General features: G+C 35.4%; 2 protein-coding genes across 3 annotated transcripts; one reads left to right on the forward strand and one right to left on the reverse strand.

The window, feature by feature from the left end:
• The first annotated feature begins 10,251 nt into the window (after positions 1-10,251).
• LOC120626344 (corticotropin-releasing factor-binding protein) lies at positions 10,252-44,957 on the forward strand. The gene is made up of 7 exons (XM_039893840.1): positions 10,252-10,657; positions 27,637-27,739; positions 29,085-29,245; positions 32,103-32,298; positions 35,872-36,050; positions 39,341-39,449; positions 44,378-44,957. The coding sequence occupies exons 1-7, from the start codon at positions 10,589-10,591 to the stop codon at positions 44,527-44,529; spliced, it is 969 nt and encodes a 322-aa protein (XP_039749774.1). The 5' UTR covers positions 10,252-10,588; the 3' UTR covers positions 44,530-44,957.
• A 10,892-nt stretch (positions 44,958-55,849) lies between these two features.
• Positions 55,850-108,195, reverse strand: LOC120626308 (acetylcholinesterase). 2 transcript variants are annotated; one of them, XM_039893777.1, is made up of 7 exons: positions 108,186-108,195; positions 106,886-108,000; positions 91,294-91,436; positions 86,867-87,019; positions 58,510-58,673; positions 57,743-57,900; positions 55,850-56,393 (listed from the first exon to the last, which is right to left on the reverse strand). In XM_039893777.1, exons 2-7 carry the CDS (start codon positions 107,856-107,858, stop codon positions 56,281-56,283), a joined length of 1,704 nt encoding a protein of 567 aa, XP_039749711.1. In that variant the 5' UTR covers positions 107,859-108,000; positions 108,186-108,195; the 3' UTR covers positions 55,850-56,280. The 2 variants fall into 2 exon arrangements, with proteins under 2 accessions (XP_039749711.1, XP_039749710.1); XM_039893776.1 differs by having other exon boundaries at positions 106,886-108,193.
• Between the last annotated feature and the right edge of the window lie 35,984 nt (positions 108,196-144,179).

A 144,179-nucleotide genomic window follows, 5' to 3' on the forward strand; every position in this document is an offset into this window, starting at 1 on the left:
ACTGTCCTACATTTAATGTAGGACAGTGGAAGAATTGCCAAGGTGTTTGCCATAGAGTAAATACAGAGCTATGTTAGTATTCGTTACCTTTTTTATCTGTATTTTATTACTGCAAAAGATATCTAAGTTTTGCTGATTTTAATGTAAAAAAAAATCAGCTAACTTTTTCAAAAGGTAATGTCAGATTATATAAATGTTTCTAAATTCGGTAAATTTTTCCTGCCAAAGTTTGTAACATTTGGTAAATCTTCTATTTCGTACTAAATATGATTTATTTATTTACCATCTCACAATTTTATCATAACAGAAAAAAGTTATCCCAATGCTACAACACAGCATATTATGTAAATTTTAATAATAGGTATATATTTAAAATAATGAATATGATAAAATCCGAATCGCTATATTTGTGAGCTCACTCCCAGTGCAATAAAATAAATCCGTCGAATATATTCCTCCTATTCAAATTATTGTTATCAATAGTAAATGTTTTTTTTTCACTGAGATTGCGAACAACCACATTTCTACAGCCTAATAAGTATTTCAGAAATTATAAAATTAAAGTTGAATGTAGGTACTTATGTACAGTAAGGCGGTGGCACTGCTCAGACTAATAGGCACATCACGTGTATCGATTTTTGTTTATTTAGTTTAGTTTACTGGCGGTCAAAGCAGATGGTCCACCTAAAGTGGATATTATAAACAGAGTTACACTTCGATGGGCATATAAGGAGCATGTCCAACAAAATGCCGCCCTGTGTCCATCTATCAAAGGCGTAGGTGTTAAGACTCATATGCCTGTAAATACACCGGCAACCACGCCCTTCAGGCTGGTAGTACATCCACGTACTATTAGCTCTGAACGAAAGCTCTACGGCTGTTAAATCGTGTGTGTCTATATAACGTTATCGTAATATCGACACAAGTGATGTAATATAAAGCGATGACGTCTAACGTAAAACCGCCATAACGATACAAGCAAATGGTGTCCTTTAGTGGATTACACATAGTCTTCCGGATAAAGATACGTAAGCTATTCATAATAGATTTATTCGTTTATAATACTTGTATTTGAATCGTGCTCCTTTGGTCTAGTAGTTAAAACGTGCGATTACGGATTATCAGTATGAAGTCCGATTACCAGATCGGGCCAAAAAGTTGTTAATATGTAATGTATATTGTTAGTGTCAAGATAATCTTACTACCTAGAAGTTAGCGTTTTTCAACCTCTTGTAGGGCAAATTAATTCCTGGTAATCATTAAAAGCCGCTAACCTGGCTTAGAGCAGCATGGTCAAAGATAGCTCTATTACCCGTTTTCACTAAACAGGAAACGCTGAAATCGGATGCTTAATGATTTGGGTGATACGTTGAGAAAAAAACATTGCACAAACTCTTAGATGATGACTAACGACGTTAGGTGCCACCTAAAGTTACGACACCGATTCGGCGTTGCGTTATGTTTTGGGGAACTCGTAAACTGACACTTGACTTGTGAAAAAAATATAAATTAGGTTTTTTTTAATAACCTTAAATCCATAAGAAAAGTGAAAAATATGATAATAAAAACACAAATACCACAAAATGTGGCAAGAAATAGAGACAAGTTAGGTTATTTGAGTTGCTTAGTAAAAATCCATTGGTGACTGGTAAAAGAATGCCAAGGTGATTAGGTGTTACTTAGTTGGGCATGGCCGTCGTTGGTGAAAACGGTCATTAATCTCTTTCTCGTCAGCCTCCACACCAATGGGATATTTATACGCTTATGATGAAGTTGATAATCCTTACTTAATATTATAAATGCGAAAGTGTGTTTGTTTGTTTATTCGTTCTTCATACACGCCATAACTAAGAAACTATAAACTTGATTTGGGCATAGAGTAGGTCGAAAGGACAGAGTGTAACATAGGCTACTTTGGATCTCAGGAAAACAAACAGTGATATTTAAAAAACCGTAATAAACGCGGGCAAGATCTAGTAAATGATAAAATCAATAATAAATATCACTTAATAAATTTACTACGACAATACACACATCGCCATCTAGCCCCAAAGTAAGCTTAGCTTGTGTTATGGGTACTACGATGACTGATGAATATTTTTATGAATAATATAAATATAATATACAGATAAACACCCAGACACTGAAAAACATTCATGTTAATCACACAAACATTTTCCAGTTGTGGGAATCGAACCCACGGCGTTGGACTCAGAAAGCTGGGTCGCTGCCCACTGCGCCAATCGGCTGTCAATTCACGATAAATGTGAATACACTCTTTACCATCAAGAGGAATAACCTGTATAGAAAATGCATGATAATGACGAATTCGCATACTTAGCAAATTCGATTTCATACCCAGTTTGCATATCAAACAATTATCTCTATCTACTGTAAAGATAAACAAAGTCAATGAATAAACCGTCTGCCCGTAATCATTATTGTGATGGAGCTCTCAAATCTCAGATTGATCAGATACTTAATGCCGTATTTTAACGTTAATAGCACATTACAGCTGAAAAGCAGGTGGTTAATTATTAAATAAATATACTATAAATATACTTTCAAACCACCAAACCGCACTGGGCCAGCGTGGTGGTCTACGGCTTTAAATCCTTCTCATTGTGGAGTGTGTCCACAAAGTGTGTGTGAGGTTCAAGATTTATGTCTTTTTCGACCGTCTAAAACGTGCGAAATTCGCGTGCGCGCCGCTCTCGCGCGTGCGGGTGTCGTGCAGTCCGGTGAGGAGCACACGCTTATGTGAAAATTTTGTTAGAAAATTTGGAAACTCGGAAAATTTTCAGAAAAACTCCGAAAATTTTCCAGTGAAATTAATTATTTTTCTTTTTGCAGGGTGGCGCAGAAGGCCAGGAAGCACACCCCGACAGCGGACTCGTAGAAAGTCTCGACCAGGAGCGGCGGTAAGTGTGTTTAGCAGTCAAATTGTTGAATGAAATCACTCAAAGTATGGCAGTTTTGTAGGGCCTATGAAGCCTCGGTTCAAGATTTATGTCTTTTTCGACCGTCTAAAACGTGCGAAATTCGCGTGCGCGCCGCTCTCGCGCGTGCGGGTGTCGTGCAGTCCGGTGAGGAGCACACGCTTATGTGAAAATTTTGTTAGAAAATTTGGAAACTCGGAAAATTTTCAGAAAACCCTGTAGTGGGTCGATAATGGTTTGATATGGTGATGATGTTGAAATTATTATATCCGCCAATTCGCATTAGAGCAGCCTGGTCTGTTTATGCTCTAGAACTCTCTCTCCTATGAGAGAGTTAGTTTAAGCCCAGCACTGAGACATTAATAGACTAAGGAAGATAGTAATCATGTTACCGATGTGTAAGAGGCGTAACGGTTCACCTTTGGACTGATAATGTTAAAGTCTTCCGGATGTAGATAAACTATTCATAAATAGATTAATCTATTTTATAACCGCAGCGTCGCAAGCGAACAATTAATGCTTCATAATTTTAATTTTAATTATCAATTTCCGTGGTGTACTTACGTTATATTGTTTTTAAAAGCAATAATTGACGGACCAATCTGGTCAACACATCCTACATAACATCTACGCGTCAGGTTTGTAGGCATAATGCTGCATTTTGTAGGGTGCGTTCCTTGCACGCAAAGCCATGTGTTACTATGCGATAGTTTATCACTTTCCATCAAGTACCAGCTTAGACCGTCAATTGTTACTGTGTATCTCTATCTATCTATACATATAAAAGATAAAGTGTGTGGGTATGTTCCGTTAGGCTCCGAATCGGCTGGACCAATTTCAATGAAACTTTCAGGGAATCTCCTGATTGACCTGGCAAGTAATCCTGTAAAGTTTAGTGACGATCGGAGCACTCCTATTTTTGAACTGTCAAACTGTCAAATACAGCTTTTATTTACTATGATGATATTCTATTGTTGGGTGTACATGGGTGTAGATAATGATCTTCACCCGCTCGAGAAGAGAATAGAAGATAATGAATACGGAGATAAATAAATGATTTAATATATTATGAGACTTAAATTAAAAATTGAATGATGTAAGTTTATTGTTTAAATAAAATAAAGCAAAATATTGCCCGGCGAAGCGGGCTGGGTACGCTAGTAAAAAATAAATAATAGGTTACACCGTTTTGACCCAACTCGGTAATCAAACCCACAGAGTTTGATTACCGATTTGGGTCAAACCAAGTGGTTAGGATGTGAATCCTATATATATTTATAGTATACACACACAAATGATTACTACCATCGTCAGCGTATTAATGTCTCAGTGCTGGGCTCAAACTAACTCTCTCATAGGAGAGAGTTCTAGAGCATAAACAGACCAGGCTGCTCTAATGCGAATTGGCGGATTAATAATTTTAACATCTACAGGGCACGGGTCTCCTGCTAAAATAAGAAGGATTTAAGGCCGTAGTCCACCACGCTGGCCCAGTGCGGATTGGTGGTTTAACCAATTACCCATCTGCTTTTAATAGTTGCTATATTTTACATCATCATCAGCCTAAGCACTCCATCAAGCAGGCACTATAACCTTTAATATAACAACTAGGTTTAATTCAATCTTGAATAATTATGAAAACGTGTGTCTTTGATTCTTGTTAAACATAAAATGTTATTTACAAAGAAAGTTTAAAAGTGTAAATTTATCGCTGCTATAACTAAAAAACAAACACTTATAAAGCAACAAATACTTTAGTATGCACAAGTCGTAATAAATTCCCAACAAACTCTGTATGAGACCTACTTTATTAGCATTTCAACGTAAGCAAAAAGGTTCGTTACAAACTCGGTCATAACACGCTTTGAGGAATAAACTGACGGAATATTGGCTTATAAGGTTCTTTATGCCTGTAAAAGCTTTATAGGCATTGACATATATTTTGTAGGCTTACATTTTAACAATGAGATGAATCGCAACCCAAAATTCTGCATGTAATATAATTTATTTATTGCCATCATTTCTTTTATGCCTATCTTTATTCAGAGTCCTACACGGAAAAGCTTTATCTGTCTTGCTATCTATTTTTTCGTTTGGGGTTAATCTTAGAAACGGCTGAACCGTATTTGAGAGGACTTCCGCAAGTCGGTAATTTGTTTGTTTAGGTTTTTCCAAGAGAAGCCGAGAGTGACAATTTACCTACGCGAAGCTGAGATCTCACAAGGACCTCGATAAAGGTACGACTTTATAGAGACATAAGAGACACTAATAATTATTTGTATAGATAAAGCGACATAAACTAATGATAAGGGATGTTTTTTATCGTATTCTTAGACAATTTGGGTATGTACTCCCTTGCGACTTATGAATAGTTGTTGCACAGGCACAAACTAAAGGTAAAAGCGAACGTTTAACATTAACCGTTTTACTGTTACTTAGAGAAATAGTCGAGGATCTTCTCGTGATAGGAACTGCTGTTTTACTAATTTGATGCGCAGCGACTTTTCTTCGAATTTTTTGACCAATCTTCAATGAGTTCTGGAACTCAAGCCACACAACATTTACGTCTCTATCATGATTATATTCTATATAGCCTACCAAAAGCCCCATTTGCTAAGCCATCAGGCACGTCTATATTTGTAGTTGTAGTTTTCATGTAGAAGACGTTTACCACGAATACAGTTTCGTAAGGTAATCCTCCAGTATCAATTTATTTAGTTGTGTAGTTTTTGACGGAAGGAAGTAGTTTGCTCTGCCGAAGTACAACCAGTGAATACATCTTTCGCTATTGAGATCGTCGTTTTAACACGCTTTTATTAGCTTCACCTGTATGTTTGTATGTTTGTAACCGACTACTTCGAGCTCGATTTTGTCCTACTTTGAACGATCAGATTTCGTTCAAACTTTGTAGACATATCGAGGACCGATGACAATACACTAATTTGAGAAGATTATTCCAACTTTCAATATAAAAAATAAGATATTTTAGTTTTTTAGAACTATTCATTACAATTACTACAGCGCCATCTAGACCCAAATGTAAAAAACCTATGGCGTTACCAACAGATGGCGTTCGCGTACCTAACAGCGAAATCTAAGGAAAATACTAATTCCACAGAAAACTTTGAGCTACTAGATGGTAGAGGGCGTTAGCTGTTACTTTTTAATGGGCTGTTTTAAATAATAATTAGAACTTGCATTTCGAGAGACACTCTGATCGGGCACTCAGCTTAGCAGCACCCGCGTAGGGACTGTTATGGTAGTTATGTCTTAATATAGATTCCTGAGCGGATAATGGGGCTCTTACCGTACAAGTGGTATCTATTATTATATGTATATGATTTATCTGTGTGTAATTCAAATTAGAATTCAAAATTTCTTTATTCATGTAGGCCTCTCACAGGCACTTATGAAGCGTTCATACATATATGTTTTCATAATTATCAGGGAATGGTGATAACTTTGGTTGCCAACTTAAACCTAAAGCTACGAGGGTTCCAACGCGCCCTGGTCTAAAAAGAGCCCACAACAAACTTAGCCGGGTAATTTCCTGTGTCCATCAACCGGAGGCGAAGTTGTTAGGCCATATATGCTTGTATTCACACAGGCATAAACTACCTTCAGATCTGAATACTGCATTGCTGTTTAGCGGCATAAAAAAGCAGGGCGGTAGTACTTTGCCGGACGAGCTCACTAGCTGACACTAAGAGCAGTTCTGCTAATAAAGTCTAAGAGGTAGTGCGTTAGTATTTAAATTCAAATTCAAATTCAAATTCATTTATTTCAAGTAGGCCTACTTTATAAGCACTTTTGAAACGTCAAGTATGCATGTTTGTGTGACTCTACCACCGGTTCGGAAAGCAGATTCTACCGAGAAGAGCCGGCAAGAAACTCAGTAGTTGCTCTTTTCCAACATCAACATTTACAATCATTTTGCTATCTTGCGGGAGATGAGAGCTGCTGCTGGCTGCTTCCATTCTACCTTGTCATTGAGGAATTCATCAAATGTATAGTAACCTCGCTGTACTAGATGCGTTTTTACACATTTTTTAAATGTATGCATTGGTAGGTCAAGAATTTCCTTTATGAATTTATGTTAACTAAAATATGCTTTATACATATTTGCTACATCCATCACTTTCCCTTTCGATATCTTGTTCTGTGAAGAGAAATAAATATATTTGACGGCTGATTGGCGCAGTGGGCAGCGACCCTGCATTCTTAGTCCCAGGCTGTGGGTTCGATTCCCGCAACTAGAAAATGTTTTTGGGATGAACATGAATTTTTCAGTGTCTGGGTGTTTATCTGTATATTATAAGTATTTATGTATATAATGCATAAAAATATTCAACACTCCTCTTAGTCCCATTACACAAGCTACGCTTACTTTGGGACTTGATTGCGATGTGTGCAATGTCGCAGTATATTTATTTATTTATTATTCCACGAGAGCCTTACATTTTTTTTAGAAGCTTATATTCTTCTCTCATCATGATATAAACTCATTACCACTCAGACCCATGCCCACTACAGGGCATGGGTCTCCTACGAAAATGAGAAGGGGTTAAGGCCGTAGTCCACCACGCTGGCCCAGTGCGGATCGATGGACTCCACACACCCTTGTGAACATTTCGTAGAACTCTCAAGCATGCAGGTTTCCTCACGATATTTTCCTTGACCGTTGATGTTGAAGCAAGTAATATTTTAATTACTTAAAACGCACATAACTTAGAAAAGAGGAGCGTGCTGCGATTCGAACTCGGCCCCCGAAAAGTCGAGCTCCCACCCACTGTGCTATAATATAAATATATAATATGCTATCGCTAATTTTCTTTACAACTGTTTAAGAGTGGCAATGCATTTTTTGAGTGAAAGTGTAAGAAACATCCATACATCCATACATCCATACATCTTTACAAACTTTCACATTTATGATATTATGTATATATATGGATACAAGTGAAGAAGTATAGATTTTAGTAGGAACTAGTGTAATGTTTAATGCTATTATCTGAAATAAATCGGCTTACGCTGTCCATTAGTGAAGTAAAGTAAGAATGTTTCAAAGGATGAAAGCTGTGCTTAACTTTCTTAAGTAGGTACATCTTTGTATTATGTAATCTGTATAATGCTTAAACAGTTTAATTGAAATTTTAATTATTATTTACTACAAGCTGTTCTTTGTCCGCTTTATTATATACGGGGGTTAAGTATATTACGGAGATTTTACGAATCCCATGGGAACCGTATGTTTTCCTGTGATGAAATGTAGCTTATATTTCTCTTCGTTCATACAACTAACTATGTGCCAAAAATCAAGTTGATTGGTTGCTTCTTCAGGCCGTGAAGGAAGGACAAACAAACAGACGCACTTTCGCATTTATAATATTAGTATTGATTATGTGGCTAGGCTACCTTACCAACAAAGACATCCCATCAAGCGATTTAGCGTTCCGCTACGATAAAGCGTATGAACCGATTAGGGGTATAATAATAATAAATAAAAATAAATATACTACGACAATACACACATCGACTTCTAGCCCCAAAGTAAGCGAAGCTTGTTTTATGGGTACTTAGATAGCTGATGAATATTTTTATGAATATAATACCACACAAACATTTTCCAGATTTGGGAATCGAACCCACGGCCTAGGGCTCAGAGAGCAGGGTCGCTGCCCACTGCGCCAGTCGGCCGTCGGGTATATTGAAACTGCCATACCCCTAACATTACGTTCTTAGACGACTCAAACGCGTACTTTGTCTATTACGCCCTATGAATGATGAAGACTTGCCGCCAAGCGATTAAACGAACGATACTGCGTGGATACCATAGGGATATCGGTTTATTGTTACTGCCATACTTCACAGGTTTGCTCGCTACGTTAGACTGCATCATCACACCATTAAGTGAGAATGCAGTTAAAAAAATTCTGCCCAACGCATGCTATGACGACTACTACCACATTTTAGTGATGAAAACCGGAAACCTGCCCCTGCTAATGCAAAAACTTTGGACCTTGCGGGATGCGATCTTGCCAACCACTAAACCGACAAGGCAACTATCAACAGATCTGCACTGCCGCTATTATGCCTCGCCACACTCAATATTTTAATAATTCAGCCTATTATTAACTGTGCATAATTACTTCTGTTTAATCTCCCTATCATCACGTATATACGACAATTAATCGGCTTGTCGTATCCATTACAACGACTGGTACTTTACCGGGGGTTCGTCAGCGGGTAAATCTATAGTATTCCTATTCGTATAAAATAGTGAAGCTTCCTTTCAAACATATCATCCCATAAACTTTAAAATCCCTGCCAAATAAACGACAACAGTCCTTTTCGCAGAAAAAAAAATACCTGCTGCTGCATTGGTTTTTTACCTGCCTCTTAAAATCCCGTCGAAATGATTTTCTCGTTCCGAAAGTTTACTTGCACAAGCAAATAAATTAGACAGTCCGACAAAATTTAAAGAATAACGTTATTGCGTAATTCTTTCGCCCAAATTATATCAGACGCACTAGAAGTACTAGAAGCACAGTTCGATACTTAAATTTCATTAATATGACCTTTTATTAAATTTATAATTTGCTTGACATTTTCTCAATGAATGAGCAGGCAAAAATATCCTTTTATCATTTTTTTTTAATTACTTGCATACAAGCTTGCGGTTTTGCCTGTCTATAATATTCACGCGAACTTACATCCGTAGTAAAGATATACATAATCTTTATCATTGTCAACCTATTAACGGCCCACTTGAGCGCACGGGCCCTTTTGGTCTCCTCTTAGAATGAGATAGGCTTAAGCCGAGTTCACCACGCCTGTCAAGAGCGGCTTGGTGGAATTCACGCACCTTTGAGAACATTTGGAGAGCCCAAGAGTGCAGGTTTCCTCACGATGTTTTTCATCACCCTTAAAGCAATTGATCTTTAATTACTTAAGATATTGGAACTCGGTCCCTCCGAAAGTGAGGTCAAAGTTCTAACAACTAGGCTATCACAAAAAGTATGTAAATTGTTGTAGTAAAAAATGTTTGCGTGAATAACAAACACCGTAGGGTACTTTAATTAAAACATACAATCCGTAAATTCCAAAATATGGCAAATATTTATCATACATTTATCTTTATTTACGATTTAGCCATTTATAAACCACATCTGACATAAACATTTGCCGAGCAAATAATAGACACTGATAACATTTCGCTCGTGCTACAATTGATAACGTTTTACACATAAAGACATCATCATTGAGGGACATTGTTTGCGAGAAAAAATGCTACACTTTAAGAGTTTTTAAAAAAAAAATGGCGGTATTCCTTAGAATATAGACAGAAAACTCTCAAGAGGTTTTTCATATACTAAAGTTTTGAACAAACTGAAGGTCTTTTTAAAGTAAACCTTTTATGTAGGTGGAATTTTAAAGGAGGATTTTTATAGTGTAAAGGTTCGGGAAAAGGTTTTATAGTGAAGTTGTCTGCCAAAGGACTAAACGCAGCGGAGTTTGCGCAGAAAACTGGGAACGCTTATAAAGGGAGCGGGAAAGTCGGACCCATTCACAATTTGCCTGAAGCCGACGTCACTGCTCAGTGGAATTGTTAACTTATCAGTGATAACTTTTGTGAAAACTTTTTCAAAATGAGAGTAGTTCTTTATTTGGTCGCGGCCGTGCTTGCGTGCAACAGTATTGATGGCTTGCTGCTACCGGTAAGTTTTTAAAAATAGACGCCGTAAACCGCATATTTTTGCTAAATATTTTTTAATTCCTTTATATATAAAGATTAAAATAGATTTTAAAAAAAAACTTGTTATACGTGAAGAATTGTAAAGAGTTATTATAGATTAACTATATCTGGACTTATATATTCTCACTTAATTAAGCTAACTCTTAAAAAAAACAATCCTATCTCTCTTATTCAGATAGCCCAAAGAAATTAGTCTTTGGAAATATTTTAAAGTAATATGAGAGTCAAAAGACAAATTAAAATCTTGGTTAATTCAAATAGTCCTTAATTTTGTGTATATTCAAACATTTTCTTTATTGTATTTTTAAAACCAGAGCTATGATTACTCAAAAAGCCCCTTGGTCTTAGAATCCTAAAACAAACATAACTGGTTCTTTTGGTTATCACCATCGCGCATTCTCATACTAAAAGAAATATAATATTTTTCAAGACAAAATTTAGTAGGGTAACCGAGTTAATTTCCGAGATTTTTTTTTTTTCCGAGATTCCTTAATTATTATAAGATTCTACGACTTACAATTATTGGAGGTATTAAAAAATTTTAGTCTCAACCTGCAGTATGGTATAATGAATTACTTAAACCTGACTTTAGCATATTTTTAATGAACTTCAATATCGAACAGCTGCCTTTCTATTCAATAATTCAAAAAAATGCACGTGATTCCATTTTCGTAATTAAAATGGAAGGCATGTTTTTTCTTTTAAAAGTACGCTTGCAGGAAATCCCCAACGAGCTTTCTTTTAAGTTATTAAAACGTACCTGGATAAAATCAGAAATGTTAAAATGTTTAAAACTGTGAAACGATGCTGCTTCGAATATTTTATCAGAAATTGTTTTTGCTTGCACTACAGCATAAAACATTATGCTGACAGTCCATCTAGTTATCATCACTAGTCTATTTATATCCCATGGCTGGACACAGGTCTCAAGGAATAGAGAATAGACCTACCTAGCTGCTCTAATGTAATGATGAGAAGAAGAAGAAAAAGTCTTTATTGCACAAACAAATATAAAGCCAGGTTAACAAAAAAAAAACGATAGTATACATATGCACAAAGGCGACCTTATCGCTTGAAGCGATCTCCTCCAGATAACCTTTGGTGATGATGAGCTTTAATTACCACGATTATTACTACATGTTACAAAGATTACAATTTATTAAGTTCACAATTTAGACGATATTTTCTATTAGCAGAGAAAAAACGCCTTGTGGCAATTCTTACAAGGCTTTCATTCTGTATTACATAAAATAGTTAGTCAATTTTAAAGCACTTTAATTCTCAGCTATATATCTATTTTATTTACCACGTCCATTAGATAGTTAGTAATATAATTTTATATGTTTTCTTTTTTCAGAATGTTAGTTTTTTATTAGAGTTATAAGGGCTTCATTAATATTATCCGATTATCAGCATATTTGAGACTTAAAAAATACATCTTGTTCAATTTGGACATAGGAGATGTCAAAATTTATAAATAAATTTGGTATGATTCTGAAATACATAATCGCTACACAGATAGTATTCAAAATACAACCTATTTTGTTAACTATTTATTTAAGTACTTGGGTTGAATGGTAGAAATATTTTTGCAAAAAAGGGCTGCCGGCAGGAATGAAGGTTCATTCTTTTTGTACGACCAACTCAAACGTGTCAAGGCTGAACGTGTGTGTTTTGAAAGGGAGTATTTCAATCTTAAAATATATACAACAGCAACGTTCTTAAGCTGATAAATACCACAACAACAAAATTCGAAAGTAACTAATTTAACGGTCTTATTTAATTTAAAAAGCCGAAAAATATCCGGATAGCTCTACATGCTAAAACCAGATCTTCAGTCAGAGACAATAACACGCTAAACCAATAACTCGTAGTATACTTTTTCTTACTTTCATTAAGCCCCCTTCTTGCTGCTAGATTCAGTTTTTTTTTTATAGTTATAATTGACTGATAGAGCGGACGGCCCGACCGATAAGTCGAAAGCCATCTCCTGTAAACAGAGCAACTCTTCGCAGGGCATGCAAAGAATACGTTACATAAAGTACCGTCCCGTTTTCTTCAACCGGAGACACTAGTGTAACAGGAATAAGTAAGGTGGTAATACTTTCCCGGAGGAACTCTCGCTTAGTTAATGTCGCCATTCCAAAGCCTATAACTACTACGGAATGGAGAAACTGTATAAGAAGACACATTCTTATACAGTTTCTCCATTCCGCCTTCAAATTATATATCCTACCACTGCCAAGTATTTAGCTTCGCAACTCGTTGTAATTTCTTGGTTTTTAAACGTAATATTCTTCCTGTCACGTAGAGTGTCTACATGCATTGTTCGCTTTATCGCCTGCTCTGTAGTCATTATTGTAAGAATTCATTTCATCTAATGTCACATTCGCATTAACGTATATCATATATGCCGTTTTATTACATTTTATGGAGAAATTTTGACACATTATATGAAATATATTTCGTTAACTAGTAAAGTTACAGTTATGACAGGGAGAGTCCCAAGCTTAGTTTTCTTTGTGACTTGCGAGCTCTTACCTCCCTAATGAGACTTGTGTCATAAGTTAGTAAAATACGACATATTCATACCTTCACATTGAATTTAGTAGTGCCATCATTATCCTAAATTCAACCTTCCATCTGAAGATCTAGCCTTAATCATATCAACATCCACCCATAAACTGCCCACAACAGAGCACGGGTCTCCTCCCACGAGAAGGGGTTAAGGCCGTAGTCCACCACGCTGGCCCAGTTGGTGGACCCCACACATCTTTGAGAAAACTATGGAGAACTCTCAGGCATGCAGGTTTCTTCACTATGTTTTCCTTCAACGTTGAAGCAAGTGATATTTGAATTGTTTAAAACGCACATTACTTATAAAATGTAAAGGTGTGTGCTTGGATTCGAACTCGAAGTCCTACCCTGAGCTATCGACGCTTTTTTGAAGATGTAGCATTAGATTTAAGAACACGTTTAATGAAACTTTGTCTACAAGTAGAAATACGCTACCTTCATTGGGGTTGTTACTACCACTCAATTCAAAGATGTAGTAAAACATATTAATTAAAACTGAACACAATATACGTGGGCTTTACGAGTTATTCAATATAATACCTTATCGTGTATAGTTTCGACCTTCCACGTAGTAGGTAATTCATAAAACAATGACGACATTTTATAGCAGGGTGGGGTCAATAAACACTGCTCAGAGAAATGTTTATCACCTAAGAAAATAGCTATACTTTGCAGTATTGTTTTGTCTGATGCGAGGCTAGTTTAATAGAGGCTGTAGCTAGGATACTAACCCACCGGTATAAACGTGTTGCCAAGTTCTTAAGCGTTATTGTACGATGTCGCATAGAAATCGATTAGAGTTATGCGTATAGGTGTACTGCCGTACCAATAACAGGTTAGCCCGATACCGTTTTAGACTGAATCACCACTGAACATCAGGTGAGATTGCAGACGAGGGCTAACTTTCAGTGGATTAAAAAACAGAGGTCCCGTGTTTGAATCTCGGCAGGGGCAATTAGGGTTTTTTTAATTTCTTAACTTGCTCTGTTCAGGTCTGGTGGAGGCTTCGGTCGTGGCTTGTTACTACTCCATCGACAAAGACGTGCCACTAAGCGATTTAGCGTTCCGGTAGGATTTCGCGTAGAAACAAATTAGGGGTTGGGTTATTATATCGGTCATACTCCATAACAGGTTAGCCCGCTACCATCTTAGACTGCATCATCACTTACCATTGGTTGAGATTGCAGTGTGCATAAGTATATTTCATAAGGAACCACCCTGTAAAAATATTAGATCAAAAGAAGCATATTTATTCTACGTTTTTACTTATGACAACCCTATTGAACATAAAAGACCGACACGCGCATAGTACGTACGCTGCGCGACGCGTACTTAATAAAATGACACATAATTTTAATTTTGCATGTGATTTAAGGGCTGTATCTGAATTATTTCAGTAAAAACTATAGCAGTGTTTTACTCAAAAACTATTAGGTTTTAGGTTTCACAGACAAGTCTCAGAGACAGTACATAATGTACCTCTAAAGCAAGTAATTATTGTTTCGTTTTTTAATTACACATTGTAATAATTGATTTAAATAACCGATGCACCTATTATTGTCAGATTTGTTGGTCTGTTAAAAATAAAGGTAACAATTTAAAACAGAGCCTTAATAAGAATGAAAATATTAAATAGGTTCTAAGACAAAATATGCGTATCCGATGGAAAAGGACGGTAACCCGCTATATTAATTAAATAAGTAAAACCTGAAATTTGGCTCAAGAGTAGTGCTTAAACACACATCTTAATGAACTCGGATCATGATTAAATTAAAACAGTGACCGCTAACCAAATTGCGTCAGTGTTTAAAAGCAAGTTCGGAAAAATAATAATAAATTTAAGAAATAGGATATACTGTTGAAATCTTAGTTATCCAATCCAGTTATCTGGCTTCACAATTCACTTGGAAGCTGAAATATTGCAGTATTGTTAGACCTGAATTTAGATATCCCGTATTTTATACAACTGAATTTCTGGAATACTGACTAGCTGGACGTGTTGGACACCTATTTAACAAGTTTTTTTAAAGGATTAGGAATATCCAGATATAAGTAATTTAAAAGGCTTCTCAATAAATATAGGCATACTTGGTATCAAATACGCTGAGCTGGGGGAAAAAATGTCTGCAAAAAATAAATGAAAAAATGAATTTTCGCATTTTCTATTACATAATCACATTCAACTGATGCTTGCCCTTTACTGCATTCTTCTTCAAACACTTTGATCGCTTCTTCTGTTGACTCCAGTTCCACTACCATCTTTTATTCGTTTTTCCACATTTTTTTACATCCGTTATTATTATCATCTTCTTTACTATATTACCAAGCATCGCTTCAGCTATCGGTTTAATTCAAAGAATTAACCCTAAATATGTTAAAATATATATAAAGTTTATATAAATACGATAAATAAGTTAATCGAGATGATTTAATTTTCACACATAGCTTTGCCTTAAATTTACGTGACATGGTATTAGGGTTTTCGAGTTTTCATGTTAGGCCAAAACGGGGTTCAGGCCGTGGCCAGAACCTTTGAGAACGCTATGGAGAACTCTCAGGCATACAAATTTCCTCACGATGTTTTCCTTCACCGTTGAAGCAAATTGCATTTTAATTACTTGAAACGCACATAACTTTGAAAATTTAGAGGTACGTGCTGGGACATGAACTCGGCCCCATGAAAGTGAAGTCGAGCTCCTACCTAGTGGGCTATCACCGCTTACACTTTATGATAATTACTACATGTAATTTTTTATTCTTATCGTGGTTAAGGGTTTGTTCGTGACCTGAAACACGAGACCTAAAATCTTCATAAACATATGTAAGTATTCATATTTATCGACATCAATATACATATTATATTGAATTTGCGAGTATAGATAGAAAAACTAATAAAATGTTTTCTATAAAACCTATTTCGGGTATCAATATGAATTCCTAGTTTCAAGTTCACGGATTGAGGATAAAAGTTACAGTTTATTGAAATCCCGTCCCCTAAATAATCCATTGTTAACCTACACAAATAAGACCAAATATTTAATATTAAAACAATCCAGCCGAGCCTTTCTTTGTAAATAACTTTGATAGACAAATAAAAACAAGACATTATTTGCTTTTGCTCTTATACGTATATTTCATGCTTTTATCTTATTTAAAAATGGGTATTATTTAACTGTCAATCAAGAAATCAAGAAAAGATTTGTACAATAAAAATTGCTATTTCATATCATTATGATATATTAGCTAAATTGAGTTTGAATATTTCTAGCCAACTTCAAAAAAAGGGAATTGTCAATTTGACACGTTTGCGTGTAAGAATGTAATACAATTCAAACTGCAATAATATAGTCACATAAGGCTATCAAACACATATACCAATTTTTATAGGAGAAAGTTGTCAATGCATTTTTCCGAAAAATAGATTATGGCCATTTTTCTTCATTTGTCTTAAATTTTAAAGATATTGACTACTATGATAACGTGATTATATACGTGAATGTATTGCAGCCTGGCGTATTCTGAAACATCTGACGACCTTGGTCAGTTCTTACTTATAACTGAAAATTTAAATTTAAAAAGTTATCATAAAATAATATTTTCATTTGCACACGAAACTAACAAAAGTAGCGACACGACAAGTGGTCTTAAATTTTTTTTAAACACCCAGCAACTTTCCTAGGTCAATGAGTATACATACAGCATAGCTTGGCATGGCCTAGATGTCAAACTTTTTTACGAAGTACAAAATATAATATCGTAAGTGCGCTTAAGCTGTTTCTAACATTCCCGGGTAATATGAGTTGATATTTTTCACAGCTAATAATCTTGAGAGCGAGTCTCCGGGGCAATTATAACGACGTGTAGTTACCCAAGGGTGTAATTAATTAACCAGTGGAACTGTGTTCCTAGCTTGTGCCACAGCTGCATCATTTTATTTATTCACCCATAGAAAGAGTCGTTTGTTTCAGTAAATTTTAAGTTGCCTGAAACACGGCTAGGTTTGCTAGACAAAGTAAAATAACTAGACGCTATAAAAATATTATGAAGCGGTGATAGCCTTGTGGTTATATGTTAGCTTCCCCTTTGGGGGAAAGATTTAGATCCTCAGCACGTACCTCTATGTTTTCAAAATTATATGCGTTTTTAATTTATGCAATTAATTTATTCCGGGACCCGTGTCCTGTCGTTGGCCGGTAATTTATTTATTTGATTGTCTTCAATAAAGTATAATTTCTATAAATAACAATTCACGAGGTGAACAGATACCATAGATATAATGTTGCCATAAATATTGTAATATCCAATCTGTTTTAAAAATAGATGGGCAACCAAAAAAAGATTTATTTTAATTTTGTATTTACGTTATGTTTGTCTATTGGTTGGAGATTGATTGTGGTTGTGCACAATATATACATGAACTTTTTACTAATATTTTTTTATTAGTATAGACCATAATGTGAAAGTGTGATTTCGTTAATAACCTATGTTTGGTTGAACAACTGCCGTTATCAATTTAGCGTAAATATTGCTAGCCGCTTGAAGGACAAAGGCTTCAGTCATATAATTTTGAAATGCATTTAGAATTTCAGAGCCTGTGTGATTTGAACCCGTATCTCTCTGGCCAACAATCGTTATGAGGCTGAAAAAAAGGCATTCACTAAATTCAGATCATGTAATTAATTGGCACAGCAATAAGATTTCAATTTGCTTTTATAAATATTTTATATAAAAAAGCGTCAAACTAAATCATTATAACGTATCATCGAACTTAAAGCGTCTGTAGAGTCGTTCATACGTGAATATAATTGGCGTATATCTGCAAACGTACACTACATAATTATAATACAGTACAGTAGACTGTTAACGGGATACCTATTACCTGTACACTTCTAAAGAAATTATTATAATCCTGTACAGTATCAACAATCTTTACTAATAATATTTTTTTTTTGTATAACGCGTCCACAGTCTTGAAAATTTATGTATTATATTTACGTATTTGAAAAAGCTTCTTGAGAAAGTCTATTTAACATTTTAAATTTCGCCCCTAAGGGGGCTTAAATAAGCGACCAAGTTTTATATTAAAGTTCGTCCTATTTTTAAGTTAAATCGATGAATTTTTTTTAGTTTGACAAAGAAAATAGTAAGTTAAATGTTTAAGGATTTAATATGGGACAAGAGTTTTTATACCACAACGCGTTAATTCCTGCTGATCACAGTCAGTTTTAAAAAATCTTTATGCATTTGACAGCTTAAGGCTTCGGGGTATATTGTGTACGATAGCGGAAAAAGCTTGTATAGGAAACTTATAACAAAGGATAAAGTAGCGAGCATAATAGCGGATATAAAAATAATACTGCTTTAAATGAAGGCGCTAGCCTCCTTTTACTCCACTCAGCTAAATCTAATGTAATGGATATTTAATACATTTATTTTGTACATACATATTCTCTCGAGTAACTCACAGACGATTTGATGATATCGGACAATCAAACCGAGATATTTAACTAGCTATTGCTGTACATATATGTCGTATCCTCAACTTCGCTTCAGTGAAATCGCACCCTAAGTAGGTGGGTGTAAAGTGATGACAATGGCGACGCCGACGCGCGACGCCTTGAAACCCACGTTCGATTTCATCTTACAATAGGATGTTACCTACGTATCCATTAGCCATTATTAAAAAGCACATTAGCGACTCCGCTCGTTTAGTTTTTTATTTTATAACTTCCATTAAAAAAGATTTATAAAATAACGTTACTCTCGAAGGATAAATGTTGTAAAGTTGATTCTTTTACTTTTACAGCTCATCGTAGTAACATAAACTTGCACTTTATATGTTAACCTTATATATTTAAACTATTATTATATATTTTGATATAAGATAGATAGATCAAGAGAGAAGAAGAACTTTATGTAAAAGTATAAGAATATTCCTTATATTAAGTTTCTTCATTTCAACGCCTTCAACGTTCATGAGAAATTTTCATTTTATTGAATCCTGTAAACCGGCCCCGCACTAGTATTTGTTGCTAAAAGCATACATTGCAACTTATCTGCCTTCTAGTGGTGAGAATCTTTGCCAGCAAAGCGGGTTCTCGGATTCAATAATTTTTCAGTACCAGAGCATGTGAAACCGACCGTGGGATAAGGTCAGATCAGTAACGTGTATAAAACTTTTCTTCTTCTTTAGGTGCCTCTCCAACTAGTGTAGGTTGGCCGTCAGTTTTCGATAATTTTCCTTTTCTCTCGCGAGGCTAAACAGCTGGGCGGCACTCGCGATCCCAGTCCACTCCCTAATATTGCGCAACCAAGACTTCCTCTTGCGACCGATGTGTCTCTTTCCAGCAACTTTGCCCATCATTATCAGTTGCAGTACCCTGTATCTATCATGCCAAACCACATGCCCTAGATAAGCAACTATTTTCTTATTGACGGTCTTCCAAAGTCCGCGCTGTCAACCAACTCGTCGCAAGACTTCCTCATTGGTAACCTTTTGAGTCCAACTAATTTTCAGCATGCGTCGATAGGCCCACATCTCGAATGCTTCTAGACGTTTCCTGAGATAAAACTTTTATCTAAATTAAAACTCATATTTAAGTATTTATGGTATGTTAAACTATGTATTAGTATTTTTTTTTTATATTTATCAATAGTATTTGTGTAGTCTGGTTAATGTATTAGACATTCGTTTGTATGTACTAAATAGTGTACCCCACCTATTCTTTTTTCTTTTTAGTTTTCCTAATCCTATGGTTGCCTGGCAGAGATCGCTACTTAGCGATAAGACCGCCTTTTGTATCCTGCTTAATTTTTCATGTGTTTGTTCTTTTTTTTCTCGTTTTTCTATTGGTGTACAAATAAAGAGTATAAATAAATAAATTTATATAAGTCCTAACCTATGTACCTAAGTCAAGTATGCGTAGAATGGTATTAAGAAAGCTGACTGCATTTCTGTGTTAGACAGCTAGGCTGAAGGAAGGCCTCCTCGCCAGATGAGGTGAAAAACCGTGGTTGAATTGCTCGAGTGCAGCGATGTGAGGTCTTATTTCTAAATTCCCCTCTCCTATTACTCTCACCTAAGCGATGACAGCTTAGTTAGAACGTTGGACTCACAAGGTGATCAAATATAACCCGTTGCGCACTTCTTAAATAGGTATTCGGAGTTGTGTGCTTTAAGGCCATTAAAAACAGACTTTAATAACAAGTTATTTGAAATAACGGCGAAGAAAGATTCGATAGGAAACCTGCAAGCTGCCCAGCGGATTGGTATGTTGGTACGGTTTAAACCTTCTCATTCTAAGAGAAACCTCGTGCTCTGTGATAAGAGAGATGGCCTGAGCGCAGCCGTGGATTATAAGTAGGCCGAGAATTAAAAATTACATTAAATAATTTGACGAGTAGATGATACTTTACAATTTTTTTTATTACTTAAATTTCAATTCTGCTTAAAAGAAAATTTAGGTACAGATTTTCCTCAAAGGTAAATTATGTAGTTCAACATGTTCAACTCTTTTCGGACTAACAAGCTTCAATAGACTGTTAATTAAGGATTATGTTAGCAAAAGCATCGTGAATACTTTAGTTCTGAAATTAGTTTGAAGTACGTACTTCGTTGTTTGTAGCTAATATTTTTATTATAGCTATTCAGCTTGTTGGCTGAACTTTTTTTTTAAAACAGTTTATTCGTTGAAGATATCTTCGGATAAATTCGAAAAGCAAAACATTTTTCATCCCAATTTTCCGAGATACAAACTACCTGCAGTCATTGAATTTTAAAAAATCATGTATGCTCAACATTTACTTATTTTTTCCTGGACTAAACTCTGTTAATACAAGCTTCAAATAAACTAGTTAAAAAATATACTACGACAATACACACATCGCCATTTAGCCCCAAAGTAAGCGTTGTTGCATTATGGGTACATTTAATGTAATTCGAAGTAAATTATCATAAGAACTGCACTATTAATTGATTTGCTACAAGTAATATATACATAATGTGTATCATTAAAATATGTAAATAAAAATTAGGAAAACGGTTGACCCTGAAGGCCATCCCTGCAACTTCCCGCCAATTTCATACCTAAACCTAACCTAAACCAAATTGCACTTATGACGTTTTTGAGCTCTTCGAGCTTAAAAATACAATTTGTGCGTTTTCTTTGAGCTCGGAGAGCTGTTATCTGTCTGATAGAAGTTGGATAAAACACTATTTGATGAATCGATTTTTACGCGGCATTCAGCATTCAGCCCAGTTTTTCAAGCCTTACATAGAATCTTCAAATTTCAATTCGAGATCGAGCGAGGAATTTCGGAGTTATTCCGAAAAAACACTTGTTTAGGTTTCCTTTCTTTCACGATATCTCTCGAATGAATCAACCGATTTTAACCGGATTGGTTGAGATCGACGTGGTTTTTGAGGTTAAGAGCTGATTAGTTTTTGGAGTTGATCGATCAAGCTGTTTAAAAGTTATTCGAAAAAAACCACATTTGAAAATTTTTTTTTTTGGTTTTTTAAAGATTTCTGAAAATCCATCGATCTAAATCGGTCCAACCAAACACACACACACACACACACATAAACACGCACGCATATAGACATAGTGCAAACCTCGCGAGGATAGTCAGGGAAGCTTCCTGTGACCTTTAAACGTCGAGATCTGATAAAAACTCGATTTTTATAAAACGGGGTGAGAACAATAACTTTTCGATTTTTTAAAATCTTTGATTTTCTTAGCGGGAAGTTAAAAATGTCAGAGTTATGTTGAAAAATCACTTGTTTCCAAAAATTTAGACAAGGATATCTCTCGAACAAATCAACCGATTTTTACGTTCAAGGCGGCGATCGACGCAGTTTTTTAAACTCTAAAAATTATTCAATTTCATCAAAAACAATCTGATAAGAAATGTTGAAGTTATGTAAAAAAAACACTTTTTTCGGTTTTCTTTCGTTAACGCCATCTCTCGAACGAATCAACCGATTTGAACGGATTGGCGGTGATCGACGTGGTTTTTCAAGTTTAAGAGCGGATTAGTTTTTGATGTTGATCGATCGAGCCGTTTAAAAGTTATTCCAAAAAAACCTCTTTCAAAAATGATTTTTTTCTTATTTTTTTCTCGTGTCTGGGTGTTTGTATGCATATTATAAGCATTTATGTATATTATTCATAAAAATAATTATCAGCCATCTTAGTACCCATAATACAAGGTACGCTTACTTTCAGGCTAGATGGCGATGTGCATGTTGTCGTAGTATATTTATTTATGTTCAAAAAGACGTTTACCATAATTGAAACACGAAGGTTTGCTATTAACTTTAGTGTGATTGTGTTGTTTGGGTGAGAATAGCTGATTATCTTATTAGTTGTATTATAGTGGCTGAATGTAAATAAGTACATGGCGAAATCGTACATACTTAAAACTTCGACTTATACTCGTACATCAAAAGCAAAATACCAAGAGAAAACTCTCTAGATAAACAATCTTGTTCAGACGTTTCCTGAATTAGTTTACAACTCTAGATAAGTACATGCAATGAATTTTTCAACAAATTCTTCTTGATTTGGCCATGTTGTCATGTAAAAAAGTAGGTATTAAAATCACAGTCTTTTGGTTAAGAAAATCTATACTAATATAAATTTTTGTTTGTTTGTCGTGGCGTTTGAAGTCGCTATTTATAGTTAATATTATAGATACAGGTAGATGATAGAATAATGTAAATTCACTAGATGGCGTCACTAGCTTAGTGTAATTATTACATATTATACACCAACGGCCTTTCCTACAAGTCTTGTAATAAAATGTGGCAGTTGTCACTAATTAATAAATACCAAGGATGCAATAAAATTTCAGGAACCACGTGATACTTGCGTGATGTAACCTCACATCGTTAAACGCTAATCTAAATTCCGTGTTAAATACGTTTTAAGCCTGTCTTTTAGGGTCGTCGTACATTTTAAATAAATACGGAAAGTATCAAACACATCTGGCTTAAAATTTTACAGTTAGTTAAGTAATGTACTTAGATAAGTTATATTTGTGAATATGGAGAAAGCGTGTGCTATATTTCTATTTGCGTCAGCACCGTGTTGCTATGTTGACCGAAACTTATTTACTATCTTGACTATAAATCCCACTCTGATGAGTATTAATTATAGTGTTTTTTTACTCTACTGCATAAAAAAGAGCTTATTATGAGTTGATGAACACATAGTGCCGTGTGGTGACAACATATTAGAATACAGTTTTAACCACCGACTCTTCCCGCGGGTATCGGGTACGAGGAGACTGGGAGAATACTGTGCTACTACCGTCATCTTCTGTTTACCGAAGCCCAGCGTTTTCATAATGGACAAACCCTTCTGTTGGGAGAGTCCTTTATACTATCTTTAAAATCCTCAACCTACTAACACCCCATTGCTAAAAACAGGCCTTCTTTCTCATAGGAGAGAGGGATTTTTTTCACTGAAACGGGTTTTTTGGCTTATTACGATTACGTTAGTTTGAGGTTCAGGCACAAGGGTTGCAGGGGGTGTGCCTGTGACAATTTTCGGGGTTCGGGCTGGAACTATTTGTTCAAGATCAAAACCCAATGAGTTGGTAATTAAATAAAACTAAATCTTATTATAAAAATTATGCTTAATTTACCATAGAATCTGTATGGTGTAGTTTATAGTATCTCCAAACCTTATACTCCACACCAAACAGATGCAATGTATCCTATACGCACGTTTCGCTCCGAAACCGGAGCATCCTCAGGAAATGTTGACTATAAAATTAATAATTTGACAAAATCTTACCCTAACTGTTGTGAAGCTTCACAAGTTTTATTAAATATGCGTAAAATAGGTAAATTTATGGGATTATGGCATAAAATTAACATATGCGTAAATTTAATATTTACCAAGCCTTTAGTACGTTCTTAACTTTTGACATAATGTAATTGATATGTATTTAATCCAAGTAGCTTACATCCAAGTAGTGAAAGTCGACAAAGAAATCCTTTGAAGTTAACATGTTGCCAAAAGTGAGTGATTTATTTGAGTGTCTGCTTTAGTCAAACTACGCTTTCAGGTCTACGTAAACAGTGTAAACACAAACCATATAGGTACGTGATTACTGAAGCCTGTTTCAATCAACGTAGATATGGTTGAATAAATATATTTTAACCTTATCCGTAGCTAATAGCTTAGCGACGCTCGGATTATCTCTACGTAATCATATCAGTAATGAGGAAATATGCAGAAGAACCATATTTTTTTTCATCCCTATCCGGGTACGTAGCGTTGGTAGACTCTCCCACCGTGGATAGATAAAAAAAGGGGTCGTCATAAACAGTAGGCATAGTAGTAAAAGTAATAGTATAACTAGATTACTTATTAGTAAATTAGATTACTTGGTCTCACTGTTTAGATTTTCATATTTCCACATCTATTCCGCTTGACGTCGAAAAGGTTAAGGTATCCATTAGAGTCAATTGAAAATGAAAAATGAAAAAGTTTATTCACCACCAACAGTTTAACTTGTTTGTAAAATACATTAGGTAGGTATTGTTATAAGACACAACACACTAAGCTGAGCTTGTTGAATCCAATTAATTAACTTTACTACACTACGTTTTTCTGTATAAAATGGGCTTTAACGGATAATTGTTATCCATATTTATTTTGGTCACAATCTGTAGAGCAATAATACCCAAGAACAATTTTCATCTTATTTTTTTCTCTGAGAGTACGACTAGATGAAAAACTGATAAATTATTTATTATTATTTATTGCCAATAACCTGTTAGTTCTTATATAGTTCGTGATAGATAAATAAAGTCATCTTTGAGCCTAATCATAATAAGGTTAGTTTTTATAGCACGATAAAAGTAGTATAAAAGATGTAATTTAGCTTCTATTAGAGTGCTACTGCTGAAATTCACTTACACTCGAGGTTACTTGAAAAGACAGTTCCTACAATCCTTATTTAATATGGGATTATGGTGCTGGAAGTAAAGTAGGCAAAAAGGGCCACATGCCGATCAAAGATTCACATATTTCTATGTATAAAAGTCCCATACTGCAAAGCTTATATATATAAATATATTGTTTTGGGTACTTAACCGTATAAGAGAATAAGAAAAAAAGTAATAGCCGAAAAATAAAACAATTTTATATGAAATAGCCATTTCGAATCACTTTGAATAGTAGTAATATTTATAGAAGTTATTTCTTTCAAATAAAAACTATTTAGTAGGTTTGAAATATGTTTGTCTCGACTTCGTGCGCGTTTTATTTTACTTAAATCCTACGAGAACCGCTTGATATATTACGCTGAAACGTATCCTATGACACTCGTCGACATTCAATATGTCCTTGTGGCACGTGTATAAATAGGCTTTAAAAAATATATAAGATGTTTATGTAAATACTATGTACTATGCGAGTGTCAGTGTTTTATCTTTAATAGGGTTGTCATAAGTGAACACTTAAATGTTTTGTATGAAAAAAGAAATAATGTTCTTTTGATTTTATATGTTTACAGGGTGATTCCTTATGAAATATAAATAAATAAATAAATATACTACGACAATACACATATCGCCATCTAGCCCTAAAGTAAGCGTAGCTTGTGTTATGGGAACTGAGATAGCTGATGAATATTTTTTTATGAATATAATACACATAAATACTTATAATATAAAGATAAAAACTCAGACACTGAAAAACATTCATGTTCATCACACAACACATTTTCCAGTTGTGGGAATCGAACCCACGGCCTTAGACTCAGAAAGCAGGGTCACTGCCCACTGCGCCACTCGGCCGTCAATGAGATATACTTATACACCCTTCAACAATATTTTACTCCATTAAACGTTGTATATATCCTTTAATTAATGTGGTGTACAAATAAAGAGTAATAATAAAGGTAAGTTTATGGATACTTAGTTGATATTTAAGCATATATTTCTGACAGGTATATTTAACGTCGAAAGAATCAATACATGATCTCAATAAGATAAAATGCGTCCCTTCCTGATAGTTGAATGGATGATAAATCACCCATATGATGTCTTTGAGGTAGTAAGACTCTCTCAATAGGGCTCTTTTTGATCCTGAGATATCCTGATTACATTATGGCGAAAAATGTTTATGACGGTGGTGTGACCTAGTTGGGACAGCAAAAAACAAATCGATTACGTTACCGAGTACCGAATACCGGCTATAGTTACTAGTTTGTTGGTATAACTTCGCAGAAGTATCGTACCAATTTGCAGGTTAAAATCTAACCTTTATGGTTTATCCGTGCCTCGGAACACATTAAGCCGTTTATTCCATTCATTTGTTTTGTTATTTGTTTGTACACGCTAATCCCTGAAGTCGGATTTGATTCTATGCACACATTTTTTGGTATTCGTCGAATTTTTGAGAAAGGTTTTAAACAGCAAACTAAGTAATCGTGCAGCCGGGCGATGCGATGCGATAAGTCAGGGTATATTGTGTATATAAGCGGATAGACGACGGAAAAAATTTGCTCTTGTTTCAACCTAACTAATGGGCTTAAAAATTTTGTAATTTAGGTAGGGTTTCTTAAAGTCTACTTTTAATAAAAAATACATACTCGAGTATACCCAAATGTCCATGTTGAGTCATAACGGTGGCATAAACTTTATTATGTTACTTTATTATTATTAAAACAATTTTATTGTTTGTACTAAATAAAATATATAATAAAAAACACAAGCAAAAGGTGACCTTATCACTAAGGGTGATCTATTCCACGCTAACTACACTAACGGAATTATATTTATATATAGGTATACATACATGTATTATTACCTACATACAAATTAATTAAAATTTTGATAGAAAAAAGTACTACTGTACGGGATGAAAATATTCCTTTTAGAATGGGACAAATCAAATTAATAAGCAAAATCTAAATAAACGCGAGCGAAGCCATTGGCAAAACTAATATGTTTATAAATACGAGTCCAGGTTTAGCATATCAATATTGTGATAGTGCTGCTAAGGTTTCATGGCAGTGTTGTACTGCCATGACAGCGTAATTAGCCGCGACGTGCACTTTGTGGTATCAGATTTAATGTCTTAATTCAAAGCCGTCAAGTTTTGATATCACAAAGTGCAGTTATCAAAGGCCGATGAACCAATCACAAGCTATGGTGTTGATTAACCAATAATTAAATCTCGTAATGAACAGTTTATAGGCGCTAATACTAAAATAATCAATGTCCAGCTACAGCTGATGAAGAATGATTTTTCAAAAACATCAGTTTAACAAATTCGTGGCGAATGTTTTTTGTGGCGATATAATGTCTTCGTACCAAATGTTTTAAGTTTCTGATATTTTTAGGGCTGGCGAGGGGAACATCGGAGTCCAGAAAAACTAATGTCGTGGTTTTCCAGAGTGCGTCGCTATCCTATTCCCACTCACAAAGTTATCGACCCTGCTGAAGGTAAGAAGCATTTTGTTTTGTTTGTTTTAAAACCACGAGAATTTTGCAATGTTAGATTTTAGAATACAGACTCCATAACGCAGTGCGTTGGGGCTCCAGTGCTTGCAGTCCGGCTCACATTGAATCAGAATAGCACGCGCCGATCCATGCCATTCTGAGTATCTAAATCCATTTTGAGCTCGGTCAGTTAAAAAATGTAGGCCGAGACGCGCCGGTTTTTCTACGAACTCAAACTGTGCAAAACTTACTTTTAGCATCACCTGATTGAGGATTTGTTATTTGTATAGCTTGAAAGGCTTTTCCGGTGTATCTGTGTCATATTATGACTCTTTGCACCAAATAGCCTACCCCGAACAGCTAGAAGCTTTCCGCCTCCCGTCTCTTTGGCATGCAACGATACGAATCTCAGTAATTTAGATTTCCGTTGCAGCTATTCCGTGTAGAAACCGATTATGGTCTATCCAGGTAGAAGGGTCAATGCCTTCATAGTATTTTATTTCTCAATGGTAGAGCAGGGCTTTTACAATTTGTATGCAATCGTGCACAGAAATTATTAAGAAACAGGAGCAATAAAGCAATAAAAAAGAAATACAAGTCCATTGTATAGAATTAACTTTAACGCTACGACGAAGACGTGACTGATGAGTGTCCCCACACATCAATCGTGACACAAATTGGTAAAATGTACAGGGCATTGACTGAAACGGTAAGATTACTAACTACAGATGTCATAAACACAATAACGAAGCCCTACTGTCTCATTGGTATCCAAGCAAATATTATAAGCAGTCATCATCATCAGCAGCTCATTAACGTCCCACTGCTGGGCACATACTTCTTCCTTCTTCTTCTCAGGAAAGAGGAATTAAGAGCAAGAACAATATGTAAGTGGCAATGCCTGCTGGAAGTGCTCTCCGAGTCAAGTAGATGGACAACGCTGATTTCCTTACTCCGGGCTGGTACTGAGAATTTCTTGACAGAGAATCCCATATCTATTAACTGACATAACTTATTCGAATGCCACTGTCACTTTTGTTTACTTAAGAACAATATTTTTGGCATTGCTCAATTGACGGTTTGACGGCAACGTGTATAATTTCTTTGCTTAAAGTTTTATTACGCTCCCAAAACAGGCGTCGGCTACTTCAAAGATTTGGCTTTTACTGTACACCCGCAGTGTATATTTGTGTTTCGCGATTTGAAGAATTCCGATAACTTAGTATTAAAATTTTCCGTTGTTCGTAATTGTAAAAAATAAATTATGTAGGAGGCAATTTCTTTAACTTACACACAATTTTCCAAATAGCGTATGAGTGTACTGCAACCTTAAGTTATTTGTTACTAGATTGTTTCCTGGTGACATCGGAAGAAGGGGAGCTGTTCTTTAAGTCTCCGTCTGATGAGCCGACAGTATGCGGCATCTACATGATAACAGATCCTGACAAGAGGATCCAGGTCATGTTCAACTACCTGGACGTTCCGTGTGAGAATGGCGGTTTGGTTGCGGTGAGTCAATTATTAAAAAATAGACAAATATTTATTTTTGCCCAAAATAAACAAGTAATAAAAACATTTAAATAAATTTAAGGTATGATAAATATAAGAAAATAAAAATAATGGTCTAAATTATGTCCGTAAGACGTATCTCCAACTCTTCGGAGTTAAAATATCACTTAAAATGCGCGAAGGAAACCGGTATGCTGGGTTCTCCATATTTATAGTTCTCAATGAGGTGCGAAGTCTATCCGCTCTTCGTCAGCGTGGCCACCAAGTTCAAGGTTATTTGGTGGCAAATTTCTGCAGTGGCTGGTATAATTTGGTGTCAACTGGGATAGAGAATCGGCTGCCGGAATGCTCCGGTTATGAGTTGATAATGATAGTGTCGATTATATGATATCACAGTTAAGCTCTGCTTGTACGAATTAAGTACTGTGTTAGTGTTATCCAATTCTTATTTAAAAGTTAAGAAGTTGGCGAGAAAACAGGTAGCAATTTCAACAAATGCTAAAGGTGATGTTCTTAGTAGGTCATACTTGTCACAAGTAATGTGTGATAAGCGATATAATAACCAGCTTAATTACCAACTTGTTATACCACCTGGCAACTATCAACAATTCATTTTTCACTAGTAGGTTTATTAAAAATGAAAGCTTCAATCTCCATAACTTAATTAAAAGCAAAAAGCGAAACCTATAAAAATATCATTAAAAGCATAAAATGTGTAGGTAATTTTCCATTCCATAGCAAATATAATAAACAGAGGAAAGTTTTCAGTGGCAAGATAATGAATGATTTCCGAGAAGGGAGGGAGAGAAAATGAAATTCTAACTTAACACCTAACTAGATTGCAATTTATAACTTTGATCAGTCGATGTTTGTAAAGTTATTATTAGATTCTTTAACGAAAGCAACGTGACTTCTAAGTGATTGTTTAACTATCGCTTGAGAGTAAACTCTGAGGCTTCTTTTATAGTGATAATTGACGGAACAGGCAGATGGACGTGGAAAACTTGAGGCATAGGTGTTAGCCTCATGTGCCTGTAATAACATCGGCAACTGGAAAAAAAAAATGCAACCATGTTGTTTTACGACAGAAATAAGCACGCCGGTAGCTTTACTACTAAAAAGAAAGGCTGCGGTAAGATAAGCTACAGTTAGACGATGTGAAAATTTTCTTTCGGCCGTTCACGGCCATTCCATTTTCATCTACTCAGTTACATAGAAAATTGAACTGGGTATAACGTTGCAACGCGATCGCTAAGCGGTCAGATTTGTCCGAGAATTTAAATGTTGTTACGTATATTATAGAATTCATATTTGCACATATTTTCCGTCTTCTAAACGCAGCCATTTTGGAAACTGCCTCAGAATAAAAATTACGCACGCGATATAAGTACCTATTGGCTTTGTTACCTAAGTAGCTTTTCTTATTCTATTCAATGGATAAAATCATTGATTTATTATGTTACTATCGTAATTACATAAAAAAGAAGTTGTATACTAGAATATAAATATTACAACAAATACTCAAACACGTTAATCTTTTTTTTTTAATTTACTAACTACTTTTTAAGTTTAAAATTATCTAGTAAATAAATATTACCTCATGCCAGGTGGTAGATACTTAAAAGATAACCACTGAACATTTACATTGGTGTAACTGTGGCAGAAATCTAGCCGCGTGCTCTCTATCTGATCAAATGCACGTTGATAATATGTTGACTTTGCTTTGTTATAATATGTCTGACGTAAATCTGTCTCGTTTAAAAACTAAGGCTAACCAAAAAAAAACGCACTGTTACACTGCAGTGCAATATATTGCCAATGAAAAATAGTGATGAATGAAATATTACTCGTTTATTAATTTTTCTAATATTTAACATTAATTCTTTAATTGTGGTTAAATAAAATGAAAGATAACTTTATTGTATTTTTAAGAGCGAAGTGTTTTGATCCAATTAGTCTCCAACAATAAAAATGCTTTAAAACAATAACCTTTACTGTTTCGTCTAAAACTTTTCTTTAAATTCCATTAACTTAAAACAACTTGTCAAATTTATGTTTTGTTGGAACGATCCTTTTTTGTTTTAAATAACCCATTTGTGAATTTTTAATTTCCTGATAAAATCATGACAAAAGATAATGAAAACTACGAAGTTAGGGAAATAAAAGACGAATAGTAATACAAAGATAGATGTAGAATACAAAAAGCGGCCTTATCGCTTTGTAGCGATGTCTGTTAGGCAACCTTAGGATTAGGTGATAAGAACGTGAAGTAACTTGGCAAACATAAAAATTTTGAAATTGACAGTGATTAATTTTGATTTCAATAAATTCAAGAACAATACAAAATAACCGTATAATAACCGTACAAAAAGCGTGCGTAATAATTTACGGACCAATTCCAACTTGGTGTTTTATGTATAAGTTTTATGTTATAAGTGGAAATCTAATAAACTGAGCAACACTTCGCAGGGAATATATTAATTATACGCCCTGCAAAGCAACGTGTCTGTTTCTATCAATCTTTAAAAACGAAGTTACAACGGCAACACTGCCCTGTAGACCGGAACACAGCATTTTAATAATGCTTTATACCGGCAGAAATAAGCAAGGCGGTAGCACTTCCCCGAACGAGCTCAGTCACAAATATCTGTACTACTACCAAAAACCATTATATTATAAGCATAAATTAATAGGTTATTAAACTAATTTTAATAAATGGATCATTTATTTGGAACTCGTCACGAAATATGTAAAGTTGTGGGAACATCTGTGCCTTTATCAAAATTTGAACTTGTTTAATTGGATTAAGTTACCTTTACTCATTTATACGAAAGCTAATTACACGTGTTTGTTTTAGTGGGTGGATGGATGGGAATTAAACGGCCAAGTATGGCCAGCTGACTCCTGGGATGACGATAGAGTGATCGAGTCCTGTGACCAACGTCCACAGCGGAAATTGGTGTCCCGACAAAATGCTGCACTCATTCAGTACAGAGTTCCAGCCAGGGGAAAAGGATTCGCAGTTACGATAAGGCATTTGAGGAATGCGAGACGTGAGTTAAATCTTTTATATTTACTTGGAGTTTGTCCAGTGAGGACACGTTTTAGCGGTCAAGCTTCTCATAGTTACATAAATACTTTTATTGCTTCTGTTATTTTGTCAGCCTACCTGGCGCAACGGTGAGCGCTGTGAATTTAAGTAGGAGGGTCCCGGGATCGATTCTCGGCCTGGACAATTTTGGAATTCGTAATTACTGAATTTTCTGTGGTCTGGTCTGGTGGGGGGCTTTGGCCGTGGCTAGTTGCTACCCTACAGACAAAGAGGTGCCGCTAAGCGATTTAGTTTTCCGGTGCCGCGTAAAACCCTATTAGGGTACTACCAAACTCAATAACAGGTTAGCCCGCTAACATCTTAGACTGCATCGTCACTTACCGCCAGGTGAGATTGCAGTTAATGGCTAACTTGGAGTGGAATAAAAAAAAAGAAGATATACTTGGTCGTTTACAGTAAGTTATTAGGGCAAATAGTTTTAAAGTTATTGACGATGATCTTAATCTAAAAATTGCGGTGGCACAGGGCAGCAAGGCAGGCGAAGTTGTGGGCTTTCGGTAGTTTAAAATTTTAACAGTAGCTAAGAACAATAACATAAAGTAGCATTTGCAGCATAATGGGTATCAGTGCAAAGCATTGTGACTCTTGAGAAATTCGAGACGTAGGCAAGTGTAGTTTTTTAAATAAATGGCTAAAGTTTGGATGTAAAATTATAGTTTTATCATAGCTCGTTGTACTATGAGCCATATGACGCTATCATTAGATATTATATTGAAAACGTGATGTTATTTTCTAATAGCTTGGTGACTGTCTAGCAAAAGAGACGTGATTTTGATGAGAGTTCTGGAACAAATCGTCATCTATCGTCGCTATTTCTACTTTAACAACCATTTTTCCAAGCATAGAAGTACATACGATTACAAAATTGATAATAAAGTTCAAGTGATCTAAGCTATTTTAGCACTGAAGACTAAACTCTTCGAACAGTGCGTGTTGCCAGTGTTGACTTACGGAACTGAGACATGGCCGCTAACTATGGGCCTCATAAGAAGGCTCAGAGTCACTCAGCGGGCGATGGAGAGAGCTATGCTAGGAGTATCTCTACGTGATCAAATCAGAAATGACGAGATCCGTAGAAGAACTAGAGTTACCGACATAGCTCAGCGAGTCGCGAAACTGAAGTAGCAATGGGCGGGGCACATAGCTCGGAGAACCGATGGACATTGGGGTCTTAAGGTGGTGGAATGGCGACCCCGCACCGGTAAACGCAGCGTAGGTCGGCCCCCAACGAGGTGGACAGATGACATCAGGCGAGTCGCTGGGAGCCGCTGGAGGCAAGCGGCCCAGGACCGTGTATTGTGGAACTCCCTACAAAAGACCTATGTCCAGCAGTGGACGTCGATTGATTGACATGATGATGATGATGATGAAGCTATTTTAGAATGAGAGGTGACGAAAGCAAACCCAGTGAAACTTGTTACCTTGTACCTGTTGTACTAAACAGTTACAGTTAACTACACTCAAAGGTCTCACTCAAAGGTCTACACCTAGGTCTACACCTACACCTTTGAGTGTAGTTAAAATGGAATAAGCTCTAGTTATACAACAGAATCTTAAGTATCAATATATATAAGTGTTTGCTTATTTATATGTCATGGAAAAAACAAAAATGAATCTGCTTTCTGCATGATAAGCTTTATATCCAGAAGGCAAACTTAAATAATTCTTGAATTTTATCACAAGCATTTCGTTTCTCAATTTCACAAAGGCATTTTTAAATTTATTTTCAACTTATTTATTTGACTTCAATAACGTATAATTTCTATAAATAACAATTAACAAGGTTAACTGATAGTCTGATACCATTAATATACAGTTATTGTCATGCATAATGTAATATCCAATCTGTTATAAAAATAGATGGGCAACCAAAAAATATTTATCTTGATTTTGTTGTGACGTAGGCCTTTTATGTTTGGCTATTGCCATATTTCTTTTAGGGCGGTGGCAATTTCAGTGTATGATTTGTTCAATAATGGAAGTGATAATGTGGAACTTTGTAGGCTATAAACATGATTTCCTATTTACAAAATTTAAGAGAAATATAGCTTGCTGCCTTTGATATTTGCTTAAAAAAGATTTTTCCAGGCAACATGAAGCCGAAATAGATATTTTTATAACATTATCTGTATATATAAAACGCAAAGGTGACTGACTGACGGACTGATCTATCAACGCACAGCTCTAACCACTTGACCGATCAGGCTGAAATTTTGCACTCAGATAGTAATTACAACGTAGGCATCCGCTTAGAAAAGGTTTTGGTTTGGTTGGGGTTAAGTTACATCCATTAAACTTTGATTTTAGGTTTTCGATTAAAAATAAAGAAAACGTGTTACACAAATTTTGAAAATTCCTACTCCAACGGCATCAAATAGGGGGTGAAAATTGATAATGATGAAATATGAAGGTCTCTGATTTTTTAAGTAATTTACATTCATATTTTTCTATTAGCAGCATGAAATTTTCTTTAAACCTTTGTAGTCAAAATTTACCAAATCAAAAATTGAACTTAACGTGAGCAAAGCTGCGGGCAAACATGATCTGATTACTGAGTGAAACAATAGCTCCAATACTAATACTTAAAGATGTACTTACAAGTGTCTCATGAAAACCCACTCGATATTATATTATAAAGAAAACAAATATTGCCAGGATATTTATTGAATGAAACAAATGTAGACAAAACAAGTAAACATCTGGAACGGTTGTTATTATAGACAAAGCAATATCCAATTTAACGGGAAAATGGATAGATATTAAAGTACAAAAGATTAATCTTAATTTTGGTATAACGTAGGCTGTACATAAGGTATTAGAGAATTTCGGTATTTCTTTTTTATGATTTGTTACGTTATCGTATCTAAGTGTATAATAGCAAGTAATATAAATATGTCAAACACAATACATTAAACGGTTATTAATATGGATAAAATCAATGAGCTGGTTACGATAGTAAAATATTAAATCAATGGATAAAATAATACATATTGTCTCCAGAACTTATTTTTTTTTCATTAAAATTCCATCTGACATTTTTACTAGTAGGTACATGTTTTATTCATATTGAGGGATTAAATATATATGTAAAATCATATATGATATATATTAGTAAATTACATGAATTTATTGGTATTTTTGTTTTCTTATAACTTACGATTTCTAAGTCAAAGCAGTGATCGCTACATTTTTTAAAACCAGTAAATAGGACATCAAACTATGTATATGTACGAAATTGATGAGTATAATAATTAGGGAAGTTATTAACGTTAGTTAAGGACGCATAAAGTCGCACGAAAATCGTTTGTTTCCACCATTTTCCGCTGAAACCCTAAAAGGAACATACTGTCTATTTGCTATGGTTTTACTTTCTTAGCCATAACATAATACCTTGACTTTTATTTTAACTAGTTTTAGTTCACAGCACTTATTATCATAATATATAGTATGAGCTTGCAGTCATAATAACTAATACGAATTTTACGTATAAATCCAGCTTGTATTTCTTTACCAGCCTGCAACCTAATGTTATTCGGTGCTGAGGGTGTCTACACACTGCGGAATCATGGCGTGACAGGAAATTGCTCGCTCATTGCAGTCTCACCAGCTACAGTTCGTGTACTGGATCTTAACGTTGGACAGTCCGTGAAAAGAGGCACCTTACTTGAAATGGAAACAGGAACTATTCATCACGTAAGTATTTTAAGCCTAACTATAACTATAAATTGCTAATTTTGGTTGAGGCTTTTTAGACTCACGCAGCTTTAATTTTAAGTTTACAAATGTAGTTATCACTATCATCTCACTACCATGTGAAGTAATGTACGCATTAAAAGTGTCATCTGTGTGAGTAAAGAAATATTTGACTTTGACTTTGTCCTCAATGATATAAGTATCATAATGCGCACTACTCAGCCTCCGGACGCTAGCTCGCTTAACCATCCTTGCCTCACGCAATTGATTGCGCAAACCGTCATTTTCCTTTTTACATAAGTTTTACTGTAAATATTAAATTTTTACCCGAGCAGAACAAATTGCGCTGAATGGATGGGTTTTAAATCGCGTCCTAATAGTTTGGTCAAGGTATTTTCTCTGAGGCTGTCTCTTAAAACGGCTTAGTTTCAAAAGCTCTCAAAGCAACTGATATAAGTCTGTTAACAAATAAATATATTTCCCCAGATATCACTTACAATGCAGGCACTTACTCAGTTCGAAACATATAACTCCGTCACACGAGCCGTCAAGCGCTAACGTTCATGAAGTAATCAATACATGTATTTATAATTTGATTAAATAATAAGAAATAGATTCTACGTTAGTTACTACTTAGATATTTTATTAGTAGTTACTTAGTTGATACTTTGTTCAAATCCTTATAGTTCCTAGATCTTTTAGAACTTTTTTATGAAGCCTCGTACCCTCGTATTATATTCTACCCGTGTTTATAACTTTTTTAATAAGTTGGTATTAAATCTATGGCCGTGCTACGATTTTAAATATTCCATTCCAGACGCATTATTTTAAAACAGGTTTTTATGGCATAGTGGGGAGTAGTGTGGACTTATAAAGTGGAAAGTCCTGTCTTCGATTCTCGGTACGGGCCATTTCGGAATTCATAATAGGTAGGTGTTTAGTTTTTTGCTGGTCTGTCCGGTGGCAGGCTTGGCCGTGGCTACTTACTGCCTTACCGATAGAGATATGACGTCAAGTGATTTAGTGTTTCGGTACGAAACCGATTGGCCGTATTTAATATATCTGGCATATTTAACCCTAATAGGTAAGTTCGCTTCAATCTTAGACTGCACCATCAGCTTACATTGCAATCAAGGGCTGACCGCTGCAATCTCACCTAATAGAGGCACAGCGTGATCTAAGTTGGCCCGACAGATTTATGTCACCTAAACTAAAGGTGACATAAATCACTTCGCTCAGGCTTGATCCTGCCGAGCCGACGAACACAGCTACGAAGTGGTGATAGTCTAGTGATAGGGGCTGCGGTTTCACTTTCGGGGTGCCTAGTTCGAATCCCAGCACGCACCTTTAACTTTTCTAAGATATGTGCGTAATTATATCACTTGCTTCAACTGTGACGGAAAAATCGTGAGGAAACCTTGCATGCCTAAAAGTTCTGCATAATGTTCTCAAAGGGGTGTGAAGTCGAACAATCCGCACCGAGGCAGCGTGGTGAATAACGGCCTAAAAGATTCTCATTGTGGGATTATGATGTTGATAGTTTAGTCTTAATCATGGAGTCCTCGAGGTGAACTTCCATTTTTGGACATAGGTTTTTTTTTTAATTATAAGCACTACCATAGGATGCTGCCTGTCTCCCGTTAATCTCTGCGAATGGCTTGTTTTAATTTATCCACCTAGTAGAGTATATACAGACACTACATTTGCCTGAGTGGCGTCGCAATTCCAGCACCTTGGAAACCCAGCGTTAATCTATTCTCCAAGCTAAGCTTCAATTAAATGAAAAGCTAAATATTCTTTACTCTTCCTATCCCTTCCCGTAGACTGGAAGAATGCCATATCTACGCATTAACGGTTATCAAATATTCCTTCCTCAAACAGTTTAGCAGCGTTTCTAAGACGAACACAAATATTGGTATTTAGTTTATTAAAGATAAAAAAACGTCATCAAAACCTTTATGGAATCTTTTTTAACTGCCTCGTTGCTTTATTGGTTAGCACGCTCGAATCTATTTTAACTATTGTATTAGGTGTTTGCGTCACGATATTCTCAGTCATATTAATGTGCTGCTTGGCACGGGAGATCTTTCCATGGGAGGCCTTAAAGCATAAACCCACTACTCCACTTCAATGCGGGTTGGTGGGCTAAATTCTCATAACATATTATAAGAATATAATAATAATAAAACTGACTCTGTTTGTTTGTTGTCTGTTTGTTTATTTAAACGCGCTAAATAAATTATAAGGTCTAATCTCTTTCACTACTATCAGAGAATAGGCTCAGCACGTTATCATGTTATAGGCTTTATAGGTTATAACCATGTTATAGGTTTTTCTTTCACAGCGATTTATTCAAGCCTTACTTACAGCTCATAAGCTGTAAAATAGAAACCAAGCAGTCACAAAAAACTAGTTAGGTACTGCTTGCAAACCAGTTGCAAACAACAAAATTAAACTAAAGCGAAAAAGACAGTTACTGCTTCTATTTTAGACAAACTCAATAACAAAAAAAAAATCAAATTTTCCTACAATAAGTTTTAATGGCTTCTCGATGTTTTGAAATGTCAATGGCTAATAGTAAAATATTCGACCCACGTAGTAAAACCCCATAAAACAATTACCGCTTTTATTTATAAGTTAACGTGGTAAGGCACTTTGACCGTTACGGCTTTCTTGGCATCCTAATACCGTCCTTTTATAAAATAACATGTTGTTACCATGAGGATGGTGTAGACATACAAAAAGAGCGTAGGGCTGTAGGGCTTTGGCGGTGCGCTGTAATATGATGGTCCACAGGTTTGCCACTTGTAGCCAGGAAGCGTAGGGCTGTAGGGCTTTGGCGGTGCGCTGTAATATGTTGGTCCACAGGTTTGCCACTTGTGGAAGCAAAATATTTGATATAATAAAACACAGTAGGTACGCATAAGAATCCACTGTGTTATATTATATCAAAAAGTCACTCAATCGACTGATTTATGTAAACATACATTTACATTTATATCCATTAGTTATAGGATATTTACATATATGTAGTATTTATATATTTTTTTTTATTCTTTAATATATATGTATTTTTGTATTATGTTTCTTCAAACAATATCTGTATATATATTTAGTTACACTTTATACTTAATAAGTTTTGTTTTTGCCACACCTACACACTGCTTTTTGATGTGCAATAAAGAGTTTAAAAAAAAAGAATACCCCATCGCTCCAATTACTTTACGATCAAGAATAAAGCTTCCCTACGCTTGCTTTTAATTAAGTCTTATGTACACTTGTTTGGACAGTGCACAAAGCGGGGTTTGGCCGACTACGTGGACATTGGGGGCGCCAGTGGCCTCGACCATACCAAAATGGAGGTGTACGATAGCATATGCGGGCTTGACTCCAAGGAAGGTAATGTAAAAAATAGCATTATTTCAACTCTATCCCTACCTGCTATAATTTTGACTGCACTATGGATTTAGTTAATTTTCTTATATAAAAGTCTCTATTTTTTAAGATGAATATATTCAAATTCATTCATACTTCCACGCTAATACTATATTCATGAATGCATGTCTGTTATTTTGTTATTTGATGTAATTTGGCACATACATTGTTCTAACATAAAATAGTCGATGGGCAATGTACTTATATACAGATCCCGGGAAACAAAGTTTCCTAGAAGATTTTTTAAAACTGGAACCAAGTATTTGAATAATTTAAACGATTGAAAAGACTTATATGATAGTTTTTATTCTACTTCTAAAAATTTTTTGGAAATACTTACGTCGAGTAAGTATCCGATAAAGTTTTTTTCCATGATCTCGAAACAAAACAACTATATATTTCAATGTAATAAAATAGACGGTATTAGTTAAAAATAATTGTAATGCAAAACGAGGTTGTATGAAATTATAAACATCAGTTGCCGTGAGTAAGTGAAATGGATATATATGGCATTTAAAATCTATTTTGCAGGCGGTCTATTAATTTAGATAAATACTTATGAGTTTTCGACCAAGGCATTCATTCTAATAGAGTCACACGTTCTGGCCAAAACTATTTTATCGAGAAGTAAATAACGTATTGGTTTGTCCCAAAACAGGAACGTCAAGAAACCAAATTAATAAATACCTCAGTTGTTTATACTTGCATTACTTTTCAAATGAATACCAAAATAACTTATCCGTTTTACTATGGGTAATTTGATATTATTGAATCCGTAACCTTTGCAATAAGAGGTTTACAAGATTAGAAGAAAAATAACCTACTGCTCAAGCATTAGGGAAATGGGATCGCATTGCCATCTAGAGATGTCAAAGGAAAAAGATAGATAGCTGGGAAAGGATAAAAGAAGTGTAGTGACCGTGAGGAGCTATTTGAGATCAAATATCTATTGTGTCCGTTTGAATCTTTGTGAGGTCATGTATTTTTTTTTATTAACGATAGGCCAGCGTTTGACGACAATCATGCCCGTTAGAAAGCAATGATGAGGCCTAGGTTGGAGCACGCTTGCCTAGGAAAAGCCTATTCACTCTATCCTTGAAGGTACTCAAATTATACGTGGCAGGAAACACAGTTGCCGGGAGGGCGTTGTATTTTCATGTGACGTAATTTTCGTTGCTGTTTTATTTTATTGTACGTATAATCATCTAACCAACTGGTTTATCGTCTTTTAATCGAAATTGATGCAACATTGACAAAGATGTATAACTGCATTTTCTTTGGCTGTAACTGGCATAGTCTGTGTTGGATTTCTTATTTCTTGTGATATTATGAAAATTAAGCTTAAATTGCTATACTCCGCGAAAAGCAGGAGAATCTGTATGGTGGAATATAATTTCTTCAATCCTCATACTCCACACTAAAGAGATCTTCGCCAATGTACCCTCTACGCACGTTTCACTCCGAAATCGGAGTATCCTCAGGAGATGTTGAATTCACAATGAATAATTGTTGACTTAATTTCCATAATATATCATGGAAAAGGAAAGTAACGCCTGCTTCTATCCAATGATTTCTTGTGACTAAGAAGTGTTTTATGTCATACACTGCCGTCTAAGATTTTTCTCTGACTTATTTTATACACATGCTAATTTACACAATATCTTTATAATTTATATCCCGTTAGGTATGTTTGAGAGATATGCTTAAGATGGGTGCGAAAATATAATTAAAACGTCTTTTTTGTTTTATGTCGAATAAAATCTATTTAAAAATTTCCATCAATGCAATCCATTTAATATTTCGAGTAAATAAAATTAATAATAACCTTTAATTAAACGTACGTATTTTTACTATCTTGGGAACGTAACCCTTACCATGATCTGGAAAATAAAACTGATTTCTCATGAAAATTCAATTTTCGATATTCGTTGCTCGAAACTTTTTCCGATAAATTGATAAAAGCTCTGAATATTGAATATACTCAGCAACTAAATCACTTTAATGTCTCTGTGCATAAACGAGAAGAGCAATTTGTTGTCACTAAATTGAAAACTAGTTGATGAAAGGGCTAGTGATAGTGACGCTCTTTAAATTGAAAGTGGTTCTTTTTTTTACCAACGACGGAATCTTTTACTTCTTTTTTTATACGTTGGTGTGTATTTTTGTTGCATGTGGCATTGTCTATATAAAAAATATTTTTAGGCACTGTGGAAATTGATTTTCGTCGTTGGGTTAGCTCATTGTTATTTAATTACGTTTTGTATTACCTAGTACGTTTTGTATTAGTTTAGTTAGTTATAATACTAGTTCGGAGTTTCCCGAACGCTGCCTATCCGAGTTGGATTCAGCGGTTCAACCTGTTGAGAATCTATGCTGAACTCATTGAGCATCGTATTTAGGCCTCCCAGAGTCTCTGCGATTAATTCTATATCGTCGATAAACCGAAGTTGAGTGATGCACTCGCCGTTAATGTTGATGCCAAGTCCGTTCCAATTCAGTATACGAACTGACATAATGGCGTTTCTGAACAAACACTGCAACACTTGGATATACCGGTAGTCAATTCGGCATCTCTGCAGTGACCTAAACAAAGCCCAAGTTTCCACCGAATCGAAGGCTTTTTCATAATCCAAAAACGCTAAGCAAAATGGCCGGTTATACTCTGCAGTCTTCTGTATAACCTGCCGCAGCGTATGAATGTGGTCTATGGTGCCCTTACGGTAACCGTCTTATTCGGAGAGGCTAGAAGCCACCCCTACGAGCGTGACGATTCGTAATTACTCTCGAAAACAGCTTGTAAACACGACTCAGCAGCGAGGTGGGTCTGTAATTCTTCAGCAAGGTATTGTCACCTTTTTTGAAGAACAGAACCATCACACTCTTGTGCCATGCCTCTGGCGTTCAAATAGCCAATATAAGCACGAAATATATCTGAGACCAAGAACAACTTTCAAAACTTTCATCAATGAACCTTTGAATATTCAAATATTCAAAGGTCAAAGTTTCAACCAACACTGTTGTGAACCCTGGAGCTTGGTAAACGGAATTTTTTATTGAACTACTTTGAATGTCTTGCTTCAGTGCCTCACGTCAATTTGGATCTAAAAGTGAAAAATAAATAAGTATAAAATTTAAAAAACACCGGCTAGTAATTTATTGTATATTTTGTGGGGGCGACCACCACGCTGAAATGTATCATAGTGTATAGTATTCTACTAGTCAAGCCCTTTTTTTGATATCCATTTTGACTGGGTTGTAAGAAAATATGTAATACACCATTATAAATTATAATGGTGGATAACATATTTTCTCGCCGCCATAATTATTATTTATAATTATGGCAGCGTCCAAAAAATTGTGGATTACTTGCCAACAACAGGGCACACAATGGGAAGGGGTCTCTCCTACAATTAAAAGGGGCTAAGGCCGTCCACCACGTGCCTCGCCCTGTGTGGGATGGTGGACTCCACACACCCTTGAGAAGATTATGGAGAACTCTCAGGCATGCAAGTTTCCTGACGATGTTTTCCTTCACCGTTGAAGAAAGTTATATTTTAATTACATAAAACGCACATAGTTTAAAAAAAAATAGGTGCGCGCTGGGATTCGAATTCAGCCCTCCCTATTTGAAATTCAAAATTAACAAAACAAACGATGATACAAAACATATGCGCAAGGCGGCCTTATCAGTTGAAGCGATCTCCCACAGACAACTTTGGTTGAAGAAACATATTATTACATAAAACGGGGTGCAATACCCAAATGTATTAATTATATACAGTACATATACTATACATACTAATTAAATATATAGTTAAAACATATTTATGTCCATAAATATCAATATACAAACTTAAATACATATTACCATTTTAACATACACAAAAAGTTAAATAGATATATTAGAAAATAGTCTTTTACCGCGTTTTAAATATATTTAATGATTTAAACTGTTTTATTTCCCTCGGCAGCTCATTCCATAGGTTAACCACCTTTATCGTAGAATTTCCATTCGCCAATGAACGACTAGAAGGAACGTGTAACATACTGTCATTATTAGCTCGCAGATTTAAGTGAACATTGCTACCAAGAAAGGTGAATATGGCTCTTTTAAATATAGCGGTGTTTGCGGATAATATATAATGGAGTAAAGGAGAGAAAGAGCGTGTAAGTTTAATAATGCTGAAAAAGGGAATGCTTTTTGTTGACCCAATTCTTAATAACGTCGCCATTATTTCGTGTCGTATTGTTTTTGCCCGCCTTATAAGCAACGAATTCAATTTCCGATTGGTCCTTAACTTAATTACTGATACTAATGAAGCCAAAGCCAAAAAACTTAGATATTTTTTTAGAAATTATGACACTTAACTGCGTAAATGATAAAAATTTAGACCTCATAATAACACAGTAACAGTTAACGTTCTATGTTGTCGGTCGGCTACATAACTGAAATTATAACCCTAAACTAGAAACCTAACCTAACCTTTACTTTCAAAAATATTTTGACGACCTGCGTAGTGGTGAGCGTGGTTTTATAAGTGGATATTCTGTGTTCGATCCCCGTTGGGGATAATTTGGGAATTTATAGTTCCTGAATTTTCTCTGGTCTGGTCTGGTAGAGTTACGGTACGAGATCGCTATCGGAGGTGCCATCCTATGGTACGTATAGGTATATATATAACAGAAAATCCCGCCATCATCTTAGACATCATCACATATCACCACGAAAAATATTTTCGAAAACTTTCGACGAAGTTTCGAAGTCGAATTTTTTGACTTTCGACGAAGTTTTAGAAACTTCGTTGAAAGTCAGTTTAGTTTAGTTTAGACAAATTCATTTTTAAATCATTCTAAAGAAGATGTATTTAAATTGTTTCTTTTTTTGTTTTCAGCATATCGCCCGGCTTTCATCGCATGTGAGGATACAGTAGTCCGGCTAGTGTCCAGTGGGAGCTTCCAGAATTCAATCACCCTGGCTTTCGCACCTCTACCCGTAGAACAATACGAACACGCCGACCTCATCTGCGGCCTCAGCGATATCTAAGATCATCATTCAGATACTGGAGCCAGGATTCTCTATTACATTGTAAACGCACACATAACCACAACTTAGGACGCAAAATTGTACCTACTACCAGTACTTTAACAAGATGTAAATCCCGAAAAACTTTCTAAACGCTTGCCGATTCGAGTAAAGCTAACTTTCGAAATGTGGCTAAGCTTTAATTGCCAGATATGTAGATAGAGAATCGGGGCCCTCTAAATCGCTTTACGGCCTTGATAACAAATTAACTGTCAAAACTAATTAACTGCGTTAATTAAGTTTTTAACATGTTCACTACAATTTTAACGAAGTAGGAATTTACTCGATTTACTTGGATGTACTTACGTGAATAGAGTTCAGTGAATTTTAATAACATTCTTGATGTCTAGAGATGTGTTTAGGGTAATTTAATTATTAAAAATACGGTGGAAAATTTAATGACTTTAATTTATTAAATTGAACTGTTTATTTTTGCTACTAGTGACTCTGATTTTACTTTTACGATTTTGAAGAGTGCATTTCAATTGATCGATTGGTATTTGGGTTAAAAGAGGTTTTTACGGAGTTAATCATGTAATTACTTTGCAATTTAAGTAGTAATAAGCCAGGCAAATAATTTCCTGGAAGTTTTATTACAGAAATAGATTATTTGGTTGGTTTAAAAATAATCATCTAAAAGCATGTAACTTAAACAAATACGTATACATATTATATTATAACTTAGGCGCTGAATAACGTAATTCAGCGCTTTTTTTTATTTTTACAGCGTTAATAATATTATTAAATAACCGATTTGAATTTTAAGTACTTATGAGCCAGGAAAATAATTTTCCTCTACGGCTAGCATACGCGCCACGATAGCGTAATGTCTACCCATTGTCTCGTCTATCTTTATACAAAAAATACGAGTCGAAATACGGGTAGAGATAATCTTTTGGCGCGCATACTAGCTTTACACCCGTAAAGCTAGTATGCGCGAATCAAAAGAATAGATTAGTAGGTTGGATTAAAAGAAAACTTCTATAAGCACGTAACTTAACGAAATAAATGATTAATAAAATATTATCTTGGAACCGTTTAATTCAGCCAGGAAAAGAGTCACTTATTTGTTTTTACGGAGATTAAAAATTCTTTAAATTACCGATTTGCATTTTAAATAGTAGAAATAACTTCCAGTAGGACTACCATGCGTGCCACGAGTATAATGTCTACCCATTATAAAGGAATAATACGAGTAACGGGTAGAGATAATTATCAAGTGGCGCGCATGCTAGCTCTACAGGCATTTATATATATAAATAGAATAGATTATGTGATTGGATTAAAAAACGTCTAAAAGCATATAACCAAAAAGTAATTAATAAAATATTATCTTTATCTGTGTAATTATATTATGCATTATCGTAAAGTATAACTTAATAATTACATACTAAATCTAGTCAATCGGTGCTTGGATAAATGAATCCCAAAGCCAATAAATAAGGTAGTTTGTTATACCAACACTAAAATAATTGTTTTATTTATTTCCAGCTTGTTGATTTATGGTACTCACAAAAAAACATTAGTATGAATACTTACGATTTTTTTTATAAAGATAAAATGACTAACGATGGTATTAAAAATGTAGAAATATATAAATTGCATTATCTTCTAAAGCTTTTTTTTCTTCTAAATCTTGTTTTAATTAACGCTGAATATTTGGTCGCAAGAACCTTTCCTTGTGATAATAGCTTGTGAGGGAGAGCAACCCATGAGGCAACGAGCATAGAACCTAAGGTTTTGTGATATTCCTAGCGTAGTGTTGAGCACTGTGGTTTTATACGTATGAGGCATTGGGTTCGAATCCCAACAAGAGTAAATAAATAAATAAATAAATAATAATAATAATAATAATAAATATACTACGACAATACACACATAGGCCATCTAGCCCCGAACACAGTGAGAATTGGTGGACTCCACATACGTTTGAAAATATTATGTAGAACTCTCAGGCATGCAGGTTTCCTCACGATGTTTTCCTTCGCTGTTGAAGCAAGTAATATTTTAATTGCTTAAAACGCAAAAAACTTAGAAAAGTTAGAGGTACTGGGATTCGAACGAGGCCCCCCGAGAGTGAAGTCGCCTACCCACTGCGCTATCACCGCTTTCTCAGCCTAATGAGGTTCTAATTTTATAATATTTGGCATCTAGGTATTTTTTACATTATTATGAAAACTAAGCTTAATTTGCTATACTCCGTGAAAAGCAGGAGAATCTGTTTGTGACTTTACAAGTATAAGGATCGAAGAAATTATAAAACTAGCCATACAGATTCTCCTCCTTTTCGAGGAGTATAGAAAATTAAGTAGGCAACACATATTAAGTATATCAGTTTATTTCATTTATTCATTCACACACCGCGGCCGGCCGACCGCGGCGGCGCGGCGAAGTTCCCACCGCGATCGTACGCGCCGGGTGCTGGAGTACAGTCCAAAACTTCCGCGCGACTCGACAGTATGCGCATACTACCTACCGATAGACTTTTTATGTGCGCACCGTCTCTTTTATTATTATTTTGTGTTGTGCTTAATTTTTGCTGTGTAATGTACTCTACTTGTTATAAATAATTATTATACTTCTTCAACCAAGCGCGGTGGTATATCATGGATTTCCGCAAAGTAACACCTGCTTCTATCCAATATTTTTCAGTAATAATTGACGGATCAAGCGGATGGCCCACCTGATGGCCCACCATCGTCTTCAATAGAGAAACACTTCGAACAGCATGCAAAGTATTCGTTGCGATACAATGTGCAGTGGCCCTTTTCCATCAACCTGAGGCGTAGGTGTTAAGCCAACACCGGCAACTACGAAACACAGTTATGCTGCTAGGCGGCAGAAATACCTAAGTGTAACGGATACGCAAATAAAACAATATTGGTATAACAAAATATTTTTATACTTTAAAAACAATGGCGGGCTTTGGCTAGCTTGACGTACCAAACCATAATGGCGGCATTTTTGGAATGGCGGTGAGGTACGACAACATGGCGGCTTGGCTTTGACAAATTGTCTATCTATAATCTGTGGTCGGTGCACTGGCTGACGTCTTATTCGTTACATAAGTAAGGCGGCACTACTCGCCCGGACGAACTCAGTCACAAGAATCTTACCTACCGCTAAATCTCTAACTAATGTCACATTGCTGGTCACAGGCACAGAATATATAAACAGTCTAAAAATTGTTCTGCAGATACACTTTTGTGCTGGTTCTGATACAGCAGAATTTAAGTACAATCCCCGGCAGGAGAAATTTCGAAATTTATAATCTCAATCATAATCTAATCGAGAAATCTAATAGTTAGCAATTTTTTTTTTCTGATTCAGATATCAAACTTACGACCTCGTAATCCGTGGTAGGACATGTAAGCCACGAAACCAGCGAGGCAGTTGCGCCTATAATAGGACAATGTGTACATGGTGCGACACCACTATATAATCCCCAAGTTGTAAGGTCTCGTTTCCACTTTTGATTCTGTTTTTGTTGAATCGTTTACGTTACAAGTCGATTCCATTATATCAACTCACTACCGGCCCACTTAAAGTCACGGGACTTCCACAATTAAATTAGAAGAGTGTAGGTCGAAGTCCACCACGCTGGTCAAGTGTGGATTGGTGAACTTCACACGCCTTTGAGAAAATTATGTAGAGCTCTCAGGGATTCGATCCTCATTGTGTTTGATGTTTCACCGCTGACGCAAGTGACAACCTACAACGCATAGGAACCTATAAAAGTTAAAGGTGCGTGCCGTAGGGCTCGAGCCCTTCTTAAGTGAAACCGAAGGCCACTACACTACTAATCAGAGTCAAGACGATGAAAATGCTAAGGTACACACGAAATGACCGTCTTCACAACGATTACATCCGCAGTTGGCTCAGTGTCCGTGACATTTGAGATAAGTTGAAAGAAACGCATCTTAGATGGTGCGGCCATGTTGCAAGGAGATCGCAAATTTACGTTGGAAGCCGATGCCTCAACATTGCAGCCTTGAAGCTAAAACTTGCGGCCGCCCCAGTAAGCTTGCTCGACATCGTGAAGGCAGATCTGAGAGCCAATAGACTCAAAAAAATTAGATGCTCACGACCAGGTAAAGCGGATTAGAATTTGTCTGAACGTAGACCCCACTTAGTGGGATAACGTTTATTCGAAGAACACAATAAAACAAATAGTATTATAGTTAAATTTTATTGAATAATTGTCTGAATAAAGATAGTTAAATATGTTATTTTATATTGAAAGGAAAACTATTAAAGTCTAAAATATTTAGGAAAAAAATATACATCATACTGTGAAATAAATATAGTGCACGTACAGTTAACCACGCGTAGGTAAGAAAATAAAGAGTTTATAAATATAATATAATAAATTTATTATTTAATCTCAAGCAGATGTTTTTTTTTTTTTTCGAAGATGGAGGCTCGACAGTGGAAGCGCCAAGTTCAGCAGCCTGATGCTAAAGAACATCAAAATCATTATCCACTAGGAACCACGATAAGCGACAATAGTTATTGTATCAATAGTGACAACTGACACTAGAATAATAGACATTGAATATGTCGCAATTAATAGATAATATAGATAACTATAATTTGTGAATACAAGAAATTTACTGCGGCAATATTATTAAGGAGACAGATACTCTTATATGAAGTTGAAATCCGGTGACACCCAAAAACAAAGCAGCAAGCCGTACATTTTCTTTACCGAGTCCTTACTAGAGCGAACTAACCTCAACTAAAATACAAAAGGGGCAATAAAACACTGAGCTGGTCGGAATCTTGATACACTGCCAACTATCCATTCTGCCAGTTACCATTTCATGAGCCGCACTGGACACTGCTCGCCAGAAGGCTAGAATAGTTTTTGTGTATTTCTCGGGAAACCCGTATGTAAATTATTAAAAAGAAAATACTTATACAAATGAATCCAAAACCTATATTCTCATGCGTCTCTGTTGCTCCCGCATTAGGTCTTATCGTGCCTAAAGTGTTGCGATTAAAAGACCTGGCGTAGTTAACTGTACTTTACACAATATAATCAAGTAACTAACAACCTATGTCTGTGATACAATCATTTTAATTTTCTAGAAAACAACTAAATATTAGATGTGAGAAAATATTTATTAGTTAATTATACATCAACAGAGATAGACCTAAAAGCGTTATAGCACACCATATTGAAATCCAAAATTATTAACAGATATATTGTCAATGTCATTTGCATTTCAGTTTTTAATCGGTATTTTAATGAGTAAGTGCACGCCGATATGTATACATTACATAGCACCTAATGTTTAAGCAACACTTAACTACCAGATGGTAAGAGAATAATTAGTACCTAGGTATTTTAAACACTTTATGATATAGAGAGTATTTTACATATACTAATACTCGACATTTCGACTAATTTTTTTACCTGATTTATTTTAATTAAATAAGAACTGTAAACAACACAAAAAAATTGGAATAAACTTGTGAATCATATGTTAAGAAATACAGTAATAATATAAAACTTAATTAAATGAATTCAGTCGCGAAATCTAAAAATAGTACTCCCGTCCAATTTTGGTAGAGCCAAAATGTCCTTGTACAAATAATTTAATTCATGTAAGTATTTTAGTACTACATACTCAGTCCTACAATAAATTAAATAGATTTATTTATACTAATGTGATATGTAAGTGTTGATAGTAAACCTTCAAGGCTTTCTATTGAATGCTCCAAATTTTAATTGTGAGTAAATTTAATTTATATATATACTAACTATTATTTAATGAAATTAACATAGTAGTCAAAACGACTGACGTAGGTAGATACATAAAAAAATAGATTTAGCAACTTTTATGACCGTGTTATGATGACGACTCACGCCATGAAATTATGATATATAAATTATATTCACAACACCATACATAACATTTCATAAGACCATTCTGGGTTAAGATGTGTACATGTGCTTTTTTATCCTTTACACAATTCAACTCTTGAAACAACTCATTCATAACAATCCGAAATCAGATAATAATATTTTTGAAAAATAGGTAAATATGGAAAATAGATTTAACAATGATAAAATAATTATCTTATTTCAAAGTCTAGGTCGCAATTGCAGTTTTTGTTACTTGTAAGCCGTAATTACACAAAAGCTTTACACAAATAACATTTAACATTTTATTACTAACAAACAACTGGTTCTAAGAAACTACACATTTATTTACTGTTTACTGGTTTGACCAATACATATGCCTCAATCAGATTATTAGGAATTACGATTTCCATGTAAATAATAATAAGAATAAGAAGTATTTTTTGAATAAAACTTTATATTTAACAATAATGTATTACTTTATATTTTATCTTAAACAACCTGAATAAATAACTCAATTTTATTTGGCAATAATATGTAATATATTACTGTTAGAACTATAGGATGACAATAATACTTTGATCACTATTTTCTACTTCTATCTTAAATATTCATTTAATATATTTATAGTACTAAAAATATTCCTAATCTATACAATGAAAATGTGTGCAAATAATATGTTATGTGAATTATAAAATTAATGTAGCTACTTCTTAAACACTACTTTTATATAATTGAATCTAAAAGGATTTGAAATAATAAAATAATTATAATAACGTATTAAGCGAAACCTCATTCAATCAATTAATATCATACTCCTTTAAATATTTAGAAATAGTATTATGATTTATTACAACACATATTTATCATTCGGTTAGGCCTATAAAATTAAAATTATTTATTATTTATATTGATTACCTGTGAAATTTTAAAATTATATTGGTTTTAAATATACTTACTAGGCATGAACCTAAACACATTTAAATTACATTTGCAAATGGTTTTTATATCAAACTCAGTTAGTAGTGTTTTATTTTAAAGATAATTGAAAATATTGTGTATTTATTTTACATATATTTTATTATGTTCTCAAAATAATATAGCTAACATTAAAATTGCATACAATGCTGAAACGGTAATTTCGAAAAAAAACATTGAAATATAATGTTTTTTGTTATATTAATGTGTTATATGTTAGGTATGCAATTATAATATGATATGCGTTCCTATAAAAATAATATGGCGGTAATTGGTAATTTTGGGTTAGCTGTGTTACTGTAATATTATTATTCAATTGCCGTGTTTTATTTTTACTGCATTGCAAATCTTAGTTATTAAAGTATTGCTACCACTCAATTTGAACATAGTTAAATTAAACTTCATGAAGATCTAGGAAACTACCTGACATGTTTCATATATTACTATTTTCTGAATATTGCCATCTTTCTGAAATATTAATTTAAGTATAACTATTTTTTATTTCACTTTAAATCTTATTTTTAACTAATTAAAGCTATCCCATACAACGTTTCATATTGTGCTTAGTTCGACGAAAAAGCGAGATGGTGCAATCCTTTAGTGTCAATAATTTATACATTACGGTTAATGAACGGAAAAAAAATCTTAGATTGAGTGAGTGTAGTGCATCGCATTGCAATGGTGAGCAGCAAGTATATAATCTTCGTAGTCAAACTTAAACATGTTAAATTTTCTACGTGTGGTACAAAGAACCCCGCTTTTCGACCCTTCACCCATGAATTAGTTCTTTACAAAATACTAAAATAAATTCCCTTCCCGGCTACATAATTTAATGCAATAAGTATTACTTTCTTTATAAATGGTACTAAGTTATAAAGATAGGTACTTTTAACGTTCACGACATCTGATTCCGTTAAAATGCAACAAATGCATGTATGATGATGATGATGATGTTGTAGTTTTGTACTTTATGAATTCTAGTATACCCGGTCACCGGTACGCTTTAAATGATTAACACGTCCTTTAACCGTAACGTATATATTTGTAAAGGATATAAATCCTTGGAATAATATAAAGTGGTGGATAGACGCCTGTGAAAAATAACACTACAACGTGCATACAAAGGGCTTAGTCAGTTTACTTGTAAATACTACAAAACTTCTACTAAATAGCAATACTATTTTAAATACCATAGTTACAAATAAATCATGGTATATAATCATGGTACATTATATTATTATTGTATTCTGTGTAAAACCATTTGCGAAGGTACCTACCTTTTTTTTAACCCGATCGAAGACAGTAATTGACAACCGCATATAAATATTTACTATCACTAATGTTTTCATTTTACAAATACCATGTTTTTAATTTTTATAAATTCATAAGATGATTTCCATTTAAAGCATTGTTATGCTATAGAATAAGACAATTCGACGGAAAGATTTTACGATCGCGGCGATAGTAGAACTCTACTTAGATGATTATCTAATTTTTACTTATCTTGCCTCAATTTTATCTGGGAGTTTCGGCTGTGCTATTTTCTAAGCTGTTCACTCTTGTTGTAAATGGTTACAATCCCTTATAGTGTATTTTGAGATCTTCCTCCAGCGGATTCTATTGGCGGCATTGCCAGACCACTGTGACTGAGGAAAAGTTGGCAAATCGAATTAAATCAGTCCATCTCGTTGGGGATCGACTCGACCTTTAACCACGATATATTCAATAGTTTCCTCCTTCGGTGTAGGAATTGCTTGGACTACAAAAGCCTCTGCTCTATTTTAAGCTCCTAGCTAGACCTTTTGACATATGCCGACCTGTTTTGATCATCACTGACTGATTTCGGATTTTTATACAACACCAGGTTAAACCTGGTCTGAAATCTTTGGTGGTGGTCAGATGGAGTCTTTGATGGTGGATGGCTAACCGCTTGTCTTAAATGGTTTAGTACTAGCACGTTTCAGTACTAGAACGTTTAAATGCTTGGCAGCACGTCTTTGTTGGCCATAACGTGCTTTGGCAGAGGCATCCTACGAAACCAGATCAGAAATTATTAATTTGAAAACTGTGACAAATATCGGCTGCCACATGTCAAAAGATAAACTCTCTGAACATATTATGACGTCTTGGGCTGGCCTTCACAGTACTCTTGCGCAAAGTAAAATCAGGTGAGTATATATGACTCATCTGCTTCGAGGCAGTTAGTATACATCCGTATCCCAGAACATGCTGAGCTTGACTAGCGTTTCTAGTCAGTGCAACATTAAGACAAGTTATAATTACCGCGAACACAGACATAAATGTATAGCCATCGAACATTTTACTAATAGTTGAATTTTCATGTAATGATAAGTCACAGAACTTGGTTAATACACTACCGTGCACCCAGATTAGTACTTACCATTCAAACAAGCACTGACTACGCTTAGATATTTTTTGTTGAAGGCAGTGCTATTCAAACCCCATATAGAAAATGCGTGTACCAATGATATTATAATTTAATTTATATTCTTATCATCTACTAATTTTATAATCATATTATCCGTCTCATACATACATAGAAAAGTTCATAATATCGGGACATCTCGTATTAATTGTAAGAAGGGATTATTTACAAAATATAGTTATTATTTGTTCGGAGTCATAAGAATTGGATATCATAAGATCCTCAAGTGGTACAAGTCAATAGTATCCTAAATAGTAAATATATTAAAAATTCGTCTCACAACGTACACTCGTCTATACATATATGTCATATATAATATAAATTTCTAAAATTTCGCTCTAATTAAGATATGTATCATTTGCTATCCAAGCAGAGGCACACATTGATATGTATAGTGATAATTTCAATGTCTTGTAAAAGCTGAGCATCGCTTCAACAATCAAAGCCGATGTGTAGACAATGTTTCTAGTTAACCTAAGGGCCTTCATACACACCACGACGCAAGCATCCGATAATCGGTAAGTTTAGTCTCTTGGCAACTGTAAAAACCTCAGCATATTTATCCAGATCTGGGCACATACCTCTTAGGAGAGAGGCATAATAAAGAGCAGGTTGGCAGACATTTTCTTATCACGTGTCAGTGATAATATCGGCACCTATCTGAGCTAAAGTGAAAAACTGAATTACACCAATTTCCCGGAGCAAAATGGTACACATCGAGAGCTTTTGATAGCGTTAACTCAATTCATAACAATTTTTGTCCAACCAGCCTTTTAAACTAGTTCCTCGCCAATTATAGTCGATCATATTACCCACCAAACCAGCGAGGCAGTTATATCAATAATACATCATGATATATTTACGGACATATGATATAGGACGCTAAAATGTGTATGTGAAATTCCAATAAACTTAATTCGCCATTATCGGATACTGGCGTTGCCTTGAGTACGAAATGCCAAAAGATACGAATCGATAAGACGCGCCGAAGACGTACATTTTTGTGTACAAAGACCAAAAGTAACAAAAAAGAGTACCGTTATATACCTTCACTATCTCTTAGAGGTATATCCTGTAATTAAGCATTAATACAAAAAATCAGATTGTTTGTGACAATGATATGAAGAAAACTGACATCTTTCAAGAAAAAAATCAGGAAGTTCCATACACTTCTTGCACTTCCTTGCAAACTTATAAACTTGTTGGATGCGTGTAAATACTGATTCATGCATTCATTCAATTCTAAACTTAACAAAAAAGTAAAAAAAAACCGTTTTCAATATTATTTTTGTCAAAAATAATAGCAATATTTCGACTTTTCTTTAAGTTATAAGTAATAATTATTGAGCCATTCAGTCAGAATTTTTTTTAGTATTCTGTCTTACTCGTGTCTTCTCAAATCGTATCTGTTACACCTTAAAATATACGTCAAAGTACGTTATTACAATAATGAACTTAATTTTGATACACAACAATACCTACGTTTGCTACTAGGTAGAGGAACATCGTGCCAGCTAATTTACTTAAGCGGCTACATCTTACACAAAGTCAATACAGAGATTATAAAATATTTTGTCTTAGAATAAATTATTATTTCCCCTAAATTCATCTGGCGTCCTTAAACGTGTAAATCGGCTTACTCTAATTTGTTCATGGTAAGTTACATCACAATAGCATGTGTATGAATATGATTTTTTTCACGTCGGTATGTTTATTGCGAAGAGGGTAGGTTGAAAATTAATATGTGAGATGGAACGTGATATATTTTATTAAATATGCTTTGTTTTAACACAAACTTTTATGCTTTATTTAAATAATGTTTCTAATTTTGAATTATTGGAATGAGCAGATTTACAAATTAAAGGACTTTATAGTAGATAAATATTTTGTCATCCCGAAGGCTTACTCCCATCGCTTAAAGAAAAGCAATATTATTTTAAAATTACATTTTATTTTACAGACTTTGACGTCCTGTAAATAAGAATTATAATTCTGAAGCAAAACTTCAATAATATTTAAATAATACTGTTCTCAGCGATGGTAGTAAGGGATGCGACGTACTCGAATCAGTAGCACTTTGTTATAAACGAAATCGAAAAGGTTTACCTTTTCGATTGGACATCAAAACTTTAGATACTCGAAACTACATTTTATGGCGTCAAACTCTGTTAAAGTTCTTGAATAAAGAAGTGCAAAATTTGACAACACAAAATATATTTCACGCGTTCCAATTTCGTTTTGGACTCTATCGAGAGCGTGTTTTTACGAAGAAGGTCGTCTTATTTTTAACATTTCAGTGCAACTCCCAATTAATTTATGACCTAACATCTAAACGATATGTGATTGACGATCAAAAATATTACATTTAAACTTGCAATTAACCTTGCAATGGTGCCTTCAACGGCTGAAGGGGAATTATTTATAGTGCCACAGTGATAGCTAATGTTGTGAGAAGCATTAAGGGAAGTGTGGTACCCGCGACACTGCTGTAAGGGCCGGTTACTGCTCCATCGCACGGGACATGTTCTAACTCTGAAATATAAAGAAAATATATTGGAGATAGGTATACAATAGATAGGCTGCCAATACCTGGCTGTGGCCAGCGCGTAAGAGTGTTTACCCTTACGCGCTGGCCACAGGACATTCGCACGTCATATTTCGCGCCATGTTCACTAATTTTTATTATAAACATCATCATGTTCAACCAATGGACGTCCGCTGCTGGATATAGTTCTTTTTTACGAAGTCACAAATACCATGGTACTCGGAAGTTTATCCATTTGTACAGTTAAGGAAATCTAAGAATCGTGTTTGGTGGTAGGCATTTGAAAGCCTTTACCTGCTGGCCAAGGAACATTCGCGTCGCGCCAATGGCCGTGTCATACTTGGTATATTTCTATGTATTACTTTCAGTCAGCACATTATGACTCTTCAAGATCGTATTTGCATTTGAAATGAAATATGATCTTTTAGTTTTATATAAATCTACAATACCAGAGATAAGTGTTTTATTTTAATTCGAGCTCTGAACTATTGTATAATTGTTTTTATATCCATAATTGTTTTTTAAAAGGCATGCTATTAGGAATTAATCATGTCATTTTTAAAAGACAAAATAATCCGCGATGGAAAATTATTAAATAAAAGAACGTAACTCTTAAGTGCCCGGTCATCATCGCTCCCAAATCCAGAACAGGTTTTGCAAAATATTTCAAGGAGCCTTAGGCAGTCATGCATGATCTTTTTTGTCGCACCGACAAGGTAATCAAAAAATTCTACTGGTTTGTTTTATCTGCGTACCTGTCACATGAAATTAGTCCCATGTTGCCATGTCATTTGACGTCGTTCGAATAATTATTATATGGAGTCTAATTTTGGCTTTAATCTAATAATCTTCATTTACGATGATAGCGCGATAGTGTTTTGGTTATTGATTTAATAGGTTACTATACCAGTTTAGGTCCTGCGTTGTTAGGTGTATGGCGCAAATATCTTATTGGTTGGTGGTGTTTTAAACACGAATTTAAAAAGATCGGTTTGGTAATTGAGGAAGAAATTCTGGATGTCACAAGCCGATGCTATTTTTGACAGCTATTTTTCATTTATTAGCAGCTACAGCTATTTATCATCATCATCATTCACGGCAACGGTTCTTTTATCAAAAAAGGAAGAATTTAGATCGTTGTCAACCACGCTTGCCAATTGCGGATTGGTATACTTCACACTACTTAGTTAACTCACGATGTTTCCTTCCCCTCTCCGTTTAAAGCGGATAATATTTTAAATTTCTAATTAAAATAGTATAGATATGCACTTCATATATAGCGGCATGCATTCTCGTATAATATGTGTAATATTGATGAATTAGTTGGGTTGCTTACCATTGAGTTTGTTGAGGAAATCGTTCCAGAAAGCACAGGCCGATGCTCTGGGTCCACGTGGGCCGGCGGGTCCGCTAGGCCCATCAGCGGTATATGTGTAGTAGTGGGGCGACGACCGTGAGTACAGAGGCCACTTCTCATCCGGTTTGTGCGGTTTCCTGGAACGTTATATGAATTATTTTGCTAAGATAATATAATTTTACTATTATTTCAATCTAGCATTATTTAATTATGATACTATATTATATCGGTTTATTTATAATAATATAACAAAGTTACTTTTTTTATTTATATCACGCTACAAGTTAGCCCTGCAATCTCACGAATGAAGTGATGATGCAGTCTTTTAAACTTGCGGGCTAACCTGTGAGAGGTATGCCAGTTATATTAAACCCATACCCCCATGGTTTCTACACGACATCGTACCGAAAGGTTAAATCGGTTGGCGGCACGTCTTTGTCGATAGGAAGTTTAGGTCCCGTGGTGGCTACACGGGACCATAAATATAGTTATATATATAATATATATATAATATTAACTTATTCGTTTTACTTTAAAATAGTCATGCAAAGCAGAGGTCTCAAGTATTTTGTTTGTTCATACCCAAAAGGTCAACATCTTAAAGCATAATAGTCAGCTATCTCGGTACCGAACATAGGCGAGATTTAAAAAATCAAACTACTCTTACTCAACTTACACTTTCGTACTTATAGGTCCTAATATTTTGACAAAAAAAAAAAACTAGGATTACAGGCATGAGAACTTACCCAGTTAAAGCGAATCTCGTAAACGATTGCATAATATGCGAGGCTAGATCACGTTCCCGAATGTGATATTGGAGGGACATGTTCAAGGGGTGCCCAAAGACGTACTCCATTTCATCGCCATGCATCACGCCCATCCATTCACCCCACAAACTGGTGCTGGTACGCTGGAAGCAGAGAAAATGCGTTAAATTACTACAACTTTAAGAACTGTCTCATCTATTTCCTGCCCTGAGGAGTTGTTAACAAAATGAAAATAAATGAAATCATCATTTGCTTAATTTAGTACAACACTTTTGTATTGTTCATCTTTATAAATATGCATCAATGTGCTCCCATTTTACCTAGTATTTTTGTAGCCATAAAAAACAATTTGTTATGTATTCTGTGTGTATACTTCTTCCAGTCGTGCGCTATTGGCAGAGTGGTCGCGCGAGTCTTCTCCACTTTTGGCGGTTGTAAATTCAATCTATAACGTATCTTTAACCAAGGGGAACCCTTGGGGACTAACATTTTTCTTTCTAACTTTATTACTTATCACCTTGTCTCTGTTAAGTAATGCTAAGTCCCAGTCAGAAGACTTTTATCTCAGGGTCACCATCATCATCATCATCATCATCATCGTCTTCGTCATTATTCTCAGACTCCCACTACTGATCAACTGCTGTCTTTGTTATATGAAAGAGATTTCTACAGCCATGAACGCTGCTCCAATGAGGGTGCGCGGACCTTATATTTTCCCTTCTTTAAGATAGTAGGTACGAAGTACCTACCTGGTACTGATACTACGTTTAACTATAGACTGAAAAACAGAGTTTTGGTCCTTGTTGCCATTGGTCTTTCGATGCCTATGTAAACGCTTTAAAAAGCTAGTAAGTTTAATATTTAGATCCACGACCGTTTGGACGAACCATCCCAAACTGAACTGAATTTTATTCCACCGAATATTATGTCGAAAATGACACCAGAATCATTGTTTGAGTTTCAAGTTAGTATGGGCGTTACCCACTTAAAATATTATGCTTAGAAAATCGATTGCCAGATAATTCTAAGAAGGCTTTAATGTCAACATTTATCACTTAAAAGTAAAACTCAATTAACAAGTCCATATAGTTGGTACTGGCATTTGGCTTTTTGCATTTAAATGTCACATCCCTCAGGAAATTTGAGTGGGTGCCCATAATAATATTCGCCCACTCTGCATTTTGTATTCAAAATAAACGCCTACGTTTCAAAGTTTCAAGTGGTTCGAATAACAATCCCTCTGATTCAAGGATTACATAAACCTACTTACATTTGGTAAATTTTTGTGTAAGGGTTCTCCTTAGTAGGATTAAGAATACTGATAATACTTGGACATTCATTGTCTTTGGACAAAGTGTCCAACAGGAAGAATGGCGCAAAAAACGTTAATGTATATATTTATAATTATAAGTTTCTTGCGTGATTCATCATCATCATCATCATCTCAACCAATGGACGTCCACTGCTGGACATAGATCTTTTGTAGGGAGTTCCACAATGCACGGTCCTGGGCCGCTTGCCTCCAACGGCTCCCAGCTACTCGCCTGATGTCATCTGTCCACCTCGTTAGGGGCCGACCTACGCTGCGTTTACCGGTGCGGGGTCGCCATTCCAGCACCTTAAGACCCCAACGTCCATCGGTTCTCCGAGCTATGTGCCCCGCCCATTGCCACTTCAGCTTCGCAACTCGCTGAGCTATGTCGGTAACTCTAGTTCTTCTACGGATCTCCTCATTTCTGATTTGATCACGTAGAGTTACTCCTAACATAGCTCTCTCCATCGCCCGCTGAGTGACTCTGAGCCTTCTTATGAGGCCCATAGTTAGCGACCATGTCTCTGATCCGTAAGTCATCACTGGCAACACGCACTGTTCGAAGACTTTAGTCTTCAGGCACTGGGGGATTTTGGACGAGAAGATGTCACGAAGTTTCCCGAACGCTGCCCATCCGAGTTGGATTCGGCGGTTTACCTCTTTCTCGAAATTGGACCTACCTAACTGGATCGTGTGTCCTAGGTATATATACTCGTCTACAATTTCGAGTGCAGAGCTCCCAATAATTATTGGGTGGAGCGGAACATGAGCGTTGGACATAATTTTCGTCTTGCTCATGTTCATACGAAGGCCCACCTGTTGAGAAACTCTGCTGAGGTCATTAAGCATCGCATTAAGGTCTTCCAGAGTCTCTGCCATTATGACTACATCGTCGGCAAACCGAAGTTGAGTGATGTACTCGCCGTTAATGTTGATGCCAAGCCCGTTCCAATCCAGAAGCTTAAAAACGTCCTCCAACGGAGCGGTAAACAGCTTCGGGGAGATAACATCTCCCTGTCGCACTCCTCGCTGCAGTTGGATCGGTTTCGTAGTCTGGTCCTGATACGGACTGACATAGTGGCGTTTTTGTACAAACACTTCAAAACTTCGATGTACCGGTAGTCAATTCGGCATCTCTGCAGTGACCTTAAAACAGCCCAGGTTTCCACCGAATCAAAGGCTTTCTCATAGTCCACAAACGCTAAGCAAAGTGGCCGGTTATACTCTTGAGTCTTCTGTATAACCTGCCGCAGCGTATGTATGTGGTCTATGGTACTAAAGCCCTTTCGGAAACCGGCTTGTTCGGGAGGCTGGAAGTCGTCGAACCTATTCGCGAGACGATTCGTAATGACTCTCGAGAACAACTTGTAGACATGGCTCAACAACGAGATAGGTCTGTAGTTCTTCAGCAAGGTATTATCACCTTTTTTGAAGAACAGAACCACCACGCTCCTGTGCCATGCCTCTGGCGTTGTGCCTTGATGAATGACGGAATTGAACAACCGCTGAAGGACTTTAAGTATCGGTTTTCCACCCGCTTTCAGGAGTTCTGCTGTGATTCCGTCATCACCCAGTGCCTTGTTGTTCTTAAGTTGTTTGAGAGCCATACTAATCTCGTAAGGGCTGACATCCGGGATATCTTCAGTGAAGTGTCGGGTCAATTTGGCTCTAGGGTCTTTAGCCAAACTTTCAACAGGCTTTTGTGTTGAGGTGTATAACTGTCCATAGAATTTCTCAACCTCACTCAGGATCTCTGGTTTAGAAGAAATGAGACTACCATTGTCAGTCTTCAGGCGAGTCAACAGGCTCTGTCCGATAGACAGATCTCTTGCGAACACTTTCGAGCCTTTGTTGCGCTCAATGGCGACTTTAATTTTCTCAGTGTTAAAGTGTCGCAAGTCTTTCGTCTGCAACTTCGAGATCTGTCTATTAATACGCCGATATTCAGACGCATCTTTTGAAGACTGTTGTCTCATTTCTTGTCTCTTCTCCATAAGCCCGAGTGTATGGGCCGAGAACTTTTTGGTTCTATGTTTACGGTGGGTCTTAAAGAACTTGGACCCAACCGTATGGACAGTTTCCACGAGCCTGTTGTTAAGATCGTCCACAGAATCGCAGTCCAGGCAATCAAACCGGTTTTGCAGTTCCAGTTGAAAGCTCTCGGGGTTTAGGATATGAGCACGAGTAGGCCGGAGCGTAGACTTTACCAGTCTGACCCTTTCCAGCTTTACATTTATATTCAATGTGCCTCTTACCATACGGTGATCGCTCCCGGTTTTCACCCTGTTGATCACAGAGACATCATTGAATATATGCCGTTTGGTCGACATGATAAAGTCGATCTCATTTCTCGTCGAACCATCGGGGCTCAGCCAGGTCCATTTCCTGTGCGGCCGCTTTTCGAAGAAGGAGTTCATCATAAAGAGGCCATCCTTCTCCATAAATTCGGCCAGCATTTGGCCCCGTTCGTTCCGTTGCCCATATCCAAATTGCCCCACTCTCAGCTCTGCACCGCTTCGCTTGCCCAGCCTCGCGTTGAAATCCCCCATCACAACACTGTAGTAGGTTTTCGAGGTATGTATGGCTTTCGAAATATCCTCATACAGTGCCTCTACTTCCTCGTCGGAGTGCGCAGTTGTGGGTGCGTAGACCTGTATAACCTTCAGGGAATACCGTTTGGTTATTCTGAGTACAAGGTACGCTACCCTGCTCGACACGCTTTCGACTCGACCAATGTTGTTGACAAGGGATTTGTGGACGATGAATCCGACACCACCTTGGGACTGTTGTTCGCCCTCCCGGTAGTAGAACAAGTTGCCGGATTTTAGGATTATCGTGTCCTCCCCCTCTCGCCGGACTTCAGATAAACCCATGATACTCCAGCGCAACTTGCTCACTGCTTCTTCCAGCTCGACTAACTTCTCATCGGTCCTCAACGTCCTTGCGTGATTACTTGCCCTAAAACTACCGATAAAAAAACCTTATCCTAGAAACAGATTCTAGATATTCTCTTGTTTTTTGAGATATCAAGGGCAACAACAAGAGAACTGGTCAAGGGAGGAAGGCCCACTTGCATTAGACGTCTCCTTTAACATGAAGTTATTCTTTGTCTCAATCATCCATCTTATAACTAGATACATTTTAACATTCTTGTGACATGACTTTCTTCCTACCTTATGAAGGATTCCCAATGCCCATACCATGCCAGCCAATATTTTCGTCATTGAAGCTTTTTTTTAAACTAGCTTAGGTAGGACGGATTTAAGAGTTCATGAAGAGCTCATGACTTTCAGAAACAGTGAATTAAAGTCACACAGAGCCTGGGAACATACAGCGACAGTAACATCAATAGGATTATTGGAAAATAACAAAGTTATCTACCAACAATCAAATTGGCAGTGGAATAATCAATAAGGATGTAAGGTCCCTATAGGACTTCGATACGTGTCGGGCATATTCTTTCCTAAATTCTTGTAAGTTCTGGCCGTTAAGGTATTTTTAGTGGTTCGCCCCAACTAAGAACGTACGATTTTTATTTCTATGTATTTGAATTTTGAAATTCGAATGTTATGGTTTAGCTCTTTGATTTCAAAATACGACGCATATTAATAGTGGTGTGTTTAAGAGTAGGATATGAACGAATATGTCAAAAGTTACAGCTCCTACAGATATAATGTTGTGTTGCCTTCCTGGTGCGATGGTTTACTACGTGGGAGGTCCCAGTTCGATCATCGGTTAGGGCATTTAGGAATTTTTAAATTCTCTCTTTTCTGGTATGATGAGAAACTTTAACTAGGACTGGTGACCGCCTTACCGACAAAGATGCGGACGCCAAGCGATCAAGCGTCCTAGTACCTCATGGGTTTGAGTTTAACGTAACTGTTATGCCTCTAACAGTTTAGCCCGATACTATTTTATACTGTTAAAAGTGTAGAACCGACTAAAGTTGTAGTGATTGGATAATGTAGTGGAATAAGATAGGGTTAAAAGTAAGTAAGGTATGATTTAAAAGGTGTTGAATTTGGTGTAACAATTCCAGGATTACAAGCTTCCACGGTACCTATTTTAACATTTTGCGAACTTTGAACTTCACGCAATGCATTGGTCAAAAATATCAAACTGTAATTTAAATGAAAAAAAAAACAAATATTAACGTTACCTTTCAAGGTATGCAACAACTGTTATAAATAAATAAATATAATACGATAATGCACACATCGCCATCAAGCCCCAAAAAAGCGTAGCTTATGTTATGGGCACTAAGATGACTTGAATATTTTTATGAATAATATACATAAATACGCATAATATCCAGATGAACACCCAGACACTGAAAAACATTCATGTTCATCGCACTAACATTTTCCAGTTGTGGGAATCGATCCCACGGCCTTGGACTCAGAAAGCAGGGTCGCTGCCCACTGCGCCACTCGGCCGTCAAATGTATGTAGTTAAACTGATTATTTACTTTAGAATACCATTCGATCAATAATGGTATTAACTTCATTATATTAATTATACATAGTGCAAATTGTCACGATTAAATATTCAAATGATATAATGTTTAAATGAGATTTGACAACACCAGAAATATATATGGTATGTTATTTGATGTGGTTTGCGATATTCGATTTCATTCGTTGCGTGTGTCAAATAAAACGGAAACGTGGGGTATACTACAATCGGTTTGATCACTATTATTTAAATGTTGTTGACGGTCTTGGTTCAGAATTATAGTGTTTATTTATTAGGGATATTTTCTTTAAATTTATTTATTTAGCACTTAATGCATCTAGGTGTGTCGTACTTCACTCTTAAGCTTCACTTGTTGCACAGGTAATCGGGACAGTTGACGTTTTGGCAAGTTTTGTTAGCAAAGTCAATCTGATTATTCATTGTTCTTAAATTTGATTGACAATCTACCCCTAGTTTGTCGAATCAGGTGCTATAAATAATTATACCCTTTACAGATTTTATATTGCTAGTAAGTTTTACAAGATAATAACATAATATAGATATTATAATAACCTGTGGATCACTAGTAACGTCCCCCACCAGGGAATACCACGTATCCTGTAGGATACATCGTAATCATCGTAACAATTTGTGGTATTTCATCGGGTGCTAAAAACTACGTGTATTATTATTTATGCAAGATGATAAGAACGCTGGAATTCCCTAAGCGATGAAGCTAAGCCTAAAGTAGGTATAGCAAATCAATTTGGTGGGGTGGATCTCTGATATTAGAAGAAATAAAAAAGAAAGAAAGAAAGAATTTTGAATATATTTTTTTGCATTTAGACACCTTACTTTCCTCCGAACAAATAATTATTTATGATATAAGTAGGATGTTTGAAATAATAATATTTATTCAAATGTCGAATAGATAATAACAGTACTGTCTTTTATAAGGTATTCCAGAAGTCAGGCCGTTACGAGATTAGTATAGCTCTCAGATAGCTATGAACGAATCGCATGAGATGATGACGGAATCATCAGAACTCCTATGAGTGGGTGGAAAACTTACATTTTAAGTCTATCATTACTTGTTTTCGCCACTCAACGATCCAGAAGCATAAATTATGTTGGTCAAAATGCATATAAATCTAAAGCTGTTTTGCGGCTTTAAAAATCACATACATACTTTGGTATTTATACAATTTCCACCACTAATTGTCCACCAACCAACGCGCACTGGGCCAGCGTGGTGGACTGTAGTGGATCCCGTAGTGGGCCGATAATGAGTTGATATGATGATGGTGATGTTATATAGGTTTTGAATAGAAATGACTACGTAAACCTTTCCCACTCTGAAGGGACACCCATGCCCTGTAGTGGGACAGTAATGATGATAAAGAGGTTTATAAAATTGTTAAGGCTTTAGTTCTTTTCTATTATCTGGAGTAGATCTGTCTTATTTCTTTATTTATTCAAAGCACCGCAAACAGAATCACATGTAATGCATTGACATATGATAATAAAAGTTAAAAAAGAATAAAATTAAAAGAAACGTTCTAAATCTATATTAATTATTACAAAGAAAGAACAAGAATAATGTACTAAACAAACAATATCTACCAGCCAAGTATTTTTAGTAGCTTATTTTTGAAGTCTGTAATAATATCGATTGACTTATTGTTTACTATAAAGTATTTGTACAAAAATTCATGAGTCTATTGGAAAGACTGAAATCACCAAAATTCTGATATGTGTCTTAACTTTATTACAGGTTTCTTTTTCCTGCAAAATTAAAAAAAGTAGGAGATAAAATAACACCAGAGATTCGATACTGTGACAGGCGTATAAATAAGAATAGTAAGAGGTCACGGTCCGAAATAGCCCTCGTTAATCTGCGACCTTTGGCCTACCTACAGATATGTCCCGCCGTCCAAATATTTATTAAGGTCACTCCGCTAAATTCAAGTATAGCTAACCTTATAATTTTACTAGCGGTCCCTCGCGGCTTCGTCCGTGTATGAATCAACCTTAAAAGATAGTCAATAATTGTCGGGGGCTGTTTTTTAGAATTTTAAAGATTAACAATTCCGTCATACTTACTACTTAGTTCAGTAGTTTCGGCGTAACGTCTACGGTTAACATATCGCTGGTATCGGAACCTCAAAAAATTATATTTTCTGCTGTTTTTGCATTATTTCTAATTGTGTATTTTGGAATTTTTCACTCACAACCTAGAGTTCGGAGCTGTTGGTGGCGCCTAATCTCTTACAGGTCGGGTCGGATCTGACATTTCATCGTACTATGAGAGAGTAGGTAATAAGAGAGTAGGTACACCTGTGTTTGTGCACACACTTGTACACTATGATATCTTCCGCTTAGCTAGAAAATCTCACTGGGGATTGACCACTGCGGCGAAATCGGTTAGGGAAACTAGGCCATAAAGTATAGACCCATTGCCCTGCTCCAATGCGTGTTGGTGGAAGGTTATCATTTAAAGATTTTTCCACTGCGAAGATTCAAACCAGCTTTGAAAAGATGGCTCTTACAAAGTTAATTTTATTTAGTCAAGGGTATTTTGTGCACAAAAATATTTGACTAGACATATATCTATACGGACATTATACTTGATATGCGTGAAACACAAAATGATAACATCTATAGATGTTATCATTTTGTGTTATGTCTATGAACCTACCATATTTTTTCCAAATAAAAAATTTGAATTTACTCTACGATGCATGGATATAATGTGGTTGCAATGCTGCTTGGCGATTAATATACAGACATAGATCAGCTACCTAAGTAGTACATAACCCGATCGTAGCTATTATATACGAGCTAGTTCCCATGACATAGCAAACTATGTCTTAGTATTGAACAAATTAGGTTACCAAAAAAGGTTCACTAAGCAAGGTTTTTTAAAATAATAATTACAGATATGCATTAAAGCGTTCACCAACTCTGCTATATCCAATATTATATTATACTAAAAACATCTTTATCGAAACAAAACAAAACAAAACAATAACAAATAATTGAATTTCACCTTCGCCCTACATACTCGTAATAAAAATGTGGCATTTCTTTCAACTTTTATGAAAATGCTAGTTCCCTCGTAGCAATATCCGGAGCTGGGAAATTGATTCTATTCCCCTCAGTATGTCACCCTTCCCTTGAACATTATAATTTACATATACACTACTAGTTCACGTCTGTGACTTCGTCAACCGTAAAGGTACCGTAGCACCAAAGATTCAGGAGCCCTGGAATATTGGTTGCTTTCGAGTTAACAAGCGCAATAATTTTATATGAAAAATTAACCCAAAAGTACCCGTTTATTAGTTTCAGTTTGTCCAAACGCTCAGAGGGAAGCGATATAAGCGGAAAATTTCAAAATGAAAATTTGTCGTACGACTTCTGTCACCTGTATGAACGATCATGACTCCCAATTGCGTTTACAAACTGGTATCTTATTAAAATTGTTTTAATAAGAGACCAATGAACATTAAGCTCAATTTGCTACAAACTACAAAAACGTAGGTACGTACAGTAAAATCGGTAGGGTTTATTAGGGTTTAGTAGAGTAATTTGTACCTAATTTATTTAATCTTTACTACACACTAAACAGATCTTCCAGAATGTATTCGCACGTGTATTCGTACGCACGTTTCACTCCGACCCCTGAGCTTCCCCAGAAGATTTAGACTACAATTAATAATTTCTAAAAACTCTTAATAAAGTCATTTTCCTCACTCCTGGCTGCTACTGAGAATTTAAGACTAGGACACCACACAAAAGATCAACAGAGCTGTATAATGAGTTTTAAGCATCTGCGCGACGCGGCCGGACAGCGTCTCATATAAATACTTAATACCATCAGACGACCCACTTGCGGTAACCTGGCTAATTCATATGGGAATGCTAACCGTACGGTAGGTACCTACCTAAGGTTAAGGCTAGTAGAAAATATTGAAACAGTTCTATGTTTAAAGTAAGAGAGCAATGCATATCGCAGCCTTTTAAAGCCCCATAGCTGCGTACAGGCCTCGTCTCTAATTGGAGAGACGGTTTTAGAGCATATACCCACCACGCTGCTCCAATGCGGGTTGGCGGGCTTTAACGACTTTTACTATAATTAAGTAATTATAACCGGGTCCGATGGGCTTTATTCGGTGGGGCGATTATTATTTTATACAAAACCACAATATCTCACAATACCTTATATAAGTTGGCCCGACCTCGTGATCCTTAACATGCTAACCACTAGACAAAAGAGGCAGTTACATTGTATATAATATTTTATGTACTTATTAGTGACATATAAAGGCGCATATTGGTCTTGAGTACATAATTCTAAAGCACGTAAATCAATCTTGCAATTGAAATAACAATGAAACACTTCGTGTGTCATAAGTAAGAGGTCAGGTTCAATATCCGGCGGGTACTTATTTTATGAATTATTCCATTAAAAAGTTCTAAATTAGTATAAAACGTAAGCTTATAGAAAAGTCCTATTATAGTATAAGGTATTACAAAATCTATAAAAAAGCTTGGGTGTGAATTATTGCTCTAACTAAGTTGCTCCTCTTGTAATATTAAATATCAATGTGAGATGGTGATAACAAAAAAAACACCAGGCTAAGTTTGTTGAGGGCTTCTTCTTAGACCAGGACGCATTTGGAACCTAGCTTTAGTTTTAAGTATACGAATATGTTTATCGCCATCATCTCACTACCGTGTAATTCTCATGTAATGTACGCACGAGCAAGGCCTACCTGAATAAAGATATTGACTTTGACTTCTTAATTCTTTTATTTTTACAAGGTATTTATTTATATTGTGTGAAACAAATCGGCTTGAACTTTGAAAATTTTACGTTCCAATATTTGAATCGTTAATTTCAATCGTTTATTAATAAGAGTATTTACTGTAAATTGACAGACTTTAGGTCACTTTGTTACAAATGCTGTCGTCTCGTCACACCGTTATCAGAAAAAAAAAACATGAAGCACTAATCTGAAAAATGTATTGTATATGTATCGTATGAACTAGTTGTTGGCGAAACTTTTAAAGTAAAAAATAAAACATAATCAGACTATTATTGTCCTACTGCTGGGCATAGGCCACTCTATGGTAGAAGATAGGAATAGAGCTAACAACCTCCACGATACTTCAATAGAGGTTTACAGATGTTAGTAAATATAATATGTTAGTGATAATAATCAAGGTACGATGGACCACGCCAATATCCTACTCAGGGTTGGTACTAAGAATTTTATGACTATTGGATTATAGTCTGATATGCTGCCGCGTAGAAATGGATGAGGTAATGTAATAACTACCATATCTTTAACCATAACGCTGACTGTATTGTCAGAAACATATATCTAACCATAACGCTGACTATATTGTCAGAAACATAAATATGTTGTCAACGAAATAAATTAGTGTTTCTGAATGATATTATAAAAACTAACATTTTCTGGCCGCTTAGTATTCCAGTTGTATAGACACGACTTAAATTCTTTCGGTAAAAAGTTTCTAATATGAGTAAATTGGATAAATGGTTTGCTATAAATCAGGAAGTTAGCAAGGACGAGGCGATTTGTCACCAACTTTGAGAAATGTACGCTCACGGAATTTTCTAAGCGTATTCTTGCTTTTTTATGAAGACAAAATAAAGAGAAACTATGGACTACAAATGACTCGTCTGCATATCTATTAATGGCTAAATTAGAATACCTAATATCAGCCGGGAAATCAGAGATAAGAACTTATTTAGGCCAGGTAAATTAAGTCTCAGAGTTAACAGGGACGTAATTGCACTTGACTCGTCCGCTTGATCGTACGTCTACCTATTTCGGACTTTAAAATAGCTTCGCTTCAGATACTATATTAAATCAGTAAAGTTGTAGTAAAAATTACTATAGTGAAAGAGTACATACTATTTTACTTTAGTATTAATTTTACTATTATTATCTTCTTATTACTACTTAATATAACGCTAATTTATCTAATAGCCTGGGGGACCAATAGACATTTGGGTACCACGGTATTCTGGCATAGCAACCTCGCACCCTAGATGAACAGACGACATCAAAAGAGTAGCAGGGGCTCGGCTGTGGAAATAAACAACCGGTTGACATCTTGGAGATGTCTCTTAAAAAGTTCAAAATTTGTAATTGTTAAAGATTACGTAACTGATAAAAAAGCTTGGGTGTCAATTATTACTCTGAGCAGGCTTGCTATTCTAATTATATTAAATGACAATATGAGATGGTGATAACAAATAAGAACACCCGGCTTTTTTGTGGACTTTAGACCGGGACGCGTTTGAAACCCCCGTAGCTTTAGTTTTAAGTTCATGAGTTTGTTTATCGCCATCATCTCACTACCAAGTACCTATCCCTATCCCTACTAATATTATAAATGTCAATGTAAGTTTGTTTATTACGCTTTCACGTAAAAACTACTTAACCGATCCTCATGAAACTTTGTACACATATTCTTGGAAGTGTTAGAAGTAATATAGAATACTTTTGATCCCGTCATTAAGCTCGGTTCCTTTGGGAGAGGGGATGAGTGTTTGACGATTTCATACCATAATTCCGACAAATTATACCCGATTTAAATAATTATTTTTGTACTATAGAGGTTACAATATGTGTTTAATTTTGTGGTTGGATAGAGGACAGAACTCCTCAGCGGACAGCGGCAAATCCCTCATTTAAGGCTTAGCGATACTGAATGCTTTAAATTATTTTAGATCTACAACTAAATTTAATGCCACATCAAAAAACAAAATCAAACGAAGACAAAGTCGCGGGCAATAGTAGTCTCATATAATGTCATAATGTCGAAATAATGGTGCCATAATGTCATAATGTCGAAATAATGGCTTGAATATTAGATGTTTGTTACTTTCACTTTTATTACGACTTTGATTGACAGAATGATGATGAAATATTTTACGTTCAAAAATAAAAACACGATGCCCCGAAGTAATGCAAAACACCACATAAAATTTCAATTAGCATTTTTTTGCAAAATGGTAACAAATAAACGCAAAAATTCACTTCCTCACAGGTACAATTTCAAACACTAAAAATATCTACCTCCACCGTTTTGCCTTATATAAATATCACTGACCCCAATCTTGTTCCAAGTTGACAAGATTAGGACGTCCCTTTATAGTTGATGAGCTACTCTACTAGAAACATTGCAGGAAGACTCAAGAGTTAAAGTACGGAAAGAAACGCTTGAGGAAGGAAACTCTGATTGCAAACACTTTATTGCTTGACTTGAAAAAGGAAACACGCGATTTTTCTTATTTACATAGGTACCTACGTTACCTACTTAATCTTTTTATCGTATGTTAACCTGCCCAACGTAACCCTATCCAGTAGCTACCATGTCGCTTTCAAGAGGCCTCGTTATTGCACAGTTTTGGTAACGTCCAGCAAATTAAAACTCCTTATTTATTTCAATCCTGTAAAAAAAATATTACAAAGAAAAAAATATAGCATAGCCCAAGACAAAGTATAATTTTTGTTTTGTTTCATTTGTTATTTTTCAACCATTCCGTTAACACCGAACTGTGTCATAGAAAAACTAGTTAGATATAGAAAGGGTTATATTTTCTAGGTTCGCTAAAACAAACCTCTGTCAACTCAAACTGGAGCTTGGAAATATCGAGGAAATGGTATTTTTAGATGTTTGAAATAAAACTAAAGAAAATATTACAATACTCAAAAGAGTAAATTTTGAAAATATTTTTTTACTAGCAATTGCCTGCGTTTTTCGTCGGCTTTTGTTATGTTTTTGTTAAATCACGTGAGATCTATTTGTTTCTCTGGGATAAAAGGGCTCTTTCAAATAACTCTATGCCAAAATAAGGAAAAATTTAATGAGACAGTAAGCGTTTTTCTATAAAGATGTCAGATTTCATCCTGCAAAGGTTGGAAATAAAAAGGCAATTTCATAACATGCCAAAAACTAGGTTGTTTAAAAAAAGCCTTTCAAAATATAACAACGCATATTAACTTTATATATATGCACCCCAATTACACACATAAATGATTAACTTTCCGTTTGAATAATAATAGATGTAAATATGAGTACGTAGGAAAACAAACAAAGAAACAATAATTAGGGCCTCAGAAGTTCCGAAACGAATTTAAGAGCACTTCCGAGCTTTACTAACATAATTTGAAATTCCGTTTTGTTGCAGTCACGCTTTTTCAGTAAGAAGGCTCCAGAAAATTGTATCCGTAATTTTGTTAGAGAAGCACTGCCATTTAATTAAAGCTTGTTTTAAGACCCGAGCTTTTTGGGAAACTAGCTTATGTTTGAAGTTAACGAAGATACCCACAGTAACCGTTGGTAGAGTAACTACAACAGTCTGTTTGTAGTGACTGTACCACCTGTTTTTAAACTGCCACACCCATTCCGTGTTATCTAAGTACAGCGTTTCCTTTAAAAAAAGAAATAATAACATAATCGGTACTCATTTGAAAGCCAAATGCGTATTCTTTAATTCGTTACAAAATAAATAAATGGTTATCTACATCTTCTCTTGTATTAAAAATTTACGAAGTAATTCGGTTGCTACTTCTATAGTAATTTTGTTTGTATTCTTATTGTTATTATTTTTTGCTCTTATTTTTTTAAAACAGCTATGCGATATAAACCGCTTTTATTATCGTTTTTTCAATATCCCACGGGAGTTGTTTATTTTCTTCTGTTTATCCTAAGTCTATGCGGAGGATGCAAGCTTTCTCTGAGCCAAAATTCTCCTGAATTCAAAATTCATTTATTTCAAGTAGGCCTACTTTATAAGCACTTTTGAAACGTCGAGTATGTCTGTTTGTAGTGACTCTACCAATACTCAAGATTCATGATTCGCAAAAAGAGATTCTTTTGCATTCATAAAAATATAAGTGGTATAAATAAAATATGCCTAAGAAAATTTTAGAACACCATTATCTTTTTAAATTTTCAATAATTATTTTGGTTAGTAACTTTGTACTGATAGTCTTCAGTTTTTACAATTTTAAAGCACTTTTTAGATTACTTCTTCAGACCGGAAGTTGGAACGCTGCACGACCGACGTGGCATGACATAATTTATAGCGGTTTAGATTGACCTCAGGTCAGGTCATTGACAGACAGGCGAAAACTTTACGGACATTGAATAATGGAATTCTGGAAAACCTTTTATCCGTACCACAGTGTATTGGATAGTCAAACTAGTTCACACGAGTGAAGAAATTTTTGCTAATTTTGTGATATGGAAGTTGGAAGTAACTCTTTACTGACCTATATAAATATGGTCTTCAACCTAAAAACGTAAAACGCATAGGAGATGATTTTAGGGAATACTCACCACGCTACGCAACTATACGAGTTAAATCCATTATGATTGTAAAATACGAGTGCAAGTTGTAACACAAGTTTTTTTTTCCACTTCAAGATAACCCTTGTCTGGCATCTTACCAGGTGGTAAGTGACGATGCAGTCTAAAATTGTAGCGGGCCAACCTGCTAGCAATATGGCAGTTATAATAAGCAGTTATAATAAATAACCCTAATCTGATTCTACGCGACATCGTGCCGGTACGCTTAATCGCTTGGCGGCAGGTCTTTGCCGATACCAACCACGGCCTTGTCGGGAATCGAACCCTGGACTTCCCATTTAAAACCACAGCGATCATAAAAGGATGTCATGAAAGAAGAAGTCTTAAGATTTTTATTTCCTAATTGACACAGTCGACTTTGGTTTTCATTATCGTACCATATTTAATTTTCATAAATTTCAAAAAAAAAAATCGACTGATGGCATCGGCATCAACGGTTCAATTCTTAATTGGTTAAAGCGCTCAGACAGCGATTGCGAGAGCCAAATATTCAAATTATATAATTATATTATTTAATTATATTTATTCAAATCCAGTCGGTTTCGAAAATTTTTGTATGCATTTTAAATTTATAAAAATTATAATTCCTCCACGTGTTGGTAAAATCACTAACGGAAACTATAAAATTATATTTAATTAGTTTAAAGGAAATTGCATACAATTCTACATTAAAGTACCCATTGAAATCTTGGAGATGTCTTTTAAAAAGTTCAAAGTTTGTATTAAACGTAAGCTTATAGAAAATTCCTATTATAGTATAAAGGACTACGTAATCTATAAAAAAGCTTGGGTGTGAATGATTGCTCTATCCAGGTTGCTCTTCTAATAGTTTTAAATGAAAATCTGAGATGGTGATAACAAAAAAAAAATGTACCTACGCATCAAAAGTGCCACCTATGGGCACCTAAACTTAAAGAAATATATTATTGACTTTGACTATCATGTCTTTATTGAGACTCGCAAGATTAAAACAAATTGATTGACGTAAGAATTATCAAAATCACATTGGAACAAACAAACACACATAGTTAGGCTGGTAGGTAGGTTCGACCTTCTTTGTGTCGCGCAGTCGGCTAAAAAGGTAAAGCCTTGAGAAAAAAAACGTTTACACTCTTTGTAGGAAGGAACAAGCTGTTTCATAAATTTCTTTAAATATTTGAACACAAAGAGTTTGACTGTATCATGACAACACCGTTTATGGTAGGTTTATTGGAAACTATACAATACAAAATATGTATAAAAGCGGGAAAGTGTTATTATAACAAGGTTTAAAGTCAAGGACGTTATTAATAATTCAAACTGAATTTATACACGTAGTACACCCATGTTATGGATTAAGTATTTATATACCTCTTAAGAGGTAATGTGAATACTACAAAAATAAATATAAATAATGTAATAACTATAACAACTCGAATGCGTAATGGTAAACAGAGGTCTAACTTTCTAAGCACATGTAGTTGCTTAGAAAATGCCCTAAATACTAAATTTTGAGTAATGATCTTAGCCGGTGACTAGGTGACGTCAAAGCTTACCGTTTTCGAAACAGCTACTACAAACTGCAAAATGCTAAAGGTTTTCGAAAAAAGATAACCCAATCGCTGATAGAAGCCAAACGGAGATTAGTTGGCAATGGCAATGCCAATTCCATCATTCTTGGTTTACTTCTTTTCTATAAAATTTTAATATCAGCTCAACTTTTTGTGAATTGAATGGTACAAAGTCAAATTCGAATTTATCTTTATTAAAATAGTAAATATTATATTTATTTTGATGACACTTTTCATGCGTTCATTACATACAAAATGTGTACATAGTAGTGATATGAACAATATGTAATATTCAATATCCCAGTCCAGTTCAGTAGTCGAGCGGTGTTTTACTACTGGAATAAAGTAAACTGTGTTTAATTTCAGTACGGATTTTTTAATCTAGTAAGTAGTTAAGTTCAACGTCTAAATTGAAATTTTATTAAAACAACGGCGTCCATTTTAGTTTAGCTGGAAACATTTTACTGGATTACACTGGAATACTGCGAATTGGTTTTAAACCGAGTATACCATATGCTAAAAGTATAGCAGGATATCTCTATAATATAGACTATAGACACTTCAATAAAGTCATTAATAGTAAACCTCGCTACGAGGTAATAAAATGCATTCTGGCTAATACGTAACATACCGTATTGCAACGTGTGAGGGTTTCTTTTTCTCTGCCGTGTCAGTATCGGTCGGTCACACTCTACTTGATAGGGTTGTGATTTAACGATTGTTATTTTTTATTCAAATGTGTTAGATTGCTTACACAAACGCTTGTTGTAATATAGTATTTTTCTAATAGCAGTTTATTTCTATATCAATAAAAAAAAAGGTTGTCGGTTACTTCATGTACTCTGCAAAACGAGTAAATAATATGTGCCCTTTTTGTACTACCTAGATTATGTGAGACATGCAGAAATTAAAACATAAATTCGTTATATTTTAGTCTAGCTTCAGGTTAGAACCATAATTTCCCACCAAATTAAATATATTAGCGTTAATATTGTAAGACGGTATTTTGCATTCGTATAGATATTTATAATTATTAAGTTTTAAATCTGGAACAAGTGAAATAAAATAAAATGAAGTGCGCCCGAGCCAGCATAAAACAGGAAGGTTTGAATACGGATGGCGAAGGTTGCTCTTCTTTGTTTAACAACAAAGATAATGGTTCCCCTCGGGGCGTTTTAATAATTAATACTGAGCTAACAAACTAACAAAGTGCAGGTAAAACTGTCAGCGTCAGCGTCAGATTGCTTGGACTTGTATAATATGAAAGCACCGCCTCAAGCGAAGTATGCCTGAGTTAAATACTTCATTAAACTCTAATGTAATTATGCTGTATTGTTACCTCTTAACACTACAGGCAAGGAGCTCTCATTTACCGCGTTGTGTTGGACCTAGCCTGTTACATCCTGGTAGTGAATTTTGAGTATAAAGGAGTGCCCAGTTTTGTAAGAAAGTTAGGCTGTGCATGCATTTAACCAAAGATTCGGGTTGGTATCGAAAAAACTGCTAAGCTTATTAGTAATGTTTTTTTATTCCAGAAAGACATAGAACTTTTTTACATATGTGGCTAAACAGCAAATCTGATCTTGGCAAAGTTTTACATTGAAATTGCTTGCATTTTTGGGACAGACAAAGGATACTTTTAGCTCAAAAAATCTAAATTTGTAAATGGTATATAACATGCTAGCGCACTCCGTTTTTGATTTATATGCTTTACTTTTCACTTGTTATTGATAAACAGCAAAGCTTTAATATCTATATTATACTTGTAATTTACTTATTTTATTATAAAAACCAGCGAGTTTCTCAGGAACTAATTATTCATCGAATACCGTGGTAAAGCTACGTGCTCGTTTTTGCTTTTCTAGTTAAACTACAATGACCAATTACCTCATGGTAATATATAAATAAACAGTCTTTTTCGATAAATACATTTTCTTAAACTACTTTTACATTTCTTGATCACTTGTCTGTTATGTTTTTTGATAGATTATTAACGACAAGGTTGCTTGAAAGCAGGCCACTCCGCTCTCATCTCTCACAAACAGAAAAATTCCTAAGATTGTTAAACTATAAAATGATCTTGGAAAAGAGCAATTTGTTGAGTTTCTTGCCAGCTCTTCTCAGTGGAATCTGCCTTCCGAACCGGTGGTAGAGTAAACAAATAGACTGACTTGACGTTTCAAAAGTGTTTATAAATTAGGCCTACTTGAAATAAATGAATTTTGAAATTTGAATTTTTGTGAATTTTAGTGGTTTAAATTATGTACTCTATAAATTAATATGAATGTTTTAACCATTGATTTAATTTTAAATTTTAACTGTATTATTTAGATGCAAGGATTACAGCTATATTTCTCTCTGCAGTGTTCGAGTTACGTCTCAGTTTTCATTAGGTATTGTAATTCTTTGACATCAGAACCAGGCCCTGAGATTTTTAAAACGTGCTCTTATTATTTTTTAAAGCAAATGTTTAACAATCTTAAGCGTGTGGGAAACCTTTGATTGTACCTTACACAACAATGTCCTCTGTACTAACCCAGACTGTAATTCCATGGTGATAGGGTTAAAGGTGTACACTGGACATAATAAAAAGCGGTGATAGCCCAGTGAGTTCAACTTCACTTTCGGGGGCCGAGTTCGAATCTGCTTTCTGAGTCCAATAGTTTAGGTTCGATCCCCTCAACTGGAGCATGTTTGTGTGATTAACATGAATGTTTGTTATGTTATGAATGTTGGTCTGGGTGTTTTTTTTTATATCATAAGTGTTTATGTGTATTTGTCATAAAAATATTCAGTCATCTTAGTAGGACGAATAAAACAAGCTACGCTTATTTTGGGGCAAAACGGCGATGTTTATTATGTCTTAGTATATATTGTTTATATGTATTTATCGATAAATTAGTGTAAGGTGTAGTTTTTCGTACGTATTTTTTTTTAACTATGCACAACCTGCAGTCTGTTATACTCTTGTTTTCCTTATCCTAAGGTAGCCTGGCAGAGATCACTACTAAGCGATAAGGCCGTTTTTTGTATTCTCCTTATATCTATGTTTTTTATTCTTCTTCTGGTTTTTAACTGGTAGTGTACAAATAAGGAGTATAATAAGGTGTGTTCTTACGCAGTTTTCATTGTCAACTAAGTCATATTATTTTCGAAGGACTTAATCAAATAGGTAAACCATTGCATTCATTCCACGTGTTGAAGTCCAGTAAAATAATCACGTACTATTGCTTTTTTCCTCAGAATGAAGAATATACAGAAGCCATGTACACGACTAATATTGTAATATCAAAAACCACTCTACTTTAGATTGGTTTCTCGAACAAACGGCTAGTCACTTCATACCATTTAGCAGTTGACAGTAATTATTTACTTCTAATGTTTTAAGCGTTCACCATAAAATGGGAAAATTGGAAAAAAACTGTGACCTAGCACCGCGGGTGTAGAGATACAATAAATAAATAAATAAACATACTACGATAGAGAGAGAGATAGAGAAACATATACGAATACACACATCGCCATTTAGTCCCAAAGTAAGCGTAGCTTGTGTTATGTGTACTAAGATAACTGATGAATAATTCTTATGAATAATATACATAAATACTTTTAATAAATATATTTATAAACACCCAGACACTGAAAAACATTCATGTTCACACAAACATTGTCCAGTTGTGGGACACGAACCCACGGCCTTGGACTCTTGGGGTCGCTTCCCACTGCGCCAATCGACCGTCAATGCACTGCATACAATAATGGCTGAATGAGGATTCTGTACGTTCTTAATTCTATGCAATTTTCATAGACTTGTGCGTCATACAATTGCAACGATTACCACTTCATTGTTCGCAAATTGTTACCCTTGGGTATTCCATCCTCTTTTGTATTCCAATCAGATATTCTTAAGGCGTACCTCTTACGCTCGGGATCTCAATTTGCAACCTCTTACTTCAAACGATGTAAATAAAGTTCCTTTTACAAAAATCAACATCAAATTTAAGAATACAATGATGAAGGCTTTTGAAAAAAGGCTCTTTTTAGACACTTTCAAATTGCCCTGCTATATGACGGCCATGCTAATCGAAAAGCTACCTATGAATCTTGATGCGTCTTTTAAACATTTTTCTTAAACTAAGGTTCAGCAAGACGTCTGAGGCAAAGGTGTTGATCCTCATGTCTCTGTAATTACACTGGCAACCACGCCGTTCAAACCGGAGCACAGGAATGCAGCTTGACGGCCGTCTTAAGCATGCCGATAGTATCTATTTCCTCGGACGAGCTCTGTCACAAAAAGCTCTGCTAATAGTACAGCAATGATTGTCACAATAATTAGTCCATACATGTCAAAATTACTTCGGTAATAGAAAAACTTATTCACTCTTTGTTAAAATAGGAGATATGACATAAGTACTACATGTTCGTAACAGTGCGTTTCCAGTTACGATGGTAACATTTAAATCAATACCCAGCAAAAAACAAACACCGATAAATGTAAAAGTGAAGGAAAATACAAAACACAACCAATCATAAATGCATGTAACATTCGTTTATCAAAACACGGACCGTATTTGTAAATTCATGTGCGCGAGAAATCGCTGAAATGTTAAAGTCCCTGTCCATTTTCCGCTAAAATCCGCTTTTAGAATCAGGAGTCGGTTAGAATCGAGTTTGTAAACACGCAGGGTTGGCAAACCTGTTGGCAAGGTTCTGGGTATGGGTGTTTAAAAATTAAAATTTAACTACCGTTACTAATGAGAACAGCGCATTTTACTTGGGATTCTATTATAAACGCGTCTAAAAGACCTCCTGACTTAGTGGAGAGCGTTGTGGTCTCATAAGTTGAAGGTGGGGACAATTTGGGAATTTATAATTTCTGAAGTTAATCTGGTTACCACCCCATCGATTTATACGTGCCACCAAACGATTTAGCGTTCCTATAGGATTTGAGTTGCTTATCTTGTCTATGAATCCTTGCCACAAGTTAGCAAATGTTTTGTTTGACTCTGACGTTTGTCTTATCTTGCAAATTTTATGTTTGACTCTGACGTTTGTCTTGTCACTCACTTAACGCGACCATCCCGTTCACACGCTCGTGTCGGATTATTAAAATTATATTGGACTGTTATCAAAGTGAAAAAATTTCCGTCCGAATCCTTATGGATTAAAATAAAAAAAAAACGAATTTCTATTTTTTTTCATCTGCGAAGTGTTTTCTTGCAAGTTCCCTATACTCAACGCACCGCCGAATCGGTGTCGTAACTTTGATGGCACCCTACGTCATTGATCATCACTTAAGAACTGGTGAAGCATTCTTTTTTCTCAAATTCAAATTCATTTACTTCAAGTAGGCCTACTTTATAAGCACCTTTGAAACGTCTCCACGCATTACCTACATTTGATTAGGCTTACCCTAGGTATAATAAAAACGGACATAATCATATTTAAAATGCATGTAAAAATTTCGGAACCGACAGGATTTCAACCTGCTACTCTCTGGCAATCGCGGCCTGAGTGTGTAGTGTATTGCCATTTGAAATAGGCGACTTTATTCTATGACGCATTACTTAATATATTATCCTATAAGTTTATATCCTCTCTGTTATATGATGGCGACCTCCAAATACATAGATGTTCCAGTCATCTTTTATAGCGCAGGCATTGAGTATACAACCTCCAGGGAGTATCGTGGGGTGTAGAAGACCTATACCTACATATTTGCGCTGTCCTAATTTTCACGCGATACTAACTCGTTCTTCGATAAACCATTTTGTGAGTTGCTTTGAAATAAAAACGTATGTATATAGTCCGTCCTTTCAAATAATTTGCAGTTTGCAGTACACCCAGTAAAAATAATTGAATAGGTAGGTACTTTAAGAACAACATTTATTTCATTACAGTATTTACACAACCTCTAAGGAAAACGTAATAACTATGAGTATTAATATACTATGGACTAGAGCTGTCATGTCCAAGAAAATTTAAGGCGTGGCTATCAATAAAAAATTTAATTTGAATTCGATACTGAAGAGAATATATGCCGCGTGAGTCTAGTGATTAGTTTATTCGACAAAGGTTTACGAAGTCTATGGTATTATTCCTGGATCGAGCTCTTTTGTTAGGATAAATAGATTCTATATTGCACAAAATTAAAAAGAAATACACCAAATAAAATAACTGCTAGTTAAGACTAAAGCTGTTTAAAAATAATTCTATTAGTATGTATTAGGGGTTCTGTTAAGAAATCCTTTACAATATCCGGATTTAGGAAATAAGCATTGTTAAAAAGTCAGTCTCGCTTATAAGAGAGGAAGTCGTGGATGAAGGATGAAAATAATGACTAAGATATTATTTAGCTCCTAGGACCGTAATTTGACGCACTAAGAACCAAAGATTCACTGATATACTTGTATTTTGTAGTCCAATTGACCATAAAGCATAACGCAAAAAAGTGCTTCGCGATATCTTCTCTAGTTTATATTACTTCATGTACGTAATACGTAGATGTAACAAAATTAATTAAAATTCGCTTTTGCTGGCAACAAGGGCTCAGGAACAATTCTCATGTACCAAGGTTTTTTGTTTTCAATTAGAATATAGTGTATTCTCAAGAGCTCAGAAGACTACGTTATGGATCGTAAAGATGGCTAGACATAAGATACAATTTTCGGTCTAGGCTACTGAAGCGATGTTCAAATCGTAGCACTTAAATCCACTATGTAGCTAAAATATTCAGACTAATATTCAAAACTTTAAAAATCCATCTAGAAATGTGGTTCTTCAGTGGATACCTTTAGTTAAGAATATACGAATATACTCTGTCTGTACAAAATTTTACAAAACTAAATATGTTTAATTTATCGATTCGTTTATCTAATCGATAAAATCAAAAATGTCTGTTCCACCGTTTTATATATTTTCTTAGAACTTATATAAGACTTGAAAGCTGTGGAAGTTCTTTGACAAAAGCCTTTTTTTTATTCCACCACAAGTTAGACCTCTATTAGGGAGTATGGTAGTATAATAATCGCGGCTAAATAGAAAAATCTAGGAAAATAGATTTTTAATAACATTAATAAAAAAGATAGTCTGCCTGACCCTCGGACCCTCAGCCTGTTAACGTAATACTGCAACGCGCATGCTTCCTCTCTTAAAGTCAAAGTCAAAGTCAAATATTTCTTTATTCCAATAGGCACATAGATGGAACTTTTGATACGAAGGGGGTTTTAGAGTATAGACCCACCGGGCCCACAATGGGCCTGGTCGCTTCATTGGGCTCGGTGGGTTTATATACATATAACAAAGCTTAATTAAGTTTTTGCCGGAGCTGTAGTAGCAAGATCGCTTGTTGTTTTTGTAATCTATTTATGTAAGGGACTTTTATAGGTTACCTATATGTAAGGCCCGTCGTTACACACAATATGAATCCTAAGCTTGTTGTTTTATACAATGCACTTTACAAGTACTATCCTACCTACGTTTAAAGATTAATTAATTACATCCATGTACTACCTTGCTATGAAAACTAAATGAATAGAGAATGGATCTGTCTAGATTAATTGCAGACCATTGTATGGCTACCACTGTTGAGTGGTAAGGTGGGATAATCGAAATGGAACGCGCTTACTCAGAAAATTTAATATTCATGCCTATCTTATGAACGTGTTGTTTGCTATGTATTCCTGGTAACCATGCATAATATCAAAGTTTTATTACCGTTTTTAAAGGAGGACAGAACTCAATACCATTATCACCCAGGTTAAAAATTTACAATTTTTGAATTTTCTCTGGTCTGATCTAGTTGGAGGCTTCGGCTGTGAGTAGTTACCTAACCCTGCCAACCAAAACGTGCTTAAAAACGATTTAGTGTTTCGCCACGATGACGCGTAAAACCAATTATATGTTAGCCCGTTACCATTATAGACTACATACATCAACGTTAACCAACAAGTGTGATTGCGGTCAAGAGCTAATTTGTAGTGGAATAAAAAAAACCGTGTGAGTACTTATGTACACGCGTTAGAAGTTATAGGTACTTCTTTGGCGTAACAAGGTAACAATCTTTTCAAACATTTTATCTTATGCCTTATTCAGTTTGTTTGTGTAAAACGACACTAACAATTATTAGAAAAAAGGTATTTAATGCATTGAAAGTTTTACTATAACGCATTATCTAGTTCGCGTTATCGGACTACCAAGTTTAACTGAACTTTTGTGCAATTAAATCAATTAAATCACCGTAATGAGCTCGCAGGCTTTGACAATTAAAAGTGTACACTGCCAAACCTTATAGCTAACTTCAGGGTGTCGGTTTTTTGTGACAGTGTGCGCGCGCATCGTAAAAAGTGAGCTGGCGGGCGATGGATTGAATATGTATATACCTTTCACTCGGTTTCACAACAATATACATTTATCCTGTTAAAATCGTGTAACCATGTGCTCGTGCAATTCGTTACATTGTATAATTTAACTCCCATGAACTTTTCCTAACGCCACCTGGTTGTGAGATTCCTGTGGAAGGCCTTATTAATGCCTACATGGATCAATTTGCTAAACCAATACAATAGATTGATTCGCAATCACTTAACTAATATAATCTCAAGAAGGTAAATCACATTAGGAGTTTTGAAGACAGATGTCACTTGGGTAGCAAGTTCGAAGAAGCGACGAGTAAATATTTTGAGATAGACTCTTTCTTGAAAAATTGTATAAAACAAAGTAAACACTTAAGGAGGGGCTCACGGATCCATTAGCCACACAAATATTGGACTTAATGGATCCTTTGAAAGCATGAACTTCGGAGCTAAAGACTTCAAATTTCAGGAAATGGAGTACGAGTTTATGCCAGTTAAGCTACTGTCTGGTTAAATTTATACAGAGTTCATAATTGTATGTCAGAGTTCTCAACTGTTCGCAAATTTGTATGAGGATAGAAGGTTGTCATCACAGCACCCAATATGGGTATTAGAGTGCAGATGGGTAGACTTCACACGTATGCTCTGCGTGCGTGCGTGTCGAACTTGCTCCCCCCCCGAATGGGAAGCCGAAGCACTAACAACTAGACTAACATATTATGACACCGCTTCAGCATCCCAGTAGCTTACCAAATATCTACTGAATAAGATGATAGTCAGAACACACGATACTTAGTATCTGCGATGAGCGATTTAATTGCTTTTTTCGCTCAATGACGTAGCTGAACGCATCCGTTTAGGATACAAAAAACAGTCGCGACAAACAAATTGCTTATTGGCAGCTAGTCGCAAGCTAACGCAACCAAAACATGTCTTAATTTTTTTTACGAAATAATGGTTTTAAATAAAACGTTACAGGGGTCTTCGGAACATCAAAATTTCGCTTAATCTTGTAGATATGGGTAAGTAATTACATATATATTTCGGCAAGTATTATATACTTTAGTTACTCCACAAGTATCGACAGAAACTTTTTAAGTTACATTGATCCACGCAACTAAAAGGTAGGTTGTCGACGCAACATCTCTTATTGAAGTTAAACTTTTATAAGCGCGACTAGGGAGTAACTGTCAGACGTCTGTGTAGTTTCCGCTATTTTAAAATAATAATTTGGATTGGTCGTAAGTATATAAATAAATAAATAAATAAATAAATAAATATACTACGACAATACACACATCGCCATCTAGCCCCAATTTAAGCGTAGCTTGTGTTATGGGTACTAAGATGACTGATGAATATTTTTTAATAAATAATATACATAAATACTTATAATATACATATAAACACCCAGACACTGAAAAACATTCATGCTCATCACACAAACATTTTCCAGTTGTGGGAATCGAACCCACGGCCTTGGACTCAGAAAGCAGGGTCGCTGCAAACTGCGCCAATCGGCCGTCAAACACATACTCCACGCTTCTTGTCTTATACGCCAGCTAGTTGCAAATATCATAATCAATTAGGATTATTTATTTCCAATATTTCCAAACGAATCAATTTTAATAGCAAATATACTTAAATATACTTGTTTATTTATTACTTTTGTTTTAAATAAATTATTAATAAACTTTCTGGCGATTGCCACATGCTGATCTAACCTTCAGAATTCTACTCTCAATTATTCTATTATCAAAATTAAGCTTAATTTGCCATACTCCGCGAAAACTTTAATGTATAGCAAATTAAGCTTAATTTTGATAATATATCATGGATTTCCGCAAAGTAACGCCTGCTTCTATCCATCCATCCATACTCAATTATTCTATTTAACAAATGAAAATATTAATAAAATGTGGAAGTGATATTAATGAATTTTAAATAGAATATAAAATGAAACAGTGAATATTTAATGGACATTTTACTCTTTTATCAATAAGTAATAATTAAAGTTTTACTTTAATCGCGCGTAAAGGTTACACGCACACACTTTTTTTTACAGATAAAAAAAATATTTTTCAATGAATGACTAAAAACCAAACTACTATTTTGCGTCTTACGTGCCAACCATCACAACATGTTTAGTGATTTGATACACGAAGCCATCGCGTACGCAAGTTTGCTTGGAGTCAAAATGACACGATACCGGCTTACGATGTCAGAGTATTGCAAGATATCTAAATCACAACGTATTTTCACCAATGAATAAATGATTATGAAAAAGCGTGTCAAAAAAAGTCCGGCTCTCGTTCCAGGCGCAACCTGGAAATGTAATCTCTAAACGGAAATGAAGGCAGCCGGTTTATCCAGGATCATTTTTATGTCTGCATTTGGAATAGATCTGGCTTTTGATTGGAAAAAATATATAAAGCCGACTTCATTATAAATAATGCCTTTACTCATCTTTAGGGACTCGTATAAATGAATCGTTAGTAGGTAAACGTAGTTAAAGTCGGCAATACACATTTTTGTTTTGTTTCTCGTTTAAATTGATGTTTAATTTAAACAAAAATGGTCTATTCTTAATGCAACTAAACAAACGACACTCTTCACTGATTTTCTTAGTAGTACGATCAAAATCGGTATAAATAAATAAATAAATATACTGCCACAATACACACATCTTCATCTAGCCCCAAAGTAAGCGTAGCCTTTGGGTACTAAGATGACTGATGAATATTTTTATCAGTTATATACATAAATACTTATAACGTAGGTACATATAGACAACCAGACTCTGAAAAATATTTATTTACATCACATAAACATTTTCCAGCTGTGGGAATCGAACCCACGGCGTTTGACTCAGAATGCAGGGTCGCTGCCAATGGTGCGCCGTCCAATCATACGCCCTAGAAGTTAAAACACATTTTCGAATACCTGCTGCTACCGTTAGACTTTAACTTTATTGAGCCATTAAATATACTCTATATTCTTACACAATAACCCTGGACCTTAAAACCTGGACTCTCTCCGTCTAATAAAGTAAAATAACTTGGAAAATTTGGCTCCATTTGTAGTATCCTCTAGCGTGTTTTTGATACTATCGGGTAAAGTTTGCCGCCATTTTTCTCGTATCTTCGACCGAAATCAATGGCAATCATACTTATTTTCATTTATATCAGATCTTCTGCCACACCGTCGTCTGTATTGCGCTGGAGTTAACTTAATGATTAAATACTTACATGAGTGAAATAGTAATAGTAGACCTCGACCCCGGAGTCAGCCAGAATTTCAGCAAAATAGTTCGTGGGGCAGACAAAGAAGTAGTCACCTACGACATCAGCAATCATCTTCTGGTTCAGGTACCCATCTGTGATCTCTTCCCAGTCGGTGTACTTGAAAAAAATTTACATGAATCAGAACAAAATTTTTAATAAAATAAATAAATAAATAAATATACTACGACAATACACACATCGCCATCTAGCCCCACAGTAAGCATAGCTTGTGTTATGGGTACTAAGATGACTGATCAATATTTTTTTTTTATGAATAACATACATAAATACTTCGAATATACATATAAACACCCAGACACTGACAAACATTTATGCTCATCACACAGACATTTTCCAGTAGTGGGAATCGAACCCACGGCCTTGGGCTCAGAAAGCAGGGTCGCTGCGAACAGCGCCAATCGGCCGTCAAATTTATCAATAGGTATTTAAGTTTAATTTTACCCTATTGCCAGATCTCACTGGAAATAACCGGGGCTACAAAGTTAACCAACAGCATAATGGGCTTATCATGGCAGAGGTCCTAAAGTGGTTAAATGGGGTTAGAGGGTGGTTAAAAGGGATGAAACTTTGATTGAAACTGCTTAATTTTTAAAGTTACATTGATACAAGTTAACAGTATTTACGTTTGTAACTTTCTTTAAACCACATTATTTTAACATTTCGAAAAATCGAGTTATGGCTATAGATGAAGGAAAAAGAGGCAAAGGACGCCCATTAACCACCTGGACTTAAAATAAATTGTTTGGAATGGTATGCCTATAGCTAATAAAACTAAGTAATAATAAAAAAAGAAAAGTGAAAAAAAAGCTTAGCGTAGTTTATAATTAAAAAATTTAATCTGTGGTCTTAATAGTTAAGATATTGTAGTACCCGGTTGTATACTCTGAACAATGTAGAAGTTGCATACAAAAAAAAAAGAGTAACCAGAGTGCAATCCATGTAGCATATCTGTGTACCGACCTAGAACAAACTTCGATCACAATGTCGAAGGAAAAAAGGAAGGTACACAATACCGTGTCCAACGACATGAAAACTCTGGGCCTAACGGAGAAGTGACACAAGATCGTATTAAATGCCGGACAAGTATTAGGAGGGACAACCCCAAAATAGGTAAAGCGCCTGGAGAATGATGATGACACATTTCGAAAAAAAACATCTTGGCTGAAAAATTTACGCCTATGGTTTGGAAAAATCACTTGTGCCTTGTTCAGGGCCGCGGCAACAAAAATACAAGTTGCTTTAATGTTCGCCGATCTTCGAAAGAAGATGGCACTTTATGAAGTAGATACACATTTCAGGATTTATAAAAATACCACCCCTAAAGGGGCTAAATTGGGCATTAAAGTTTATTTATTAGATCGCGCGCAACTTTGGAAGCCACCAGTAAGATTAAAAATCATTCAAAAACCGCAATTCAAAGCAGACGAAATCGCAGAAGCTAGTTATGATAAGTGTGTTCAAGCCCACAAGAGAATTTTCCGTCATACGAGGCAACTCCAAAGAGGAAGCACTCATTAGCCAATTCCGGGAACAAGACGATAACGATGTAGGTATTATAATCGGTATGCAGCTAAAATTGAACGTAAATAATACCTACGTATAAGTAGAGTACCCTTATGTCATGTTACATTACATCCTGAAGGACATAATCTAGAGCATTTATGCCCTCTTTACCAATGCGCATAAGTCATCATCATCATCATCACATCAACCGATAGACGTCCACTGCTGGACATAGGTCTTTTGTAGGGAGTTCCAAGTTCCACGATTCTGAGCCGCTTGGATCCAACGGCTACCTGCGACGCGCTTAATGTCGTCTGTCCACCTCGTTGGGGGTCGACCAACGCTGCGCATAAGTAAGGCGAGTAAATGCTTAAAGGTTTATAAATAATTTGATTCATCATCATTTCCACTCAGCTTACTATAGGACACGGGTCTCTTTTTAGAATAGCAAGGGTTAAGGCCGTAGTATATAACGCTGGCCAAGCAGAGATTAGTCGACTTTAAAGGCCTTTGAGAAAATTTTAAACTCTCAGGCATGCTCGGTAGGTTTCCTCGCGATGTTTAATAACCATTAATAATTTTCGTAAATTAACAATATATCTGCTGATATATAATGTTGATGAGGAGTTGATGAGGCGCTTAAGATCCCGCAGACTACTCGGTACTGCTCCAACGAAGTAAGATAGCCCATTCGGATGATAAATTATGAACATTTAGCTGTAATACACGAGAATCAGGCAAATCAAATCGCAATCAATTTGTGCAATTCGTATATATTGATTGAATTCGTAATTTTGATACCTACTTCACACAGATCTTCCAAAATGCATTCCCTACGCTCGTCACGTTCCGCCAACGGAGCATACTGAATAAATGTTGATTGTAGTTAAATGCATTGTCGCCCCTGTCATATACCCCTTTTTTCATTAAGGGGTAGAAAGATAAAAGGTAAGTCTCAGGTGCTTTTCATGCAACTCAAAACGTTGTTATTGCAACAATATCATAAACCTTACGAAACAAAATACGTAAGCCTACCTACTTAAGTTTACAGTGAGCAACAGTTGAACATAAATCATTTTTTATTCGTGCCAAACTATCATAAGTCTAAAGCCTAAAGTAAATTCTCAAGTATAGAGGATACTAATATTCTAGGTATTTTATTTTGCAAAGTTCTTTGTGGAAATGTAACCTATATAGATGCTATTAACAGTTGTTAATGATTTTAAAAAAATTTACTCGCAAACTTTGTCTCAATATCCAATATTCTTTAAAATGAAGATAAATTTATTTGTTTATTGATTCACAGCACCACCAACAGAATCATATTGCATAGCAGTGATAGCGCAGTAGGTAGGAGCTCGACTTCACTTCCGGGGGGCCGAGTTTGAATCCCAGCACGCACCTCTAACTTTCCAAGTTACGCGCGTTGAAAGTACCTAAAAATATCACTTGCTTCGACGGTGAAGAAAACATCTTGAGGAAACCTGCATGCCTGAGAGTTAAACATAATGTTCTCAAAAAAATGTGGAGTCCACCATTCCGCACTGGGCCAGCGTTTGAGGAGACTCGTGCCCTGTAGTAAGCCGGTAATGGGTCGATATGGTGCATACATTTCAATATTGAAACACCCAAGTTTATGTTCTTTCTTATGCTCTTTGACTTATCGCATTTTTGTGTCACCCATCTTGTACCAGTTAACCAAAGATGCCTTTGAATAGTAATATGGTAAGTACGGAGTTATTTTATTACTTCCTCAATAGCTTTACCCAAAATATAAATACGCTTTACTGGCCTGAACTGTAAATGCAAAGCATGATAAACTCTGCCAAACGCCCTTGCAAATAAAGTCCAATATAAATTACCTACAATAACTACTTAGTGCTTTTGGTAAACTGCTATCAAACGTATATTTTGGGTTGTTAGTAGCTCTATCATTAATTTATAATGCCGAATTGCCATATGGGACTTGGTATCTGTAATAAAACTCTCAAAGTTATTTGCCACTAAGTAAACTTTCAGAGTTTTGACGCATCGATATTGTTTTGTAAGTTTAATAAAATTATTTATGAGTGTATTTCATTTTATTTTGAACCTATAAAATATATACCTATTGAATATATTTAACGGTGAAGGAAAACATCGTGCAAAAACCTACATGCCTGAGAGCTCGACATAAAGTTCTCAAAGGTATGTGGAGTTTACCAATCGGCACTGGGCCAGCGTGGTGGACAAGAATGATGATGAGGGCTTTAACCCCTTCTTATTGTGGGAGGAGACCCGTGCCTTCTAATTGACCGGTAATGGGTTGAAAATAATGACTATACTAATATTGAAGGTAAAGAGTTGTTTTTGTTTGTATGTGATTGACACGAATCTGATTAGAGGATTCGTTTTTTTTTAGCAAAATTTAAATTCAAAAAATTCAAAAATTCAAAATTCAAAATTCATTTATTTCAAGTAGGCCTAATATAAGCACTTTTAAAAAGTCAAGTCTGTCTGTCTGTAGTGACTCTATCACCGGTTCGGAAGGCAGATTCTACCGAAAGAAGCGAAAGAAGCCGGCAAGAAACTCAGCAGTTGCTCTTTTCCAACATTAACAATTTACATTTTACATTTCAAAATTCATTTTTCTATCTTGTGAGAGATGAAAGCTGAGCCGGATGCTTCCAAGCAACCTTGTCATTAAGAAATACCAAACCGTAGCAAATTTGCATTCTGTTTTGACCCATAAGGGCTAAGCAAATAGCACAGGCGGTCAACGCGATGCGGTGGGTCGGGATATATGAAGTAGATTAATTCATTGGATATAATGATCGGTACTAAAAAAAACATTGAAAAATTGAATTCTAACTTCGAACTTTACTTACTTGGAACACGATAGCTTCTCGCTTGATTTTAGAGAACTCCTTGAATATTGTATCAATAATCTCTAGGAACTTTTCCCTCTGCAGAAAACTCGGGCCGTCCTTTTCAAAGTAGTCGAGAAAGTCGTACAGCAGAAAATACGTTCCTGTAAATAAAAAACGTTTTAATAAATAGGTAGGTCTGTTAGCGTTGAAGATGTGTTGATGCCCTACTTTTTACAATTATTTATTTAGCCTTATGGAATATCAAGATTAAGCTACCTAATATAATACCAGCTGTAGCTTTTATATTTGTTATTCTATCCCACGGAATTTGTACCTATTTATTATTGTAGCCCTGATAACGTGTATGCAAATTTCATGATGATAAATTGTGTAAAAGTTGTGAAGCGATGCTAGCGCAGTGGGTAGGAGCTCGACTTAACTTTCGGGGGGCCGAGTTCGAATCCCAGCACGCATCTCTAACTAACTTTCCAGGTTATGTGCGTTTTGAGTAATTAAAATATCACTTGCTTCAACGGTGAAAGAAAACATCGTGAGGAAACCTGCACGCCTGTGAGTTCTACATAAAAGGTGTGGAGTCCACCAATCAGCACTGGGACAGCGTGGTGGACTACGGCCTTAACCCTTTCTCATTGTGGGTAGAGTCCCGTGCTCTGTAGCTGGTAATGGGTATATGTGATGAAGTCGTGTAATTTAGACGTGTTACAACAACAAAAGAACGCATGAAATATTATTAGTTGGGATTTTTATAGTAAACGTTTGTGCATTGTGTCCAAAAACAGTGAAATCGCCCCGCGCACGTCCTACTTCATATCCGCGAAATGTTGCTAGGTCACAAATTTTCCTATTTTCCCCATTTTATGGTAAACGTTTAGAATATTACATGTAAAATAGCTATAAAATTAAGTCGACTGCTAAATGGAATGAGGTGACAAACCACCTGTTCGGGAAACACTACTAAAGCGGAATGGTTTTTTATGCTTCAATATCAGTTGTGTACACGGTTACTGTTTGTTTTAAATCTGTGTTCGAAGTCTAACAATTCGCACTTGTCCAGCGTGGTGGATTGCGGCCTTCTGATTCTGAGAGGAAACCCGTGCCATGTAGTGCCTCGGTGATGGGTAGATGATGCAATGAACGTCGGAGTTTAAAATCATATATTTACCAAAAGTAAACAAGTCGTCAGCAACTGTACTATTTAAATGCGATTTCCAAAGTTTATTCGTTAACATCCAAAAACAAAATCGTTGATTCAAAAACTTTACTTCGTTAAATTGAGCTTGCCTTTTGTAAATTTGACCTACATTAATCACAAAAGTTCGGTCTATAAATTCAAAGTTGGACTGTGGAATAAGTCGATAACGACGCTTGTTAGCAAGTCATAGATTGTAGGAAACCTACAAGTAGGTATTTCAACAAGACTATAACTGGACTTGGCATACGGATACTTAAAGAAATTTTAATGGAATATCCAATATTAGTTTTACCCGACTGCCGGGGAAGGGTTATGATTCTCGCACGTATCTTAAATTATACGTATTTATATTTGTTTGTAAATTTCTTAATCACCTATATGTTTCTTCCAAATGTCTGTTTTTTTCTTGATTCAAAAACACAATTGGCCATTGGCTTGAAAAATATGGCATTTTATTAAATATTGGACCCCATACCAGACATAGACCGAAAGTGTCACGTGGATGTATATTATCTTCGATGTAAGCATTTACACAGAACACAGAACAATTTACTATGATTAAAAGAGTTTCATTTATTTCGAAGTAAAAAATATTAAAACTTTGGAAGCCTATTTCTTCGAAATGAGACACTAACAGTTTTTGCCAAATACTATTTTTTTGTTTGTAATGAAATGCGTAAATGCGATTATGAAATAAAATCAAAACGGCGGATGGTAGTTAAAATCTTAATTGCCCTTTGCGTTTTTGACAGCCCTAGTTAAGGTGACGTTATACCTCCTCATCTTAAAAACCCAAGTGTCCTCAGGCAGGACTAAATTGAATGTTATAAACCAAAAGAAAATAACTTATTAGGATTTCAGTTCGTAATATTCGGTATAGTCTGTTAAATCAAGATGAGTTTACGTCGTTTATAGTTTTAATTAAATTTCGTTTTCTAATCTCTAGCTTGTTTCAGTTTTTTTAGTGCATTATCTTTCATTTTTTTTTTCTGGCAGTTTATTTTATTAATCATTTATCAAGTATGAAAATTAATTTGCGGCAAATGTCGCTCAAAAATTTACTTATAATAACTATGTAATATAATACTATAACTTTAATAAAATAAATAGTATTTTACTTTGGTATTTTGACGAGCTTATCTTTGTCTTCAGAGTTAGGTCCAGAGAGAAATAAGTAATATGAGAATATTTTTTTATTTCTCGTAATGCAACGCCGTAATAAATTAGCCCTTGACAATATCAACTAGTAGTAAGTGATAATACAGTCTAGGATGGTCTAGCTAACCTGTGAGTGGAAATGCATTTATATTACATCCATCCCCCTAATCGCTTTCTACGATAACCCCTTGGCAGTAGGGCTTTCTCTGTAGGTTGGTAACTAGCCACCGTCAAAGCCTATGACTAGAACCAGGAAAATTCAGACACTACATTTTCTCAGCCGGAAACAGAAGTTGTGATTGAGGTTATAATTATTCAATGTAAAGCATTAAGGAATATCCAAACAATAAAATGTTAAAATTATGATTTGATTGATTGAACTAATGCCGATTTAACGGGCGATTTTGTACTATAATTTAAGGCTACAAAATGGCAGACTACAAAGCTTGTCGCGTTTGTTACAAGACCAGCGAAGGTTTTTGCGTCGTTTGGCGTCCAACCTGTGTTTTTAACGAGCGTCCGCGTCCAGCGAAGCGTACCTTTAGCGTCCAACCTGAGTACTTAGCGTGCGTCTTGCGACTGTCCAATCACACGGCTCTTGTAGAAACGTAACGACACAGTGCTATATCAATAACTACGTGTACCCTCATGTCGTTAGGTAGGTAGTTTGAAATAATGTTATTCTAATTCTAATTCCATCCATTTCAGGGAGTAGGCCTCCCTATATAAAATGAAACGACAAGTCCACCTGTTTGTAGGGATCTACCACCGGTTTGGAACCGATTCCAATTAGATTCTAAATCGAAACCAGCAAGAAATACAGAAATACGCCACTCCGCTGATCGCCGCTACCCGCATGCTTGCATGCTTGGTATTTCTCCATGAGCTTGTTTTACTCCTTAACCGCTTGGCCGCGGCGCGAATATCCCGTGGCCAGCACGTTACGTGTACACACACTATGGTTAGATAGGTATCGTTACCTGCCGAAGGTATAATCGCGGTTGCAACGTGAGTAAGAGACACGCGATATCGCATTCAAAGAAATATGTATTCATATTCAGATTAAATTTTACTCGTTTCATGTTACTTATATTAATATATATGTCGTTTTCATGTTGAACTGCTGATTTAAGATATGGTTGCTAAAAATGGTATAAAATTTATAAAAGTGCATACTTTTACGTCACGAATTGTTTTTATTCCTTGAATTAATTTAACATGGCATTTTAAATGACCTCGCTTCCATAAAACCCAACGGTTAATAAGTCTCTTGATTGGGCAATCTGTAGGTACTTAATAATATTATAAAGTATTTGTATTTGTTTGATCACGAGAATGTAAAGAAACAAAGTTTATATAAGGATTTAGAAAAACTTATACTTTAGATTTCCTAAATACCATCGCTCCGCTTTTATCTTTCGGAATACATATTGAAATAGTGATATTAAAATAGTAAAATCCGTTAATGGAAAAGAGCATGTAGCTGTATTTCTTGCTGGTTTCGATTTAGAATCTAATTGGAATCGGTTCCAAACCGGTGGTAGATCCCTACAAACAGGTGGACTTGTCGTTTCATTTTATATAGGGAGGCCTACTCCCTGAAATGGATGGAATTAGAATTAGAATAACATTATTTCAAACTACCTACCTAACGACATGAGGGTACACGTAGTTATTGATATAGCACTGTGTCATTACGTTTCTACAAGAGCCGTGTGATTGGACAGTCGCAAGACGCACGCTAAGTACTCAGGTTGGACGCTAAAGGTACGCTTCGCTGGACGCGGACGCTCGTTAAAAACACAGGTTGGACGCCAAACGACGCAAAAACCTTCGCTGGTCTTGTAACAAACGCGACAAGCTTTGTAGTCTGCCATTTTGTAGCCTTAAATTATAGTACAAAATCGCCCGTTAAATCGGCATTAGTTCAATCAATCAAATCGTAATTTTAACATTTTATTGTTTGGATATTCCTTAATGCTTTACATTGAATAATTATAACCTCAATCACAACTTCTGTTTCCGGCTGAGAAAATGTAGTGTCTGAATTTTCCTGGTTCTAGTCATAGGCTTTGACGGTGGCTAGTTACCAACCTACAGAGAAAGCCCTTTATATATATAAATAAAATAAATAATAAATAAATATACTACGACAATACACACATCGCCACCTAGCCCCAAAGTAAGCGTAGCTTGTGTTATGGGTACTAAGATGACTGATGAATATTTTTATGAATTATATAAACATAAATACTTAGAAAATACATATAAACACCCAGACACTGAAAAACACTTAATGCTCATCACACAAACATTTTCCAGTTGTGGGAATCCACGGCCTTGGACTCAGAAAGCAGGGTCGCTGCCCACTGCGCCAGTCGGCCGTCAAATATATATAATACCATAATGTCATATTAGTGATTTCCACGACACAGGGAATCTTAGTGTGGAAATCACAAACTTTATCTGTAATCTTTGGCTTACTTTTTATGTGTTTGTTTGAAATAAATAAATATATATAATATATATGTATGTTACAATTTTTTTTTAAGACAATAAACATGATTTTCCACACCAATCTCGAATACCGCCCCGTTCAGTGGTAAGTAAAAAGGGCTTTTGAAACGACCTTTGTTATTTGAAGGTCAAGCGTGGCTTTAAACATGAAAGCTTCTGAGGTTCACAAAGTTTGGAAAGATACTCTCAGCGAAGGGTTTGATATTAATATTAGGAGGATTATCAAAGCGAACTTCATTTTAGCCAGTGGCGTGCATCTCATAGATGCAAATAAGCAGTGCATACCCTGACCTCAGGGCCTCTCAGACCATAAGGACGACTTAAAATTGAAAAATTGAAAAAAAATTAAACAATTTATAGAAAACTATAAAAGCGCCATCTAGTTAAAACCGGCCGAACTTCTATGTAAATCAATGGACAAGTCCCGTGTCATGGTTTAGAACTAAATAGACAAACTGCATAATATTTCGACTATATTTTAATTTTGAGTTGTAAACAGTATCCCTAAATAAAAAGTAACGCTTTAAATATAATTTAAATCTCATAAAATTAGCTGGGGTTTTCACGATTAAGTATCCATTGCCGGGCAAATCGTTTATTCGTCGCTCGAATTAATGCGCCGCGCCGCCGCGGTCTCCATAGAAGCACGGCGATTGAATGCATCTGTCGTTACTTGTGTGCACCAGCACACAAGGAAGATCTGGTGTGTAGTGATATAATCGCGTGCGTGCTTACATAATATTTGGCTCTTTCTATGTGTGCGAGTTTTCCAGGTTTCCAGTATAGGGGTTTCGCTTGTGTGCAAATCTTAAAAGCACTGCTTACGGAAATTTGAAATCCAAATGTATGCTTTGTTTTTTTATAAGCACAAGTAATTTGCTTTGTTTGTTATTGTTTTAAACGGCAATAATTCTTTTTTGTAGTTAAAAAATTTATCAATGAATTTTATTACATTCAAGATCTTTAGAAATTTATAAGTACCTAATTTGTTCAAAAAGTATATTAAAATAACCAAATTAAAAGTTGCCGAATTATGTTAAATAAATTATTAACGTATACCAGGTGCCATTGGTAACTGATGAAGTAATATTCTTCAAATGACAACTTTTAATAGCATTTGTGTACTAAGAAAATATTACGGACATATTTTGACTATGATATTCTCATTATCGCTGGCGATCGCTCAGCGCCATTATTGTTTACCTTTTACCTTCTGTCATAACAACTTATATTCACCGAATTAGAATTAGGTAATTACTGTTTTTTTCGTTTGCTGTACGGTTGTTTGTAAATAGTTACAATTATTATTGTTAACATGACAGTGTACTGTTTGTAAATTATTGTGAGGAATATTCTTAGTGTAAGAAAGTTCTTATATTCGGCGTGTGATCTGATGGTTCAGTGTGCTTGGAAAATGTAGGTAAGTTTAGAGCTAATTCTTAACTAACGTTTAATTGAGATTATTCGTAAAGGAAGGAATGCACCTACAAGGAGCGGCACGTAAAAAGAGCTCTGACTGACTTACAGAAACAGGCGAATAGCAGTGATCAATGTTTTGTTTCATTACTTATTTATAATAATACCTATGTTTGTTTATTGTTTACACTAAAAAACATTATTTAATGTAATTGCCGCAATGGCAGACAATTTTAAAAATTCGCTAGTCGGTCGTCTCAGAGCTTACTATACCTACTGGAAATAGGAGATGATGAGAAGATCTACATGGGTATCACAAACAATGTTAGGTTAGGTACCTACTCACAAATAAAATTATACAGTAACATCAAAATAGCATGTTCAGTACCTATTTTTTTTTATGCATACCCTGACCGAAAACCCTATGCACGCCACTGATTTTAGCATATTCAATTTTGGGACAAGCCAAATAAATCTAAGAATAATATTATTATTATTATATATATATATATTACTAGCGGACCAGCTATCCACCCAGCGCCATCTGTCGGGCTGATTTGTGAATCTAAACCATCCAGGGTGCCACCCAAACGCATACCGAAAAATTCATTCAAATCGGTCCGGCCGTTTAGGTGGAGTTCAGTGACATAAACACGCACACAAGAAATATATATATAAAGATTATAATATTATTGTCCACCAATCCGCAGTTGGGCCAGTGTGGAGGATTGCAGCGTAAAAATTTGAGTTCATACTACGAGTTAGCACATAAGGTATACTTTATCCAGATGTTCCTTTGGGAAAGAGAGGGATGAAAGTGTTTGAGGATATTACACCATAGCTCCGTCAAATGTTAACCGATTTAATTCTTTTCGGTTTGGATAGATTATAATATCGGTTTAGGTACTTTTTATGTAGATCTGATGAATATGATCGGAGAAAGAGGACAGAACGTCTCAGCGGACAGCAGCAACCCTCTCAGAGTGTAGGAGACTGAAACACCCTGTATTAAGGTTAAAGCTCATGCACAGATCTATGCACGAAATGATCGAATGAACAAATGTACGAAGAACGACGAACGAACAACGTTAAAGTATTTCGATACTTGAAAACAATTTTTAAATACGTTGTCATGTGGAAACTTAGAAATATACAATAATATTATTAAAAAGAAATTGACAAAGAGACCAAAGACAGAAAACTATGTACCTTACTTGTGAATTGAACCGTTGAGCTATTGGGTTCTCATTTTAGAATTATTTTTGGTTACTTAAGTGTTTATGATCGAGGATTAAAGTTTAAATTAGTCATTAAGGCTTTTGTACAAACCAAAAGTAAATCTTAAAATAATGCACGGAGGTATATCTATGTACAATGTACATATAAAGCGCGTGCGGTGACGATGATTTGAGTCCCATGATTTTTGTTCACGTAAAAAATGCTCAACTCGCCTAAAGAAGTTTTCACATCAAAAATTCCATGTCAGATTCATAACCTTCAACATACGATTATCAACTAATATTTTTCAAAACAATAAACAACGAAATCGTTTTAGTAGTTGGCAGAAATAGCTTCACTTTATGGAACCTCCGACCCACGTTAACGGACCCTTTAATAAATAACAAGCTATCGACGGAAACCCTAATTGCCTGATTGTCATAAACGTCCGAGGTAGACGTATCACCGGACGTTCGTGTTACGTACCGTAATCACATCTTTATCCGAAAATCGACGTCGAATTTGCAGGCATTATTACGGACTAAATTTAGTGCATTAGTATAGTCTACCTCCCGTCAAGAGAGGTTTTAGTCTGTGGAATCTTACAGGCTGTTTGTTTATGTACATATAGACTAAAAGTACTTTAATTGACCAGATATCAACCGCGACCTAAAAGCGATCTAAAAACAAATTTAATGATAGGAAACCAGTATTGTTTTCTTTTTTAATGTATATATACTATAATAACAATTTGTATGTGTATCTTTGATCCAGCAAATATCATAAACCTTTTTTTATCCTAAATACCATTCTTAAGGAAAAAAAGTTTTATGATATTCGCTGGATCATACACCGATGAAAATTTATTTCTGCTAAGCGCCATCATAAAAATATCAGCAATAATTTCTCAAAAACTGACTTCTTGCACTATTAAAAAAAACCGCTGAGTGGCGGAATAATTATGTCAAAGACATGACATTTATTCAAAGTACGGAACCTTGAACTCGCGGAATTCTCGCATTTAGGATTTTAATTCTATCAACTTTCAGCGAATCAAACGTGCTTGGAAAATTCTTTTGGAATTCAGAATGTTTTGAAATTGAATTTGTAGTTTTCTAGAGGCTACGATATTGAGCGTATCGAATTAAAGAACATCGCAGACTAACGCGAGACACTGAAGTCCCAGAAGCAAACGTAATAGCGACGATGTTACCACATTTTTTTCTTAGATTTGTATAGACAAACTTCCTAGCGCAATTGCGACCACCGTAGTTTTATAAGTGGGAACCGGGTTAGAACCCCGAGAGAGGACAATTTGGGAATTTATTATTTCTGACTTTACTCTGATCCGATTTGGTGGGAGGTTTCGACCGTGCCTAGTTACTACTCTACCGACAAAGACGTGCCAGCAAGTGTTTTGTATTTCTGTATGATGCCTCGTATAGACAACCGATTAGGGGTATGAGTTTAATTTAACTGCCATACCCCTAACAGATTATCCCGTTAACATCTTAGATTGCATCATCGCCTACCAAGAGGTAGGTCAATGGCTAACTTGTAATGGATTAAAATAAAATGGATTTTCCAAAGCAGTGCACGGCGGTCACATTGCATTCAAGCTTTTTTTTATTTCAGTTAGCCCTTGACTGGAATCTCACCTGCTGGTAAGTTATGATACAGTCTAAGATGATAACGAGCTAACCTGTCAGGGATATATAGGGATATGGTAGGGTATAAAATCCATATGGATTCAATACCCTACCATACCCCTCACAGGTTATCCCTAATCGGTTTCTACGCGACATCGTACTGGAACGGTAAATTGCTTAGCGGAACGTCTTCGTTAGGGTAGGGTAACTAGCCACGGCAGAAGCCTCTCATCAAAGCAGACCAGAGAAAAGTCAGAAAAAAGTTGCAATTTATATAAAAATCCCCAAGGATGGAATCGATTTCGATACCGTCCACCATTTTCGAATTCTCTTAACCGAGGTGGGGTGCGTGGCAACAGGGGGGTCGATGGGAGAGGGGCCCGCCTAGCTACGTGGGCGAGTCTGTAGTACTTGTAGTACTAACGGTCTGCGGCGTGGTATTGTTGTGTTTACGTGCCACCGCGCATGCGTGCCTCCCTGCCTCCAGGTGAGCACCCAGACGACCTCGAACCCTATGCCCGATATTGATAAGTCACGCTTTTACAACGAAAACAAGGAGAGGTCATATCTTTGAAATATGATTTATCTCGTTGACACATCTTCTTAAGACTACCTTTTTTATATATATTTACAAAAGCATGCCTGCATTAACACCCATTACTTAAGCATAATGCTAGTGTCGTGTGAGCTTGCATCGAAGATTCTATTGATTCGAAAGAACGCATTGGTTTGTTTGTCTGTAAAACTTTTTTGCACACACATTTCATAATACAAAACAAAAACAAAAACAAATTAAATTATTACTTTAGACGAGTATTTGCTCTGACCGTGGTTTCACCTGTGTACTGTATCCCTACTTTTACCGGAACACAGCAAAGCATCAGACATAAGCTTGGCAGTAGTAGTTCCCCGGAAAAAGCTCTCCCACAAAAATCCATACAACTACTACACCGCGGACGTATTTATTAGAGTATGGTATCCTATTTTTTCATTCGCAAGAACTGGAGTTAATGCAAAAGTAGAAACGAATGTAAATATTAAGGTATAATATAATAGTTCTGATTGCGTTGAATAACTTGGCATCGGTACACATTTCATTTGCAAATGTAAACATTTGCGAAAAGCCTTCAAGTGTAGAGTAAATTTGTTACTGCTGCAGTTTATATTAATGAGCGCTACAAAATTCGTAGTTATTTGATGAAAAAAAAACATTGAAATATGTATAACTAGCTATTGCTTATTAACTTCGCCTGCGTTTGATTTTGTTTTCTGATGTGGCATTCAATTTAGTTGTAGTTGTAAAAAAATTTTAAGTATTCAGTATCGCTAAGCCTTAAATGAGGGGTTTGCTGCTGTCCGCTGAGGAGTTCTGTCCTCAATCTCCAACCACACTCATCAGATCTACACAAATGCAAAATTAAAAACATATTATAACCTCTATAGTACGAACATAATTATTTAAATCGGTTATAATTTGTTATGGTGTAAAATTGTCAAACACTTTCATCCCCTCTCGCAAAGGAACCGAGCTTAATATCGGGATAAAAAGTATTCTATATTACTACTAACACTTCCAAGAATATGTTTACAAAGTTTCATGAGGATCGGTTGAGTAGTTTTTGCGTGAAAGTGTAACAAACAAACTTACATTCACATTTATAATATTAGTAGGGAAGTAGGGATTTGACCTACTTATTTTGCAAGGAATTTAAAATCAAACTAATTCAAAGAAGTCAAACAAAATCACACGGCATTATGTGTTTTTACTAATAACTAGCTTTTCGGGGCAGCTTGTCCGGGGAAGTAATATTTCTGCCGTCAAGCAGCATTGTTGCAATTATGTTTTCGTTTTTAAGAATGTGGTTGCCGGTGTTGTTACTGGCACATGAGGCTTAACATCTACACCACGGGTACTCTGCGAAGTGCTGACCATCAGCATGGTGGGGCATCAGCTTCTGAAGGTCCGGCAAGTATGACTATTGCAATGAGAACATATTTTGGCATGAATATTTTAGCATTGTAAAAAAAATTTCATTGACCATCCCTGGTCTTAATCATCAGTTTGACGTGACCAAATGGTACATTTCAACAAAATGCTCAAGGTTCATTAAAAAATTCTCAAATTGCTTTAGGTGCGCCTGTAAAATTTGAAGAGTTCCCTCTTTCTTCTCGATTTTTCCCTTAAATAGATATTTATCAAATTAAAAATGGGACCACCTCCGGACCAGGTATGATGACATACCGAAAGAAAAAATAACCATCAAAATCGGTGTATAATTGACGGTGTAATCGCGTAACAAATACACAAAAAAAAACATACAGTAGAATTGCAATTTCAATTAAGTAAACAACAAAAACACATTACTTATTTATAATTGACATAAAGTAAAAAATTTAGATCAAAGAGTTAGTTCTTAAACTAACCGTTATGTAAGTTTGAATTATAAAAGATTTTAGATCTGAATTCTTATTCAAGATTTCCCTGTTATTTGATTCCTTGCTCTTGTTTATACATCCGAATGCTATATAAATATAAATATACTACGACAATACACACATCGCCATCTAGCCCCAAAGTAAGCGCAGCTTGTGTTATGGGTACTAAGATGACTGATGAATATTTTTATGAATATTATACATAAATACTTAGAATATAAACACCCAGTGCAACTGAAAAACATTCATTCTCATCACACAAACATTTTCCAGTAGTGGGAATCGAACCCACGACCTTGTTCTCAGAAAGCAGAGATTATATTATAAAAAATTATTGACGATAGTTGGGAAACGACTTTTTAACTTCTGAATGACTTTAAATTTTACTGATTGTTAGTTCCAATCACGAGGATTCCCTACCTAGGTAAGACGAAAATTTGTCAATTTTTTGTCAATAATAAAAAAAGACGGTTTATAAATGCTAAATATCAGCCTAGAGCTGGAAAATTGGTGTACTCCTGCCCCGTATCTCGTGGAGAATGCTTAACGCAAAATCAGCGTGGTCGTGCTCTAAAGTGATCATTGCTAAATCCCATCTCGGAAAACAAGTGCCTATTATACGTATTTGTGCGAAATACAACGAGTTATCTAAAGGCATCCTGGCAGATACCTGGCATCGATATCTTCCATGACTCACCCACAGCTTTTATAAAAAAAACTCACCGAACACTTATCGGCGAGTTAAATTTTGTGTAAATTTTTGTGCAAATTAAGTTTACATGACGCTTTGTCAATACTATGTGCACTTGTCATTGACGTGCATATCAGTCCATGTTTTTGTGTGTGTGCTATGTTAAAAAAACGTGTAATATGCATGTTGTTAGTGCTTTTAAATAAATACATAAAATAAATAAATAAATAAATTGCTCTTAAACCTTCTTTCCAATGAGAGAGGAGGTCTGTTCTCAACAGGGGGACGATAAAAAGCCGATGATGATATTGATGATGCAGTATATAAATAAATAAGATAAATAAGGTAATAAGTAAAGTTTCAGAATATAAAAGTAAACGGTTACAGGTATATTTTTAAGCCTTAAACTTCTGATTATGTTTTTGCGAATAGGCTTTCAAGTAGTGTAATCTAGGTAGCGGTACAAGTAGCACTCTATATTGATAAGTTCTTGCAAAGTTCGCAATAACGTTATGATAGAATACCTAACACAGTTTTAATAGGTCAGTGGAATAGGCGAATGAAATGAATGATTCACGATATCACCATTTCAAAATGAATACGAATGCAATATTTCCATTTAAGTCTGGATGCGAATTGCCCCGTTTTATTTCTCTTTAATGCCACATTTGTAATTTCTGTTTTTTTTTATTTGTTTATTGTTTACGGTACTTTCTCACTTTCACTCTTTTTAAGTTCTTGATTGGTGTTACTGCTGGCTTTACTACCCTCGCTTATATCAGTGTTATAAATCTACGTTGATGTCCTTAAATTTTTTTTTTTTTTACTAGTAAAAAAAAAAAAGCCCTTACCACAATCTCATGTGGCGGTAAGTGATATGCAGTCTAAGATGATGGCGGGCTAACCGTTAGGGAGTAAGGCAGTTGTATATCCATCCCATATCCCTAATCGGTTTCTGCGCGTTCTTAGCAGCACGTCTTTGTCGGTAGGGTGGTAACTAGCCACGACCGAAGCCTTTCACCGAACCAGATCACAAAAATTCCCAAATTACCCGTGGTGGGAATCGAACCCAGGACGTCCAACTAAAAACTATAGCGCTTACCGCTGCGCCAGGAAAGTTCCTACGAAACATAACATAATGTTCTTGTAGACCTATGGCAACATTATATAGTTACCTCAGAATTAGCTTAAAACCGACACCAGTTACCCTAGTTTTATTATCATTAAATTATTGGTATTATTATATATTATTTACTATAGTTACTATTAGATACTAGTATTTGTCTATTAGTGTTGGAGGGATCTCTGGCTGTGGTTGCTGAATAAGTGTTATTATTCAGTAAATGAAATGTTGACTATGAATAACGAAATAAATAAATTTAATTAAAGCATTTAAAAATAAAAATAAAAATAAATTTTGAAAATGACATTTATTATAACGATTGACATAAATATTTAAATTATATGATTTTTTGTTTTAGTTAAAATATGACTTATGCTTTAATACGTATTTATTTTTAATTTTTTAATATGTAACTATAATTTACAAGCTCACTGCTTAAATAATATTGCAAACCTGAAATGGCAAACTGTAAGCCCCGAACTTTTAGCTCATAAGACCATTATATGTACAGTTTATACAATAAATGAATTAAGAATTATGTCGCTTTACAAGTGGCATACGTTAACAAATATCTTAACAAATCACACTGTAGCGTTAAAAATTCTAGCAAGACCACGCGATGCTCAACTCATATTTCAACTTCATAACAAGAACGAGAGTAGTGGACGAAAGCTAGAAAGGAAAAAAAATGTAATGTTATAAAATAAATCATTATGTTTTATGCATGTAAAAGATTAAATGCAAACATTTACCCTCCAAGTATAGAGCAAGCGTTATGGCGATGCACTTTAGATTAATGAGTTCTTACAAAGAAACGGAATGGAACGTTCGTTATATAACGTTAGAACCTTTGAAATGTTAGCTGGCGTATAATCCATGCAATCATTTTAGATGTTTTCTTTTTGAAATAGAAAAGTAAAATGTAAGTTTTTAAAATGTCTGCATTAAAATTACTATTACTTACTTTCCTACTAATATTATAAATGTGAATGTAAGTTTGTTTGATTACGATACGACGATTTCACGCGAAAACTACTGAACCGATCTTCATGAAACTATTTAAACATATTCTTGGTGGTAAAAAAAAAACGCAAGATAAAAAAATGTTTGTGAAAAAATCTCAAATCTCTTACACACCTATGACTATAGGTGTAGACTATGTAGCAGTACGCTGCCTCCCAAAATTACACGGGCGAAGCCGCAGGGCACATCTAGTATATTACAAATGTGAATATAGGGATGTTTGTTACGCTTTCACGCAAAAACTAATCAACCGATTGTCATGAAACTTTGTACATATGTTTTTGTAGCTATTAGAACTAACGTAGAATACTTTTGATAAAAAATATTTATCCGTAAAAATAAACGGAATATTTTTATCTTCATCGTCGGTGTCGCATTGTTGAATACCAACCTCCTTTTTCGCAAGAAGAGGAAATAAAAGATTTTACCTAACACGCGGGTATATGGATTACAAACAAAGTATATAGTATCTCCGATAGTATATTCTAGTACGATTATCACCTACGCGCTTTTAAATACTATACATTTACTTGCCCAACCGAATTAAATAAGATAAAAAAAAATTATAAATGGTTAGGGATTTTTGTAAACGCTATCTCAATCGTATGTATGCATTTGAATAAAATTCGGAACACATACTCGTATAAATTAACAAAGAGATTTTTATTTTTCCGCAAAAATACCAATAACGCGAAAAGTCTAAAATACCACGAGAAATTGCGGAAACCGGCATTCAATGAATGTTGATTGAATAGCTTACAAAATAAACAAGGTAGATAGGCGGCGGTCGATTGATGGAAACCTCAAACCACAAGAACCTGTTGAAGATATTCATGGCTGGAAAAGTTTTTAGATTTGCATATACAAGAGCATAGTGTAGAACTATTATGTTTGAATAAAAAATCATAAATCAATGTACCTATTGTGTTTGTTCAGTATTGGTTCAGAGTAAGGAATGATTGGTTACAACCACCGTGCCCTGGAGTGCACAGTAAGCCGTGAGTTCCGGTTATTATCACTAGCTTGTGATTTAAGTGCCCGTATTGAAGCATCGTGGCGCGTCAATGCTTTACAACCGTGCCTATGTCCTATGTGGTATGTTAATAGGCAGCGGATGAAAAATCGTTCTACATTATTTATAAGTAAAAACTTATTCCAATTCTCACCTTCGTCTTGATTGCTTCCAAGCAGTACTTCAGTGTTGTGAAATTGCCCCTCTTTCATCATCGTGTCAGGATCTTTTGGCAAAAATATACCATCCACAGTTGGCGCCGATGGGAAACCTAATATGCCGGTATACGAATTCCATTGCTGCACCGATATCGTTTTTGCATCCACTCCCCGCATGCAGTCCATGACCAAGCTGGGGTCAGCAGCTAAAAGACTACTGTTGCAGTTACAATCATCAACTAACACTTTCCCGATATCCTGTGCTCTTTCTCCAGTCATCCAACTCCAGGGTGCATTTAATGTTCCAGATTGTAATATGCCTCTCTTGAAAAGTCCCTTCATTTCAGGTGATAGCATATGCAGACTAACACTGCCACCACCCGCTGATTCCCCGAACAAAGTTATCAAATCAGGATCGCCACCAAAGGCACGAGCATTATCTTTAATCCAACGAATAGCCAATTGTTGATCCCATAAACCCATGTTACCTGGAGCCTCTTCACTTCCAGGAGAAAAGTATTTATTTAAATATAAAAATCCAAATGCTCCCACCCTATATTGCATAGATGCCACTATAACATCACTTGAAGAGGCCATTATGTCGGCTTTATACAGGTCAAGAGTAGCGGTTCCACTCATATAGCCTCCACCGTAAATCCATACTAGTATAGGAACTTTGGGCCTTTCTGTAAGAGGCTTATCTTGATGGTGTCTAACTCTTAGATGCTGTGGCACCCATATATTCAAGTAGAGGCAGTCTTCTGATATGTTAGTGTTAGGGTTCCACATCTCCTCACCTTCGAATCCAGGGAAATATTCATATCTTTCCTGGTAACAACTATTTGGCATTGCAGTTGCCTCGAGAACTCCATGCCAAGGGTCAATTGGGACTGGCTTGCGGAATCTTAGTGGGCCTAGAGGAGGCTTAGCAAATGGGATTCCAGTGAAGATATGTACTTCGCGCCCCATCACAGTCTTAGCATAACCTTTAACGTGTCCACTTTTAGTTTCGACGATAAGAGGATCATTGTGGATATTCTTAGGTACTGAACTAGTCGTAGGTGTTGTTTGGGTAGTCGAGGTAGTCGTGTCGTGATGATTCGCCCATGATCTACTCCACACACCCGACATGCAAAAGCACAAAATGAAATTTGTAATTACAATTCTACTGATGTAACTCATCTCGAATACTTTTAATGCTCCGTTTATTTAACGAGATGTGCTTAATCGAAAGTAGTCAGCCAGTTTAATTAAGTATTTGTTAAAACACATTTCTGTTTTGCTTGAATTATGTACCGGTTTCTATCATATCTGAAACAAAGAAACAATTATTTTAATAAGCATGTATTATGTCCGTTTCTACATTACAAACAGAAAACGTAAGTAAGCACTTATTATTTATGCATGCTTTAGCTACGTCCGTGTACGGACGTTTAAACTACAGGTTATCAATATTAAAATTTAAAAAGTCTGAAATATATTAAAATCAATGTTTAAAAACTAGAAAACTTCAAATGGAATACTGAATAGAACTTATTCCATTTGAAATTTTCTACATTTTTGATGATGCACAGATTTTTAATGTTTTATGAACTTTAGAGTCTTATTTTCAATCCAATAAGGGATTTAAAATTTAAATTTGAATAAATTGACTCGAGATTTAAATTTACTTAATGGATAAACATCGATTTGTTTGAGTCGTGAACAAAAAATTTTGTTATCAAAAGAAATTGCTTGAAATAATATAACTAGAAGTTAATAGATTGCATTCGTTTTAACAGAAGAAATATATATGGACTTAACAGTTTGAATCACTCAAGTAATAAATAGAATTCTATCAAATAAAGATAAACGGTAAGAACTGCACTCGGATCCATTAGGTTCGTTAGAAATGAGGGAGTTTTATAACCGGTGAAATGGTAAATACAATCACAATGAACTCGTTTGGCTGAGATTACATTCGAGTTCTTTAATAGCTATCGCTGAAATTGGAATTCGTAAAATAAAGACAATCAGACGTAGATTTGCACTCCCTTAAACCAAAAACAAGCTAAATTGGTTTCATTAAATTTGATAAAACTTTGGAGGGAATTAAGAGTACATAAAATATTCTTAAAATCAGATCTTTCTCGGTTTTCCTAGTTTTCCACGAAATGGAAAGGCAGCAGTTGGCGAAACATCATTATTTTCCAGAAATGTTCTCAAAGAAAAAGATAACAACAGTTTAACATTGTAGCAGAAAATATTTTCCAGACCTTGTTATTGTAGTTTGGTAGAATTCAGATAAATAATATAAGAGAGATATTATTTCTTGGAAGAAAGTTTTCTTTTTAAATATCTGTAAATCAAAAGATAATCGAAACTATTTACCTATATATATATACAAACATATTCACATTGCCAAAATTCATTATTTTGTATGTCTCACCTTCAAAATCAAAATAAATCCAAATGATTCTTTAGAGAAACTTAACCGTTTGTATATTCCTGGATTAAAATGGAATTAATTGGTAAGGTATAGACGGACGGAAAAAAAAGGTAGAAACTGTTCAGTTTTCACCCTCTTACTAAATTCTGCCTTCCAAACCGATGGTCACTACAATTAGACAGACATATCGTTCCAAAAGAACTTATATAAAAAGTAGGTCAACCTATAATAAAGGAATTTTAAAAAAAACCTTGAAGAGAGAAACGTGATAACTGGAAACAAATGCATGGAGCATATAATATTTTGTATATATATATAAGGTTATAAGGTTATACGATGTCCAGAAGCTTTTCTTCACAAACAATAGATAATATTGAGCTGCCTACAATATCCTCCCAAGAAATATGTTTCACATTCAACAGATTGCGGGACGGAACCGATAAATATGCATGTCCCGAAGACCCTTCGGGCCCAAAGCCACCGGGTAATCACTATTTCATCGGACATCCGAATCGTCCACCGGGGACGCATTACATTGTTTCAACATTGGACGTCGAGTTAAGGATGAATTTTGAATTCACTAACACGTTATATGGCCTAGAAAACAAGGTTACCAAGTGTTAATAATATAGTGAGTCGGAAACACTACCCTACTGATACTATAACGTAATATTTGCGAAATTGTTTCGGTTAGTTGGTCCTACTTCCATGCACCGTTTGACGTTTTATTTTGTTAGTTAAGAAGCCTGAGAGTAAAATAGGCTACATTGCACGAAAATACACGGTTCCTGTGGGATAGATTTAAAGCGAAATTCCAATATAACGTCTGCATGCTAAAATAGTTTTCATTGAGGTGGGTAGTTGACATTACTTCTAATCCTGAAAAATTGCTAATTCTAGAAAATCGTAAAGTGAGTTTGCTGTCGGTTATTCTTTTTGACGTAGCAATTTTTGTATTTACTATATTCTTAAGGAAGTAAGGATACTGTATACAAAATGGCAAGCACAGCTAGTTATAGTTAAGAATTGGAAGTCTTAACTTATTTTAAGAAACTATATTTCTTATATCGATTATGAAAATTTAATCACAGTTTTCGTGATTCCACTTTTACAGAAGCCATCATTATTTTCAAGAGAATCAGGGATAATTTTTAACGATTGGCTAGTCTAGAAACTACACAACGGTTTTATTAGTCCATGCTTGTCGAAGTATGCTTCAGTGCAGTGTATAATAGCCTATTAAAACTTTACAAACTTCGACTCTGTTACAAGAGCATTTGTGGCAAAACAAACAATATAATTTGTATTTACGAGTAGGAATATCCTTTATAAGCTTTATTGCCACAAGTCCTCTCTAAAAAGGCCTGTCTGTATTCCTTTTTGTTTCGTTTACATAATTTTTCACAAATTAAGTATTATGAAAGAAAGATCAATCAACTCTGCTAAGTTTCAATGGGTTAATCATAGAAGATAAATTCAAATTAACATAGGCTTTGCAATTAGCCGAAATATATTTTGCCCTACTGCTATGTAGGGCAAAATATATTTAGGCTAAAAGACCTTTTGTTTAACGAAGTTAAATAGTTTGTTTACATTTGGATCAGAGCAATCGGATTTAGGATATCTTTTTACAAATACAGCCCATGTTTTAAAGAAGGTTTTTAACTCGAGTGTTAGACGCCAAACGTGGTCATTGCATAAGAGGGGAAGTTGATACGGTGGTTCGGGATACATTGTGTATAATTTCGGAAGAAAATTATATGGAAACCTTATCAGAATTTGTACGCAGTTCGCTAGTCTACTCTTTAAGATCATTTGAGATGTCAAGTTTGTCTGTCCGTTGTTAATCTACCAACGGTTTAAAATTACAATTGCTAAAATATAATTACAATTTACAGGCATTCTACTCAACAGTTGCTAAAATATATTATGACTACCTTTTCAGTTTCTTTTCACGTATTCAATCTACAATTTAGTGTTATGAGATTTTATTCTTGTGATAAAATTCATAAAGCACATTTTATGTACACATACATTTATTTTCCCAAATTACTGATATTACCTTTACGTTTTCAAAAGATAATGTTTTCGTCTCAAACAAAACATTATACTTGTAACCTAAGGAATTGGTTAGCCAAAAATACACGTTCGTAAATATATTATACAACGTGTAAACCGAAAGGCTCAGAGGTACATTATTAACTGTCTCTGAGACATCTGTGAAACCGAAAAGCTAACATTTTTTGAGTAAACCACTGCTATTGTTTTTACTAAAAAAAATCACATACAGACCTAATATCACATGCAAAAGTAAAATCAAGTAACTCCTGTCACTTTATTAGAACGCGTCGCGTAGCGTAGCAAGTGTGCACGTGTCGGTCTTTTATCTTGCTGTCATAAGTAAACAAATAGAGTGATTTAAATAAGTTTTTAGGGAAAAATAAATATGCTTTTTTAAATGGTGATTCTTTATGAAATGTACTTATGCACCCTTCAACAGTTTTTTGTTATTACGTTACTTGTTGTAAACACAAGATCGGAGAAAAAAATATTCCAAATAGGACTTTTTGCTCAATTTAAAATGCATATAAAAATTTTCGGAACCGACAGGATTTGAACCTGCGACTCTCGGGCAATCGCGGCCCGAGCGCTTAAAACACTAATAAAAAAATAGGACTTTGTATTTCCCCTGAATTTGGAACGGATAAAATGATTTACCTAACATGATGCAGCAGAAAACAACATAAAGAATTATATAAATGGAAGTGAACTCGGTCCTATATCCCTATCTCCTATGGGAAAAGAGGACTGTGTCCGTGCGCGGAAACTTCATAAGATTGATGACGATGATGAATATAATGAAAAGATGTTGTCCGTCATCTAAGTAAACTCTTTTAAATCTATTGATTTCATTAACTTGTTAATTCCAGTTTATTCACAAACCATGTTAGATAGTCACATCATAGTTTTATCAATATCAACCCATTACCGGCTCTCTGAAGGGCACGAATCTGCATTCCAAATGAGAAGAGCTTATTTCGTAAGGCCCCACGCTGGCTGAGTGCTAGACTTCACACACCTTTGACGTTATGAGGAATTCTCGGGAACGCAGGTTTCCTGGCGGTGTCATTTTTTTTATTAACGATAGGCCAGCGCTTGACGACAATCATGCCAAGCAATGATGAGGTCTAGGTTGGAGCACGCTCACCTAGAAAAAGCCTATTCACTCTAGCCTTGAAGGTACTCAAATTATACGTGGCAGGAAACTCGTGTTTAGTGCGTGTTGATGGAATATCAACCACATAAGGATGCCACCGCTCAGGGTGTCTCGCTGTTCTGTGGTAGAACGGGGAAGGAGGAACAAGAAAAAATGATTTGCAGCAGAGTGTTGTGCATAATGTTTAAAATTCCACAAAGTAATAAACGCACATAATTCAGAAACGATAGAGATGCTGGCCGGGAATCAAACTCGCTCATCCTAAAATGGAAGCCCAATCTCTAACCACAATATCACCGCATAGTCCTATGGACCTAATTTATTGGCTCACCCGAAAAAGGTAAAGCAATTACACCGATGTAATTGCAACTTAAGAATTCCTTGTCGTACAAATAAATTCAGATCATGTATGGAATAGGAGAGCATATCAAAGCACCGTTTGCTAGATCAGGGAGCGACCCCTCGGGAACCGACTTCTGTAAATTAACTTAAGGTTACTCTGTATGCAGACGATCGCCTTGTGTAACGAGATTCAGGCCCAACGGAACCCTCCCAGAGCTTGTGAAGTAGAGCTCAAACTCGGTGCTAACAAGCTATTAAATTTTCGTATCATCCTCGTAAATACAAGATGATCTTCAAACTATTTAACGGTCCAACAAAGGAGCTACAATGGAACCAACGAAATTATTTGAGTGATTCATTAGCACTTACTAGTACTAACTGAATTATTTTAAAGCAACTTATTTAATTTTAGGCCACGTCACGCATGACTTATGAGCATTAAACATATAATTAAATCTTAAAAATTGGCTGACATACTTCGTAAATAAAAACATGATCGGCCTCCTAATCCTTTTAACTCCATTTTTGAGCCCTCTCAGCTTCTGCTTAGTTCATTTCTATCCCCAGCCCATTGATATCCCAATGCTAACCAGAGGCCTCCTTTCTCATACGTGAACTTGAATTAGAACTTTATACCCTCGCTGCTTTGCGGGTCGGTGCAGGCCAGGATTTAACGACCTACCCTCGGGAGGGAGGTCCTGGTCCAAAAATAGAGAGAAGAACTTGAGTCCCCGGTAGCGGGCATCTTGACGGTGGGGGGCATCCGGCCCCACTTAGAGCGGTGTAAAAAGGCCTTTTACCACCTGCTTTTCTTGGCCCAGTAGGCATGTTAACTATCTAACTTTCGACATGTAATTGAAATCACTAGACAGAAAACCCATATACTCGTACCTAGAAATGTTGAACTCATGTAGTTGGCTTTTATAAACAATGTCAAAATATCCTGCTTCCTGATTGAAAGATGTTTTTCATTGCAGGCACAATGCAAAAGCAATAGTATCCGTAAATGAGAAAAGCCGTTAGGTAAGCTTCATTCCACGAGTTGCGACTTACGAGCGGCAAGAAGCAGGGGTGGGGCGAAAGTGGGGCGAATGTGGGGCGAGAGTGGGGCAGCGCGCGCCGTTCGATAAATCGATGTGGATAATACAATGCTGTGTGGCGCGACGGCCTTGGGCGCCTGCAGCCAAGACACACCTCCGTCCTACTACCAAGTTCAATGCCAAGTGCCAACTCGCATATCCTGGCACTTAAATTACGAAATTATTTTCCTCACCGTTATTGTTAGAGTCATACTTGCTTTTGTTATTGAACACATACTTATTTTATAGTACTTAGGTGCTCGTATAGTATTTTTGTAAAACGCTATTTGTGATTAATTGGTTATAAATATTACTAGCTGTTGCCTGCTACTTCGTTCGCGCTATAATTTCTATAAGATTACGTTTACTACAAACTTCTACAAGACAGACTCCTCCAACTACAGGCATCTCCAAGATGGCAATGATACTAATAATAATAAAATCATTTATTCACACGATTATTAAATATATTTAATTGAAACACTGATAACTACCCAAGCTGAGTAAAAACTCGTACTATAGATATCAGTGCTCTCTTATGTGTAATTATTGATTTGACATGCCTACTGAATATTAACGCAAAATTTAATAAAAATCGGTAAATTAGGTTACAAACATTGTGACACGAAAATTTTATATATTTGATAAATTATATTTATTATATTATTTAATTTATATTAAATATGTAATTATTTAAATTAAATTGTGATTTTTTTCGTATTTCATTGCCATATATCATTTGTTTAGGTAACCCGGGAGAGATGAACTTTAGTAAAAAGGTCGCTTTTTGCACGTGATATATTATTTAAGCGTATCCTGTGTATATTTTCCTTTATTACTTATGCAATAAAAATGTTTAAGTAAATAAATAAAGCTATGAAGTAAAAGACATTCAAAAGCTGGTGAAAGTTGTATCAGAAAATATAAATTTACTACTTATTTTTAATTATCTGCTAATATTTCCTTTAATAGTATTAAAATAAATATCCTTAAAAAAATTGTTTTTGGAACTATGTATTTCCTTTCGAATATTATAACATTGCGAGCCATACTATGCAAATAGTACGCGCGGGATGCTGCGGGTAGAGTTAGTAAAAAAAACACTATGAAGATCCGAAAAGTTTCATATTTGGGGCACGTGCTAAGGCGCGAGAGTTTGAAGGAGCTTATTATGATGGAAAAAGTTGCAGGAAGAAGACGCGTTGGTCGCAGAAATAAGTCCTGGAGAGGACTAGAATCGCGAGTGCAGCAGAATTATTTTGCCTTGCGATAAATAGACAAGAATTTACGAAGCTGACTGCCAACCTTCGTTGGAGAGGCCCCGCAAGAAGAAGAAGATTAAAGCTTTTAAAATAAACACCTAAAGATAACTAGCCTAAACCTTCTTTATTCGAATAAACCTAACAAAGGATCTTATGAATCAGCATGGTCATAATTTGTCTTAATTATATCCAATTTAATATTCTACACACTACCCTTAGATATGATAAAAGCTTTCTACAAGTCATTCCCAAATCATATTTTTCTTCCCGGCTCTTTTTCCTTTGGACGCCATTATGACAAGTAGGTACTAGATGGCCGGTCCAAACTTTCTGAGAAAGAAGTAATGGCGTTGTAAGCTTTATTATGATGACCGCTTTTATGTTAGTTTTAGTCATTTGGTTTAAGGTTAACTTAAAAAAATAATAGTTTAACAATCTATACGTCTATAGTCGCAGTGCAATTCATAATTTCTCACTTTTCCGCTCACCTCCTCTGATTGTTGGTAACCCCGATCGATGCACGCTGAATACGGCACAAGCTGTGTGATCCGGAAGGTAAGACGCAAATGCTCTAATAATTAACTAAGAACCTATCGCGTAAGTGTTTAAAAGTAGAACTATTTTGTTTATACTTGCTTTAAGTTTGTTTGAACTATTTTACTCTTTTTTACAAATCGATTAACTTTCATTACAATTATATATACAACTCGAATCTTTATTTTTTTTATTTCTCGTAAGTGTAGCTCTGTTCTTCGCGAATACTGCCCCTTACTGTTAATAGTAATTCCCGACGGAATCCAATTAGTAAATTAATATTATTAAAAATCTACTGCTTATATCTATAAAATTTAAAGATTTTAAAATAATGACAGTGTATAGTCAGTACATATTTGAAAATTTTATGTACGTTCATAAAAACATTTCTAAATTTAAGAAAAAATGTGACTGCAATAATTAAAACATTAGAAGTAAGAATAAACTTACAGTGCAATATACTAGGTTACATAAAATTCATAATTCGTTTAAAGGAAATTGCATACAATTCTACAATTAACTACCAATTGATATCTTGGAGATGTCTCTTAAAAAGTTCAAAGTTTGTATTAAACGTAAGCTTATAGAAAAGTCCTATTATAGTATAAAGGACTACGTAAACGATAAAAAAGCTTGGGTGTAAATTATTGCTCTAACCAGGTTGCTCTTCTAATAATTTAAAATGATATTGTGAGATGGTGATAACAAAAAAAAAACACCCGGCTAAGTTTGTTGTGGGCTTCTTCTTAGACCAGGACGCGTTTGGAACCCTCGTAGCTTTAGTTTTAAGTTTACGAATGTGGTTATCGCCATCATCTCACTACCGTATGGTTCTTATGTACGCATCAAAAGTGCTACCTGTGGGCCTACTTGAATAAAGATATTTTTGACTTTGACTTTGACTTATAAAATATACCTATTTAAAATAAAACTACTTGGAAACAAAATTTTCGGCGAAATTATGTCATTTTCGTTTGTGAAACCTTCATTTGATAGGTCACTACATAACTTTTGGGCAAGCGGATCAAATAAGTTATTTCCTTCGTAAGGTCAAAGAAAATCGATATATGTTACATACATAGTACATAATATGATTGGCGATTTATTAAAATGCCGTATCTATAAACCAAGATATCAAAACCTAAGACAAAACACTTTCGGGCACGTTATATACTTACTCATATTTCTTTACATATTTTATGCTTGTTTCGATGGCTCCAAACAAATATCACCTTCTTCCTTGTATCATTAATAAACCGTTATGATTAATAATATTTCTATTGTTTCATAAATTCCATCTTATCCGTTACTGAATGTCAAGTTCAATTTCATAACAACTTGGATGTGTTATTCGAGTAGGCACATAGCTGATCCCCGTAACGTCTGACCTTCGGATTAGTGCCTAACGTTTGTTTACCATCATTATATACTTATTCGTATCGTATCATGCCGTTGCGTGTGGTGATGGCAGATCAGAATAAAGATGTCTCAACGCTTCCTCTGTCTACGGGCTAAGAGGTGACTAATGTATTATAACAGGGAATGGGCAGCAGCGTCCTCTATGCTACTTCTAAAGTACTACCGTCTACTGACTACCCAGCGTTGTGAATATGGGTAAATCTTCACGTTCGATGAGACTATTGATGGTGAATCTTTTTCGATCACCTTGTTGAGCAGCGATATGTGGCCCAAATTGATTTTCAGATTCCGAGTTCGAGGCTTCATAGAAATAATGCACCTTAATGTATTCACACAAATCAAATGGAATTATCCATACAATATCGAGATTTTTTACAAAAGCAAAACCCAAAATTTGACTATTTTTTCTTATTCTTTCCGTCTGTGAGTTTTGTTTTGTAGAATTACTATCAATCTATCTGTCCATTAGCCTATATGTATATCTAACGTATGTATGTCTTTTCGTATGTCTGTTTATCCGGATTTTAAATTTTGGGATGGCTAAATAATTTTATCGGATACAGAAACTGTGCATTATGTACGACAATCACTAGTGACTTATGATGAGTACCATGCGCAATTAATTTAACTACAAAATTACCGTCTAATGGCCTATGATGGGACATTGACTACGGTGTGTGAATTGGAGCAGCTTTGTGGATTTATGCTCTAGAAATTATGATAAAAAATCCCTTACCTTCGAAGGCGTCAAATTTTATAATAAAATACCTATACTTATAAAAAATGTAAACTAATTCAATGTATTCAAAACTAAATTAGCTTCTTATATATTAAGAGATATTAAAAAAATTGAAGACGAATACATTGAATGAGTAGATAATAGTAAAATTGAATTTAGTTTAGTCTAATGGCGAAGTGTATTAATTTACTATAGAAAATTAAGTTTCCGATGTAAATGATAGGTATTTTATAAATATCTTTAAACCTTAACAGAGCCTTTCACGTAAGAAAGGAGGGCTATGCTGAGTAGTGGGACGTTATTAAGCTGATGATATATTAATCTGTATTACACGTTATACCTAACGGATAATACAGAGCTGACTCTCAAGCACGTATTGAAGCTAAACCAAAGCCAAATTAGTCACTTCAAAGCGCGATCCTCCATCCAATTACCAACTCGAATCAACAATGCTACATGCTCAATTGACACGATGTCGTATGCCACCCCGTTCGTGTGGAATATACGATTACGGTGCCATAAACACCATACATGAGGAAAGTTTATGCCATCAAAGACGTTCAGACGACTCTCTAAAGAGTCATAGTTTTGCATAAAAGGAACTATAGAGTCTATAAAACGTTGCAAATAATGAGCCTAAGGGACTCGTATTATCTACCGATAGCGAAGCGAGAGAGCATTTGAAGAGAACGTAAAAATCTTAGGTATTCAAATCAGACAAAGGTAAATTTATTTTCTTTATACAAGCGATTTCAATTGGAATAAAATATTAAACATCGCTTTAATGCAGTTACATATCTTTATAATGGTTATTCGGATATTATATTATAATTATAAATATCTCTCTTCTCTTAATCATTTTTTTTGGGGCAAAATGGTGAAGTGAGTGAAGGTTAGTTTATGTTTGTGAATGGGTGGTTTAATTTTATACCGATTTCAGTAGAATTTTATATAAATCACCATCAGTGTTCACTAACTTTAATTTTGCGAACGATTGTTTATACTTTGCAACAGAGTGAAATTCTCAGCTTGCTGCTGTTATAATAGTTATTTATGAATTAATAAATGAGGATACTAATATTGTACATCACAAAACAGTACGTTCTACGTATTTTTTTTTTCAATGAGAAGTGTACTTCGTTATTTCTAATACCTCCAAGAAAATGTATAAAAAGTTTCATGAAGATCGGTTCAGTAGTTTTCGCGAGAAAGCGTGAAAAACAAACTTACATTCACATTTATAATATTAGAAGGGATTATTTAAAAGTAGTTTTTGCTATAGCCAGTTTTCGCATCAGTTGATATAACATTGCTTTATATCAACTGATGCGTCAGCAAAATTATACTTATTTTATTATTATTGTTTTATTCTATGACCACAATTTCGATAAAATCTTAATTATTAAACCTGAAAATGAGGCTGTTATTACATAATTTGAGGTTTTTATAAAAGCTCCCAATAGTTTAAAAATAAAACCGGTAAAATAACCTTTATTCACAAAAGCGTATGCAGAAATAACTAATCTGTATTTAGATTAGATATTTTAAGCTAAAAACGTCCTTTACAGGCGACTGAAATAGAAACAAGGCCGTTCTTACCTACCTATGTATATGAGGTCGCCATCACATATATATTTCATATAGTCAAGCTACCCATAGTGGGATATTGTAAAACTTAACTTGCTACCTATTGAAAATGAAGCTTCTACAAGGTTCTTGAAAAGAAGTTCGTCTCACGCTATAACCTTGCTACTACAGTAAATATTTATAACTTCTGTCACGGAGAACGATTCTTTGAAATTCTGGGAAAATGTAAAATGGGCTGTAAATATAGAAATCGAAAATAAAAATGTTTAAAGTAATAATGAGGCAATATTCATTACAATTATTTCAAGACCAAATTTGTAAGGCCATCGTAGGGTACAGTGGAGACGAAATGTAATTTTTTTATGTGCTATCTTTTCTAAACAGATCTGAATCATACAGATATCGATGAGCTTTCGAAATAGGAAGTCCTAAGAAAACTGTAATATTATCTGATACAGCCCAAATATCTCTATAAGGTGACAACTTTAATATAACAATGATATAATATGAAAATGATAATATTAAACCCATGCATAAAAATGCAATTTGAGTAACGAAAGTGAAATAGCTATTCAAGTTAGCGCTTAACTGCAATCTCACCGGATAGTAAGGAATACAGTACACATAACAAACTAAGATGGTAACGGACTAACCTGTTAGAGATATGGCAGTTAAAGTCCTTATCGGTTTTTATGCAACACTAGCGTACCCAGCCCGCTTCGCCGGGCTAGATTTTGCTTTATTTTATTTAAGCAATAAACTTACATCATTAAATTTTTAATTTATGTCTCATAACATATTAAATCATTTATTTCTCTTCTATTCTCTTCTCGAGCGGGTGAAGATCATTATCTACACCCATGTAAACCCAACAATAGAATATCATCATAGTAAATAAAAGCTGTATTTGACAGTTCAAAAATAGGAGTGTTCCGATCGTCACCAAACTTTACAGGATTACTCGCCAGGTCAATCCGAAGATTCCCTGAAAGTTTCATTGAAATCGGTCGGGCCGATTCGGAGCCTATACGGAACATACCCACACACTTTCTCTTTTATATATATATATATATAGATAGATTGCATCGGAACGTTAAATTGCTTTGCACGTTGTTGTCGATCGGGTGGTTAAAAGTCGCGGCTAAAGAACCTCCCGTGAGTCAAAAACTTAACTTTATTTCAGGCATCAGTTGATAGTAAGGATCTTATAAAGAGAGCTTCCATCTGAAATCGCAACTAACCTACATCGTAATTGCTTATGCAAATTCTGTATTACCATGAAGTTGCACGTTACTCGTAATTGTAGAGCCGTTTCCAAGTATCAAAACTTCGTAATGACAAAGAAAAATAGACCTAGTGTCATTCGCTTTAGATTTAAAAATCACTTAAACCTTTTTTTTTTTTTTGCTGCATGAATCGCTTGCCATAGAAGTGCCGGCGAACTTGACCTTTAAAATAGAGGGAAAAATTACCCATTTTATTCTGATGTTACAGAGTATTGATAGTCGAAACCGACATTCGATTAGGAACGTAAAAAATCTTATTCTAAAGGTATTTTATTTTTTATTTATACTTTATATTATTGTATGTATGCAAACACACTCAGTAGAATAATATTATAAAATTATTGTAATAATAAATACAGTTATTATACCCTTGTTATATTTTATTGGGTGTGTATACGAAGGGTATGTCGAGGCTACTCGACTTAATTTAACTCCAATAATAATAATCCTGTAAGCACTAGCGATAAAAAAGCTGACGATCAAATGGTCACATTCGGTTATTTTGATCTATCACCTTGTCATAACAGAACAATTAAAGCAACTGACAATACACAAATCGGAATAGGACATCATAAATATCATACCTGCTTCTGAACGCGAAATGAAATTATAGCCTCCATTTGATATCGATTTATTCAAATTTATGCACGAAAGAAATTTAATCCGCGTTTCCCGATAAAAAGCAATTCCCATTATTTGTGCGAGTATACAAAAGCAAATAGGAAATGTAGAACTTGTGGAAGATAAAAGACCAATTGTCCAATTTATCGTTTATTTATTTTCATAATAAGTACCTACTACGATAAGCTAAGTACCTATATACCAAGATGCCAAAAAAATACACTAAATTGTTCAGTTAGAAAAGAAAATTGAACTCAACTAAAATTCTAGCATTGTAAAAAAAAGTTCTTATCATCTTAGTTCAACTCTTCTCAAAGGTGACAAGCAAGGCCTAGATCTTAAATATACTAAAGTGGAAAACCCACCAAACTGCTCCAGTAACTGCTGACGGACTTTGTCACCTATCTATATTGCCTACAAGTGAGCACGCAGTTGCAAATAAAAAAAAAAAAGCATAAATTGTATACTGCATCCGTAAGTATATTACCTATACTTAAGGGCTGAAGACTGAAGACTGAATACTTTATTGGATAGAAGCCGATGATAAGTTAAGTCTTCATTATGAAAAATTGACCTATCATTTCAGTCACTTATAAAAAAAAGTAAGTCAGTAGGTAATAACGTGTAATTAGATGATTTAATTACATCGAAATTAAGGTTACATAATTATTCCAGTTCTCAGTTTTACTACGAATATAATTTAGAGGGTAAAAGTAAACGTAAAAAACGTAAAAAAGCGACTTTTTAATCACGCAACAAAGGAAAATAGCGTACCTATTACCTCCATCTTTATTTTTATGTCCTTCAAATAAGGTAAGTAGGAGGTTTTGTTCACAATCGCAAAACAAAACTCGGTATAATAGCTAACAATGTAGAAGTGGAACAGCATATTCTGTTATGTCTTAACTTGTGTGTGTTTTTGTGTTGTGACACAGTTCTGGCACACATTATGAGCACACAGTCTGTGTGCTGTCTCTGTATATGACAGCGCTTTTATTGTATCTGATTTAAAGTACCTGTACGCAGTATTAAAAATGTACTTTTTATATAAATCATAAATACATTATAGGTTTACATTACGTTTAAAAGAGTTGCTTGAATTGTGAATTATTTTAGCGGTTTAATACCACCGTGTCGCTCGTACTTGCTATAGCAAGACAAGGCACCGACACTCTAACGGAACGACACGACACTCTATAGAGTGTATCTTATGCATCATAATATCGACCAATTACTAGTCCACTGCAGGGCACGGGTCTCCTCCCACAATGAAAACGGGTTAAGGCCGTAGTCCACCACGCTGGCCCAGTGCGGATTAGTGGACTCCACATACCTTAAAGAATATTATGCAGAACTCTCAGGCATGCAGGTTTCCTCACGATGTTTTCCTTCACCGTCGAAGCAAGTGATATTTTTTATTACTTAAAACACATATAACATAGAAAAGTTATAGGTGCGTGCTTGCTTTTGAACTCGGTCCCCCGGAAGTGAAGTCTGTCTCTTAATCACCGAATTTAAATTTATTTTAACCTGCAGCTAGTTAGTACTCACTGAAATATACCTTATTTATTTATTTTCCAACGAGTAGAAGTGAGTGAGAAACGAGTGGACACTTCAGTGGATCTACGTTGAAATATGTAGAGCATTTTGTGACTGGCAGTGCATTGTTGCAAAGGAAAACATCCGGTCTGAAGGGCGTGGTTGCCGGTGTAATTACAGACACAGGCTTAACTCCTACGCCTCAAATTGATGAAGACTGGGCGGCATGTTGCAAGTCGTGCTCCTTGCATGCCCTGTTAAGTGTTTGTCTGTTTATCCGGTGGGCCTATGCTTCAAATATTACTATAAAAAAAGAAAGATAAATGATGTCTGATTCTACTGGAAACTTGAGTCTTTATCTCGATATTTCTTAGTTAACCAAGGCATATATAACAGCTACCTCAACTACACTGAATAAACTAAGAACTAGAATAAAACGTCTTTGTCCATTAAAATCGTGCAAGCCTTTCGAAACTTCCCATTTGTATTACTAAATTGTTAATTAAGCTTCTTAACCGGAAACGTGGAAATCCAGCAGACAAGTGACCTTCAGTCACGTAACAAAGTCTTACTGATGTACAGTATTTTATTGCCTCCATGGCACAGCGGTGAGCGTAGTGGTTATAAGTGGAAGGTCCCGGGTTAAATCCCCAATTTGGAAATTCATAATTTCTGAAATTTTCTGGTCAGGACCGGTGAGAGGCTTCGGCAATGGCTAGTTACCACCTTGCTGACAAAGACGTGCCGCTAAGCAATTAAGCGTTCTGGTAAGAAGTCGCATAGAAACCGATGGGTTTAATATATCTGCCATTCGCCTGATAGGTTAGTCCGTTACCATCTTAGACTACATCATCACTTGCCAGCACACTTGCCTGCCCTCGGGAACAGGAGAGGTGGTGACAACTGTATTGTTATCTACCGAGACTGTAGCAATGCATATAATAATAAAACAAAGATAATCCGAGTATGGCACGTGAGCTATGCATGCAAACATTTCCTGTGAAATTTAATAGAAACATAAGCAGTTCCTGGTTAAACACCGGGAATATACACACAAATGTTTGCTGAAAGCTTATGAATAATCACGAGGTGTACCCTCACGGCCTTGTCAACTGCTCGCGCGAGTTGATTTGCGCGAGTGGAAACACCGTGGATAACTACGAGTCTGGTCACGCTATGGATAATGTTTATTTCGATTCCGGTGCCGCGATGCCGATGTTCCTATACACAAATCAAGCTGCATTACGATTCTGTTGACACATAAAATTATGCTGATTGTTTTATATTGGATGTGGTGACTGATTCCTAAAATTGTACCTATATTTACCCTATATATTTCTAACCCGTGTTAAGTAATGAGAGTAACCTGTTAGAATAGAACCACGTATAGATCATTCGCTTGGCCCGTGCTGCATTTTGTCAAAGGTGCCGCTGCGCTACCAAAGGGTGCCGTGTGCAGCGTACATCCGCAGGATAATTTGGCATCTTATATATATATATATATATATTAGTGTCGTAGTGTGTGTGTCATGTCGTAGTGACAGGTTCTGTGTGTTGACTTTGGCAGTAGTACCTACGTCGATCGGATGTTATGATACATATTGATATTTCAATATTTATTCTGAACGTAATGATATTGTATCCTTGAGTTTTAATAGGTACAGGACACAATAAACTCAACATTTCGTGTGATGAAAAATAATGTCTAATTTAGTTTACCCACTTATATTTTTCATTTAAATTCTATTTTAAGTTGTCTTCATTATTTATATTCGTATTTATTACAAAACCGTAAGAAAATAATTGAAAAACAATTTATTCAACAAGTGCTCACATAAAAAGCGAAATTTACAAAAAAAAAGCAAAAACGTAAAATGCCAAATTCTCCTGCACGTATGCCGGTGAAATCGAACAGACTTTACTCGGAAACGTAAACTTACTCGACCTCAGTGATGACTAGTGTAAATAGGGATTTAATATTAATTTAATTTAACTAACTTCAACTCACAAATTTCAACTAATTCTATACCAAAAATAAAGTCAATTGGTTTGTTCAGTAAGGACAAACTAAAACACTTTCTTTTTTATAATAATAGTATGGATATAGGTAGACCCCGCCAAATGCTGTACAAATTCAAACGATTCCATTTTCCCAGCCTGTATACCTACCTATTCTCTTTTATTGACTTAGTCTCTCGAGTCCCAGTGTTTGTAAGTGTTCCAAATGAACCTGTGAATATTAAAGAACTCTATAATATTCCCCGCTGTGTGCTTTTCTAGTATGAAAGCACTACCTATATGCTCTCAACGTGACCTTGTTTCCATAATAAACTCATAAATGATTAGTGAGAATACTTGAGCTTACTTTATGAATGGTGGTTGTTAAACAGAATGCCAGTGCTCTGATACTGCTTTTCAAAGATTTTTTTATAAAAGGAACCGACTTTATAAAACCTTTAGGAAAAAGGGGATTTTATAAAATCGACGTGATTTTTAGGGTTCCGTCCCCAAAAGCTAAAACAGGACGTTTTTGTTGTCCATCTGTCTATCAGTCTGATCGTCTTTCACCAGGCTGTTTCTCCTGTACCGTAATAATTAGATAGGTGACATTTTGACAGATAATGTGTTTCTATGGCCGCTGTAAGAACAAAGACTAGAATAAAATAAATATTTATGGGGGCTCCCATGCAACAAACATAACATGATTTTTTGCATTTTTATAGAGTCGCGCGTGAGTTTTTTTTTAACGCAAGTACCTTCATTTAAGCAAATGTAATTTTTTAATCTTTGAAGATCAATCATAGAAGTCAGGGGACCCCCCCAGGGGACCCCGAGGTATATCTATATAATAAATTATCTGAATGAGTTGATGATGGATTTGGCGTTGTAAGTTGTTAAGCTCTAATACTATTGTTCAAAAAACTATTATTTGAATTATTGGGAATTATATTCGATTTATTGAGAACCTTCTCGATTTTTAAGTAAGTTCCAGAGTACTCTGTATGTCAAATGGAGTGTTTCTAATGGGGATCATTGGCTTTAAAATAAACTTTACACGCGGCAGCTTAAACTTTTAAATGTAATAATCTAACGTGATGTTAAAAATTATTTTTAATAAAGTATTTACTGGATGGAGGGTGATAAAATTATTATAAAATAAAATTACGCAAAAAAGCTAGCCCGAGGTTGATATTATATCTATCAATAAATTGTGTGGGTGGAAGGTTAATGTTAGGGTTGAACTCAAAGTATGTTAGTTATTTAAAACAAATAAGTTTCGAAGTATTTTGTTCAGTTTGAATTTTCGTATTTTGAAATATTTAGTGGCAATTAATGTTTTCCTCTTGACTCTATCATGTCTATTACTACTAGCGCAAATACCCGTTATACTTTTTATAGCAGTGCTCGTCCGGGGAAGCTATAGCCATTCTTATTTACGGGCGATTGGCGCAGTTTGCAGCGATCCTGCTTTCTGAGTCCAAGGCCGTGGGTTCGATTCCCACTACTGGAAAATGTTTGTGTGATGAGTATGAATGTTTTTCAGTGTCTGGGTGTTTATATGTATATTCTAAGTATTTATGTATATTATTTATAAAAAATATTCATCAGTCATCTTAGTACCCATAACACAAGCTACGCTTACTTTGGGGCTAGATGGCGATGTGTGTATTGTCGCAGTATATTTATTTATATTTATTTATATCTATTTATTTATTTATATTTATTTCTACCACCAAGCAGCATTGCTGGGTTCCGGACTGAAGGGCGTAGTTGCTGGTATAATAACAGACACATGAGGCTTAACACCTTCTTCTTAGGTAGATGGACACATGGCTACACTTTGTAGGACATGATCCTAGCATACCCTACAAAGTGTTGCTGTATTTATAAGCGATGGTTTTCAACTAATCGTAAAGTGGGCCGTCTGGTTCGTCCGTAAATCCTTGCTTTGATAAAAATAAAAATGCGTTAAAGAGTAGTATGCGTAGAAAGAAGATACATCGTTCTCTTAATTGTATGTCTTATTTATCATCGCACTCTACATATCTCCCACCACTGGCACCGGCTTGATCTTTTATAGGAAAGGTCCTTTCCACCTATAAAAGGTTACACTGGGTTAAAGTTGGATTATTAGCACACGTAGATTTTTATCTGGAGGCTTTGGCCGGAGCTAGTTACTTAGTTAGCGTCACGTCTTTGTCTTTATGGTGCTAAGGGATTTAGTGTTCCGGTGCGATGTCGCGTAGAAACCGATTAGGGATATGACTCCCATACAATAACAGGTTAGCCCGCATCAAACATCAGCGAAATAACCGGGAATACAGATTTTATTGTCTCTTCGAGTCACGGAGATGGGAAACGCAAATTTCACAACATAAAAAACTTGCTTTTGGTTTCACCCAGGTATTAAAACGATGATGGAAGTCCTCTTATGACAAAATCCTCGCAATCAGAGCAGTATTATAGATAGTAAACAGTAAACAGTAAACAGTAAACGGTCTACTATTAAAACTTACAATGCTCTCCGAGTACATTATAATAATGCATTCAGGGATGATGCATCCCTGAATGCATGGTACGTTTGTGGAAGCGAGAGTGGACTGCTTCTATGCCACAATGCGCAAAAGATGTGGCTCCCTGGTGAGAAGGTGGCGGGGAAGCACCAACAGCATCTGAAGATGATTGCTGGCAGGTTGGACTGCTGGTATGTGCAAATGGATTGGAGCGGCAGTGATTCGCATATTTAAATTTTATGTACGAATTTATGTTTACAAGAAACACACAAGAAAAAAAAAAAAGAAAAAAGTTAAATACCGTTGTGTGCAAAGGCGGCCTTATTGCAAAAGCAATCTCTCACAGACAAATAATGTATTTTTAATAACAAAAAATATGAGCCTTGATGCCTGAAATAAAAATTATTATTATTAACGCATATAACAAATGGAGTAACTGCAATCCAACATGGTAAATAGTAACAAAACCTCAGCTGGTGCGTGCTTGTCTGTCTTCCGAAAATACCTTCTCGCTGCAGTCTTGAAGGCATACACATATAATCTCGAACGAATATCAAACAAGTAACAATGTAGACTTATGACGCAAGCACAATATTGAAACCGTCAATTCCAAAGTATGGACAGCCCTGAAACATTTTCTTTAACTTTGTTTTACGTGTTTTCACGCTATCGAGTCGTGATTTTAAGACTTCAAAAACAAAACCCGAGGTGAGAGGCTAACGTAAATAATAAAATTGCCCTCAAGTTGGCACAGACTAAATAAACCAACGGCTGCGGGAAATAAATAAATTGGCCAAGTGCGTGTCAAGCACGCATTAGAGTCGCAGCCGTCTGCTAATGTAGGGATTCTCTTTGGGGTTTTTTTTCGTAGAACTATTCTTATATTTATTTTCAGTGCTACAGACAGCCGTTACTCAATATAAAGGTGAAATGCTTATCAAATTTAATCGTTTGTAATTTATATAATAGCTGTGGAAATTAATTATTCGGTTGGATTTAATCACTTTCTCATCAACTTATTAGGTTGAAAATAAATATAGTACGATAATACACATATTACCATCTAGCTCCAAAGTACCTTGTATTAGGAATAATAAGAGTAAGAGCTGCTTTTTATTTATGAATAACTAGCTGTCCTGTACCGCGGATCATATTTTTTTTTGATGAATGTTATATTTTAATACCTAATATATTTTAATTTATTATCCTATTCCGGTCTAAGAGAAATCCAAATAATCAAATATCATAAAAATTGGTCCAGCCGTTCCTGAATTATAAATGGTGTAACTAACACAACTTTCTTAAACCTTATCGACTTTTCAGGGTACTGCACATTCCTCTAAAATTACATATTAGGTACTTAAATACTAAAATAAAACGAAACAACAGTCAATATGCTCGCAATGTATTAAAAAAAATATATATGTTCGTAAGTATTAAAAAAAAATGTTTTTTTTTAAACATACAAAGGTGTTCTAAGTTACGACTCAAAATAGTTTACCATTAGAATAACCTAAAGGGTCAACGCAAGGGATGTTAAACCCTTATCCGTATGAGCTATATTATTTTTTATAATACACCACCATTACCGCTTTACGTTGTGTGACCTCGGCCTGACCTTTAACATTTTTCCTTCCGAATATGCTAAAAAGTCTCATTTAAAACACTAACCCGGTTGCACAAAGCACATAAATAAACAGATGTATAGTCATAATTCTAACGGACCTACATAAGTTTACAGCTGTAACGAATTTGTTCGGTGTTAAACTCATATTTCCTAACAAAGACAACTTAATATGTTCAACTGGAAGTTGGAAGGTTTATATTTTTCTTGTTTCTCTACTATTGTTTTTTTCCTTTACAAGTCAGCCCTTGACTGCAATCCCAACAGTTAGTCTTGATGCATTCTAAGATGGTAACGGGCTAAACTGTTAGTTATAATGATAAATGGGCTAAACTGTTAGTTAAATATTAAACACCTTTAATCGGAGCCATACTCCTAATCGGTTTCTACATATCGGACCGCTAAATCGCCACTATATAGGAAATGTTCCAGAAAAGAAATTACGTGTCGTCACCATGCATAATTCAACCATAAATGTCACAGCCTTTTATTGATTATTTAACATTTTAATTCCTTACTGCGTTTATTTAATTCAATTATTTTATCTATTTTTATTTATTTGAATAAAAAAAAGCTGATTTGCTCTATGAATTGGAACATTTCTGTACGTCCAATAATTTAAGCGAACGTTATTGAGTAAAAAAAATTAAAAAATTCTGTGTGGGTATTATTGGTAATTTACTAACACTTAGATGCGTTAATTATTCGGACCTCAAAAACTTCACTGAATATGGCACATAATGTAAAGCTTGCCTGGATACAGCTTACTTTTGAACCCGAAAAAGCACCCCGGAAACGTCTTGCGAGATTTAGAAAAAAAACATATCGTCGTGAAAAAAAAAGGTTACGTTGTTACCTATGCATAGAGCGGTTCTTTTTTTTTTTTATAACACTACAAGTTAGCCCTTGACTGCAATCTCACCTGGTGGTAACTGATAATGCAGTCTATGATGGTAGGGGCTACCGTGTTAGGGAGTATGGCAGTTATATTTAAACTTAATTAATTGCCCGCGGGAAACCTAGTAGACACATAATAATGACTTACAAAATAGATTCAAACATGGTTAGTCTAATACACAGATAAAGATATCCCTCATTACTTATGTTATTAGTTTAGTTTGTCAGTAATTTATGTTATAAGAGATGGCCCTAATCATAAGATTACTCAATTGCGTTTGCTTCACGTGTGGTCAAAAGAGATTAATTACCTAATATTAATTTTCGTAATATCTGTGGTAGAGCCATTAACATATTTACCCTAATAATGCCCACTGCTGGGTATCCTGCCTCCGTTATAAAGCGGGAGAGTTGGAGCTTTGACCTACCACGCTGCCCCATTACGCGTTGATGTGGTGATAATAACTGGAACTCGCCCATTTACTAACCTTAAATTTCTTAACCTAAAAATTATCTATTCTTAAGGTCATTTGAAATTAAATAAAAGTATTTACCATTAATAGTGACTTTGCTGCTGTCTAAATTATTTGCAGTAATTACGTATAAGTACTCTTTAGTTAAGCTTATTAGATTTTCTTATTTATTAGATCGCTCAGTGAAGAAATTGAAGAAAAAGTCTCTGGCATTAGTTGATGCATTAAAAAAGTTGCAAAAGGAAAAAGAAAAATGTATTTAAAAAAAATTAGGTAAACATAAAAAAACAAACTTTTACGTTAATACCCAAAACTTGATTCGAGTAACCCTATTTAATTCCACATCATAAGTCGCAAAACATATTCAACAAATCCCTTTGAAATCTCAAATCTGCTTTGTAGATTTATCCCCCGAATGTATTATTGTTAATGTATTCCTGAATCCATTATGTTGACAGAACAAATAATAGTACATATTTGGACTCATAACTCATACTAAACCTTAGCAGAAACGTAGTCACTACAAGTCAGATGACAAATATAAATCTAGGTACACGAAGAGATAAGAGTATGAAGAGTACCTTTTGCAACAAAAAACCCGAACGAAAACGGAAGTCTTACGGTCATGCTTAATTCTGCTACTAAGAACCATTATTGTTATGCTGTGTTCTGGTCTGATCTGATCGATAAGCTTCGGGTGTTAAGCTTTATGTGGCCTTTAACTAAACCGGCAAGGAAGGGTGCAGCTTCAGACAGGAACACAGCAATGCCAAATGTATAATGTAATGTTATGTAAGTAAGTATAAACTACGAAAAGGTAAGTATCTAAAGGGGAAATACTGGCATTTACCTAATCGCTGCATCCTATTGGAATGCTTAATCACGTAGCGGTTTAGCTTTGCCGGTAGTGCTATCTAGCCGTGGTCGCCGCCTCTTACCAATAAATAAAAAAACACAATGATTTCCCAAACTAACCCAGATGGATATCGTATCAAAGTCTTCCCGCCAATAAACCACAGCAAATAGTATGCGTATCTAAGCAAAATAGTATGCTAAGTTAAAGCTTCACAAACTCGTGTTATAAATAAAATACAACATTATGCAATACTAACTATTAACCGCAGCTTCGATCGCAACGGCAATCGCAGTTTTTTAAATTCGCAATTATAAAACTTTGCCAGGAGACGTGTTTTATGGAATGGAGATAGTTATGAAATTCTATGGCTACTTTTTATCCCGGAAAAATGCAAGCAAGCGAGTAAGCGAGCAAGCGATCTTCCAACAGGAACTGTGCATTGTTTGCTAATAAAAAGCAGCCTATGTCATTTTCCGGCCCATAAACAATCTTTATGCAAAAAATTACATCAATCCGTTGCTCTGTTGCTGCGTTATTGATTGACAAACAAACACACCTTCGCATTTATAGTATAAGTATGGATTAGTATAGATAAGGCTACGAAAGACGATGTTATTCTTTATAACGTAAACGCTAAGGTTATATCTATACAGCCTAAGGTTATATTCACTGTAATTGAAAACTAGTTGAGAACATTTGCTAGGTATATATTTATCCATGTATTATGCAATGAAGATTCCGTCGGTGCTTTATATGAAGACTATTGGTTATTTATAAGTTTGTGTTAGTAATGTGTAAGTCACATTTAGGCAGTAGGTAGAGTCTATAGATAGTAGAGCTGGCATAACTCGCAACCTAAAATTTATTAGGGGAAACAGGTATGTCAGTTTCGCTAGGATATATAAATGAACTACAATATTAAATTTTTTTTTAAATCGCAAATATCACCTTTTGCATTTAATAGAGAAGGATGAAGGATTTTTAACATCACACTACAATCCTTAGGAGCCAAGCAATCGAAGCGAGTGGGGGATTCGACGCGGTGGGTCGGAATACATTGTGTAGAACAGCGAAAGTCTGTATGGGAAAAATGTACTTACTACTAGTTGTATGCGGAAGAAGTTGCGGGAATGTAGTGTTTATATAATTTGAACTTTTATCGCAAGATGTTTTTTATAAAATAAACTCCCATAGGAGAAGGATTTTCTAGTTTAAATAGTTTTTTTTTATTGGTTTGACTAACCTTCTCTATTACTTAATTACGTCGTCTTTTTATCATACGCTTGGATAGCTTTCATGAAAATAGATAGGTGCCTGCTAGCACGAGCTTTTCATAATTTCATTACGGCGCAACTTAATGCCATCAGTGAAATATTACAATGATAAAATCTTTGATGACATAAAACGTATTTTTCATGAGTTAAAGAGTAGTAGGTATTCCGCTCACGGACGAGGGGTAGCGAGTGTGTCTGTGACAGAGAATTAAGTATGATTTACGGCTTTTATGAGCCCCTTCAGTGGCGGTCCTATTTGCGTGAGTCTAATGTGACTGGACGGTTTTTCTACGCTGCTGCTTCATAAAAAGAAATCAAAGCACATTGAACATAAATATTTTATGTCGCGATATTGAGAAGGCTTAGAGTGAGCAAGCGATGAAGAGTGCAATGTATCTCTACATGATCTCATCATAAAAAAAAAGATCCAAAGAATAAATAGAGCAACCGACAAACCTCGAGACTCGAAGCTGTAGTGGCAATGGGCAGGGCATATACTTGTATAAGAAGATCCGTAGAAGAACTAGAGTTACTGTTGTACCTCGAGTCGCAAAGCCGAAGTTGCAATGGGCAGGGCACATACCAGTATAAGAAGATCCGTAGAAGAACTAGAGCTACCGACATACCTCGAGTCGCAAAAATGAAGTGGTAATGGGCAGGGCATATACTCATATAAGAAGATCCGTAAAAGAAATAGAGCTACCAACATACCTCGAGTCGTGAAGCTGAAGTGGCAATAGGCAGGGTATATAGTTCTGAGAACCGTTAGACGTTGCAGTCCTCAGGTGCTGAAATGACGACTCGCACCACTAAACTCAGCGTTGATCGACTCTAACGAGGTCGACAAACGACATTCAACGCTGGAAAAGATCGGTCCAGAACTGTGGGTTTTGCAACTCCCTACAAAAGACCTATATGTCCAGAAGTGGGCCTTAATTAGTTAAGGTGAGGATGATGATGATTTTTTGTCACTTTTGCTTATTCTCTAAAACTTTTTGTTTCTGTCCAAAAAAATAGCACAGGTTTTGGTATCTGTGCAAATGCGACCACAATGCTAACCACTGCGATTGAGGTCGTCCTACCATAGAGCATTGAAGATCATTCCTGTGCGTTTAAGAAAAGAGGAAGCTAAGTGTATTGAACATGTCTATAGGATAACAAAACACTTTTATCTGGCGTTGTCCATCGGTTGAGACGCTTATGTAATATCATCAGCGTCCCACAATGAGAAGGGTTCAAGCCATAGTCAACCACGCTGGCCCAGTGCTCATTGGTGGACTCCAAAGACTTTTGAGAGCATAATAGAGAACTCTCAAGCATACAGGCTTACGATGTTTTCCTTGACCATTGAATTAAGTGATATTTTAATTGCTTAAAACGCACGTTACTTAAAGAAAAGCTGGGATTCGAACTCCCCGAGAGTGAAACCTAAGCACTAGGCTATCACCGCTTCCGCTATTATGTAATATAGTTACCTTTATATTAAGTATATTCATTTCCTAGCCGAAAACTAAACCGAATCGAAATTGAATCTAGTCGATAATTGAATTTTCACAGGGACTAAAGTTCGCCGTAATATCAAATAAACAGCCGACTGTTAGTTAATATGCAAAATCATCGGTCGGCTCATTAACGCCCATTTATTACGCAAAGCTAATTAATTAATCATAACTGAAGCTTATTATTAATGACCCACTTTGTTGGTATCGTATAATTGGAAGACAATAGAGTTTCGAAAACAGCATTCAGTATTTTTATATATCTAGTAACACAAACAAACTGAAGTAAAAAATTTACTTAGTGATTGTCGCAACAAAAATCGCAAATTTTTAATTTTAAGTAGTACTTAAATCCATAGTTCAGAATGACAAAATCGATATTTCAGGGTCTTGCTTCTAAAAGATATAGAAATAGATTGAAACCAGACTGACAGAAACCAATTTCTGTCAAGTGACTCGTGAACAGGTGGACAAATACAATTTAAGCCAAGTAAAATAATGAAGAGACGGACAATATGCAATCACAGACGAATAAACTCAGGACAGGCCACCATACAGTTGTCACTTCCCCTCGTATTGCCGCGGGCGTCCTCTGTGCGATAACTACCATCCACTACGATCTGATGCTGATCTCCACTTGGTAACTAAGGGCTAATGTTTATGAGCTATTTTTTTTTTTTTTAATTTATTTGTGAACAATAATATAACTTAACCGCTAATGAATGATCCGATGATACCCCACGCCCACCTCAATTTAACAAACTTAAAATTACCAATTTTCACTGGATTTTTATTCACAAATGTAAATACATACAAAACATATTAATTAAAATAAAGTAACATAAAAAAAAACAATGATCACAAGGGATACATGCAACATGCTAATCTTATATTCGAGTGTGTGAGTTAGGGTGTATGTGTGTGTGTTTGTGTGTATGTGTCTGTGTGTGGGTGTGTGTGCGTAAATCCTTCAATGTATAATTGAAAATCACAAACGTAATGCGATTATGTACGTTGTTGACGTAATGCGATTTCAACAAAGTAAACTTACAAACAGGCGGACATTATGCAATTCCAGCCAAGTAAACTCTTAGACCTTGCTTCACCCGGTCATCTACACACGGTTACACTCATCTCTAGGTCAACATCACAACACGTAAGGCTGTGGCACTTCAGTTTTTGGTTTGCATCCAAGTCAAAAGGCACACGCGAGTGGAGCCGGCGAGGTGGAGTGCTCCACTTGCGCAAGAACTGTGTCAATATGACATGTTTATAATTTTAAACAAGATTCCCGCTGTGCATTTGCAAGGCTGCCGAGCAAAATTTTTACAGCATAAATTCAGCCCAAAGCTACATTTTTACAGCATCATCATTTCATCACAAATGTTTGCGGAGAATCACGTTGATGACTTCTACGCAACCCTGAGAAAAAGATCTGCATCAATGATGAGCAGAATGCGCGGAAGCTCCAACAATATTTTGAAAATATTAACCAATAAATGGGAAAATCCCTATATGGAGCACTGGGTTGGTACACACTAACACACCAAGTGCTCAAGAGGGTACTTACCTTAGTTAGGAGATTCCTAATTTTTTAATATTCATAGGTTTGGCCAATTTTAGTTTATATATTAGTAAATAAGATAATTATTATTGTTGTAGCTATGGATTTTTATTTGAATTAAACGGTTTTATTATTATTATTATTATTTCAGTCTGGTGACCACAGGGCGGTAGACGATTACATCCCCGGGGAGAGAATACAAATTTATCTTCTCCCACAGCTTTATCAACTCTCAGAACACTAGTGAACACGTGTAAATAATAGCCACATCATATCAAAAAATCAAAAAATCAAAAAAAAAATCTTATATATATATCTTCTTATGTATCTTCTCCATGTTCTCGTGCTTTAGCAGGTGGACACGTTAATATGTTATATGCCTATACATGAATTGAAATAAGTTACTTTAGTGCACTAAGCATATAAAAGAACACAGATATATATAACATTACAACGCAACAACCTTTTAATATTGAGATAATATGGGACAAAAAGCAGTACAGTTTAAATTGTTATAAAAGAAAGAGGAATTATAAGTTAAACCCTTCACACTGTTCTCACGGTTGACGGATTCTAACCATTTGTATTGCGTTTTAGTGATAATTACCGGCACTATGGTTGAATATGTTCATCAAATCACGGGAGTGGCTATCGCCATGTTCTTATTACGGATTGTTCTTGGAATTTCTTGCCAAATGAAGCCAGTAACCAAAAATTTTGAGCCGTTTTTCATTCACCGTTGCAAGTGACATTTCATTGATTAAATTAAAAACGCACGCAACTCCGAAATGTCAGAAATGCGAACTCAGCTCCCGCGAAAGCAAGACCGAAGTGTTAGCCACTTAGCTATCAACGCTTCAATAAATTATAAATTGTAAAAGCCTTTATTTTGTAACTAAACCAAAAATGCATTTATTTTGTAACTAAAACAAAAATGTTTTAACTGAATGCTTTCAGCGGCAATCGGCAAAGTGAATTTAGACATTAATCGATGTGTTATTGGGTCATCTATAATTGGAGTGCAGAGGCCAGGCCGCATTCTGCGAAACTTGTAACCTAATAAAACATTTTGTAAGTATAACAGACACGTTAATTGATGTTGATCTGAAAATTATTACGAGCAGGGGTTACTTTTTGGAAGGCAATGATTTGATATACAGTGACATATTTTAGCTTTCCGTATTCGTTCATTCAGAAGTCTGCGAGCTGGAAAAAAATTGGTTTTCTGTAAAGTCGGTTTCCTGACGATAGTTGAACGTGACAACGTCGTAAGAAAATACTGATGGAATGGTTGCATTTTTCAAAAGAATATTTTAATTTTATTTGTTTGATAGATACTATCGTTGCTATAAATAATTGACACCACATTCACTTTTCACTGCACTTCATCCTTGCCGAAAACATGTAAATGTATTATTGTTTAGAAGCTGTCCACGCGGACGCATCGCTCACTCAAGTAGGAGAGAGACAGATGTCGAACGTGGAGGCCGACTGTGCCTCTTTGTCGCTCGTTCCGCGCTCTCGCTTGCACTTCTAGCCTTGAATGGAACGCCTCACAGCGAGGTAACGCCGCATACGCCATGTGTCTTCGTGCGTGCAGCCGGCTCCATCGAATTATAAGACGTTGTCACGTCAAAAAATTGTGACAGAGACAACAAGTGAGTATTTGCATAAATACTTTCTTGTTGTCTATGTCACCATTTTTTTTCTCCACATCATCAGACTGTATGTATCCTAAGAGTATCTCGTACGTTTACTGGTTAGATTTATATACAATTAGTATTTTTTTTTATTCCACTACAAGTTATCCCTGGACTTAAATCTAACCTGGTGGTAAGCGATGATGCCTGGTGCAGGATGGTAGCGGGCTATCCGTTAGGAAGTATGGTAGTCACCCTAATCGGTTTCTACGCGACATCGCACCGGGACACTAAATCGCTTAGAGGCACGTCTTTGTCGGTAGGGTGGTAACTAGCCACGGCCAAAGCCCATAAATATTAATTCCCAAATTGTCCCTGCCGGAAACCGACCCTGGGACCTTCTTTCTTCTACTTAAATTCAAAGCGCTCGCCGTTGCGCCAGGGAGGTCTTCATATTGTACATTTGATGAATTCCTCAATGACAAGGTAGAATGGAAGCAGCCAGCCTCGCTCTCATCTCCCGCAAGATAGCAAAATGATTGTAAATGTTGATGTTGGAAAAGAGCAACTACTGAGTTTCTTGCCGGCTCTTCTCAGTAGAATCTACTTTCCGAACCGGTGGTAGAGTCACACAAACATGCATACTTGACGTTTCAAAAGTGCTTATAAAGTAGGCCTACTTGAAATAAATGAATTTGAATTTGAATTTTTGTATTTGTCGTGGAATAGTAGTAGGTCATGGTGGGTCATGGTAGGTCGTAGTATATTGTATAAACGTTATAATATAATTATTATTATTTGAATTTATTTATTTATTTCATGTTAATGACTTCTGCCTTCTTCATGCTGATTATTTGACTCAGAGAGCTTATTTATATTTTTATTCTACTGCAAATTAGCTCTTGACTGCACTGTCGTACCGGAACGGTTATTTGCTTAGCGACACGTCTTCGTCGTTAGGGTGGTAACTAGTCATGGCCAAAGCCTAGCACGAAATCAGAACAGAGAAAATCTAAAATTACAAATCCCGGGAATCAATCCTAGGTCCTCCAACTTAAAACAGCGCTCACCACTGCGCCAGGTTGTTGCCGTAACCATATAGGTTGGAATATTAATCCTCGAGTGAAAATGACTATCTATATATATGTAATATAATCACTGGACATTACCTTTTCTATTTATTTCGGCAAAAGCAGCGAAAGGTTTTGATATAATTCATTTTAGTTAAAGGGCGATAACAATCTTTAATGTTAGCATGACATTTTTGACTTATCGCTAAAACTAACCTTTAGCGAATTTGGACTCAATTAACAAGTTAAGCTTTCTTTTGAATCATCAGTGTCAAACTTTATAATACTTAAATAAAGTTGAATTAAAAATGTAGTATCTACATTTTTGATTAAAATTTATTTCAATGTTTAAATCTTTCTGTGTTTTATTATTTTAACATACATACTATATATATACTACGACAAAACACATCGCCATCTAGCTCCAAAGAAAGCGTTGCTTGTGTCACTAAGATGACTGACGAATATTTTTATCACCAATACACATAAATACTCATAATATACAGATAAAAAAAGCGTGCTATGAGTAGTTTATATAGCTATAGTAGACATAAAAAGAATAAAGAAAACTGTAAGTATGATCATAACCTTACGACAAAGGAAAGAATATCTGGAACTTAATGCTTCTGTAACTATAAAAAGGAATAAAGAAATTTCAAAATTATTCTCTTAAAGTAGTACTGTAGTCTGATATGATGATACGAGTAAGTACTCTTAAAGGTAAGAGCGCGGAGAGAGATTGAGAGTTTTTTTTATATTATTTTTTTTATTCGGTTTACCAACAGCTTTACAATTCTAAAAAACAATTTAAAAAACAATTTAAACTAGCTTATACGGTATGAAGACAAAATGCAAATCTACTTACAGGTAAACACCGCATACAATAAATAGTGTTAAACTAGCTTACAACTACACAAACAAGATGAAGTGTATCCAGTGTAGGAAAGTATAAAATAGGCAATGTATAAAATTTCATTAAGGCCATCAAAATTATTTGAAAGATGTAGTACTGCTTTTTTATGTTACCATAAAAAGCTAACATTAACTAACTATATAACATTAGTTAATATAGTTAGTTAATGTTATCCGCTCACGGTGTCTCGCTGTTCTGTGGTAGAACGGGTAGGAGGAACAAAGTTGTGAAGTTCCTGAGCACACTCACCGAAGTATATACTATGTAGTATTATGGGTACTCATATAGATGAACTCACATAATATATATTTTCGTAAAATGAAAATCTGTATTGGAAGTACCGATTGACATCAATAGCAAAAGATAAAACATCTGGTATCTCGAGTTACGTATCTATCGGCGTATCTATACGTTTGGAAAGTTACCTATTCAAACAAATAAAATTGGTTTGCTTTTATTTTGACGACTTTCCTTACGAAACGCTGAGCGCTGCGGTTTTTAGAGGGACGCCCCAGGATAGACTCCCGGCAGAGGATTTGGGAATTAAATTAATTTACGAATTTTCTCTGATATGGTCTCGTAGGAAGTTAGTTACCACCGACAAAGACGGTGCCGCTAAGCTATTTAGCATTAGTCGCGAATTAGTCGCGTTGAAACCGATTAGGCGATGTGTTTAAAATAAATAAATAATAGTATATTTATTTATTTGTTTATTTTAAGCTTTCTTTTGGATCATCAGTGTCAAACTTTATAATACTTAAATAAAGTTGAATTAAAAATGTAGATAATAGTATCTACATTTTTGATTCAAATTTATTTCAATGTTTAAATCTTTCAGTGTTTTATTATTTTAACATACATACTATATATATACTACGACAATACACACTTCGCCATCTAGCCCCAAAGTAAGCGTAGCTTGTGTTATGGGTACTGAGATGGCTGATGAATATTTTTATGAATTATATACATAAATACTTAGAAAATACATATAAACACCCAGACAATGAAAAACATTCATGCTCTGCACACAAACATTTTTCAGCAGTGGGAATCGAACCCACGGCCTTGGGCGCAGAAAGCAGGGTCGCTGCAAACTGCGCCAGTCGGCCGTCAACACAACACAACAATTCCTGTTTAGACTGCACCATCCATAAATAGTAATTGAAGTCGTCGGCAGTCAAGGGCAGTGGCGCGCACAGGGTTTTTGACCAGGGTATGCATAAAGAAGGAAGATGCCATAAAGTGGAAAAATCATTCGCATTTATGAGTTATACCGAAATTTTAGGGTAAGCAGAGCTTTTGTGCATGTATGAAGTGCACGCCACTGGTCAAGGGCTAACATTTTGGCATTAAAAAAAAGTGTTATTTAATATAACTGGTGTGTATAATATTCTAAGGCGACTAAGAGGCGTTTTGGGCAAACCAGAGAGAGAGAGGCCTTTAGTCCAGCAGTGGACTAAAGGCTATTGAGGATGATTGATGATTATGTCATACATGGTAATTGAACTCATTTTCGAAATAGCATATATGAAGTGCCAAGTTCCAGCACCTTGGAACCCCAACGTCCATCCTTTCTCCGAACTATATACTCCGCCCATTGCCAATTCAGCTTCGCGACTCGTTGAGCTATGTCGGTAACTCTGGTTCTTCTACGAATCTCCAAATTTCTGATTTGATTACGTAGAGATACTCCGAGCATAGCTCTCTCCATCAGCCCGCTGAATGACTTTGAGCCTTCTAATGAGGCCCATAGTTAGCATGTTGAATAAATATATACATAAATTAAAGCTGAACCACAGGTCATCACTGGCAACACGCACTATTCGAAGACTTTGGTCTTCAGGCACTCATGTATTTTTGACGAGAAGATGTTGGGAAACATCATCATCATCATCATCTATATGTTTAAATATGTTTTAATTTATGTCGCGATGGTATTAACATCATAGAAAAATATTTTAGTCCCCTGACGAATCTAAATTGAATGCGGTAGAAGTCGCGGGCAGTTATCAATCAGAAATAAAAGCGTAGCGCGAGCCAACGCCTTCCTAGGATCAAGGCATTTTGATTTTATTTTCTGTCTAGCCGCATTCAACTAGGGATGCGCCTACGTCCTATTTCGTGTTGATGCATTTGTCGATGTTTTTGTTTACGTTTGGCTTTTGTTTCATCTTGTAATACTAATAACAACTATCTGACGTTAGGTTAGGGTTTGCGAGTTTGCCTATTATACCTTAATTTAACTTTTTTTTTCGTATACAGAAATTATAACCTACTAGCGACCCCCCCCACCCCCCCTGCTTCTCACGTGTGCAAAGTATGTAATTTAAACTTGTTTTTCGGGAGTTAGAATGTCGAATGGATAATGAATAATACTGTTTTGTTTTAAATAGCTTGGTAAATAACCCATATTTTGTGTTAGTGATTATCTTACCAGCGATGATAAACTATCAACTATAAAGTTATCCGATACGATGCTGCTTAACCACTACAAAAGGATATAATAATCTGCCATGTCCTTTCCAGGTTAAGGTTATTTCATCTGAAACATCTAAATCTGAATCTTAATCATCTCATTAAATGATTTTCAGCGAGAACGCAAGTCACAAATTAAATAATAGACAGTCAAGCGCAACCGAATAAAGCAACTCAATAAATAATAGTAAACCACTTGCAATTGGTGCAATAATTGTAAAAACATTCCACTTATAACTATTACATTTCTCTTACAACCATTGCTTCAGTATAGCACAACTATCGAACTCTTTGGTGCGATATAAGAATTATTAATTTATCCGAATGAAGCAATATTTTTGCGCGCTGTAGCAATGTAGTTAGTACTATAGAACAGAATTACATTGTATTTTAATTCTGAGTATTTCTATTTTTAAGCTCAAAAGAAGTATATATATATATAACTATATATATATATACTTATTTCAATTGAAAAATAACTTTTTTCAATTGAAAAATTGCTTATAATCCTAATTAAATACTTAAACACTCCTTTTTCGTTACTTAAACAGGTAGGTCAATGTTAAAAGGTCATGCCTACTTGATATCGATACTTGACCTCTGAAAATTACGGACTCTTTTTAAAAACGATGGCACGGAGACTTATGTTAAGCGTTTAGAATTATTTGTTATAATATCTTAGTGGGGTTTTCTTTTACCATTTTGCTTAAAAATTGCTTAGTTGGATTAAATATGTTTCTTGTTACCCACAGATTTCATATAATTTTTAAATTTTATTAATTTATATTTACTTCAATAAACACACAAAACCAATAAAATCCCACACCGTTACTATTTTTGTACGTTGGTTTATTATACATATACTTTTCCACTTCTAAAGTTCGCCTTGATATTAATATCCTTGGTTACCTAACATTATTTATTTATTGATCGATATGCGATACTATTAAAAACTTTTTCAGATAGATGCTGAGGAACTAGAGAAAGTCTAGCGTGAGATTAAATTTAATATTTAAAAGAATCCAAAGCTTGTCAGCCGTTCTTGGACTTTACAAAATACTAGGCAGTAATCTACTAAAAATTCTCAAATAATCTTCCACTGGAATCCGAAACCAGTACTTACCTATAAGCACTCAGCGTTCAGCATTAGGAGGTTGACGAAATAAAAATATGATATTGTTATAATTTTTTCCATATAATTGTACCATTATCATCATCGTCAGTTCAATAAATGAGAAGGTAATCGAAGCTTAGTTCTACCTTCCAACCTCTAGAGAGTACTCTACTAACGGGTCAGAAGGGTCTGATAGGAGCGTAAGTTTTAAATAAATTAATTGACCGAATCCGACGCTTGACGCTCGCCTTATTGCATATTTAAGTTTTCATGGCCAAAGCATCCCACCAGATAAGAAATATCAGCCGATTAATAGGAGTGACGTTGCTGGGAATCGAACCTGGAACCTCTCAAACCTCTTAAATTACAAACAGTTGCATAAAAGAAGCCATCAAAATAAAATAGGACATTTTCATTGGTCGAATTTTAAGTGTCACAAAATTAGCGAACAAAAATTTTATCAATACAAGTTAATCGATTATCGCATCTCTGTTTTTAAGCTGTGAAAGTGGCCGCGTTTGCTTGTTATTTGAATAAATCCGATGCTTGGAGCTTGATCCCTTGCTAATTTACCTAAGAAATTACAAATAAAATTGCAAATAATCTGCAAAATAAAAAAGCAAATTTCCATATTATGTCAATAAACTTTTAGTCTTGGATTGTTGATGAATAAATTTTATCGATAAACAGTTATCGCCAAAGTGCATCTCTGTTTCGATTTGCAGCTGTGATGCTTGGTTACCCTCTGCTCAGCGTGAGATTTAATTAAATTATTTGAATGAATCCGACGCTTGACGCTCAACCTCTTGCTAAATTAACTCGTCATGGCTCGAGCAACCCACCACACAGATCTGATTAAGAAATTTCGATTTTTTAAATTCGAGTCTACTGGAAATAAAACCAGAGACCACTCAGGCCTCCTAGATTTCTCAGATTATAAACCCAGCATAAAAGAAGTTGAAAAATCTCGCAAACTTGGTGAATAAAGTTCATCGATATACGGTAATCGTTAAAGCGCATCTCTGTTTCGATTTGCAGCTGTGAAACTGGGCTGCCCTCTGCTCGGCGTGAGATTTAATTAAATTATTTGAATGAATCCGACGCTTCCGCCGCCCCGTAGCCAACTGTGCAGGATATATCAATTGCCGCTTCAAAACAATATAATATTTCTGTTTGTCGACAGTTTTCATGTGGATTTTAAAACAAATACCATTGGGATTTGATGGACTCGAATAAAAAAATAAAAAAAGGTCTTTATTTAGAGTTAATACTCTTTATCAAATCCATTCAGGTAGGTATATCAGCAGATATACCTGAATGG

This window comes from Pararge aegeria, chromosome 9 (assembly GCF_905163445.1).
Source record: "Pararge aegeria chromosome 9, ilParAegt1.1, whole genome shotgun sequence".
In the NCBI taxonomy this organism is placed as follows: domain Eukaryota; kingdom Metazoa; phylum Arthropoda; class Insecta; order Lepidoptera; family Nymphalidae; genus Pararge; species Pararge aegeria.

Coding starts and splice junctions, on each gene's coding strand:
- LOC120626308 (XM_039893776.1), bottom strand. CDS start 108,071: ATGAGTTACATCAGTAGAATTGTAATTACAAATTTCATTTTGTGCTTT. Junction 87,020..91,293: donor GAGAAGCTATCGTGTTCCAA/GTAAGTAAAGTT, acceptor ATTTTTTTCAAG/TACACCGACTGGGAAGAGAT. Junction 58,674..86,866: donor ACTATTACTATTTCACTCAT/GTAAGTATTTAA, acceptor CTCTGCTTCCAG/CGTACCAGCACCAGTTTGTG.
- LOC120626344 (XM_039893840.1), top strand. CDS start 10,589: ATGAGAGTAGTTCTTTATTTGGTCGCGGCCGTGCTTGCGTGCAACAGT. Junction 29,246..32,102: donor AGAATGGCGGTTTGGTTGCG/GTGAGTCAATTA, acceptor TGTTTGTTTTAG/TGGGTGGATGGATGGGAATT. Junction 39,450..44,377: donor CGGGCTTGACTCCAAGGAAG/GTAATGTAAAAA, acceptor TTTTGTTTTCAG/CATATCGCCCGGCTTTCATC.